Here is a 143,737-nt window from a genome sequence, read left to right as displayed (position 1 = left end):
GAATCACGTTATCTACAACTGGAAATAAGTTTTCATGTTAGGATAAATCCCTTAAAATTGTGTAGTTGTGTGTGTGAGAGAGAGACACACACACACATGGAGCATGTGACCTGATGTCATTATCAACTAAATGAACCATCTGTCTATTTCTACAAAATGAAATATGGAGGCTTAGACAGAATCTAAAACTTTAAACCTTAAGGGAACATTTGTGAATAGCAAGAAAAAAATTAGCATTTTTAAATTTTGTATTTTGTCATTTGTTTGCTTTTTGAAAGGATCCCATGTAGTCTCGAGCTCTGGTTGAAGATCGCCTTGACCGCTTGGATGCTGTCTCGACCCCCGCTGTTGGCACACAGGCCTGCATCACACACCATTTTTTCTGGTACCAAGAATCAGAGCAGCGTGTTGTGTATGCTGGGCCAGCACTCTCCGACTGTAGTAAATGAACACTGTTGCTGTTTCACTTCTGCAGTTTACAGTAGCAGCTAACTCGGGTCACCCTGACTCTGTGTCCAGAAAGGGTCCGTGTGCTTCTTTGTCTGACCACTGTTCATCGTCCGAGTGACCCTTGGAGGCAGGTGGCCATTACGACGGTTATTGTTAGCCAAGCCTCGCCCATTTTGTGAGTGTGGAAAGAGAATCAGAGAGACACTAAGTACCCATAGCCACGCTAGGGACTTGTATGTAAAACCATCCCTTCGGGCTCTGGTGTTTTGTCCCATAGCTGTGGCCCGTATGGGGAGACCTGGTCAGGTTTCCACCGCGGTGACTTACAAAGCATCATTCTTATCTTAGAAGTGCTCTGACGGCTGTTTTTATTTTTAAGAATCTTGCAGTATTGGAGTTTTCTATCGCTGGCGGCATCTGTGTTGTTTTATGTGGTGTGTTCCTTGTTTCTAAGCAGGTGAGCTGTAGGGGCTGTGCCGTGTGGACACTGGACCGTCTCTTCCAGCCAGATTTTTCTCAGAGGTTTAGTTAACACAAACATAGGTGGAATTTGTAGTCTGGTTCCCTTGTTTTTTTCCCAGGTTACAAATTAGAGCAGTTCTTCCATAAGTTCAGACAAAGTTAGTCATTTCCTGTCCTGGGTCCTGCTGTTTTGTAATTAATTTGTTTATATGTCACTCCTTTCCATCCCCCACCCTGGCCTCCAAGCGAGTTCTTCAAGAGCTGGAACCGGGTCTCGTCTATTTTTGTCTGACACTAGCCCGGTGCTGGTGACAAGTGGGTGAATCATGTTGCACAAGAGGTGGAGGGATTTGCCCAGAGTAACAGGCCTGAAATATAAGGGGCTTTCACAATTCCCCATCTCCTGCTTGGCCCTCGCAGACTGCCAGATGTGTTTCAAATGCCTTGAAGTGTGTGCGTGCGTGCCTGAGTGCATGCGTGTGTGTGTGTGTGTGCGCGTGTGTGTGCGTGTGCGTGCGTGTGTGTGTGTTCTCAATCTTATCTTCTTGAATTAGGGACTCTCCCTGACTCTCCAGCCAGGTTAACAGCTGCCAAGCCCCAAGGAAGCACCTGTCTTTATCACACTGGGGTGACAGGCATGTTTGTCATCACATGGGACTTTTTACATTGGTTCTGGGGAATTTGAGCTGAGATCCTTTTACCCGCCTCCTCAGCCCCTGACTTGAACTCTTGCCAGGAGTTAGGGCACAGTTTCCCACCTAGTGACGACGATGGTAGTGATGCCGGTAGCAGTTACTCTGCACGATGGCCTCCTCTCCTGGGTGTCAGCTTAAGGCTCAGGTGAAGTGATGTTCTCTGTGGAGGTATTGGGGCCAGAAGCCCCTGTGATACTAAGTGTACATTACGCTCGCTCTAGTCTGTTATTTCGGTTGTGACTTCAGCAGTATTTCACGGTCGTTGTCTCATTTGCTTTATATTACTCCATGAAGTGGGTGACCTCTTTGCCATTTCGCAGATGTGAGAACTGAGGTATAGTGTGGCTGAGAACATCAGCTATGATCAGCTCCTTTCTTTCCAACAGAGGCACGGAGCTAGACTTCAGCCTCCTTCGGGATTCTGTCTGCCGCCCTGGCTCCTGAAGCCTCTAGAGTGAGCCAGAAAGACAGACTGTTTCAGCCTGAGCAGAGGTCCCTTCTCCTAGTGCCAGGGTCCTGCTGGGCACTGAAGCTGCCGGAGTGGAGTGGGTAGTAATTTTTAATGGGACTGGATACCATCTGCTGTGGTAACCAGCTCTGGCAGCCTGATGCGGCCTGGAGTGGGCAGGCCCTGGAACAGACGCCAACCTCTGGATCGCTTTTGTCTCAATGGGGAGTTCCTCGCTGGGACTCTCAGGAAATGAAGACTGCTATGTCCAGCTGCTGCTTCCTGTTCCTATAATTCCGAAACACTTTTTATCAAGAGTAGAATGCATTTATTTTTAAACCAGTGGAAAATACCGTCAACCTGCTCCTTCTTGGCATTTCCTTAAAAACTGGGTATGCTTGTTTGAGCTTTAAAGGGGTGTGTGAGAGAAACTCCCCTAATGCCGCCCCGGGTGGCCAGAGCCTGGTGGACTTCTGCTTTTCAACAGCAGAGTGAAAAGCAATTAAGACGAGCTGATGGAGCAGGAAGCTCCTGGAGGTTGATGGCAGTGTTTGCGAGAGGCCTGCAATTTACATCTGTGGCTTACTGTCTCTGGCTCGGCTTGTGCAACTCAAGCCTGCTTTTTCTTCTGCCTGTGATTGTGACATTAGCGAATTAGCGACCTGAGTCATTGAAGCCACACCGGCTCCTCTCACAACCCTGTGCACAGAAAGTGGCCATCCGGCCGGGTGACGAGAGGCAGCGCGGTAAAGGACTCCATAACTAAAAGCCACAGGTAGAAATATCCTCTCTAGTGCCTCGTTGTCTTTTCCATTCCCTCAGCAGCAAGAGAATGCGTTTGGGCTCTAGTGGTTTGCCTTTGTAGAAACACTAATTTGGAAAACGTTTCGCAGAGTAAACTTGAAAGAAGGTCCTAAGTATACCAAGTTCTAAGTTAATCTTGGCTGTGATTTTAGCCCCTAGAGGTGGAGGAGGTATGGGCATAACAACCTAAGATTGCCCTTTGAAGATGGCCTGCACACCTCCCTTCCCCCAGCCCCCTAACCCCCTCCCCCCAAAACCTGACGCCACGGAAGTGCAGATTAAATCAAGCTAGGTCACTGGACCCTCCTTAGGAAGGATAAATATTTCTTTCCACGCCGTCTTCCTTTCAGTGAATTCTAACTTGAGTTCTTTGAATGTTTAGCCTTCCCAGGAAGTTAGGACCGGTGGAGAGTCTGATACTGTTTGCACTATGAGAGCTGTTCACTCATGGCTACGTGGGTGTGTGTTTGTGTGCGTGCGTATGCTTGTTTTGGGGGGAAGGGGTGTTATTACACAGAATTACAGTGCACCCTTCCGCCCCACTTCAGATTTTGTACAAAGAGAACCCTTTAAAGTTTCACTGTTGAGTATGTTCACCAGTGTAGTAAAGGGAACTTCACAGGAATGGGAATTCCTTCATCTTTATTTCTTTATAAAGGTGTGAAGATTGAACTAGCCGTGTGTGTGTGTGTGTGTGTGTGTGTGTGTGTGTGTGTGTGTGTGTGTGTTTGCGCTCATTATACTCCTCATCAGAATGTGTTTGTGGTATATAATTTGACGCCTCTGTGATTGTCACCCGGTGATGGTCAGCTTCTCCTTTCCTGGCCTATGTGCATCCTAGGCCAGATTGCCTGCTTGCCTTCCCTCCTGCTGCTGCCTGCCCTTGGGTTTTTTGTTTTTCTCCAGGCGAGTTGAAAGAAGCAAATATTCAAGTTCCTGCTTGGTCCTGGCCCACCTGAGCCAGGTGTCCTCTGGGGCCCAGCTTGCTCTCAGCAGGCTCTCACCTGCACAGGCAGCTGCGGCCTTGCCTTTAGCCTCTCCGCGACTGCTGAATGACAGACATCAGTTTAGGACTCCACCTGGAGGAGCAAGTCCCTGTGCCGGCTTCCAGGCCGACTTCTTCCTAGTGCCTGTCTTCCTTCTGCTCTCCCCCACCCCCACCCCCTTTGTCTTCTGTCACTTCCCTGGGTGTTAGTGGTTCTTGCTTTTTGCCTCCTTGAGTACTGTCCCATCTTGCATGCTCCTAGGTCCACCCCTGGTCTTCATTTTTGACATTCTTAGCTCCACCCAGACTTACCTCTGCTTAAGTGTGTCATCCAATCCAAGCTATCCAAACTGAAAGAGTGAAGTTAGTCATTCTTCCTGTCTTGTGAGACAGGCACCTAGTCTCATGGCCCCTGCTGTAACCTCCCAAGGGCCCCTGCTGCCTCCTCCTATATTCAGTCTGACAGTGTTTTCCCGAGCCCAACTCTTGGAAGACATCCCCATATCCGTCCATTTCCCAGACCTCTCCCGCCTCACTCTTTGGGGATCTGAGAAAACCACAACAAACCACTCTGCTCTCGGGTGCTCGGAGGTGAGCCCATCTCTCCTGCCTCCAGGTTCCCACGACACTCAGGTCTCCACAAGTCTTTTTGAGTCCAGGCTCCCTTTCCTTTGAGCTAACCCTCATTAGTGAATGTTTTATTGCACTAGCCTGAGTTAAATCATCTTCCTGTCCAGTGTATTTTGCCTCTCACAAGTTTATTAACTTTGTTATAGTTACTATCCTGTTTGTTATTTTAATGTGATTTTATAGTATGTTAATTAATTATATTTTTTGGTTTTTTGAGACAGGGTTTCTCTGTAGCTTTGGAGCCTGTCCTGGAACTAGCTCTTGTAGACTAGGCTGGTCTCAAACTCACAGAGATCTGCCTGCCTCTGCCTCCTCTGCTGGGATTAAAGGCATGCGCCACCACTGCCTGGCTTGTTAATTTACTTTTATGGTTTGTCAGTTATTATTTTGTTTCTGGCTTCCCACATGGCCTCTGAAGTCATACCGCTCTCCTCTATCCAGGCGGCTGAACAGAGGAAAAGGGAGGCCGAATCAAGCAGCCTTGTCTTTAGAGAGGATGCCAGGGAGTTGAACTCCTTGCAATCCCATTGGCCCAGCTGCACTGCGTTAGACTGGGAAGCGTTGTCTTCACGTAGCAACAATGCACTCAGGAAAATTGCATGATAGTGATGCAGGGTTCTCCACCACAGTGGTAGAGAGGGAGAGTAGTTTTGTAGTGGAATTCGGTGATCTGTGTTCTATTTTATTTGTAAATCTAAGGATTAAACCCAGGATCTAGGGCATGCGAGGTGAGTGTTATACCACCTTTAGGTGCAAGAACTAGTGTTCATTTTCCCCCACCGTGTGTCTCTGCTCTCAGAAATGTGTATCGCTGTGGTGGGTGATGTTAGCTAACCTCTTGAGGGGTGTGTCACGCTGTAACAGAATGAATCTCTGCTTCTTGAAGTACATTCAGAGTGTTTGAACAATGCTGGACCGGACTGTAGTGGTCCAGAGGATTTAAGGTAATCATGGGCAGATCTGTAAGCTGTAAGAAAGCACAATGCCAAGCACATGTCTTACACCAGACATTTTCTGGATGTTAGCCAGGCACTGCTAATCTCAGCACTAAGGAGGTAGAAGCTGGTGGATCTGAGTTTGAAGTCGGCCTGACCTACAGAGTGAGCTCCGGGACAGTCAGGGCTACACAGAAAAACCCTGTGTGAAAAAAACAAAAAGAAAGAAAGTACGGATGTTTATAAGTTGATAGCTTTATCACAAAAAGGTTGTGTGAAGTCTGTGACCAAGCTAAATGATCAGCAACCTTAGGTCCTGGCCCCAGTGCAGTGTGTGATGTTTGAGACTAGTGAATGGATGGACCCTTAACTAACCTTCGTATTTCTTGGCATTGACAACCCCAGATATTGGTCTGTTGTAGCATTAGACATTAATGACCATAGTTCTAACGTGTTCAACGGAGCAACTTGTCTCGTTTTTTGTTGCTATTGTTGTTTTGAGATGGTGTCGCTATATTGCCCTCTGACTTCTATCAGTGCTATGGTACTTGTGGGCACACAAATACTACAAGCTGCATGCACACAAAAGTACATTAAAATGTGATAAAATCATCATTCAATATATTCTCTAAAATACGTTCTCTAGGACTGTTCTTTAAGAAGGAAATATGCATTTCCCAGAAAGCAAATATTCAGGATGATCCCAAGTCAGAGCTCTCCGTAGTCCCCTGGGAAGCAGCCGTCTGCAGTACACATGCTGAGCAGATGCTTGCAGACATGGATGTTTTGTGCTGTCCCATCCCCAGGTTCCGCTTTTGTAAACCGATGTGCTCGGCGGCACTTCACTGTTACAGCTCCGCTGGGGGAAATGTTTCGAGTTCTAACTGAACTGTGTGGCTCTCTGACCGGTCTGCTAGTGTCTGCACCGCAGGGACAGGGAAGTGGCACTCGTCCCAAGCTTGCCTTAGCTAGTGAAGGGACTGAGGCAAAATGCCCTTTCAGGAGAGCGGCCGGGCGGACAGATGGTTCGGAAGTAAAGTAGAGCACTTCAGTTTGAGTGAGACATCTTTGTTTTATTAAAACCCTTTGAAATAGGACAAAAGTAACGTTCAGCCAAATTTATCAATTTACCACTGATTCTAAAATAAGACATTAAAAGGTCAACCTTTGGAGGGATTATTGGTTATCAGAGGTGTTTCCTAGCACCAGGGTGAGGTCATGATGAGAGAGATGATTTTATCGGAGGTTATTACTGGTTTTGAAGAATTTGCACTGTAATCGCTGCATTATTAGATTGTTGTATGTGTTTATTAAAGTCTTCTTACCTATCGGTTTTCTTGATTTTTTTTCCCTATGTTTTTCTTCATTGATTTATTTTTCTCCCTCTCGGTTTTTATGACCTCCCCTACCCCATACCTGCACATCTTCTTTTTGGGGGAGGGGGAGGCACCTTTTCTAGACAGGGCTTCTCTGTAGCCCTAGCTGTCCTGGAACTAGATCTTGTAGAATAGCCTGGCCTCGAACTCACAGAGATCCGCCTGCCTCTGCCTGCCAAGTGCTGGGTACACCAACACTGCCTGGCCCACATACCTCATTTTAAAAGTTATATCTATATATTTGTACGTGTATGGGTGGATGCATGCCATGGCACACGTGTGTGGGTGAATTGCATGCCATGGCACACGCGTGTGGGTGAATTGCATGCCATGGCACACGCGTGTGGGTGAATTGCATGCCATGGCACACGCGTGTGGGGGAATTGCATGCCATGGCACACGCGTGTGGGTGAATTGCATGCCATGGCACACGCGTGTGGGTGAATTGCATGCCATGGCACACGTGTAGAGGATGGCTGTAGGAGTCACTTCTTTCTTTCCCCCCTCTGGGTTCCAAGGGTTAAACTTAGGCCGTCAGTCTTAGCAGCAGGTGTCCTTTACCCACTGATCCATCTCACCAGCTCCCATGATCCTTGCTGTTTCTCTTGCCGGCACCACATTGCAATTCCTGGCCATGCCTACTCCCATTCCCAGCCCTTGATTTTTGAGATCTAGAGGCCATTGTGTTCCAGTGGGAGCATTCAGCGTGTCTGCTTTGTCACGGTGGTGTTTTATCCTTTTTTCATCAACAGGAAAAGGAAAGGCTTAGGCTTCCCTGAAAAGATAGTAAGGCCGTGTGTACTCCTGTCTCATAGATAGTATGTGAGCTGAAGACAGAATGAGAACCCGAGCAAGCGAACACATTCTTACACTGTCGGTTCCGTTTTAGCTCAGTGTCGTAGGGTTTCTCTCGCTGTGAAGAGACACCATGACTACTATAGCAGCTCTTATGCCTACAGTTCAGAGGTTTAGTCCATTATCGTCAAGACGGGACATGATGGCATGCAGGCAGCCATGGTGCTGGAGAAGGAGCTGATTGGCAGGTAATAGGAAGTGAACTGACCTAGGCATAGCTTGAGCATAGGAGACCTCAAAGCCCGCCTCCACAGTGACACAGTTCCTCCAAGGCCACACCTCCTAATCATGTCACTCCTTATGAGCTTGTGGGTCAATCACATTCAAACTACTCAGTTCTACTATTTCTTCATGATCCTACACAGGCTCAACCCTTACCCTGTTCTCTTATCCCCCATACCCTCCCACCCTCGCTCACTGTTGACTGTTTAGTTAATGTAAACTCTTTTACATTCACTTTAAAAGAATAAAACTCAAGCTGTCTTGCTTTTCTCTGCCTCCCTGAAAGGAGTAATCAAGGGTTTGTACAGATATGTGTGTTTTCCTTTAATTGTAGCTATCCTACAAACCAGATTGTAGGTATAAATAATCAAAGGCTCTGACTGTAGGATCCCTGAGGTATGCTAGCTTCCTTTTGATTGTACTGTCCATGGTATTATATCCTAGGATCCGTCGTGTGAGTTCTTTAAATATGAGTGAAGACAAAGTTGGTTAATTTGTTTTAAAAGTGTGCTGGGCCCCACAGTGCACCTCAGAAGTTCTCAACCACTGAATGGTGATATCACTATAGTAGTATTTACCCAACTAAGCATATAGACTAAGCATCTGGTATATATTTCTTTGGACTTTTATATATAACCTGCTCACTTTCCAAAGAGATTTGAAGGCTCATGAAAACAATCCGGTTTCTATAAAACTGTGTGACTCACAGTAAATGTGCAGGGATGGGACAATAAAGGGACAGGAAGCAAACTGAGTGAGTGCGGCTCCTTCTCCCTCAGGTAGGTCATTGTGCAGTCATTTCTGCTCTCTTTGGCCCTTACCTCTCATAAGATACCCCCTTGACTCATCTGCTTCCTACAGCTCAAAGCTAAAGTGCTGCTTGTATCTTTCACCCCAAATAATGCACCAGTCCACCAGGCCCTAAACAATCTCACAGACACAGATAGCATTTTTTTTTCTCGCCAGCTCCACCTCAATCCACTCTTCAGTGGTTTGCCCCTGCCCTTAGTCTGATGGCATCAAATGAAGCCTTATAGCCCCCCCCCCCAAGTGTGTCTCACTGTGTGCTCACTCTCCAAGCCCAAGCCAAACCTTTCAGCTCCTTGGGTGTCCTTCACCCTCCCCCACTTTCTGTAGGCCTCTGCATATTCTGGGCCAGCCTGCTCTACACGCTTCACGTCTCCTTTCCTCTTCCTTCCTCCCTGATCTTGACAGTAAGAAACCCCACATCGCCCTTCACATTGCCGTGCACCCAGGGAAGAGGCCAAAGCCTCCTAGGATCGGAATTTCTGCAATGTGAGAGCTCTCTTTAGGGAAAATACCAACCAAGTAGCGATCCAGACTGGTGTGGGGCCTGTGCAGAGGCAGGGCTGCCGCAGGGAAAGCTCGCTCCACTGTCTGGTCGTTGGCCACCGCCTTTCCTCTTGGTGGCTCTTCATAAATCGTGACAGCGTGTATATTCAACCAAGTGTGAATGTGTGTGTTCTTCCCCTGATCCACACACTGTGAAAGGGGAAATAGGTATAGATTTGCCTCCCAAGTTTTCCCCAGGAATCTCCATTGTGTTTACACTTGAATGTGCAGATATCCTCCTTGGATGGCCAGGAAGTGATAAGTGGATAGCTGAATGGATGCTGGTGTGGGATGCTCAGACGTGCTGGTGCGGGATGCTCAGATGTGCTGGTGTGGGATGCTCAGATGTGCTGGTGTGGGATGCTCAGACGTGCTGGTGCGGGATGCTCAGACGTGCTGGTGCGGGATGCTCAGATGTGCTGGTGTGGGATGCTCAGACGTGCTGGTGCGGGATGCTCAGATGTGCTGGTGCGGGATGCTCAGACGTGCTGGTGTGGGATGCTCAGACGTGCTGGTGTTGGATACTCAGACGTGCTGGTGCGGGATGCTCAGACGTGCTGGTGTGGGATGCTCAGACGTGCTGGTGTGGGATGCTCAGACGTGCTGGTGCGGGATGCTCAGATGTGCAACATTTACGTGAACTTGGTACGAGCCTGGTGTGGGAAGTCCTATATATGTATTGCTTTTATTGGTTAATGAATAAAGAAGCTGCTTTCGGCTAATGGCTTAACAGAATATAGCCAGGCTGGAAAAGATATAGAGAGAGAAAAGGCGGAGTCAGGGAAAAACCATGTAGCCCCGCCAGAGACAGGTGCCAGATGGAACTTTACCTAAGCCACAGCCACGAGGTAATACACAGATTAATAGAAATGGGTTAATTTAAGATAGAAAAGTTAACCAGAAATACGCTTAAGCTATTGGCCAGACAGTATTGCAAATAATATAGTTTCCGTGTGATTATTTCGAGTCAGGGCTGATGGGAAGCAAATGAGCAGTCTCCGCCTACAGAAGCCAAAGCCAAGTTGAGAACATCTGGGCTCCCTGGTTCTTTTATATAAGTTCATCGTGTAAAACAAACTTGGCAACAAGTTTTATAGGATTCTTCAAATAAAACATGTTCTTCGACGTGGTACATCCTAACACAGCTAAGTTTTGTCGAATGCTTTTGATATACCCGGCACTTGGATAGCCTGGCTTGACACAATGTTCTGCGTTATTGTCCACAGTAAAATTTGCACAGGATGAGAGTCATTTGCTACTATCTCATGGGCTCCTCTCATTCACAGTTCCTGTCCCACACATCCACGCAGGACACGAAGGGAGCCAGCGGCAGAAGGCTGCTTTCTGGCCTGTGGTGTAGTGTCACCTCTGATGTGCTAAGTCCCTCGGCTTCTGTCCCAGAGATCATGGGCTTATCGCTCTGTTAGCAGTCAGTTGGTCATTGTTTCTCCAGCTGCCTGCAGATGCCTGGCTGCTATGAGCTAACTTCAGAATAACCTGTGTTGTCCATTTGGACGTTGAGAGATGCCTGTCAGCGCCCATTGGTTTCATCTTGGTGTAATTACTAGTGACCTTTCTTGCTGGCAGCACTGGGCTTGGGTTCAGTATCTAATGAGCCTGCTCCTGGCATGCGGCTGGCTGCCTGTGTGGTTCATTCTTCCACTAGCCCGGGCTGTGCCCTGGGGACGTGCAGATAAAGTAAACCACCTGCTAGGAAAGGAGCTCACAGCAGCTGGAGGGAGCCGCAGGATACTGCCGAGGGCTAGGCAGATGTCACAGCAACGGGTATATGATCATTTCAATCCCAGGAGCTAAGGTTTCCTAACGCACCACCCAGGAGCTTTTTAACTTCAATTTCCTATCAAAGGTGTGGAATTTGTGTGCCCGCCTATCTTTCTCTAGTCTGCCTTTGAGAGGTTTTTAAGGCCAGCATCTGACCAAAGTGCCCAGCATTTCTTGCCACACCTAGGGATCTGGCAGACTCAGGGGTCAGTATCTAAGCAGATGTGCGTGAACAGGTGAACCGGGAGGCTTCCAGTCGCAGAGGTGACAGGAAAGGAGTGCTGTGAATGTCTGAGCTATGGAAAGCTGCAAGGTTTTCCGTTTTGTTTTTCGGGTCCAGCTTCCGGCGCAAACCACGTTCACCTGTGTTCACAGGCGTCTGTTTACCAAGGCATGGGTGAGATGTAGGGGTGTAAGTTAGCAAAGCTCCCCTAACGGAGCCCCTTAGAAATGCTTGCTGGGCGTGGTGGCACAAACCTGTTGCCCCAGCACTTACGGGGTGGAAGCAGGAGAATGAGGAGCTCAGGGCTATCTGAACTGTATGAGAACTAGCTAACAACCCTTCTGAAAACTAAAGGGGGGAGGGGGGAAGAGTGGGAGGGAGAGAAAAAGGGATGGAGGGAGGGAGGTAGGGAGGGAGGAAGGAAGGAAGATGGACTGGTCAAATCAGGGTTCTGAAGACCTGACCAACCTCTTGTCTTTAGTTAGTGATGCCCTTCTCTGGACCTTCGTTGAACTCAGATCCCTGATCTTTATATTTCTGCTGGGACATTTCCTCAGCAAGAGGACCTCTTTTTTTCTTTTTCTTTTTTAAATGTGCACGAGTGTTTTGCGTGTGTGTCTGTGTGCCATGTGTGTACCTGGTACCCTCAGGTCAAAAGAGGGCATTAGATCCCCTGGCACTGGAGTTACAGATGGCTGTGAGCCACCATGTGGGTGCTGGGAATCAAACCTGGGTTTTCTGAAAGAGCAGGCAGTGCTCTTAATCAACTGTGGACCCATCTCTACAGCCTACTTTTTTTTTCTTTGTGTGCTCATGTGTGAGACTAATACATAACTCAGCTCAGAGAGGCCATCCTCCTGCCTCATCCCTCAGAGTGTTTGGGTTAAGTAAGGCGTCTATCACTGCATATAGCTAATCATTAATTTATCACAATTCCCGTTTAATCCGCCCAAACATGGCACATGGCAAATAATCTATATGTGGTGAATGAGGTTTCTGGCAGAGTGTTCCCTTGTGTGGGGCCATGGGGACTAAGTGTTCTTAAATTCACTGCCCTTTGTGATAATGAGAACCCAGTGGTTATCTGTGGAGAGAATTCCAGGACTTTGTATTTGTTGTTCCTTTGCCCATCGTTCCATCTTCCCCCACTTTGTTGCGTTTGGGGTTGTCATCCTACGTCCTGCTTGTGTATTTGCACCTGCCGTGTCCTGGCCTCTCCCGTACTTTGCATTAATCCAGTCAGAGCAGTTCCCCCCTTATAGTGTATCACCCCCAGCCCAGCCCAGTTGAGCTGGAGGATACTCGAGAGGCAGTGTGGTCTTCTGCATCCCTCCACCCGCTCTGGCCCCACGGTACCTGGCCCGCTGCTGAGTTCCTTGCATCCTGAGTGAAGGTCGTAAAAGATTACCCTAGTGGCAACGGTGATTACCTCATTCTAGTGCCCTGTGTCCTCAAAGCCAAGGGCAGCCATGAAGTCCCCTCTACAGCGGTCAGCCATTGCTAACAAGGCTGACTCTGGCAAAGAGAGAGAAATCTGGAGATGAAAGATTCTGTTGCCTTTTTCTAATTAACACACGGAGGTAGGTCACTTTCTGGTTAGCACCGGGAGGTCGCTTAAGCTTTTTGTGCCTCGTGTTTTCCTGTAGTATTAGGCAGTAATAATTTAGCCTGAATCAGTGGGTTGTTTTGAGAACAGTTGAGCTTGTGTGGGAAAGCCGTTTGCACACTGGAGAGTACTGCACACATGAGAAGCCCTATCATCTGGTAGACGGACATTGCTTTGGCCTTAGATGCCAGTATCAACCCTTCAGTTTCCATGACTTAAACTCTGTGAGCTTGTTTCTGCTGTGAACACTTAAGGAGCCCAGGGTGGTGTTGAAGCCTGTGGGGTGGTTTGAACGAGCATGGGTCCCATAGGCTCATATGTTTGAATGCTCAGACTACTTGGGAAGGGTTAGGACAGACAGCCTTGTTGGAGGAGGTGTGTCACTGGGGGCGGACTTGGAGCTTTAAAAGCCCCATGCCATTCCTGGTTAGACCCCCTACCCTCTGTTTCATGCTTGTAGATCAGAGACAAGCTCTGAGCTCTGAGCTCTCAGCTGTGCCACCACGCCTGCCTGCCTACTGCCACGCTCCGGCCATGCCCCATTGTCATGGACTGACCTCTGAAACTGTAAGCAAGCCTCCTGTTAAATACTTTCTTTCAGTTGCCATGGTCATGGCGCTTTCTGTCACAGCGATAGAAAAGTAACCTAAGACAGCCCACAGAATATAAAAACTCTAGACTGCTCGTCATGGGTTTGTTTTCAGGACCCCGTCCTGTATGAAAGTGGGGGTCAGCCGGGTGGTGGTGGCGCACGCCTTTAATCCCAAGGCAGAGGCAGGCGGATCTCTGTGAGTTCGAGGCCAGCCTGGTCTACAAGAGCTAGTTCCAGGACAGGCTCCAAAACCATAGAGAAACCCTGTCTCGAAAAACCACAAAAAAAAAAAAGAAAGAAAGTGGGGGTCAGAGCCTGTGTGACTCTGCTAACACAGTGCCTGGTTTGTGGAAGGACGATGGCAAGTGCTGGCTGGCTGCTGTCACCGTCACTAAGTGCCCCCGTGTTCTTCCAGGGGTCAGAGTGGGTCATGGTGCGTACCAGGGTGTGTTAGCTTGATTATTGTCAGCATGCTAGGAGCAGGGCAGGGAAGGCTGCGCTACACCTGGGAGCTCGTAAATTCAGCAAAGGAGGGTGGGGAGATGTCGGGGACAAACCCCGTGGTCGTGTCAGTGCAGACTGGAAGTCATGTCCTCCTGAGCATGGGTTGATGCTGGTCTTCATTTGGCATTATCACTCTTGCTGGAGAGGGAGGAAGCCAGTGTGAAGTGGGCAGTTGGCGTGCTCCCTGCTATGACCTTACAGGCTTTCAGCTTTCTCCGTCTACTGGGAAAAGGCCAGGCTCCTAGCTCCCCTTGGGATGCTTGAAATGGGACTGAAGGTTTGACAGCTAGGAAACAGCACCACAAAACCCCATGGTTCCTCTTGTGTGGCCGTTTTTCTCTTTCGTGATAAGGCCTGTCCTGGAGTTTTTATTCTCAGTCACAAGTTGCTTTGCAGGGGCAATTAATAGCTGTTCCCCCTCCCAATACTACATATACAGTTAGTAAATGTTCTCACAATCTTTATACTTTGAAGATGATGGCTAAAATTTCCTGCGTTATTTCATTGACCAAGCACCTACTATGTCAGAACAGGGAAAGGAAATGGCCATGGCCCCTGCCCTCGCCACGGCCCCTGCCCTCACTGGACTGGTCAGACAAACCAGCTGTGAAGAGGGCCGCGTTGGGCAGAGGTACCGCGGCCTTCAGGAGCAATCCGCAGTGTGAACAGAGAGGAAAAAGAGACAGAAACCTGGCAGCTGAACAGACTGTGGAGGAAGAGTTCCAGGAAGAGAAAACTGGAGTCTGGGGGGCAACTGACGGGAAGTTTCCTAGCTGTGGGAGGGAGGTCTAACTGAAGGACCTGCTTCAAGGTAGAGGACCGGCGAAGCCGAAGGATGTCAAAGCGTGACGGGGCTGTAAGAGACAAGTCAGCAGTCAGTGCTCTCGGGACAGTGGGACAGTACCGTCAACATTCATCTCTGCCTCAGTCCTCAGACCAAACATGAGCTGCTGTTGTATTTCTTTACTCTGGCTTGCTGTAATTCCAGCAGCCCTTCTTCCTGCCTGTATTCCTAAGCCCATCACGAAAGGTCAACGACACGTAAGATACTCACAGGAAATTCATAATAAAAGGGGTCTAGGTGGGCATGACATCACCCATGTACCCCCCCCGTGTGTGTGTGCGTGTGTGTGTGTGCGTGTGCGTGTGTGTGTGTGCGCGTGTGTGAGCGCACGTGTGTGATGAGCACTCGAAGACATTTCAGACTCAATCCTCGAAGTTTCGGTGTGTGTTGTTCTTACAGGGCGTACGTATAGCTGAATGCTTTAGCTGCTTCGGGTTCTCAGGTTTGTCTTGACATAATTACATAAAAGCTGTATCACTTAAAACCGTTGATAGTCCCCACACCTGGGGAGAGGAGGCAGGACGGGGAGAGAAGCGAACAGGGTCTCTGGTGTAGGGTTTGCCTGGCGTTCACAAAGCCCTGGGTTCAGTCCGTAGCAGCAAACACGTGGTGACGTGTGTATGCCATCAAGTACTCAGAGAAGCTGGAGGTGGGAAGATCATGAGTTCAAGGTCATGTTAGGCAAGTATTCTATGAAGCAAACTGCATTCCCAGCTGAACTCTGCCTGAGTTCTAGACCCTTAATTTCAGCTGTCTGGAATCCGTCTAAAAGGGCTGGGCATGCTGACATAAACTACTAGCAAACACTTGTGGTCCAAGCTGTGCTAAGAGCTCTTCATTCATTACCTAATTAACCTTCATAGCCATCCTCAGACTGCATCCCTGTGTACACAGATGGTAAACACAAGGCCTTGAGACTCACACCTTTGGAAAGTGGCAAGTCTCAGTCGGGAACATCCAGCTGTGTAGAATGAAGGGTAGCATGGAACTTTAGATTTATGCAAACAAATGTGGTCTCGTTCCCCTGTCTCAGTCCTTGAGTTCTCATCTTGTCGGTTCAGTATATAAATGCCACCACCTCTCTACAGATCCTAGACCAATGAGAACCTTATTGCACCCAGAACCCGTCCTTCCTTCCTTTAGTTTGTTCCCTGCTACAGCTAGCTGTCTTGGACACAAACATAAGACCTGGGTGAGAAGCCGTCCATCTGGGTGAGCTGGATGAGCGCTGGGTTTTCCGTCTCTCACCTCCTGTTCCTCACTGCTCTGTAATGACGCCTTTTGCTTTCTTTGTATTTTTCAGGAATGTTTACCCTCGCAGAAGTTGCTTCCCTTAATGACATCCAGCCAACTTACCGGATCCTGAAGCCATGGTGGGACGTGTTTATGGATTACTTAGCGGTTATTATGCTGATGGTAGCCATCTTCGCAGGGACCATGCAACTTACCAAAGATCAGGTGGTCTGTTTGCCAGTGTTGCCGTCCCCTGCAAATTCAAAGGCGCACACGCCACCCGCAACTGCTGACACCACCACCGAAGTCCCGAAGATGGAAACAGCCACTGCGCCTCAAGACCAAACCGGGCGGACGACAGATGACATTTCCTTCAGCACATCTGCCGTGACGCCTGAAGTACCTCTCCAAGCCACTCATCCTCACGCGGAGTCCACCTTTCCAAATCAGGAGCTGAAGGAGAAGAGAGACCCGACGGGCCGCAAGACCAACTTGGATTTTCAGCAGTATGTCTTTATCAATCAAATGTGTTACCACCTGGCCCTTCCTTGGTATTCCAAGTACTTCCCATACCTCGCTCTCATACACACTATCATCCTCATGGTCAGTAGCAACTTTTGGTTCAAATATCCTAAGACGTGCTCCAAGGTGGAGCATTTTGTTTCAATATTAGGAAAGTGTTTTGAATCTCCCTGGACGACGAAAGCGCTGTCCGAGACGGCCTGTGAGGACTCTGAGGAAAACAAGCAGAGGATCACAGGTGCCCAGACCCTACCAAAGCATGTGTCCACCAGCAGTGACGAGGGGAGCCCCGGCGCCAGCACCCCCATGATCAACAAAACTGGCTTCAAGTTCTCAGCGGAGAAGCCGGTGATTGAAGTGCCCAGCATGACCATCCTGGACAAGAAGGACGGAGAACAGGCCAAAGCCCTGTTCGAGAAAGTGAGGAAATTCCGTGCCCACGTAGAAGACAGTGACTTGATCTATAAGCTCTATGTGGTCCAAACCCTTATCAAAACTGCCAAGTTCATTTTTATTCTTTGCTATACCGCAAACTTTGTCAACGCCATCAGCTTCGAGCATGTCTGCAAGCCGAAAGTCGAGCACCTGACGGGCTACGAGGTGTTTGAGTGCACCCACAACATGGCCTACATGTTGAAGAAGCTTCTTATCAGCTACATCTCCATCATTTGTGTCTATGGCTTCATCTGCCTCTACACTCTCTTCTGGTTATTCAGGATCCCCCTGAAGGAATATTCTTTTGAGAAAGTCCGGGAAGAGAGCAGCTTCAGCGACATCCCAGATGTCAAGAACGACTTTGCTTTCCTTCTGCACATGGTCGACCAGTATGACCAACTGTACTCCAAGCGCTTTGGCGTGTTCCTGTCGGAGGTCAGCGAGAACAAGCTGAGGGAAATTAGTCTGAACCACGAATGGACTTTTGAGAAACTCAGGCAGCATGTATCTCGCAATGCCCAGGACAAGCAGGAGCTGCACCTGTTCATGCTATCCGGGGTGCCCGACGCTGTCTTTGACCTCACAGACCTGGATGTGCTGAAACTCGAACTCATTCCAGAGGCGAAAATTCCCGCCAAGATCTCTCAGATGACCAACCTCCAGGAGCTCCACCTCTGCCACTGCCCCGCCAAGGTTGAACAGACCGCTTTTAGCTTCCTTCGCGATCACTTGAGGTGCCTTCACGTGAAGTTCACTGATGTAGCTGAAATCCCCGCCTGGGTATATTTGCTCAAAAACCTTCGGGAGTTGTATCTGATAGGCAATTTGAACTCAGAAAACAATAAGATGATCGGACTCGAATCTCTGCGGGAGTTGCGGCACCTTAAGGTCCTTCATGTGAAGAGCAATCTGACCAAAGTCCCCTCCAACATCACGGATGTGGCCCCGCACCTCACGAAGCTGGTCATTCACAACGACGGCACCAAGCTCCTGGTCCTGAACAGCCTGAAGAAGATGATGAACGTCGCCGAGCTGGAGCTGCAGAGCTGCGAGCTAGAGAGGATCCCGCACGCCATCTTCAGCCTCTCCAACCTACAGGAACTGGACCTGAAGTCCAATAACATTCGCACCATCGAGGAGATCATCAGCTTCCAACACCTGAAGCGACTGACTTGCTTGAAACTGTGGCACAATAAAATTGTGACGATTCCGCCCTCCATCACCCACGTCAAGAACCTGGAGTCCCTCTACTTCTCCAACAACAAGCTCGAGTCCCTGCCAGTGGCGGTGTTCAGTTTACAGAAACTCAGATGCCTAGACGTCAGCTATAACAACATTTCCGCCATCCCCATCGAGATCGGCTTGCTGCAGAACCTGCAGCACTTGCACATCACGGGGAACAAAGTGGACGTTCTGCCCAAACAGTTGTTCAAATGCGTGAAGTTGAGGACTTTGAACCTGGGGCAGAACTGTATCGCCTCCCTCCCTGAGAAAATCAGTCAGCTCTCCCAGCTCACCCAGTTGGAGCTGAAGGGGAACTGCCTGGATCGCCTGCCAGCCCAGCTGGGCCAGTGTCGGATGCTCAAGAAAAGCGGGCTTGTTGTGGAAGACCAACTGTTTGACACGCTCCCCCTGGAAGTCAGAGAGGCTTTGGATCAAGATGTCAATGTCCCCTTTGCAAATGGGATTTAACTAAGGAACGCGGGCACACCCACCCACATGCAATGACAACTTCCTGGATTGCAGACGCTCATGTGCAAGTTATTACAAGATAACGCATTTTAGGAGTAGAGACGCCCTTCAGACAAAACACGGCGGGTGCACACGGGCTGGGAGCAGACTAAACCAAATGTTCAATGTTTGTAGTGTTTTAAGTCATTCATTTCCAGATCTTTTTTTTTCTTTTTGTTTTTGATTTTTTTTCTTTCTTTCTTTGGTTTTTTTTTTTCTTCTTCTGGGGAAAGGGAAGGAAAAATTATAATCACTGATCTCGGTTCTTTTTAAATTGTAAGTCGGATGCGGCTGCTGGCTGAATGTTTACACATCGCTTGCCTGCTAAAGTAAATGATTAAATTGAGTTTCTTCTTACTACACTGCCTTTTTTGAGGTGTCGTGATTTTTTTTTTTGTGCTTAACTGGTGCAATGTCACTTAACCTTGGATTACTGAAGACACAAGGGGCCAGAATCATAAGTTTAGATTTGCTAAAATATTGACTTCTTTACAGTTTTAATTTAAAGCAAGCAAACCGTGCGCTTTGGAGCGTTTGGTACTTCTGAGACCGCCACACCAGACCGTGCAGCCTTGCTGGCCTGTGGAGTGTCAGGGCTCTGTGATGGTTTCTTAAGGACAGACACCAAAGGTGAAATAATCCTTCCTTAAGTGGTCACTGTATGCCTATGGGCTGGAGCTTCGATTATTTATGGTACACTTCTGTGCCAGTATGATAGGATTGCCAATAAATAGAAAATGTGTTTTTAAAAAATAAATTTAATAACAATAAAATAAGTTTATCTATCTTGTAGTGATTTGCAAGCTTCTGGTATCTTCATTTGGAGCATAAACAGATTCCGTTTCCTGCCTCTTGGCGGTGGTGTCAGCGAGGAGGGTGGCTGCTGGAGGTGGTGGTGTGTGTGGGAAAGACAGGGCTTGCCGTCCACCTAGCTGGAAGACGCCTGGGCCCGGCTTTCGTGTGCTCTTTAGTGACAAGCTGTGTTTCCTGTGTTTGTCTGTGAGGAGGAAGGGTGTTGTCCAAGAGTGTGGAGAGTTTTCTGTAGGTGACAGAGCCTGGATCAGCCTGTGGGAGGCACCCGTCTCACCTATTAGATACTACTAGTTGGGTAGGTCACGGACCTACAATGGTGGTCCTTTTCCCCTTCCTTCCTTCCTTCCTTCCTTCCTTCCTTCCTTCCTTCCTCCCTCCCTCCCTCCCTCCCTCCCTCCCTCCCTCCCTTCCTTCCTACCTGGACAGGGTCTCTCTCTCCTCTTTTTCTCTGTCGCTCTCCTTCCATGTAGACAGTGTGTCGTGTACCACAATTTGACCGCAAGCTCCTTAACTATACCGCCTGGCGCTGGATAACAAGTGTCCACCACTGTTACCGGTTTATGCTGCTCTGAGGATGGAACCTAGGGTTCTGTGCGTGCTGCAGAATCACTCTGCCCCCTGAGCTCCATTCCTAGCACACTCTCTCTCTGGAGTCTGGCTCTCCTGGAACTGGTTAGGTAGCCTAGGCCTGCCACAGAGCTTGCATCTGCCCCCCAGCTGCTGGGCCACAGCTGTGGTCACCACACTTGGCAGGAGAGAAGAGCTAGCTGCTTGTCACTCTGGAGTCTCCTGACTGCTGACAGTAACTTGGAAGATTCTAACAGTTGGGGTAAGAAGGGCTCATACTGACGTTGTCCTCCACAGAAACGCATTCTGGAGCACTGATGTGTGGCCAGTAGGGGTAAATCTCTGAGAGACAGTGCCCCTGGTAGAAAGACAGTAGCCACCTTCTCTGAGTTAGGAAATGGCCGCACCCTGGCTCTTCGTTTCCTTCCTACAAGACTTGAGGCACGGGTCTTATGAAAGCCCAAGTGCGGAAAATCAGACAAGACAACCGTACAAACAATTTGTCCCCTCCACACACGTCTTCCCGTTCTCTGTATTCATGGTGTGGCCCGTGCCTGCGTATGCTCAGCTGATACAGGGGAGCTGTGTTCCAGGAGGACATGGGCCCTGGTTCCCTGGAGCCAGGCAGGAGGGAGTGGGGATGTTAAGATGGTGGCAGTGCTGGATGACAGTGCTCTCCCGAGGACGCGCAGGAGCTGTGTGAAGGAACAAAGCCAGAGCGGCGGTGAATTCGCTGAAGAGGATGACCTTCAGTGTGCGAGTGTGCCCCCGGGCACGCCTGCCGCTGCTCTCTGGCTTGTAAGCGCTGAAACTGGTGAAGCTTTTGGTTCTCTTTGCTTTTGGTTCCGTGTTTTGAAAAGGTGCCACCTAGTCCTAACGGTGAGATTGCAGGGCGGGCGGGTCTCGGGACATTTGCCTCACAGACTGGGAAACTTGTCTCCTGTTTTCTAATGATGTTTTTATCGTGACGTGTGTGAGCTCACGCTTACTGTGGCGAACGTAAGGGGTTGGAGGACAGCTTTGGGGCTCAGATTGCACTTCTCATGCAGCAACACCTCTGCTGAGCCACCGTGCTGCCCCCCCCCCTTTTAAGTCACTCTGCTGTAAAAATTTCATCTCTAGCCAGGCGTGACTGTGAATGTCTTTAACCCCAGCCCATGGCAGGCAGAGGCAGGTGGACATCGTGAGGTTAGTATACCAAGTTCCAGGCCTGGTCCAGCTCCATGGTGAGCTCTGTTTTATTTGCTTTTAGTATTAATGACAATGAAGGACACATTCATGCTGGGTTTCTGGTGTATGTGTGTAAACCACATGTTGGCATGGACTGTCTTCCTGGTTGTTGTTGGCTTTTTACCGTGTGTGTCTTCATGCTGGGAGGTGGGCGGCATGCTTATCACAGTGTGCATGTGGAGGTCAGAGACCAACTCAGGAATCTGCTCTTCCTTCCGTCTTCAGCAAGTGTCTTACCAGATGAGCCAGCCACCAGCTGTGCTATCTTTTGAGACACGTACACTCATGCATTAGGCTGGGCTCATTGGCCAGGGAACTCCAGGGATCCACGTGTCTCTGCCCGCCCACCCCCAGTGCTGGAATTCCAGGTCCATGCCACCATGCTCAGCTTCTGTGGGCACTGGGGATCTGAACTGTGGACCTCACGGTTATGTCGTGAACGACTGAGCGATCTGCCCAGCGCCCCGTGCTGACTGTAAACAGTAGAAACGGCAGGATGCCATGGCTCACTTGCTTTTCAGCGCAGAGCTGATGTATAGACCATAGTCAGCGTTATGCCCAGAACTGGGCACCAGCCTCTGCCCACAGGCGTTTGCTGCCCAGTCTCTTATAACTGACGGGTGTTAGATGCCCTCAGACCATATCAAGAGGTGCCTTTTCCCTTCCCCGGTTCCTATTTATCAGCCCTTAATAATGCCCTTCGAGAGTTCACGGCCAATTGACTTAAGCGCCACATTCCATGCCGCTGTTGGCAAACACCAGCCTTCCGAAAAGAGCGAACTGCAAACTGCTGATTCATCTGAAGACGTGAATTGCCCTGGGCTGTGGAGTCCCAGTGAAGCATGAGGAAACAGTGGGGCCTCAGGGCTGTGTGCATGCACCCATGAGTCCTCAAGAATCTGTCCTGCGCATGAGACATGGGGAAAGTAAGTCAGACATGGCTTGGCTTAAGTCTTTGTCCAAAGTCCCCTGAGCTCCCTTCTGAAGAACTCTTTCTTTCTGGTCTAGAAAGAGAACCCAGCAGAACCTTGTCCATTCTCAGTAAGTGGTTTTTCACAGAACTATACCCTCAGACTTTTAAAGTTTTCTTTCCTTTAGCGACAGGGTCTGCTTTGGGTTGAGCTGCCTCCTAACAGACAGTATAGCCAACAATGACCTTGAACTTGGAATCTTCTTGTCCTCTCGCGCTGGGACTACCGCGTGTGCCTTCGTATATCTTCCCATCTCCTCCCGCGTGCTGGGACCATGTGTGCGGTCATACATCTTCCCGTCTCCTCCCATGTGCTAAGACTACCATGTGTGCCTTCATACCCTGAATACTCATAACTTGGTGCTGGTGATGAATCCAGACTGTGCATGGTCGGTAAGAACTCTACCTCCATTTCCAGCCCCTAAAGTATGTCTAAGTATTCCATATTTAGGTGAAACCCCACAAGGTCTCAGAGAACATGAGTTTCTCATGATTAGCCCTTCCCTGCCCCCAACATTGGGTTGGCTTGACACAGGAGTCGCTGTCTCAATTCAGAAAGGTAGGCTTAAACTCATTACAGAGACCTCCTTTTTAGTAATGGAGATTTAGTAATTTAATCGGTAGGAAGATTTCCGAGTCTAGGATGTGTCGCCAGGAGGCCCTAATGTGGTGATGTTTTTTATGTACAAAGGGAGGCCTTCTATTCTAAGCCTCTTTGGTACTTTCTGTAACTACCTCCCCCAGTTTCCACATTAACCAATAACCAGACTCTTCAAGTTGCTGATGGCAGCGAACTCCAAAGTGCCCTTGACTCCAGCACACAGCCCTTCTTTCCATACCTTGCTGAAGTGAAGCCAGAGGGCTTTTCTTCCCTCTGACACCAGCCGTGCTTTTGTTAGTAATTCATTCCAGAAAAAAGGCCTCTTTCTCAGCTGAACTCCTCAAACAAAGGCTGTACAGCCCAAAAGCCCCTTTCATAAAAAGAAGGGAAAAGGGACTGAATCCTAGAAACAAGTGTCTGAATGTCCTCTGACTTAGGACTGCCACACAGAGTGGCCCTGTCTGGTCCCGGCCAGCTGCGACTCTCCTAGAGAGTGGTACCTGCTGGAGGCTGGGACAGGCTGGGGCAGGAGCAGAAGGACAGCAAACACAATGAGCTCTGTCCCCGGTCAGTCCTGACCAGCACGGATGTGTATGCCCGTAATTGGGAATGAAACAGTTTGCCCGTGGTTTAATTTTTGATGTTGAGAATGGGACCTAGGCTCTTGGTGTAAGTGCTACGTACATTCTCGCCCTCCGTGATGTCCTGCCCACTCCTTTATGACTTGTTTTGTTTTTTGTAAGGTCTCAATATTAAGTGAGGCTGACCCCGAGCCCAGAATTACAGGTGTATTGCCACACATGGCTAAATACAGCACACAGATGACACAGGTCCATGTACATGTTCCCCTTTCTTGTGGGATCCCTGAGACCCTTTGCTTGGAGTCAGCCCTGGAAGGTATCCTTTCAGAACCCCATGTCTCCTCCCACTCTGTCGGACCCAGGAAGGGAAACACCACACTGCCCCAGCTCTGTGGGAGGTCCCCTCCTTACTCCTAAGAGTCAGTCTACAGTGAGGTTTTAGATTGGAATTTTGCCCCGCTCCCAACTGCAGGCTCCTCAACCCCTGTTTCTTATTATAAATGGGAGGCAGTATTGCCATGGGGCAGTGTTTTTTCCATAGGGTCTTTTCCCCCATTCTCTTATGGAATGTGTGTATGAGTTGAATGAGGTATGTCACTTATGGTGACAATACTGTACCTGTCGGTTAGCAGTCAGTAACACTTCAGTACTTTTGCGCACACCTACCTCCATGGCATGGGCCTTGGTGTGCCTTCTCTGTCCTTGTTTGTGAATTTTTCAGTGGGTATCTGAATAAACTCAGAATAAACTGTGGATAAAATGCAAATCTTTCTCAGCCCTATTCGGGACTAAATGTGGCCATGCAATTCTAACTAAATGCCTGTGATTGGGGCCTTCAAGGAAAGGGCAAGCCACCCACTGTCCCCTTTGTGATGTTTAAAACCCACGAAGAAATGAGTTCAGGTCATACTGATGTGGTAGTGGAGGACAACAGAAGCGACCTGGGTTCCTGACTACGAGGAGCAGGGTTGCATGAAAACAAACCTCTGTTGATAGCTGTTAGTTAGCTGGGGAGTATTGTGGGGGAGGGTGGGTCCCGTGCATGCAGCAAGTCCTGGAGATCTTAGTGCTTGAAACACTGCATGGATGGCAGGCACAGCACCTTTCTGGGCCATGCTTCCTCCTACCCAAATCTACATCTGTATTTCAACATGCATGTTTGTGGGCTGGGCTGCAGCCATATTTACCTAGCAAACACAGGGTCCTGGGTCAATACCTAGCACTGGAAAAATAAATTATGAGGTTTGAGAAACTTCATGCTAATTCACACATGTGTGGCAAGTAGGTGGCTCAGTGAGTAAAGGCATTGCCTCTCCCTGGTGACCCAAGTTGTCCTCTGACCTCCACCTGTGTGCCATTGCACAGGTAGGTATGCAAAACAACTATGCACAATTTTTTAAAAAGTAAACCAGAGATGGTGTTGGTGACTGGTGTGTATTGGTATTTGTGGCGTATGCCCACTTCCATTCTTATGTTTGCTTCAGCTGCCCCTGTGGTCTTTATATCACTGGAGCAACTACAAGGCTCCTCGGAATGCTGAGGGCGACGTCCCCTAGGGCAGCAACACACATGTTCTGCCAGCTGTGGCGGCAGAGCGAGAGAGCCCAGAACTGCCACCAGCCGCCAGGACCTCCGCTTCAGTAGAGCCCACTCTGGTTGTAGAACCTGGAAAGCAGGGCTTAGAGGACATTTATGCCACAGCTAGGCCTCTCTCTCTCTCTCTCTCTCTCTCTCTCTCTCTCTCTCTCTCTCTGTTTTATGTGTATGAGTGTTTTGTATGCATGTTTGCGTGTGTGCATGGTGCTGGAAGCATGTAGAAGAGGCTGTTGAATTCCTTACTGCTGGAGTTACAGGCGATTGTGAGCCACTGTGTACACTGCGTAGGTGCTGGGAACTAAACTTGGTCCTGCTGAAGCTGCAGGTTCTCTTGTGAGCCATCTCTTCAGCCCTCTGTGGGCTTCTTTTTTTAAATTGATTTTTATTGAGCTCTACATTTTTCTCTGCTCCCCTTCCTGCCTCTCCCCTCTCCTTCAAACCTCTCCTATGGTCCCCATGCTCCCAAGTTATTCAGGAGATCTTGTCTTTTTCTACTTCCCATGTAGATTAGATCCATGTATATCTCTCTTAGGGTTCTCATTGTTGTTTAGGTTCTCTGGGAATATGATTTGTAGGCTGGTTTTCTTTGCTTTATGTTTTAAAACCACTTATGAGTGAGTACATATGATATTTGTCTTTCTGTGTCTGGGTTACTTCACTCAAAATAATGTTTTCTAGCTCCATCCATTTGCCTGCAAATTTCAAGATGCTGTTATTTTTTCTGCTGTGTAATACTCCATTGTGTAATTGTACCACATTTTCCTTATCCATTCTTTGTTGAGGGGCATTTCCTCTGTGGGCTACTTAAAGGAGAATCATGCCTTTAAGTGTCTGAGAAAATTAATGTAACATTTTGATTGCTTGTAAACTATAATTAAATGGATCACTAGGTGACTATGGCGACTCGAGGCAGAGGCAGGCAGACTACTGTTCCGGGCTAGCTAGGGCTACATATTGAAAGACTGTCCCAAAAAGAACAGCAACAAAAGGATTCCACATAGTCCGGAGTCCTGTAACTAAGTGCCCAAGTGACACGCACACTTGTGCAAACCCTTCACAGGCCCAGCTTGCCATGAGCACACCTAGGAACCCACCGCTCAGCAGGAAGACTGAGGAATCACCGAGGGCTGGGGGTGGGGCCGACAAGTGCTGTGTCTTCAATTTGTCTTTGGAAATTGCTCAAGTTCTAGGTACCATGCAGTCCTTCCAAGTAGAGGCTCTTCCCAGGGAAACTTCCTCAAGACACAGCTCCAGGGCTTGCCCTGGTGTTCCTTGCAGCTGAGGCTTCTGGCTGTCACCACCTCAGCCACCAAACCTCTTCTTGACCAGTGTGATTGAGGGGTTCAGCACCTCTTCTTCCTCAGCGTGCTGCTGCTACTGAGCCCAGCACAGTGCCCACCGTTCAGATAAAGTGCCCAGTAGCAGCTGTGGCCAGAGCAGGCAAGACGTTGTTTTGAAGACAGCATATGTCTCCACGTCGGATGTGGCTGACACATCCCAGCCTACACCTTCTACGCCCAGCTCTAAGCGGTGCCGCTCTGTAAGGTTGGATGCTCTCAGCTTTTCTAAAGCAGGAAGAAGCCTTAGGAGCCGACTGGGCAATGCAAGCTGCAGCCATCCGGCACTGCCCCTGCATAGCAGACCCGACTGGGGAGACGTGAATGTGAGCCCGAGGTCCCGGGAGAAAGCCGCACCAGCACTGAAGAGACTCGCTGACTTGATTGGGGAGAGTTGTGGTTGTAGATACAGAGCCAAACTGCTCTGGGCTCTCCTTAGTCTTTTTGTTTGCTTGTTTTAGTTAATTAATTAACTGATTAATGTATTTATTTTAGTTTTTCAAGACAAGGTTTCTCTGTGTAACTGTCCTGGAACTCACTCTGTAGATCAGGCTGGCCTTGAACTCAGAGATCTGCCTGCCTTTACTTCCTGTGAACACCACTGCCTGGCCACTATCTTCCGTAGTAATAGCCACATTTTCCCCACTTCTGTGTCTGACCTAGCATCCTATCAAAACTTGAGGAATGTATTCTAAGTAGATTGCTGGCATCCATCAACCCAAAACTTAAGGCTATCACTAGATAGCATCTAAGTCCCATAGCAGTCTAGAGAGATGACTCTATAAGTAAGCAGGGGTGCTTATTTCAGACACAAAATGATTTAAGTTCAATCTCCAGAAGGCATGTACAAAGTTGAGTGTAGTTACACATGTGCCTGTAACCCTCCACGTTGCGGGCAGAGACAGGAGGATCATGGGACTTGCTGACCCCAGCCTAGCCCCAGATTTAGTGAGAGACAGTGTCTTTCAGGAGTAAGGTAACGTGTGATGGAGGAGGACACCCAACAGTGTCTTTCTTTGTTCTCTACAGGTACAGGGGCAGAAGGGCACACACATACGCATATACCACACGCTCCACACAGGCAATAGTGAAATGGCAAGCACTAAACCCCTGTGTTGCTGTGACCCACCCCCCGATGTTCCCTCTGCTGTGTGGTCAGTGCCTCCATTTCTGACTTCCTTTCGTTTTTTAACTAAAGCTTATGAAACTGCTTCCCCCTGGACAAGCTGAATCCATGTCCCCGAGCCACTTCTATTCATGACCCACGACACGGATGACTCATGTTCTGTCTGTCAGCAATTCCAAAAGCCGTTTTGAAAGCAGTGTTGACATCCAGAACATAAGTGTGCCCCGAGCTAGGATTCCCTTATTGTGTAGCGGCAGAAGGTTTTGATCTGTCCTCCATGTTAAAACTTGTCAGGAAAGGGCAACCCACCCAAGGTCGTGTCATTATGTTCCCCCACTGTTAACGGCGTGACTGTCCTTACTCACGGTCACCCACTCTGTCGGAACCCTTTGATGCGGAGTCAGTGTGGTGGAGGGTGGCATTCAGCGGACCCTGAGAGCGGGGGTCAGGAAAACACTGGGACTTTGCGGGGCCCTTGGGGCAGATGTGAGGCCTCTTTCCAGTATGACATTTCAGAGGAGGATTCCCAGGCTTGCAACCCAGGCGGCACCAGGCAACTGCGCTGTTCTGACCTTTATGTCACTGGGTGGCTTCCTTTTCCTCCAGACAGTCACTGTAGTTGCCATCTGGGATCGGACAAGGCAGATGTTTGTGGTCTGTGCAGGGGAAGGAGCTAGTTTCGTATGGTTGGACTGCTTAGAATGGAGATGAGGAAGTCAAAGAGACTAGTTCTCTCTCCTGCTGGGCCAGTGTGCTCCTGTCAGATGTGACTTTCAGAGCCTCCAGGAGGTTTGCGGGGTGTGTGTGTGTGTGTGTGTGTGTGTGCACACGCGCATCTGTGTCGGTGGTGTTATCTTTAACCTCCTTATACATGTGAGAGGAACTTTCAGAAGATAACACAGCCACAGCTCAGCTCACATAGATTCACTGTCAGCAGGAGGTTCCTCTACTTGCCAGGACTAAAATTAGAGTCAATAGTGACCAAGACCAAAAGAAGGAAGGCCAAGGAAGCCAGGAAAGGAGTGGGAATGTTTTCAAATATTGTAAACAGTTACTCTACCATTTACAGAATAAAATCAGCCAGGGACACATCCCCGGGGTAGCTTCCTCCATCGGCCAGAGTGGGAAGCAAGCCAACGCTGCGTGTGCTTCCCCCTTGGCTTTTGTGCTCCCAGCGGGTGCGAAGGTGCCCTGCTCCTACTGGGTTCGCAGTGACTGCAATCCTAAACTCATATTCCTGGCCTCAGATGTCATTCCTCGTCCCAACAGCACAGCCACCTGCCCTTGCTGCTGGCACCGAGAAGCCAAGCAGGATGGGTAGGCTGACCACTGCGGCTGCTCCTGGGGAACAAGTTAGCTGACACGGTGGGCTCCGCTTTAGTGCCTGTGAAATGAGACTGGTGACACCAATGACCTCAGAGCGAACCCAGGAAAACTAAATGCATCGGCGTGAAAGACTCCATTGGATCAGTCCGTGGCACTGTGCATGCCTAAGACATGCAAGGGGCTTTCATTAGGCATGTTTCTGAAGTACGTATGTGTCTAGTAGCAAAAATAAAAGTAAACCTGGAAGCAAGGCAGCCGGAACATAGGATTGTTCTAGAGGGAAGGAATGCACACTGGCCAGGAGTTCACACACTTACCCATTTGCACACTGGCCAGGAGGGCCCGACGCTGCCTTGTTCACACGCTTACCCGTTTGCACACTGGCCGAGAGGGCCCGACGCTGCCTGGTTCACACATTTACCCATGTGTTTACCTCGCTTAGCACGTCGGGGCTGTTGCACACTGAAATGTTAAGAGCCCTCTTTAGTTGGTTATGATTATTTCTAATTAGTTCTCCAAACTTGGGACAGGCCCAAGGCTCCATCTGGCCAAAGGCCCAAGACGTATTTCCACAGAACAGCTGCAAAGAACACATCCTTGGGCTGTCGTGTCAGGTCCGTGTGTGTGTGTGTAGGTGTGTGCTTGTGTGTGCGTGTGTGGGTGTTGATGTGTGTATGTGTGGGTAGTGTGTGTGCATGTTATGTATATGTGTGTGCACGTATGTCTGTGCATGTGTACCCTGTTTGAAAACTAGAAGATCCATGAAATCTCAGGTTCACAGAACAGACGACTAAGGAGATGAACAAGACAGAGAAGACTTTCATCAGAGATCGGTTCTCTCCTGGAGGCACTTATGCTTAGGAGCCTACATCTACAACACACGAGCATCTTTCCCTTCCCTGCACCCTTCACCTACTGGAGGAAGGGAGTGAATCCCTCTCTCAAGAGAGCACTGCTCACACCACCTGATCTTTGCCCTTTGACCTCCCGATCCACACTAAGAAGCAGCTGTCTGAGAAAATATAAAATCTCAACCTTGGAGTTTCAGTTTGATTTGCTATATTTTAAAACTGTAACAGAGCATGTGGTAAGCAGATTGTCATCTTATATAGCTATCGGCCCTCCCTCCATCTACTGCTTCTTTTATGGGTCCTTTTAGAATTCAGTTGTGTCGGCAGAGGGGGTAGGGATGGGGAGAGAATGAACAGAATAAGGGGGCTGGTCAGGACTGTTCATTCATTTCTTCTTCCTCTTCTTTTAGTCTCTCTTTTCTCTCTTTGGTTGGGTTTTTTTGTTTTGTTTTGTTTTGTTTTGTTTTGTCTTGTTTATTTTTTATTTGTCATGGCTTTTGGTCTTTGTAGCCCTGACTGTCCTGGAACTTATTCTATATGCTAGGCTGGTCCCGAACTGAGAGAGATCTGCCTGCTTCTGCCTCCTGAATACTGGGATTAAAGGCGTGCACACAATACACCGCTTACTGTTTTAGTTTGGAGACTAACTACTTAGTCCCAAGTACACCAGGCTGACCTTGAGCTGGCTCTGTGGCGGAAGGTGACCTTGAACATTCAACACCCCTGCCTCCCTCTCCAGAGCCTTGGGATTATAGGTGTACACTGCCATGCCCAGTTTATGCGGTGCTAGGAGTCGAACCCAGGACTTCCTGCATTCTGGGCAAATGCTCTACCAACTCAGCTCCAACCCCAGTTCATTCATTTCTTATCTATGTATATATTGCATGTGTTTGAGTTCCTGGGCACATCGCACATATGTGAGTGTGGAGGGCGCCCTCCTCAGCTGCTCTCGTAAAGTATGAAATCTGCGAGGTCATAGTCAACAGTTCCTCGAGACAGTGTAGGTTCAGGAAAGATGAGCAGAAATGACCAGATCCCTGCCCTGTCCAGGCATTCCCCCACACCCAACCTCTGCTACGCTACACCCCCAGCCCAAATGTAGAAAATTCCCAACAGCCAAGCTCGCCTGCAAGATCATGCCTCTGATAACTTTAAAGGAAACAGGATGTGAGGCAAAGCTGAGTCCACACACTGCAGTTGTTGAGAAGAAGAAACACAAGTGACGGTAATCCTGAGATGATGATCGTGCCCCTGACTGCTCAGAAACGGAGGCAGGGGGACACGTTGGGGTCACAGAGACTGTCCTCGGCTTGAGTGGGCACACTTGCCGTTCTAGGCTGGTGCCCAACTCTGCAAGGACATAAAACGCTTTGCTTTGCCCGCTGTGAGTCTCCAGTGCTTGTATTGTGAACCGAGGGTCGCATCGTCTTCCCAATGTTTTAAAGTCACATTTTCCTGTAGCGTGGCGTGTGTCTGCGCATGTGGGCAGCAGCGTGTGTGTGGAGGTCTAACAACAGCTTTCGGCTTCTCTTCCTCCACCGTGTGGGTCCCAGAGGTTGAACTTGAGAATTTAAGGTCCTCACACTTGCAAGACAAGCACTCTGCCAACTAAAGAAATGTTTATTGAACTACTGCATAGAAGCCAGGAAGGCGGATCAGCAAGATTTTTCAGCAGGTAAAGACACTTGCTGCTAAGCTTAGAGACCTGAGTTCAAACTCTCAAGTTTACATGGTGATAAGAAGAACTGACTCCTCGCCGTGAATTATAGTCTTACCTCCATACATGCCTACATACATACCTACAGGCAGACAAACAGACACACAGACACACAGACACACACACACACACACACACACTCCCCTACTTCTCTAAATGAATGAAGCAATTTTTAAAATCCGGGCCGGAGTCAGGTGGCCTTCCCTGTTCTGTTCAGTTCTCCCCATCCTCTGTTCACCAGCTTCTCTTAAGGCAGACACTGAGACGTCGGAGTTTAACAATGAGTGAGAACACGAAGCAAGACCACAGGACAAGTCCCTACGTCCATAGACTTGGACGCTGGGACCCAAACTTCAAATCAGTTTCAAGCTCTCCGCGACTTTCCCCCGTCCTCCTGCCAGCTCCTTCCTCTCGCCCACACGCTGGCACTGAAGTTCACAGCTTGTACTCGTTCTGTCTTCTTATGTAGCTTTCCTAGGGTGCTGGTGGCTTTTCTCCTGATTACAACAGCGACACATGTTCATAGTTACACAAAAGTCAAATATTACACCCCTCAGAACTCTCCATAGATTTCCCTTTAATCCAGTCCAAAAGGCAAAGTCCCTCACTGGCCTGACCCCTGGCCCCTCTCCCATACCCCTCCTTTCTATGCTGCTTCGTCCACGCTCCCGCATGCCTGTGCTCGGGACCTTTCCCTAGCTGGTCCCCCTCTCGGGAGGACTCCTGGATATTGCATGGCTCCTGTCCTAGTCAGCCTAGGTTGCCATAGCAAATGCCATAGACTGTGTGACCTAAACGACAGGAATTTGTTTTCTCAGTATACTGGAAGCTGGGAAGTCTGAGTTCAGTGTTCTGGCAAGTGTGACTTCTGGTGAGGGCCGTTGTCCTGGCTTGCAGCCAGCCTTTCCGCTGCGTCCCCATGTGTCCTTTTCTAACCGTGTGCTTTGGAGTGAGAGGGTGAAAGAATGCTATAATGTCTTCTTAATATCTTTAAATATTTATTTTATATGTATGGGTGTTTTGTCTGCATACCACGTGTGTGCCTGCCAGAAGAGGGTGTCCAAGTTCCTGGAACTGGAGTTACAGATGGTTGTGAGCCACCATGTGGGTGCTGGGAACAGAACTGGGGTCCTCTGCAAGAACAGCAAGTGCTCTTAACCCTGATCCAGCTCTCCAGCCCCATGGGTTTTCTTTTAAGTACGCTAATCCCCACAGGTCAATTCCTTTTCCTTATCACCATATTCAATCGTAATTACTTCCTTAGAGGCCCCACCTTCCAATGAGCAATGGTGGGGTTTAGGGCTTCATAATATCTCTCCGTGACAGTTTCCTTCAGTTTAAATAGCGCCTTAGCCAGCTGAGCCTGGTGGCCCAGGCCTCTTGCCTCGTGCTCTGGGGGTAGAGGCAGGAAGATAAGGAACCTCAGGTCATCCTCCACTGCATAGCTTGGTCTGGCCTCATGGAACTCTGCCTCGAACGAAAAAAGCATTTTCTCAAAGAGGTTTTTCCCTTCTCCGATCCGCTTCTTAACACAGACATTTTCCACAATGCTCTGGGCCGGCTGGTGTTGTGAGATATTTGTATACTGTATGAAGATATATCGCTGTGGTTGGTTTAACAAGGAGCTGAGGAGCCAATAGCTAGGCAGAAGGCATAGGTGAGACTTCCTGGCAGAGAGAGGAGGTAGGAGGAGAGAATCAGGGCACAGAGGGGACACCAACAAGACACAGAGGAAGCTGGACATACAGAATGAAAGGTAAAATATAGGTTAGTAGAAATGGGTTAATTTAAGTTATGAGAACCAGTTAGGAACAAGCCTAAGCTATAGACCAAGCTTTTATAATTAGTAAGAAATCTCTGCATCAATATTCAGGGGCTGGTGATCCAAAGATAGTCTGATAAGAAAGCTTGCTACAAGTTGGGGTCCTTGGAATCACCTGGAAACTAGACCAGGTCCTTGTTCACATAGGCCTGCCTTCACGACTGCTGTTGGCTGGCCTCTGTCTGCGAGGAGACTCTTTGCAGAGGCCAACCCCGTGCATGCGTGCGGCCCAGGACAGCCACGAACGTGTAGTACAGCACAACCTTGGAAACTTTCCTAAAAACGCTTTAGCCTTATGTTTTCTAAGTGGATTGTGTGGTTCTAGAGCATGACTTACTCATGATGTCATACATGACACCATCACGCATGCTTCCGTGTCATGACAAGCGAAGGCATTTGTGCTCTCAAAACCCACGGTCCACAGTTGACCACTCCTGTGTGACCCAAGACAATTCTTCATCCAGCATAGCCTAGAGAAGCCAACAGGCTGAACACCCCGGTGCTGGTGCCTGCCACTAACTTCCCTGCATAGCAAAAGGAGTGTTTCAGTTTGGAGCATAGAAGCTTCAGGATGCTTCAGGGTTTTGGCAAAAGGCTATTGCTAGAGGGAGAGAGGGACATGTGATTTTTCAGGGGGTACAATTTTGTTATTTATTGAGATGGTGTCTCACCATGTAACCCTGGCTGGCCTGAAACTCTCAAGAGATCTGCCTGCTTCTGCCTTTTTAGTACTCGCATGAAGGCATTTACCACTACATCCAGCCTAGGGGGCACAGTTTCGCAATCCACCATCTCATCCTGTTTAAGATTGCAGCCCTGGGATAGCAAGATGGTGCTCCGTGGGTAAAGGTCCCTGTCACAGGCCTGCTGTGAATTTGTTTCCCTGGAGGGAGAGAGCAAATTCCCGCAGGTTGTCCTCTGGCTACTCCATGTGCACTGTGCCGTACACAACCACACATACACAGGCGTGCACACATGTGAATAAACAGGACCACTCCATGTGCACTGTGCCGTACACAACCACACATACACAGGCGTGCACACATGTGAATAAACAGGCGTGGAAAACGTGAACGAAAACAAACCTCTTTCTTACTTCCCTACATATTTTTATCCTTGGCTAGGAAACTATAAACTCCATACAAGTAGAGATACCTGCTTTCGAATTCACTGATTTTTCTCCATTGTTTATAAAGGAACCTGGCTTATGAATATGCTAAATAACTGAATGTGTTAATATTAATTTGAAAGTGTTTTTCAGAAGGACACTTCACTGTGAGTCACCTTCTAACTTTGGGAATGCTTTTACTTTCCCCAAAATAAAGTCTTATTTTCCCTGGGCAGGCTAGAAAAAGCATTGCCCGGACCTTGGGACTGGGTAAGCGAGGGCCCTAGAGGGTGTATGACAGCCGACACATTGACTGGGACCGTAGCTCAGCTAGCAGAGCACTTGCCTAGCGTGTGCAAACCCTCGAGTGGTCCCCAGCACCACGTAAAAACAGACAGCATACCTGTGTTCCGGAACTCGGTGATGGAGGCAGGAGATTCAGAAGTTCAGGCTCATCCTTGGCTACATAGTGAGTCTGGGGCCAGCCTGGGCTACATGAGACACTATCTCAAAAGAAGTAACTGACTTTCCTACCCAGGCATTCCATCAGCCACCGCGCAGCCTCCCAGCTCAAATGCCTCTCTGTGTTCCCCCAGCTGGGGTGGAGAGCCTGGGAGGTTCTATAAACTTGTCAAGCTCACCCGGGCTCTCGCCAACAGGAAGTTCCTTTTCTCTGATATTTCCTGGAAGAAGCAGAAACCTGAAGGGCTTCAGAGCTGGAGCTCTCAAGACCTATAAGGAGAGGCTGTCAGGTCTTTACAGACCTTGCCCCTGGCTGGTCCAGGGTGTGTAAAATGGGACTTTAAAGCCACCTGTCTGGCAGTCTGGACAATCTGCACTGTGTTTCCCCAGCCTTCCCTTCCGTGAAGGGCTTGCTCAATGAGCCAAGCTTAATAGTGAAGGAAAAACAGCAGCAGGCTTGAGAAAGTACTCAAGGGAGTACATTCCAAATACGCTCTGTAATTTGAGGGGCAGAGGGGAAGGCTGGTGCCCCTCAAGAAAGCTCTTTTTAGGGGCTGGGGTGACACTTTGGGTAAAGTACTTGCCTGCCATTGGAGCACAAGCCTGTCCTCCCAGCTCTTGGAAGAAGGCAGGGAGATCAGAAGGTCAAGGTCATCTTCCACTTTATTTGGAGTTCCAGGTTGGCCTAGGGATCTTGAGACCCTGCCTCCAAAACAACATTATTTGACTAACTAATTTTAAAATTAAAAGCTCTTTGAGACATGCTGTAGAATACGGGGGCAAATTAGGGCTTGGAGAGCTTGTTTTCTTCCTCTTCAAATTTAAATTTTCAGTTGTGTGTGTGCGTGCATGTGTGTGGGGACCAGAGGTTGTCACTGGATATTTTCCTCAGTTTCCACCTTATGCTTTAAAGCAAGTCTCTCTGAACCAGTCCAGGCAGAGTCAAAGTCCATCAAACCCTAGCGATCAGATCTTTGCGTCCTCAGTGCTGGGTCACAGGCCCACACTGGCAGCACTGGCTTTTTACCTGCCTGCCAGAATCCAAAGCCAGTTCTCAATGCCCACAGAGCAAGCAAGGTCACTGATTTCTAAATCCTAAAACATGACGTTCGTCTTTTATTTGTTATTTATTGTTATCTGTCTTAAACGTGTGGTATACATGTGTGTATGAGTGTTTGTATGTGTGAGGTTACACATGTCTGTATGGATGCTTGTGCACATGTGTAAGCGTCCATGCAGGCCCAAGGCTGACCTTAGTCTTCCCCAGTTGGTTTCTACTTTATTTACTGAGGCTGGGTCTCTCAGTTGAATCGGAGCTTGCCAATATAGCTACTCTAGGTAGCCAGCTTGCTCCAGAATCCCCCATCTCTGCTGGAATGGCAAGCAGGCCTGCACAGTCACCCCAGAATTCGTGTGAGTACTGGTTATTCTTCATGTCCTGGGCCATTGTTGACAGGGCTTTCTGTCCCACCTGGTCCTTCAGTCGTTGAGTCCCAAAGGAACACAGAGGTCCACGTTAATTATAACTGGTTGGCCTAGTAGCTCAGGCTTTCTTATTAACTAATCCCTACATCTTATATTAGCCCATTATTCTTGTCTATGTTTGCCACATGGCTTGGTACCTTATTCAGTGAGGTAGTCACATGTTGCTTCCTCTGTGTCTGGGTGATGGCTGCAGACAGAAACTTTCCTCTTCCCATAATTCTCATTGCCTCACTTCTACTTCCTGCCTGGTTGCTGTTGCCCCACCTATACATCCTGCCTGGCTACTGGCCAATCAGCATTTTATTAAAAATAATACAAGTGACAGGATAAAAGACCATTGTCCCACAGCAGGCCACCCCTCTAGTGCTCCCCAAAATTGTATCCTTTCTTGCTTTCCATCATATTTTTATATCTTATTAGTGACATTCTAAGTAAAGAAAACATTTAGTTGTTAGTATAACTTTCTTCATTTCTCATTTATTGCTTCATCTCCACTTTAAGTGCAGATACATGTCCTTCTTTTGCAGATTTAATGGCATCGCACAGTTTTTAACCTAGCTCAAACCTGGGAGTTGTACGGCTCTTTTGCAGTGCAAACTTGTACCGCCACTATGAAAGTCAGTGTGACTCTCAGGAAACAGACTGAACTTCCCACAGGACCAGCTATACTATGAAAGTCAGTGTGACTCTCAGGAAACTGGCTGAACTTCCCACAGGACCAGCTATACTAAGAAAGTCAGTGTGACTCTCAGGAAACTGGCTGAACTTCCCACAGGACCAGCTATACTATGAAAGTCAGTGTGACTCTCAGGAAACAGACTGAACTTCCCACAGGACCAGCTATACTATGAAAGTCAGTGTGACTCTCAGGAAACTGACTGAACTTCCCAAAGGACCAGCTATACTATGAAAGTCAGTGTGACTCTCAGGAAACTGACTGAACACAGGACCAGCTATACTATGAAAGTCAGTGTGACTCTCAGGAAACTGGCTAAACTTTCCACAGGACCAGCTATACTATGAAAGTCAGTGTGACTCTCAGGAAACTGACTGAACACAGGACCAGCTATACTATGAAAGTCAGTGTGACTCTCAGGAAACTGGCTGAACTTCCCACAGGACCAGCTATACTATGAAAGTCAGTGTGACTCTCAGGAAACTGGCTGAACTTCCCACAGGACCAGCTATACTATGAAAGTCAGTGTGACTCTCAGGAAACTGACTGAACTTCCCAAAGGACCAGCTATACTATGAAAGTCAGTGTGACTCTCAGGAAACTGACTGAACTTCCCAAAGGACCAGCTATACTATGAAAGTCAGTGTGACTCTCAGGAAACTGACTGAATACAGGACCAGCTATACTATGAAAGTCAGTGTGACTCTCAGGAAACTGGCTGAACTTCCCACAGGCCCAGCTATACTCCTCTTTTGCATGCACTCAAAGGATGTTCAATCCTAACGAAAGGACACTTGCTCAACTATGTTTATATCAGCTTTGTTTGTAATAACTAGAACCTGGAAACAGCTTAGATGTCCCTCTACCAAGAAATGGTTAAAGAAAATGTGATACATTTACACAATGGAGTATATTACCCAGCTTTAAAAAAAATTAAAAAAATATTAAAAAAAAACAAACAAGGACGCCAGGAAATTTGAAGGCAAAATGGATGGAACTAGAAAAAAAAATTATCTTGAGTGAGGTAACCCAAACCAAGAAAGACAAACATGACATGTTCTCACAAGTGGATATTAGCTGTAAAATGAAGGATAACTATACTATAATCTGCAGACCCAGAGAGATAACAGAGATTACAGGGGAACACCTGTGATTTTGTGAGCAGATTGAAAGCAGGTGGGGATGGGAGCATGATAGATCAGGTTGTGGTGGGGGACACGGAGGGGAGAGTGCTGAGGGGAACTATTGAGGGGTGCATTTCTGGGGAGGACCCCAACTTCGACTCCTAGCATTAGTGAATAAGTAGCCTGACCTGGCTGTCTCCTGTGATCAGATTGGTGCCTAGCACAATTGTCATCAGAGAAACATCATTCAACAATTGACAGAGGCAGATGCAGAGACCCACAGGCAAACATTAGGCAAGGACCGGAAATTCTGCAGAGGAGGAGGAGGAGAAAGGAGTATAGATACAAGGGGTGAAAGACTCCATGGGAAGGCTCACACGACCAACTAACCTGGGCTCATAGGGGCTCTCAGAGACTGAACAGAAAGCCAGGGAGCCTGCATGGGACTGATCTAGGCCCTCTGCACGTATGTTACAGTTATGTAGCTTGGTCTTCTTGTGGGACTTCCTCTCACCTCAAGACAGGGTTTCTCTGTCTAACAGTCTGGCTGTCAGGGACCTCACTGTAGACCAGGCTGGCTTTGAACTCAAAGAAATCCATCTGCCTCTGTCTCCCAAGTGCTGTAATTAAAGGCATGTACCACCAATGCAGGGCTCTTGTGGGACTATTTTCTCTCTCTCTCTCTCTCTCTCTCTCTCTCTCTCTCTCTCTCTCTCTCTCCCTCCCTCTCTTTTTCTTCCTTTTCTGTGTTTTTTTGAAACAGGGTCTCTCTGTAGCTTTGGAGTCTATTCTGGAACTAGCTCTTGTAGACCAGACTGGACTCGAACTCACAGAGATCCGCCTGCCTCTGCTTCCAGAGTACTGGGATTAAAGGCATGCACCACCACTGCCTGGCCTCTTGTGGGACTCTTAACAGCAGAAACAGAGTCTCTCTCTGACTCTTTTGCAGGCTTTTGGAACCCTACTCCTGGTCACCTTGCCCAGCCTTAACATGGGAAAGCACTTAGTCTTACTGCAACTTGATATGCCAATGATACTCATAGGAGACCTGCTCTTTCTTGGGCAGAGATGAAAGAGGGGGGGATTGGGAGATGGGCGGCAGGGAACAGGACTGAGAGAGGAGGATGGAAAGGGGGAGGATGTGGCTAGGATGTAAAATAAATAAATGAATTTAAAAAAGAAAACAAACAAACAAAAGTGTCCAAGTGGTAGTGGCACATGCCTTTAATCCCAGTACCCAGGAGGTAAAGGCAAGAGCATCTTTGCGAGTTCGAGGCCAGCCTGCTCTGCATAGTGAGTTCTGGGACAGCCAAGGCTACATGTGAGACCCTGTCTAAAAAAAAATGAAAGACAAAAAGAAAGAAAGACAAAAAGAAAGAAAGAAAAAAGGAAAAAAAGAAAAGAAAAAGAAAAGTGCAGCTCATTAAGAATGACTTTGAAAACATTTGTTTGTATGTGTGTTGATTGATGCAGATCTCATGCTAATCTGACACAGATGAGAATGGAAGGGCATATGTGTTTATGTATGTGTTGTAGTGTGTCACGTGGGGAAAGGCTATCTGGATGAAATCGCTCAGGCAAATGATGCTTCAAGGTATAGTGCAGGTTAGTCTGCCGGTGCCTGGAATTTTCCAGTGGAGGTTCATGGGTTTTAGCAACAAGGACTTGTGGAAAACTAGGGTATTTCTGAAGACCCACTAGTGAAAAAACAGCTCTTCCCCCTTAGAAACCGCCCTCTTTTAGATCCCCGCGAATGATCTGTCTCCTGTGGGGCAGGGAAAGGAAAGTGTCTGGCATTGTTTATATGTTCATATTTCCAACTGAAATATGGGATGACTGAGCTATTGTCCAAGTCCAGTTTTTCCTCTCAATGTTTTTGTCCTTAAAGAAGTTTCTTTGTTACTGTCAAGGTTAAGTGAGCCCATCACTCAAGGAAAGAACAGAAGGAATTTGGAATAGTTTTCCATAAACTTCTGAACCCAGGGACTATCCCAGGAGACTCCTTGTGAGGCTTAGGGTTGTTGTTGGGATAAATCATTTTTTGGGGAAAAAAAAACCTTGCTTCCTTTTGCTCTTAGGTTGACAGGCCAACTTTCATCTTGGCATACAGAAACCACTGGAAGCTTCCCCTGCGGGACAGAATAACACTTCTCCAGGGAGCCCAGAGCAGGTCTTCAGGAGATGCTGGGTTGCTAAGGGGCTGGAGAGATGTCTCAGAGGTTAGAGCAGGTCCTGGGTTTCCAGAGGACCCATGTTCAGCTCTCTGTAACGAGGATGGGTGGTTCTCGATACCTGTAACTCCAAGTGAAGGAGCTCCCACACCCTCTTCTGGTCTCCTCGGTACCTGCATTCATGTGCACTAACATGTAAACACACATACACACACAATTTAGACTCAAATAAAAATCTTTAAAAAAATCTACTAAAAATTGTAAGTGGAATCTGTAATCAGATTTTTCTTTGGGCTGCCAGCTCAGAAATAACGACAGAGACTTATTATTAATTATGGAAGTTCATAGTTTAGGCTTGTTCCCAACTACTTATTAATTAACCCATATTATTTAATCTACAGTCTGTTGTGTGGCTTCTTGCCTCATCTCTCTACTGCCTATCCGGATTTCTCCGTGCATCTAACTGGCAACTCTGCTTTTCTTCCCAGAGTTCTCTCTCTGCCAGGAAGTCCCACCTATACCTCCTGCCTAGCTGTTGGCCGCCTAGCTGTGTATCACACCAATCATAGCAATAGATCTTTATACAGTGTACAAATACCACACAGCAGGGATCCTGCAGGCTGTGAGACAGAGCAAAGAGTCCTCCAGACCCTAGACAAAATGACACGGAATCCTTAGGCATCTCAAGCACTACTTCTTTTCTTTCTTTCTTTTATTAACTAAATGTATCTTTGTGTGGGAGGTGGGGGTGTGTGTGTAGGTATGGATGTGTGTGTGTGAGGCCAGAGTTCAACCTTGCACGTCTTCCCTCAGGTGCTATCCACCTTGTTTTCTGAGACAGACTTTCTGATTGACATAGAACTTGCCAGTTAGGCTAGACTGGTTGACCAGCAAGCCCCAGGGAACTATCTATCCCCCACCTCTCCAGCACTAAGTTAAACATGGGCTGCCACGCCTGGTTTTCCCATTGGCAAACACTTTTCCAATGAGCCATCTGAGGAGCACTGAACACACATAGGTCAAGGCCCTGACTGTGCAGACAAAGCCTTTAAAATTCCATCTCCAATTTCAGATCTAAGTTTTTGTTTGTCGCTGTGATGGAATAAGCTAGATCCTCCCCTTCTCCTGTCTGGGGGAGACTAGAGGATGAAAAATGTCTGTGGTGTGAAGTGAATGAACTTTTCAATTGAGGGGATCTTTGCAATAAAATCGGTCTGGAAAGGAAATAAAACCTCCTTACCCTGTATGGTCAGAGGGCTAACGACAGCATTAGATGAACTCTTAGGAGGTCACGGTCACTTCCATTCTGCCTTACTGCCTACCGTTGTGGGAGGAAGAGTAACGATGGCTTTGGGGAGACCCTGGCTCTTAGACAATTCAGAAGGACACTGGTCCCAGCCGTTAGCCTTGCTATACAGCTTTCCCCAGCAGAATCCACCTGAGAGGAGGCAAGGCTGGGCCGAGGAAAACTTCCCACAATGTCTAGCAGATGTCAAAGGCATTCATCTCTGCAGCTACAGAGAAAAAGCTGTGGCAGCCCGGACCACTTCCGGGAATGGGGCAGGAGGAAATGGAGTTCTGTGACCAAGAGACAGTTTCACGGGAGCGCAGGAGAGTGGTGCAGGAGAGGACAAGAGAGGCCTGGGGAGACAGAGAAGGAGAAGCAGCTGCCTCTGGAGGCCCCCCGCTGATGGTCCTCACCTTTCCCTGCATTTCTCACTCAAATGGGGTCTCATGATGCTTATCTGAACGGTGGTAGGGGGTTGCCCCTTTATCAAGAGCGTATATGATGTATCGTAACCGGTGAAAATGGATGTGGGTGTGTGAGGGAAATGATCGCTTGGTGGGGAGACCTGAGAAGGACACAGGCTAGAATACCCCTCCATAACTCTGAAAATGAGAAGCTAACCCATGTTCCTCCAAAGAATGGAGCCCTGACACACTCAGTACTTTCTTTAAAAATTACTTTTTATTTTTGTTTATGTGTCTGTGTCTACGTATATACATGTGTGTGCTGACACTTTTAGAAACCAAAAGAGGGTATTGGGTCCGCTAGAGCTGGCATTACAGGCAGCTGTGAACTGCTGGATGTGTGTGCTGGGAACTGAACTCGTCCTCTGCTTGGGAGATGAGTCTGATGCTGCATGCCTTTAATCCCTGCATTCAGGAGGCAGCTTGTTGAGTTTGAGGCCAGCCTGGTCTACAGAACGAGTTCTAGGACAGCCAGAGGTACACAGAGAAACGCTGTCTTGAAAGCATGAGGACCTAAGTTCAAAGCTCCAGAACCCACATAGACACAGTGCATGGGCATTTGTAGTCTGGAGCACCCACAGTGAACTCAGATCAGAACCTAGAGAACCCTAGAAGCAGTTGGGCCCGTGAGCCTGCAGTGCGGAGGAAAATAACAAAGAAACCCTGTCTCCAGAAAGCGGGAAATCGGGGATGGAGACCATGGCTGCTTTCACACCTAAACACAAAGTCCCCACATTTATACACACACACACACACACGTGCACAGGTGCACACACACTTCCTTCTGGGAATTGTCTTTGGGTCTTTGTTTGTGGAGAATCCTGCACTGCCTAAAACTTGGTTAAGTAAATTCGCAATTGTTTTTTCTTGCCAGCCTGTCTTTTTCTGTACAGCATTAGGCATGACCCTTATGATGGGTGACAGAAAGATGGTATACCTTTGCATGGTTTGGTGTGACACGTACGTGTCGTCCCAGTTCTGGGAAGACTGAAGCAGAAGGATGATGAGTCGGTGGTCAGCCTGGGCTACCCTGGGCTACCCTGGCTGGATGCTCAGGAAACAAGCAAACAACAGCAACAAAAACCCAAGAACAAAACACATCTCATCCCTACACAGGCCTGCACATGACCCCTTGTCATGGATGAGAACACGTCTAATTTGCTCTGGTACCACCAGGGACACTCCTGAAGTCACCCACATAGCAGTACCTGAAGGGCTCCTCCTGTACCTAAAAGGTGAGGGATTTCATTGTTTTAACCCTGGGGTCTTTTATTAAGAACTTGTAATCAGCGAGGGAAAGTGTGGTGCTGAGAATTTCTCCGTGACTGTTGGCTGGGTGCATTCAGATGGCAGCCTCCCTCCCGAGAGCTGGGAGCATTATCTTTGCTCTCCGACCTTAAGGCTCTCCGTTGGAGTGATTCTTCAGTTACACAATGGGAGAAATGGCTGAGCAGTAGGATTAGTTAGTCGACCTAAGATTTGATAACATCTGAATTGATACAGACGCTGGACCGGTGTGGTAGGAGAAGCTGAGAAACGTTTCTTAAGTCGATTCAAATGGATTGGGTAAGTGTTCGGATGTAATAGGATGGAAGGGAGCGTGGGGGAAGCTTTTGGGTTCCCGGAGGGTAACGCTGCCTTGACATATTTCTTTAAAATAATTACAAGGTTGACATCTAAGCGTCAATATTGTCAAAGGAGGAGATCTCAGAAGCTCTGCTCAGCTTCATCTGCTGCCCCTCAAGATGCTGCCACACTGAACTGATAGTTGACTTATTTTAATCTAACTGGGAACTTCAGTGGGACTTTGTTGGCAAGCTGTCAAATGGAATTCACCTCCCAGGAGTGCCACAGCTGCCTCTGCAGAGCAAAGCCAAGCCTGTCACGACCAAAGCACAGACTCAGCATAGTTAGGGTGAGGTGAGGGTCAAACACGGGTGGCCGGGTGCCCGTCTGGACTTTGAGTCATGAACGAGGGTGTTGTCTGCCTCTTTTGGATGAATCCATGTGTGTGTTGGCGAACTTGATGGTCCTGGCAGTCCTGGAAAGGGTGGGGCAAGGGACTCGCCTCAAGGAAGGCCAAGGAACAAAGAACACAGGCAGAGTTAACACGTCTGACGCCAACACCGATGCAGCCATTCCTCCTGCAGAAATGATAAGATATCAAGACGAGGGCAATGCTTGGTATGGAACACAGCAATAACATGGCAATAACACCGTAATTATTTGCTTCGACTGTTCTGAGTAAGTTAGGGCTACAAAGAAATAGCAGAAGAATTTCTCTAATCTTGAGCAAGAAACTAAGAAAGACTAGCTTTTTTTTAAATATTTATTTATTTATTATGTATACAATAGTCTGTGTGTATGCCTGCAGGCCAGAAGAGGGCACCAGACCTCATTACAGATGGTTGTGAGCCACCATGTGGTTGCCGGGAATTGAACTCAGGACCTTTGGAAGAGCAGGCAATGCTCTTAACCACTGAGCCATCTCTCCAGCCCCCAAGACTAGCTTTTAAACCATCACGAAAGAGGCCGTGGAGATGGCTCAGTCACACAAGCATTCAAACCCGAGTTGGATCCCCAGAGCTCAGGGACAGTGACATGCTTGGAAATCCCATGCTGGGAGGTGAGGACAGATGGAGCCTGCAAACCTGTTGAGCAGCCAGTGCAGACCAGTTGGTGGGATCCAGGCCAGTGAGAGAGACCTGTCTCTCACAGCAAGGTGTATGGCTCCTGAGGAATGACATCTGAGGTTGACCTTTGGCCCCTACACACACTCACACACTTGTGCATGAGAATGTGAACCTTCACACACAATGTGCCCACCCCCACCCATTGGGGATGTAGCTCGGTGGAAAAGCTTAGAGTCTGGGGTGCTGGGCTTAATCTTTGATCACACATACACACATACAGAAACAAACACACAAAAAAAAACCTCTCAAAAATAATAAGCAAAAGAAAAGGCAGTAACAGATAAAGTGGGCAACATCAAAATCAAACACTTGATACTTCAAAGGACATTATCAAAAAACGAACAACTCACATAATGGGAAAAAGTTTTGATCATGTCTAAAATATATGAAGATACAGTTCAATAACAGAAAGGACACGTGCTTCAGTTTAAAAGTGGTGAAAGCATGCGTGCGGGTAGAGCACTCATACATATACAACAGAAAAATGAAAAATAGACCAAAGACATAAACGGACATTTCTGTAAAGAAGATTTGTAAAATACTAGTAAACACAGGGGAAAGCTCTCAATGTCCTTCCCCTCCAAGGAAGACTTCAAGTGTAGACACTGAGAGAGCCTTTCACACACTCAAGAGTGGGCACAATTTACAAAGAAATAAATAATAATAAGTGTCAGCAAGGATGCGAAGAAGTCCCGTCCTTAGACTTTTCTGGTAAAAATGTCACTTTGGGGAACAACCCGACAATTCCTGAAGAGGTTGAAAATAGTTATGTTGACAACGGAAGCTTAACCTTAGCTGAGGAACTGCCTGCATTACAAGGCTTAAGGTCATAATTGGGGTTTGGTGTGAGAGGTCCCATCTCACTGTGGGTGGTGCTGTCCCTAGGCAGGTGAGCTTGGTCTCAATAACAGGGTGGCTGAACAAACAACTTCCCTCCATTGTCTACCTCTGTCCCTGTCTCTAGGTTCACACCTTGAGTTCCTTATGTCGTGGGAGAATCTTTTTGAACCATGGGAAGCTGTGTCTCTGCCAAGGCACCTTCTGATTGGTTTAATAAAGAGCTGGATGCTCAGTAGGAAGGCAGGAAGGAATGGGGTGGGACTTTTGGGAAGAAGAGAGGCGTGATCCTCCATCCAGACACAGAGGAAGTGGGAAGTACAGTATGGAAGAAAGGTAACCAGCCACGTGGTAGAATGTAGATTAATATGAATGTGTTAATTTAAGTTTTAAGAGCTAGTTGGGAACAAGCCTAAGCTAAGGCTAAGCTTTCATACTTAATAAGAAGTCTCCGAGTCATTATTTGGGAGCTGCTGGTCCAAAGAAAGTCCGACTACAAGTCTAGGCCAAATAATCCCCGAGTTGCTTTTGGCCAATATTTCATCACAACAGCGCGAATCAAATTTGATCAAGTTACCATCTATGTTAATTTGTTAGTTACCTTTCTCATTACCGTGACAAATACCTGACAGCGGCTGGGTTGACTCACTGTTTGGAGGGCTCTGTCCATAGTGCTGGGAAGGTGTGGTAGAGAGGAAGCAGAGCGAGCAGGTGCCAGGGCTTCGCTGACCCCCCTCCCCCCCACCCTCTACCCCTGCCTTCCTTTACTCTATCCACACACGCCCCACAGTCCATGGACTAGAGCCCTCCTCATTCAGGGTGAGCTTCCTTTCTGAGTTAATCCTCTCGGAGATGCCCTTCCAGAAATGCCCACAGGTGTGCCTCACAGTCTCCCGTCCACTCCATTGACAGGAAGATGAACCAGCAAGCTGTGGGGGCTGAGGTGTTCCACTTTTAAGTCTGTACTTTTGTTTTGTTTTTCTTTGTTTTTCAAGACAGCGTTTCTCTGTGTAGCCTTGGCTGTCCTGGAACTCAGTCTGTAGACCAGGCTGGCCTCAAACTCACAGAAATCCACCTGCCTCTGCCTCCCAAGTGCTTGGATTAAGGGTGTGTGCCATCATGTTCAGCTAAATATATACTTGAAAAGATTAGTTTGTTTGTTTGACTTAAATTCATTTTACTTTCTGTGTACGGGTATTTTGCCTAAATGTCTGTGTACCACTCACACACCTGGTGCTGGTGGAGGCACAGAGGGGGTCAGACTGTCTGGAACTGAACTTAGGGACAGTTGATAGCTGCTCCGTGCTTGCTGGGATCAAACCTGGGTGCTCTTAACTGCTGAATCATCTCTAGAGCCCTGGTTGTTTGTCTGTTTGTGTGTTTATGTGAACGCATGAGGTATTCGTAGGCCGTGGTAGTTTAAATGTAATTGGACCCTATAATCTCATAGGGAGAAGCACTGTTAGGAGGTGAGGCTTTGTTGGAGAGGGTATGACCTTGTTGGAGGAAATGTGTCACTGTGGAGGTGAGCTTTGAGGTTTCCTGTGCTCAGGATACCACCTTGCAGATGTCCTCCACGGGTGGCGTACACAGATGTTCCCCACAGGTGGCATACACAGATGTTCCACGGGTGGCACACACAGATGTTCCCTACAGGTGGCATACACAGATGTTCCCTACAGGTGGCATACACAGATGTTCCCCACAGGTGGCGTACACAGATGTTCCCCACAGGTGGCATACACAGATGTTCCCCACAGGTGGCATACACAGATGTTCTATATTTTAATCAGTCACCCAAAGAGGTCCACCTTGTCCCCTTATCTACTGTCTGCCCTGCTCTGGAGACAGGGTGACTTGCAGACTGTCCAAAAGTTTCCAGAGCTCACAATGGAGTTGACCGTGGGGATTTCCAGCAGATCATATGGTGAGAGGAGTCCCTCCCTACAGCCAGTGGATGACTGTCCCTCCCTGCAGCCAGTGGATGACTGTCCCTCTCTGCAGCCCAGTGGATGGCTGTCCCTCCATGCAGGCCAGCGGATGGCTGTCCCTTCCTTCAGGCCAGGAGATGACTGTCCCTCCCTGCAGGCCAGCGGATGGCTGTCCCTCCCTGCAGCCCAGCAGATGGCTGTCCCTCCATGCAGGCCAGCGGATGACTGTCCTTCCCTGCAGCCCAGCAGATGGCTGTCCCTCCCTGCAGGCCAGCGGATGACTGTCCCTCCCTGCAGGCCAGGAGATGACTGTCCCTCCCTGCAGGCCAGCGGATGACTGTCCCTCCCTGCAGGCCAGCGGATGGCTGTCCCTCCCTGCAGGCCAGCGGATGGTTGTTGGGCTGAGACAGGAAGCCTGCCTTGCCTAGCTCCATCCTCACCTGTTCCCTGGAGCCTCTCTGCAGTCACTAGCCCTGTACTACCCTTAGGGTTTCCCTGATCTCTGGTCCGTTTTCTGCTGGGATGGAAAACCGGCCGCCATCCTTCCTTAAGCGACATAAAGGACCAGAAGGACCTGACTGTGGAGGACCGAGGGACAAGCACAGCAAGGTGACATTTGACACAAAGTGGGGTGAAGATGTGGTTCCTACAGAAGGTGAATCAAGAGCGAACATGAGGGACTGGGGAATGGTTGACTCAATAAAGTACTCTTCCTCTTAAGCATGAGGACCTGATTCTGTTACCCAGAAGCCATGTTTAAAAAAAGTCCAGGTGCAGTGTTGCGTATCTAAGATCCTAGCTCTGGGCCAGGGATCCACAGCCTGCTGGTCAATTAGTCCAGGCGAAAGGGCAAGCGGAAGGTCCAGTGAGAGACTCTGTCTCAAAACATAAAATGGAAGCAATTTAGAGAGACATCTGATGTGACCTCTGGCCTCCACAAGCACACGCACACACACACACACACACACAGTGCCCCCACAAATGTTCACATAGTAACAGGTATGGCCATAAACACACAAAGAGTTGACACGATACCTGCTCTGCTTCATAAATTTCTTGTTGTATTTTAAAAGAATTATTTCAAACATGTATATGGGTGCGGGGGTGTGTGTGTGTGTGTGCACGCACATGTGTCTGCACATTTATACTATGCGTGGTGTGTCTAGGGAGACATTCATACCTTGCGTGGTGTGTCTAGGGAGATCAGAGGACCACTTGCGGCAGTCAGTTCTCACCTTACACTAGCTGGGTCCCGGAGATTGAGCTCGGTTGTCAGGCTTGGCAGCAGGTGCCTTTGCCTACTGAGCAGTTTTGCTGGCCTCTGGTTCTTTGTGGTGCCATGGGTAGAATCCAGGCCTGTGAGTGCTAGGCATATACTAAACCACTAAGCTTTGTCTCTCTCCCACCCCCAACAAAATCCTAACTTCGCGTCTCCCACAGGCGAAAGCTGTCCCTTTATCCCCCTTTGTGGCTAGGCCGCTGCTAGAGACCTGTGTTCAGCTCCGAGTGACACGGACAGGTTTTCTGGTTGCGACTGCGTATCTTGCTGCAAGTGTTCTTCCCACTTCCGGCCCGGCCTCTCGCATTCTCAGGCCTGAGAAAACAGAATGTGTGAAATCATATCGTCTGATAGGTAGCCACGAAACCATTTTCAAAATTGCCCTTCTCTCCTAATTCTCAAAACATTGTCTCCCAACCAAATGCACGCTGGAGCACTTCCTTTCCGTAGGAGGATTCTGGGATTTTCACGTCCTGCCGTACAGTCCGGCCTCCATCCAGGTGCGTCTAGAACAAGGGTGGAGCAGATCGGACTATAGATGTGAAGTCTTTTCTATCAGAATGGGGGTGAGATCGTTTCCTGTAAGCCTAGTGTTAGTATACTGTGAAGTCCGAGTTGAGGTCCCAGAGTCTCAGGATATTCATCCTGGAAGTGCTTTTGTGTGATCTAATGCAGACCTTTGGTTTTACTGAGTGGGGACCCAGGACTCAGCGAGGCTGTGGTGGGGTGGGGCCTAGCGCTCTTACTCTTTCTTGGTGATTATTGTGTCCACAATGCAAGAAAATGGGCCCCGTGCTCCCAAGTCACTTGCCTACTCTACTGGAAACTAAAAAGATAAGTATTTGACGATTTCACAGAGGGACTTCAGGGTTGTCCTACCTGGTCATTGCGAAGCTTTTTACCAAGACACTTTTATGTGCTAGAAATCACCCGAGGGCCTAAGCAGCAGACAGTGGGAAAACTGGCTTTCCGTAGAGCGCTTACCGCCATCTCCTAACGTTTATGCTTGGGAGGGTCTCCTGGCGGATGGAGAGAGCTCTTGTCCTAATTCCCAGGTAGCCAGGGTACCCTGGTGATCAGCCCCCGAGGTGCCTGGTGATTGCTCCCTCTTGCTGCTCTGTAGCAGCTGCAAACTGCAGAAAGGACAGGGTTTGACTCTGGGTTTGTCCTGAGAACTCTGCTCTTCCTTTAAAAGATTTATTTATTTAGTATACAGACTCTGCCTGCATTTATACCTACACACCAGAAGAGGGCACCAGACCCCATTACAGATGGTTGTGAGCCACCATGTGGTTGCTAGGAATTGAACTCAGGACCTCTGGAAGAGCAGCCAGTGCTCTTAACTTCTGAGCCATCTCCTCAGCCCCTTTGGGGCACTTTTATAGGGGAAAGGAATCTCACAGCCCACGGGCAGCCCAGCGAGGGTAGTAGCAGCAACTTCTCCATCATCAGCACTGTTTCCAGCATATGAGGGGGGCATCCCAGGGAGCAGACCTTCTAGACTCGGTCAAGCCTGAGACTGAGTCCTTGAGACCACAGCTTGTGACAAAGTTTATGCCAAAACTGTCAGCCAAAATTCCTCGCTCACAGAACCATGAGCGATAGTAATGTCCGTTATTCCTTTAAGCCGATAACTTTTGGAAGGTTAAACAGCATCAGATGATTGATATCTACCCCCACACAGCAGTCCCTATAGCGAAACAAACCACATGTTGAGAATTGGAGAGGAAATGCTGGGTGTCATGGCTCATACCTGTAGTCCCAGCACTCAGGAGGCAGAGGCAGGAGGATCCCTACAAGTCTGAGGGCAGCCTGGATTGCATGAGTTCTAGGTCATCCAAAATTAACAAAACAACACAAATACTGGCCTTTTTCAAATACAGTTTTTTTCCTTTGTTTTGGGTTTTTGAGACAGGATAGAATGTAGCCTACCAAGTTGACCTTCCCTAGCCTGCTAAGTAGCCAAGGATGCTTGAGAGCTCTTGCTACAGACAGCCTCTCAAGTGCTGTGTCACAGACACTCACTCTCGTCCCTGGCCTCTCAAGTGCTGTGTCACAGACATTCACTCTTGTCCCTGGCCTGGGTCACAGCTTCTGCTGGAGCTCTCTGTACCGTGGGGCTCCACCTGAGCGGCAAGAAGACAAAAGCAAGCCTCACTTTCTGAGGACACAGGAGAGAGCCCCAGACCAAGAGAAGGTGATCTTCATCGTAAAGAAGGCCACAGCTGTCGCTTGGCAGTGGGCATGGCGACAGAAAACACCGTAGAAAGTGCAGCGGCTCAGCAAAACTATTGACTAATAATTTATTTTCATTAAGAAAAGAAAAACATATCCTTGGTAACGTGCCAGTTCTCTGCAAGCTGATTCGCAACAAGTCTTTCTGTGGGAAAAGAGATAATTAAAATGGCTCTGAAGCCTTTGCTACTTAACTATAGTGGTCTTTATGGCTGTCCACAAAGACTCTGGTTCTCTTTTTTTCCTGACTGATGGTGGTTTGTTTTTTTTTTTTTTTTGACAGAGTGCAAATTTATTTTGAATCAGAGGATAAAGTCCTGCCTCTACCTCCTGTCTAGAGTGCTGTGATTAGAGGTGTGTGCCATCAAACCAGTTTCTGCGGCGCTCGGGCTGGAACACCAGGCCTCGTGAATGCTAGACATGCATTCTAGAAAATGAGCTACTGCCTGTCCTGAGGTGGTCATGGTTTCCCACCGCATCGCTGGCTCTGACCAACAGACTGTGAGTGGTCACACCGAAGGTCGGAGTGCCCTCACAGTCTTCCAGTTGTGCAGATTCCTCTGTCAGCCCAGAGCTCACAGCAACGATGATGTGACCGTGTGTGATGAATAGAAAAGCAAGCGCTTCCTGTAACCCCAGCAGAACTTCCTCTGGCCTTGCTGGGAGACTCTGACCTGAAACTCACTTTGCTCAGTCCTGTCAGGGAAGGTGCTCTCTGAACATGACCGTCTCCATCTTCCTCAGATCTCTTAGGGGCTTCGTCTTCATCCTGTAAGCGATGCCTGCTTGCAAGAGCAGGCCTGTTGACTAAGGAGTTCCTTTTAGAGAAGGAGGGGTTGTGGAGGGTCACTAGACCCTCACCTGAGATTCTAGCCACTCCTCTCAGCCGTCTGTGTGCAATTCTGTCCTAATTACATGAGAGGTCCTGGAGTAAATGGGCTGAGGGAGGATAATGAGAGGGAGGGGAGCTCTGGGCATGCAGCTGGGGGGAGCCGCCATTGGTGCTGCATAGCTACCTTCCTGTGGGGCAGCACTGGGGTCACCCATGAGAGGGAGGGGAGCTCTGGGCATGCAGCTGGGGGGAGCCGCCATTGGTGCTGCATAGCTACCTTCCTGCGGGGCGGCACTGGGGTCACCCATGAGAGGGAGGGGAGCTCTGGGCATGCAGCTGCAGGAGCCGCCATTGGTGCTGCATAGCTACCTTCCTGCGGGGCGGCACTGGGGTCACCCATGCTCCTGCCTGCAACCCTCGCCCATGCTCACTGGTTCCCCAGAGTGAACTTCGATGGAATCGTACTTTGGTTTGTTGCTGGGACCGTATGCTGGGGAGGGGTGTTGATGCTTTCTAAATGTCTTCTTGGAGAAGGAACTCTCCCAACACCAGTCTCTTCCGAGGCTGGCTGCACGGCATTCAGTTGATAAAGAGTGGCTGTTTGGGAGTGTGGCTGAGAACAAGGTGTCTCCTATAGCTCACTCGTTGGTGTAATAAACTCGAGTCAGGTCTTAAATCATTGCGCTTATAAAGATCCTGAGAGATGAAGTGTTCTTTTCGCCCTCCCAGCTTACTGGCAAGAAGCATAATTGGGACAGGAGCGCAGGCTTTCTGAATAGAAAACTCCCTCTGTGTGTATGCTACACAAAAGCCACTGTCACTGGCTGCGAACACAGGTAATCTTAGCCTACGTAATAACTCCAGTGTCACCTCTTCCTGGATTTGTCACTCCCGCGTCCTCTCGTCTCTCATTTTCTTTTTCTCCAAGAAGTAGGGTAAACTTTCCCCATGTTCCTCGCTTCGAGGTAATTGCTGCTCTCCCACGTAGCAGGAGAGAATAGATAGTTGGCATGCAGCTCTGCAGGGCATGTTCAGCACCTTGCACACGTTGGCATGCAGCCTCTGCAGGGCATGTTCAGCGCCTTGCACACGTTGGCATGCAGCCTCTGCAGGGTGGGATGAGCGCCTTGTTCACACTGCGACGCCGTGGATCTATTTTAAGAGCAGGAAGCTAAGCACAAGGCAAGTTCTTTAACTGTCTTCGTTAATAACCTCTGGTGGGTTGTGGAGGCCAAGAAATGCAGGCCCATTCACCTTGTCTGACGTCAGAGAGTTTGGGAGACTAACACACAGGCAGAACTGCACCTTCTAACTCAGGAGGTGGCTGCCTGGCCCTTTTGAAGTTAAAGTAGCTCAGGAGCCATCCTGACAGGTGGTCACAATATGCTAATGTGCTCCTGCTTCTTTCTTTTGTAACTATGAGGTCACCTGGGGAAGAGCTGTCTTTCAGGTACCTGACTCCCTGTACCTGACTTGGGGCATCTCGTTACCTAGACAACCGAATGCTGCCAACGGGCAGTCTCAGAGTTGACTGTGTGAGTTAACCTTCTGTATCATGTTAATGAAGCCTTTTGTTACCTTCTCCCCCAGTTTACAGCGCTTAAAAGCTGGGGAAAAATAAACGTGGGTGAATTCAGGGTCTGAGCGCTTCCTGAAATACCCTCCCGATACTGTCTTACGTTTTCTTTCTTTCTTTTTTTTAAAGATTTTATTTATTTATTTATTTATTTATTTATTTATTTATTTATTTATTTATTTATTATGTATGCCTGCAGGCCAGAAGACGGCGCCAGATCTCATTACAGATGGTTGTGAGCCACCATGTGGTTGCTTGGAATTGAACTCAGGTCCTCTGGAAGAACAGTCAATGCTCTTAACCACTGAGCCATCTCTCCAGCCCTGTCTTACGTTTTCTATCTCATTATGTTTATGCTTCTTCTTCAATGTCCCATGCCCCTACACTGGTAAGAGGTGATTTTGTTGTGGCCGGTCCTCAACAGTGGGTAGGATCTAAACTTCCGTTGACCCGTCCTCCACCTCCTCATTCTGAAAAAACACTAGAGTCACTGTATCTGAGTCCTTCTTGGGTGGGGAGGAGCAGGTCCCCAAGCAGTTGGAGCGAGCTCTCCACAGATGCTGGCTAGTCTGCAGAACTGAGGTCAGCCGGAATTACCTTCAGTTTTGTCTTTTGGTTTGTACGGGAAGTGGTCAATATGAATTCATTCTTAAATCTCAGTTTTGCCATTGACAAACTAGTTTTGTCTAATTTGTATCTTCAAGAAAACCTCAGGCTCTCAGTGGGTCCTTCAGCTGAGTACTTCTGGTCCATCTGCTGACTATTCCAGTGAGTCCTCTAACATAATGCTGCCGGGGTCTCTTGTACATGTTAATTTATTTTAATTGCTCTTCCTTTATTCCCCTTTTATATTATAGTTACAGCTTGATAATACTCCTGTAGTCCGGTAAGCCTCAGCCCTGAGCAAACAGGACTGTCGATCATCCTAGATGGCATGTTCCCCGAAAGTGTGTGCATGTGTATGTAATGATATGGAAAGTGTGTGCATGTGTATGTGATGCTATGGAAAGTGTGTGCATGTGTATGTGATGATATGGAAAGTGTGTGCATGTGTATGTAATGATATGGAAAGTGTGTGCATGTGTATGTAGTGATATGGAAAGTGTGTGCATGTGTATGTGATGATATGGAAAGTGTGTGCATGTGTATGTGATGATATGGAAAGTGTGTGCATGTGTATGTGATGATATGGAAAGTGTGTGCATGTGTATGTGATGATATGGAAAGTGTGTGCATGTGTATGTGATGCTATGGAAAGTGTGTGCATGTGTATGTGATGCTATGGAAAGTGTGTGCATGTGTATGTGATGCTATGGAAAGTGTGTGCATGTGTATGTCATGATATGGAAAGTGTGTGCATGTGTATGTAATGATATGGAAAGTGTGTGCATGTGTATGTCATGATATGGAAAGTGTGTGCATGTGTATGTGATGATATGGAAAGTGTGTGCATGTGTATGTAGTGATATGGAAAGTGTGTGCATGTGTATGTAACGATATGGAAAGTGTGTGCATGTGTATGTAATGATATGGAAAGTGTGTGCATGTGTATATAATGATATGGAAAGTGTGTGCATGTGTATGTAACGATATGGAAAGTGTGTGCATGTGTATGTGATGATATGGAAAGTGTGTGCATGTGTATGTAATGATATGGAAAATGTGTGCATGTGTATGTAGTGATATGGAAAGTGTGTGCATGTGTATGTGATGCTATGGAAAGTGTGTGCATGTGTATGTGATGATATGGAAAGTGTGTGCATGTGTATGTAGTGATATGGAAAGTGTGTGCATGTGTATGTAATGATATGGAAAGTGTGTGCATGTGTATGTAATGATATGGAAAGTGTGTGCATGTGTATGTAATGATATGGAAAGTGTGTGCATGTGTGTGTGATGATATGGAAAGTGTGTGCATGTGTATGTAATGATATGGAAAGTGTGTGCATGTGTATGTAATGATATGGAAAGTGTGTGCATGTGTGTGTGATGATATGGAAAGTGTGTGCATGTGTACGTGATGCTATGAAAAGTGTGTGCATGTGTATGTGATGATATGGAAAGTGTGTGCATGTGTATGTGATGATATGGAAAGTGTGTGCATGTGTATGTAGTGATATGGAAAGTGTGTGCATGTGTATGTGATGATATGGAAAGTGTGTGCATGTGTATGTGATGATATGGAAAGTGTGTGCATGTGTATGTAATGATATGGAAAGTGTGTGCATGTGTATGTGATGATATGGAAAGTGTGTGCATGTGTATGTGATGATATGGAAAGTGTGTGCATGTGTATGTAATGATATGGAAAGTGTGTGCATGTGTATGTAATGATATGGAAAGTGTGTGCATGTGTATGTAGTGATATGGAAAGTGTGTGCATGTGTATGTGATGATATGGAAAGTGTGTGCATGTGTATGTGATGATATGGAAAGTGTGTGCATGTGTATGTAATGATATGGAAAGTGTGTGCATGTGTATGTGATGATATGGAAAGTGTGTGCATGTGTATATAATTATATGGAAAGTGTGTGCATGTGTATGTAATGATATGGAAAGTGTGTGCATGTGTATGTAATGATATGGAAAGTGTGTGCATGTGTATGTAGTGATATGGAAAGTGTGTGCATGTGTATGTAACGATAGGGAAAGTGTGTGCATGTGTATGTAATGATATGGAAAGTGTGTGCATGTGTATGTGATGCTATGGAAAGTGTGTGCATGTGTATGTAATGATATGGAAAGTGTGTGCATGTGTATGTAGCGATAGCTAAATATTTAACTTAGTAGTGACAAAGGAAGTGTTGCAAAACAAGGATGGCAAAAAACTGAGCAGAATGGGGTAATGTAGCACGAATAATAAAAACCCAGAGACAGATATTGGGGTTCAACCTGAAGATCAGGAAAGCAAAGCAGCCAGCCACTGTAGAGCTCTTCCCTCTGTGAAATCTTCAGGCTGAAAAGCGAGTTCCTGTCTCATCTGCCTTATGTTCTTCTCTCGTGCTGGGATTAAAGGCGTGCGCCACCACTGCTGGTCTCTGTGGCTAACTAGTGCGGTTGTTTTGCATTCTGATCTTCAGGCAAGCTTTATTTATTAAAATACAAATGAAATATCACTACAAGGTAGAGACTCATTGTCCTAGAAAAAAAATCTGACTCAGGGAACGTTCAGAAGAGACCTGTTTCCACAGGCTTTCCTAGGTGGGGAAAGTCCAAGCAGGTCTGAGCCCCAGCCCTCCGACAGCCCCAGCCCTTCGACACAGAAAAGATGCGTACCCAGGAAGTAGATTCACGCTTTGGGCCTGGGTGGGTGCTTGCCGCCGGTGTCCCCAGTACCCGTGGCCTCCAGCATACATCCAAATGATGCACGAGATTTTTCCCTTAAAAGTAAAGATCAGGAGGTTTGTTCTCCCAATTTTTCCATCTTTTTTGGTCCTCCTGGGTCCTTATGGTCCCTGTATCCTTGTGTTGGAAACTGTCTACAAATCATCTAGATTTGTGTTCGTCCTGACTTTCCAGGCTGTGATTTCCCTCTGACCAAATCTTTCTGTGTCTAAGCTTTCTGCACTGTAAAGTGTGAGGGAATGAAACACCTGCCTCCCTGAGTTCACGTAAATAGTACACAGAAGAAATGGACTATTATCACCTGGGATTTTGTTTATCATTCACCCTGAGCAGCTGTCTTTTTTCACAAGCAAGCTTTTAGTCGACTTTTTGGATTTCCTGACTTTCTCTTTGACTTGGGTCAGTGATTTCCCATGGTTTGCCCACAGCTCTCTGAGGCAATCTCACAGTGAGCAGTGAGTGGCCTGTGTGCATTTAGGGTGTATTAACCTCGGCCAGGAGATTATCTGTGAGATATTCCTTAACTAGGGAGAGTAGTGGACTATTTCCCAGAGCCTCTACTAAAAATGCATATGATTACCGGTCGGTGGGTGCACACCTTTAATCCCAGCACTTGGGAGGCAGAGGCAGGCGGATCTCTGTGAGTTCAAGACCAGCCTGGTCTACAAGAGCTAGTTCCAGGACAGGACCCATAGCTACTTGGAAACTCTGTGTTGTACGGAGCCACTTCTTGGTTCCTGGCCGCCCAGCTAGCTTAGACCTGAAATCATCACACAGAAACTGTATTAATTAAATCACTGCTTGGCACATTAGCTCTAGCTTCTTGTTGGCTAATCTCTTACATATTAATTTAACCTATTTCTATTAATCTATATATCACCATGAAGGTCATGGCCTACCAGCAAAGTGTCATCATGTCTATGTCTGGTGGTGACTCCATAGTGTTCCTAAATCTGCCCTTCTTTCTCCCAGCATTCAGTCCAGTCTTCCCTGCCTACCTAAGTTCTGCCCTATCAACAGGCCAAGGCAGTTTCTTTATTCATTAATGGTAACCACAGCACACAGAGGGGACTCCAACATCAACTCTGTCTTGAAAAACAAAACAACAAAATAAAATGCATATTATCTTTTTCAGTTTCTTTCAAAATGCTTATCATGAAGCATCAATTCCTAGTTCCCCGGATGTATTTGGAGATAGATTTTTTAAAAAATGATCATTAAAGGGGTTGGGGTCGTAGCTCAGTTAGGAGAGTGTCAAATGACGTACACCAAGCCCTGGTTCCATCCCTTACCACATAAGGGAGTGTGGTGATGCCTGATTGAAATCCCAGCACTCGGAGGTAGAGGCAGGAGAACCGGAGACTCAGGGTCATCCTTACTGCAGGAGAGCTTGCTCAAAGCTAAATAAATCTAGTAACCATCACACTTAGGCAATCGGGTCAGTGTGGGTCCTGTTAGTGTGTAATAACCATCACACTTAGGCAATTGGGTCGGTGTGGGTCCTGTTAGTGTGTAATAACCATCACACTTAGGCAATCGGGTCGGTGTGGGTCCTGTTAGTGTGTAATAACCATCACACTTAGGTAGTAGGGTTGGCGTGGGTCCTGTTAGTGTGTAATAACCATCACACTTAGGTAGTAGGGTTGGCGTGGGTCCTGTTAGTGTGTAATAACTATCACACTTAGGCAATCGGGTTGGTGTGGGTCCTGTTAGTGTGTAATAACCATCACACTTAGGTAGTAGGGTTGGCGTGGGTCCTGTTAGTGTGTAATAACCATCACACTTAGGTAGTAGGGTTGGCGTGGGTCCTGTTAGTGTGTAATAACCATCACACTTAGGCAATCGGGTCAGTGTGGGTCCTGTTAGTGTGTAATAACCATCACACTTAGGTAGTAGGGTTGGTGTGGGTCCCGTTAGTGTGTAATAACCATCACACTTAGGTAGTAGGGTCGGTGTGGGTCCCGTTAGTGTGCTTAGTGTCCTTATTAAACGAAGGGATTACTATAACTATGCACTGAAGGAAGACCATTGACGCCGAATACGGAAGAGACAGGGTGCTGCTGACACCTGGGCCTAGTAGATTCAGCATCCGTGAGGCTGAGAAAGCCTGCAGTCTAATCCACCCAGGACTTGGCGCTTTCTTATGGCAGCCCTGGAAGTCCAGTCACCTTCTTACTCTTGTCATAGATTATTATTATTTTTAAATTGAAGCCCCTGGGACTAAATCCCAGTTAAGTTTCTTTAATTCCCAGTTATTTCTCAAATCCTTTTAAGAAAATCCCAAAACCTCAGTCTCCAGATCTCAGAGAGGAGGAAAGAATGAGCTCCCATTGATACCCTGTACTAAACAGTGTTATTTGATTGATTCTTGTCACAGTGACTTATTAGCGATTATCTTTACAGATTAGGAAACTGAAGGCCAGCGGTTACATGTTAACTAAAGTACTCAGGCATTCAACAAGTGCTTAGCAAGCATCTCTTGAGCTCACTGTTGGCACACGTTGTAATTCCAGCTCTTTGGAGGCAGAGAGCATGTTTGTTACAAGTTTGAGGCAGGCCTGGTCTACATAGCAAGTTCTAGGCCAACTGGAGAGACCTAGTGAGACCCTGTCTTAAAACGAACAAAATAAATGCCTTCCCATGTCTAATAGGAAAAGACATCAAACAGACCTGTAGGAGCTCTGAGCAAAGGCTCATGTATCTCTAGTCAAAGCGGGACACGGGAGGTCTCACCACATGTGAGGTAGGCCCTGAAGAATCAGATAGCAGTAAGCCAGGCAGAGCAGTGATGAGCTGGGGTGTGGTGTGTGTGTATATGTGTGTGTGTGTGTGTGCGCGCCTTCCCCCAGGCAGGAAGAGGATGTCAAACCCCACTTTATTTTTCCTTAGGGAATAAGCCTAGAAATCTCCCATCCCAGTGGGAGACTTTAGTGTATTCTTTGCCTACTATTGTTTGTGGTACACATTGCTTTTAGATTATCAAAGCCCCTTTTCTGTTTGTTTTTATATGCATTTTTATATTTTTGTTTTCTCAAGTTTTTATGCAAACATATATTGTACGTTATGTAAAAGAAGTCTTTTTTCTTCTGCCACAGAAGCGAGACTGTCAAAATATCTGTTCCCAATCAAATGCGGAAGGGGACAGCTTCTCTCACTTGAAGGTCTCCCAGTCCATTTGTTTGTAGGTGAACACATTCCTCTCTGGCTCCTTCATTGCCCTATCTTCCTGTGACAAACAGAAACCAAAACACCAAACGCCAGGGCTTGAACCGTGTCACCGTAATTGGAGGCCTCGCGGCTGCCTGGGTTGTGCCCTCTTCTCTCATCCTTTCTTTTTATTCTGTCTCTGAGATAGGGTCCTGCTCATGTTGGCCGAGATCTCACTACACAGCCCAGGGTGGACTGGAAGGAACTTGTGATCTGTGTCCTCGTCTCCCCAGTGTTGGGCCGATGGATGCACACCACGGTGCCGTTTTTATTCTGCTTGGCGCCAGGCTGGTTAGAAGCCTCCAGGCTGCCCCACGAGATCAGGCCGAGTCACATCTGCAGTTTTACGTTTTAGATCACAGAGCCTTTTGAAGAACCCTCATTTAAACACCCGGGGCCGTCCCGTAGATACTTCTTGTTAAGACAGGTAAAAGGTATTCAAGATGGCTCTTCCCCAAATCTGAGCCCAGTAAAAATGACACAAATGAACTTAACATGTCGTGACTGAAGGGGGCATGGAAGAAGACGGAGCCAGGCCAGAGAGCTGAGCCTTGCTTTTCATCAGGCCCAGGGGAGTGGAAGGTACAGACAGGCTCCTGGAGATTCCTCCTCCCCAGGAAGCTTGTTTATGAAACAGATTTGCTCCCGGTGTAATGTCTGTGTTCTCTTACCCAGAGAGAGGCTGCCCTGTCATTTGTGGGAGGCTTTGCCCTTGGAGCATGCTCTGAGTCTTTCAAACCAAGACTACATGTTTGCCTGATTGTAAAATATGTTCTCTGAGTCACACGATCTAATCCTTGGAGCCGAGCCTCAAAGGGCCAGAGAAGTTGCCCCCAGGCTCAGTCGCCTGTCCTGTGCGTTCCTGACTTCCCCAACGGGACTGCAAAGATCTCAGGAGGCTGTACTGCTTGGCTTGTGCCAAACTCATTCCAGGTGGAGTGTGGTGCGCCTGCTTGGACTTGGGAAGCAGAGGCTCTCAGGGTGAGAGAGCTTCACTTAGCTGTACAGTTGGGGCTGGAAAATCCTCCAGGGGTTGAGGCGGCTGTAGGGAAGGTTTTGTGTCTCTCATGCCCTTTCACCATCTCTCTGCCCTTCTGCGATGGGTCTGTTCTTTTTAGCCCCTTTGGTTGGCCGACTGATGAATTCCTTAGTCTGAGTCCAGAGAGAGCTAGGTCAAATGGTCTTGCCCTGTGAGCAGAGCCCACTGCAGGACGCACCTTTGGTCCGTCCAGTCCTTAGTCACGGGAGTCACTCCGCAGGCGTCAGCCCACTGTGGCTCCTCCGATGCTGGGGGCTGTGGATGTGGCTCTTCCTATTAGAAGCAGCTGTTGAATGCCTGGGCAGTCGGCACTCAGATTTCCTTATCTGCAGTAAAGGACCACAGTGTAATTTATCTCACGGGGCTGCAATGGGGTGAATGGAAGCCTCGGTGGAGTAAAGGCCGGGCAAAGGTGCTTTGTAACCCATTAAATATTATACCAATGATACTGTTATCAGAAGGGATAACCCCCGGAGTCGTTTTTATCTCTTTGGTTTTGTAGAAAGGTTGCCTGGTTGACTGGGAAGGGAACAATGGCGAGGAGCTTGGGGAGGAAATCTGTCTGCTGAGTAAGGGATGTTCACAGTGACCAGCCAGGAGCCATGTCCTCGGGCCCTCACAAGCTGAGCACTTGGGGTAGTGTATGTGAGTGTGAAGTCAGAGACCCAGGATTGGAGAGCCTCTTTCCATCTCTCTCTTCTCTCCTCATGCGCCCGTTTTGCTACCTCTCAGAAAGGTTTTTGAAGACACGGGAAGTAAGATGAGAGCTGAGAAGGGAGAGGTAACAGCAGCGAATGGCAGCAGGAAGGGGATACTGGGTGTGAGTTCCCAGAAGGGCTGGGCCGCTCGGCCCACACAAATGAGCTGCTCCGGGAATGTTGGCTCAGAACTAAACATCCTGTAGCTGCCAGGAAATGTCAGGCCCTTTGTGTGAAAAGTGACTCTGACTTAGGGCAACGCTGAAGTCGGGCACCCCGGAACCCCCAGACTCACTGCATGAGGGAGCCAGTGAGGTCAGAGCCTTGATCCAATTACAGTGTCTCTGTTATTAATTTTACCAGGTCCCTCCACACCAAGGTGCTGCTTTAATGACCCCTTCCGCCAAATCCAAAGCCCAGCATTTGGGAAGCAGAAGCAGGAGGATTAAACATTCGAGGCTAGCTTCTGCTGCGTGTTGAGTTTGAAACCAGCCTGGGCTCCAGGGAAGCCTGTCTTTAGAGACATCAGCCAACAGAGGAAACAGCAAAGCGGGGTCCTATTTGAATAGGCTCAAGGTGCTTACAGGAGGGTGGAGCTAGGAACATTTGTAATTTATTCTTAAAAGCAAATGCTCAGAAGCGCACTGAAAGCTGGTTCTGCACAAACTGCCCACTAAACTCTGATGGCTGAGAGGCCAGCATGGTGGGGTGGGAAGATTAGATGAGGGACAGGACAAGAAGAAGAAGCAAATTTTGACATCTTCCTTTAAGAAGGCTGCAGGAAGGCCAAGGGAGGTGTGACAGGGAAGGGAAGACGGGATGGAACTCCCTCCCTGTACTGGGCTAATTTCCTCGTTGGGTTAGGCAGCTATGACTGCTGGGGGGTCCTGGCTTTCTTCTCCAAGGGTTTTTAGTTCTCTGCTAATTAGGGCATTGGAGAAATTGCCATGGTAATTATAGTGTCTAGACTTGGGAGCTACAGAAGGCAGTAAGAGAATATTTAATTGCAGAGTCGAGGAGGCATGAGAAGATGACAAGGTTTTGAGCCTTCCTTGAGAATAATGCTGTATTGAATTGTGCTTCTCGGCATTGCCCTGACAGCATCTGCCGAGGAAAGGGGAGTCTGAGCATTCAGGATGGTCCAAGCTCTGGTTTCTGCTGGAGCCTGACTTAGTGACAGAATGGAGTGACTAGTGATGGAGTGTGTGCAAAGGATCCTGTTTCCAACCTTCAGCACTAAAAACAGAACAAGGACTGGGATGTAGCTCAGCTGGCGAGCGCTCGCACAGCATGCGGGAAGCTCTGGGTTGGATCCCCAGCACTTATAGAGTGGTGATCCCGGAATCCAAGTCCTTGGAGGCAAGAGAATCAAATCCACAGTCGTCCTCAGCTACACAGCAAACTGAAGGCTCAGGATGCATAATCTTAAAACAAACAAACAAACAAGAAACAAAAAAGCAAAGCCTTCATTTCTGCGGTGGCTCTCCAGGGGGCTGCAGACTGCACAGAAAGCTGTGCTGTGCTGCTATGGTCTTCTTCCTGTCTGCCTCTGAAGTGTGATTATAAAGGGTGTAGGGGCAGATGCTCTGGGATTTTTTTTTTCCTTTTGAGACAGAGTCTTATTTAGACCAGGTGACATTGAACTTCTGATCTTCCTGCCTCCACCTCCCAGGTGCTGAAATTACAGGCTACAATCCCAGCTTTATGCTTCTCGAATGTTAGGTAGACACTCTCCCAGCTGAGCCATATGCCCAGCTAAAATGCTCTGTAGCTTTCCCTGGTTTGTGTCAAAATGTCAAAACAAACAACCCCCAAACAAAAAAACCTAGCTAGCATGATAAGCAACTCCCAAATTGTTTTTCATAGTGGTTGTATCATTTTACATTCCATCACTTGTGTGGAGAGTTCCACATAGAGCCTGTATCTCACTCCGGTCATCTGTTAGATCCCAGCAGTTTGTTAGCGTAGCTTGAATTTGTATCTCCACAACTAATGATGGTGAGCATCTGTCGTAAGCCTAAGACCATTGTCTAGCTTATGCACCTGTCTAACTGTGCTGCTGTGGTGGTTTGAGTGAGAACGGCCCCTACCAGCTCACATGTTTGATGGTTTGGTTCCCAGTTAGTGAACTGTTTAGGAAGGACTAGGAGGTGTGGCCTTGTTGGAGGATGTGTGTCACTGGGGGTGGGCTCTGGGATTTAAAAGGTCCATGCCAGGCCCAGGCTCTCTCTCTCTCCCTGCTGCCTTTGGATTACAGTACAAAGCTCTCAGCTACTGCTCCAGTGCTGTGCCTGTCTGCTTCCTGCCGTGATGGTCATGGACTAACCTTCTGAAGTTGTAAACAAGCCCACAACTAAATGCTTTCTCTTATGAGAGATGCCGTGGTCATGGTGTCTCTTCACAGCAAGAGAACAATAACAAAGACATTTGCCAAATTAGAGAATTATGTTGCTTTTCATAAATTTCAAATATGAGACATTTGGCAGATGTATTCATTGCAAATATTTTATCCCAGACTATGGATTGCCTTTCTACTTAATTGATTTATTTTTGTACGTGCAAGTATCTGTATATGTGTTGTATACATGTGTGTTGGCAGAGGCTTCTTGTTCATTCCTGGCTACCCAGACCCGAAATAATCACACAGAAACCGTATTATTACAACACTTCTTGGTCTATTAGCTTACTTTTTAGTCTACTTCTTATTGGCTAGCTCTTATATCTTAAATTAATCAATTTCTATTAATCCGTGTATCACCATGTGGCTGTGGTCTACTGGTAAGTTTCCGTCCAGTCTCCAGTGTCTGTCTCCTGAAGCAGCTACGTGGCTTCTCTCTTTGACTCTGCCTTCTTTCTCCCAGCATTCAGTTTAGTTTTCCCACCTAGCTCTATTCTGCACTGTCATAGGCCCAAGAGCTTCTTTATTCATTAATCAATAAAAGCAACACATAGACAGAAGGACTCCCTACATCTTCTCCCCTTTCTGTCTAAATAAAAGGAAGGTTTTAATTTTAACATAGTAAAATTACATATGCAAAACAGTTATCAAGCAAGAATTACAGTTACAATATTTATATCTACTGTGTATCTTTTATCATAACCAAGAAAAACTATAATTATAAGTATCTATTCTTCAACTCCGTCAAGGACTCCAGAAGGATATAATATTACTTAACTAAACAGGAAATGGATTGTAAGTAACTTCCAAAACTCTAGAAATGACAGAGACATCTTGCTGCCTGTTTAGTCACACAAAGTTCTCCTGTACCGTTGGGGCATCCATCTTCAGCCTACAGTCCCATAGTATCCATCAGACTTTTCCATGAAGCAGGAAATTTCAAAGACAGTTCCACCTATATTGGCAGTTTGTCAGTCACTTTCTTCTGTGTCCTGCAGAATGTCTGGCAGTTCTTTCATGAAGCAGGAACTCCAAAGGACTGTCTCACCTTTAACCTCAGCAGTCATTTTTCTGTGGATCCTACATGTCTAGTTCATACAGCATAATATCAAGCAGTCCAGGCAAGAGCAGTTTCTTGCCCAAATGTCTAACCAACTCCTTAAGAAGTCTCTTTGATGACCATCTTCCTTTTGAAGTAATTGGTACTTCCAAGAGCAGATGTGTCTCATTTTTATGAAAAGTCCTACGTTTTTAAAACATTTTAAATGCCATATTAAAGGTCTTTGAAAGGTTTGAAGAATACCTATCTAACTGAAATATATCTCTATATATCTAGAAAACCTAACTAACATAACTACAAGCTTGACTATTATAGATGATTATCTATTAATCTATAGTTCTTAATTACACATTACATTTTTAAATGAGCTGCACAAATACAATACCTTAATCAAGAGCAGAAATATACATATAACAAAATTGATCTTAAATTTGTATCAATAAACTAAGATCCATACCAATGCAAAGTATCCATCTCTATAGCACATCCCACTTTAAATGTAAACAAACATTTATAAACAATTATTGAGTGAATTTGGCTGTAGGTTGGCACCAGGTTTATCCTGGATCACCTAGTCTGGCGAATTTCTGGGCAGACTTTGCCTCTGAGCAAGCAAACCGCCCAGACATCACACAAACAACCCACATTAAAACCTGGAATTTTTTTTTGAAACAGAACACCACTTCTGAAATCATGAAGGAGGTAATCTTCTTAGGACTTTGATTTGTAAGAAATCCATTAAAGTACCTCCCTTTGTTTTCCTCAGATTAAAGGTTAGAGAGATTTCAGTTGCAAAAGATAAATTGGCTAAAAGATGCCTCAGATTGTCTTTGGTTGAGAAATCGTCTCCAGAAATGCAAATCCTTTGTGTGTTTCCTGGGCTTAGCATTTACACAACATATTTCAAGTTTAAAAGCCCTTTACTATCCTTACTAATTACCTCCCAAGGGCTTCAGGGCCCTTAGAAGGAACACTGGAACGGAACCAGTACTCAGAGCTGTTAGAGGCACGCGTGTCTGTACCAGCCTCGACCTAGCCCCTCAGTTTCCCAACACTAACCCGCTGGGTTTGGTCACCTGCGCCTCCTCAAGCTCTGTAACGTTTTCTTTTTCCAGACTCGACATTATCAAGTGCAAGTTACAGAAGCACAAAATAGCATTTCTTTCAACCATCTTGCGAACAGTGATACCCTGGTGACAGTTTAATGTTCTTCCTCAAATCAGAATCTTTGGGGATCCAGTGAGTACGGACACCTCTGAAAATGCGCTAGAGGATCGCAGAATGGAAAACCCACAGTCAACAGCGCAGGTTTTAGCAGCCAAGAGTCCCTTCCGCTGTGTTTTCGGAGTCAGAGTATTTGACTGAATAAAACTTTCTAAATACCAGTGTCAGTAAACGTTGCAGCTTGTGTCAAATACATGTATAATCTGTCTTGGAGCATGTACAGTAAGTGTGCGCATGCGCATGGAAAATCAGACCAAAAGCGACCATTCTTCCCATCTTATTCTGTGTCTTAGACTTGCAAATGTTTTGGTAACAAAGTAATTGCCAAGTTCCACGTGCGGTTTCGTATCTTGAACTTCAAACTTGTCACCTTAATAGAGTTTGCATTGTTGCATTTTTTAAAAAAATAAGCTCGAAGAATGACGTCTGATGAAGTGAGGCAAATAAGAACATTTATGTCGTGACTGCACTCAGAGAGAAAGGCCCGCGGGTGGGGAACACAGCTCCATCGAGCCATTATCTGCCTTAGTGGGTTCCTCCGATTTGAGGGCGCCTTAAAGCAGGACGCACACCTTCACTACGTTTGGTGTGGGGTGCCCTCTGCTGGCCACTCTAGGGTGGTGCATCTTTCTGTTCCTTGTAGGAAGAAAGGTCTTTACAATTAGGTGTTGTGTATGCCTGTACTTATATTTCTAAGTCTGCCTTAATGTATAATGAGGGATATAGGAACTGATCCTGGGTCCTTTTTATTTATTCAACAAACATATTAAACAATGTCTCAAGGTGCCTAAAACATGGCTATGGAGCTGACAACAGCAAGAAGCAATTTTCACTCTTAGGGGGTCACAGTAGTGGAGCCACAGCAAGGGGGCGGGGTGACCTCCTTGACAAGACTTAGATATCACGGCAAATAAACCAATTCATCAGAGAGACTCGCTCATCGATTCTTTTTAATTTTTCAGATTTATGTGTGTGTGTACATGTCTGGTGTCTGTGCCCTTGTGTGTGTGCAGAGACCCCAGAAGAGGACAGTCAGATCCCTCAGAGCTGGGGGGACTGGTGTTCGTGCTTTGCCCAGATTCTTATGTGGGTGACGGGAGCTGAACTTGGTCCTCACGGTTGTATAGCAATTGCTCTTTCATGACTGAGCCTTGTCTATTCTCACGGCCAACTGGAGTTGACAGATGTCACAGCCAATTTGCTCCTAATTTCCTGGTGAAAGCTGTGAGGACTTTCACAGTAAAAAGACAAAAGTGAGGGTAGTCTCGAACAGGACGGTGCCTTGGGAACTTCCCCCGTTGTGGTGGTTTGAAAGAAAATGCCCCCCTCAAAGGGAGTGGCACTATTGTGGCCTTGTTGGAGTAGGTGTGCTCTTGCTGGAGGAAGTGTGTCACTGTGGGGGTGGACTTTGAGGTCTCATATATGATCAAGATACCACCCAGTGTCTCAGTTCACTTCCTGTTGCCTGCAAAATGTTGAACTCTCAGCTCCTTCTCCAGCACCATTTCTGCCCACATGCCACCATGTCCCACCCTCAACTCAATGTTTTCCTTTATAAGAGTTGCTGTGGTCATGGTGTCCCTTCACAGCAATAGAAACCCTAAAATAGAGTCAAACAGCCACACTGGCCAGCCTTACACTCAGACAGTGGTGACACACACCTTTAATCCCACTAGCCACACTAGCTGCCATGGAAACCGGGCAGTGCATGCCATTAATCCCAGTGGTGCACGCCTTTAATCCCAGCACTAGAGAGGATTATTGAATGGGAGGAGACAGTCTTAGATTCCTGGAGGCAGGATCCCCATTTCACACTGAGACAGAGGAAAGAGCTGGTGGCTGGCTGCTTGGCTTTTCAGAGCTTCAGGTTGAACCCCAATTTCAGTCTCTGAGCTTTTATTAATCGTGCTTCAGGTATTTCTGTGAGAGGCCTGACCATGCTTTTGTTTGGAGTAGTCTGGACTCTCAGCTCCTCCTTTAGCACCGTGTTTTCCCGCATGCTGCTAAGTCCCACCATGATGCTAATGGACTGAACCTCTGAAACTGTAACAGAGCCCCAATTACACGGTTTCCTTTGTAAGAGTTGCCGTGGTCACGGCGTCTCTTCACAACAATAGAAACCCTAGCCAGTATTTCTACCCAGCTGCAATGGCCATGACCCACAGTGACGGCCTGGTAACCCTAAGGATGCAATAGCAGCACTCATATCTTAGCGACCAGCGCCTGTCCAATTGGAGTCTTTAGTCCAGTGAGTCCATTCACTAGGAGAGAAGTCATGACTGCTGCCATCTGAGGCAATGGACCTTAGAGAACATATCACCACCACTACTGAACGGTTTTAAACTCATGTAATTCCTGACTCCAGTCTGCTTATCTGTCTTCATAACCACAGATAGGCGGGGTTCTCACCCTGCATCAAACCTGCTTACCTCTGCGACTGGAGACCACAGAGAAAACACACCTGGTCACATGCCGAGAACAAGTGATCGTGGGACATCTAATTTCACTGGGACATCTGTACTATAATTCTTCCACCTCAGTAAAGCTCAGGGCACATTTGGGAAGGGGGGGGGGGCTGGAAAGAGTGCGAGAGCCAGAGGACCAGGAAAGCTGCTGTGGAATGGTGTCCTCTAGAAATGACGGGGAAGCGTCACCTCAACAAGATGGCTGTCTAACCGATACCTGAAGCAGTAGAACACTGGTAGACATGTAAACACGGAAGGAGGACGTCTCACAGGACCCTCTCCGTGGACAAGGCACTACGGGGAACTGGGGGATGCCGGGAGTGAGAGAAATAGTCTCCCCGGGGGGAAGAGGTCATGATTTTGGGAGGGAGCCAGGAAGAGTACATGGGAATGATTAAGAAGGGGATGGGAAAAATGATGTAATTACAGATACAGTTTAAAGATTTATTTATTTTATACATATGGTGCTCTATCTGCATTTACAACTTTATGTCAGAAGAGGGCACCAGATCCCACTATAGATGGTTGTGAACCACCATGTGGTTGCTTGGAATTGAACTCAGATCCTCTGGAAGAACAGCCAGTGCTCTTAACTGCTGAGCCATCTCTCCAGCCCTGATGTAAGTGTATTTTAATTAAATAAATTTATTTAAAAGTTCCTGGAATATAACAGCTGCTCAGGAGAACGTGGTAGAACCACACTTTGTGACGATGGACACAGGAGCTCAGGAGAACGTGGTAGAACCGCACTTTTTTGTTATCATTCCTTCCAACTTTTGGAGACCCCTGCATCCTTTTAAAGTCCTATATTAAAATCAGGGAGAAGCTTCAGGTAAGTCTCAGGTATAAAACACATTCCTGTCAGGCTGGAGAGATGGGTCAGCCGGTCCTTTGGAAGACTCAGGCTTCATTGCCAGCACCAGTACCACATGGCTCACGGCCATTTTTAACTCTAGTTTTGGGCATCCAGTGTCCTCTAGCCTTTGTAAGAAGATTTGGTAACTGTTCCTCAGTGTTCATGGTGACCACTAGACCATCTAAGGGGAAAAAGTATGAAGAAGGTGCCAGGCAGGGTTTAACAAGCTCATAAGTGGTAATAAGAATCCTACTGTGAGATTGTGCATGTGCAATTCTGTGTGCTATGTAGAGTGGGATCTGACTAGGATGTTCGGGAGATGTTTAGGAAGGGGCCATGATCTACAGTGAGCTTAGAGAGCAGAGGAGGAAGGGAAGGAAACAGATGAGGGGGTCAAAGGTGTCGTCACAGGAGAAGGCTGGTTCATTCACAGGAACGGCAGCTGTCCCGTAGTGTTGCTGTGGAGGAGAGGCTGGAAGCCGAGGAACAGAGGACTCTGAACACTAAGGAGTTTAGATACCCGCCTCTTCTCGGGTTCAAGGATGTAGCTTGTCTGATGCAATTCCCCTCAGAACAGGTCCTAGATGTAACTTCTCATTTCCTCCTTGCCCCTGTAGCCTCTGCTTGACTTAAACCCCCCTGTCCTTTGTACCTCTGTGCATAAAAAGTCCAGCCCCCATTTCTTCTTAATAGACTTGCTGGTCTGTAACTCATTAACCTGTTATCTGCTGTAAAATATACAGAAGATAAGATGACATATGGCTTTGTGCAAAGGATTGGGCCCTTAATTGAGCCTAATAAAGAGGGAGCCTATCTTATTATTATTATGCAAGTAATAACGGCGCCAGATAAGATGCACGGCATGTGGCCAGTGCTCAGAATTTGTTGAATAAATAATAATAATAAATAATAATGTAGGACTGGCCGAGGGCTTCTTGTGGAATACAGGGTGTGGTGGTTTGAATGAGGATGTCCCCCCCCCCCAGACTCATTTGTTTGAATGTTTAGCTCCCAATTGGACTATTTAGGAGGAAAAACGGGGTGTGGTCTTGTAGGAGGAGGTATGACCTGGGGGGTTTGAGGTTTCAAAAACTCAGCACTGGCCCAGTTTCCGTGCGTCTCGCTTGTGGATCAGATTTAAGCTCTCAGCTCCAGCTCCAGCAACATGCTCCCTGCCATGATGCTGCCCAACTCCCCACCATGGCCGTGGGTCCTCCTGAAACCAAATAAACCCTCAATGAAATCATTTTAAAATAAGTTGTCGTGGTCATGCTGTCTCTTTACAGCAACGGAAAAGTAACTAAGACACCAGTGTGATTCCACATGGCCAGCTGCCTAAGTGAGGCTTCCTAGCTGGGGAAGAAGGGACGGGGAAGAGATGCGGATATACTGCTCAGAGTACAAGTCTCAGACTGCATTTAGTAGCTCCTCGCCTGGCCATTTTCTCTTCCAGGGGAAGGAAGGAAGGAAAGCTGAGGGGAAGGGGGTGATATAAACAGACAGACAGACAGACAGACAGACACACACATACACACACGAGAGAGAGAGAGAGAGAGACAGAGACAGAGACAGAACAGTAATCCAATGTTTATCACTTTTCAGCCATTCTAAGGTCTTAGGACCTCAGGTTACAAAATCTTCTTTCGGCAGAAGGTAAGTCTAGAGAAAGATGATAATAAGAAAAGCAATAGAAACCTCGAGGGAGAGTCGAGTTTTGCTCCGGAAACACCTGTTCTTGACACCAAGGGTGCAAAGACCTTCTAATTGCAAAAGCTTTGAATGAAGAGGACATGGAGCCACATTAGTTAATGCAGGAGACAGCGCTGCAAGGCCTTGCTCCTTAAAGTGTGGTTTTCTAGCAGCTGCTGCTTCTGGACGTTTGTTAGAATGGACATTCCTGACTTCCAGCCAGCAGGCCTGAGTACGAAACTGTTTTAATAACTTCGGATCGTGTTCAAAGGAATGCTTGAGAAGTACAAGTCTGGAACACGGGAATGAGGTCTGGGAATGCATTCTACAAAAATAAATTCTGAGTTCTGTTTTGAGGATGCATCAGGCCGCAGATGGTTCCAGTCGAGGGACTAATACAAAGTCAGGAACCATGAAAAAGCCCGGGATGTTTGGGAAAGTAGAGTCAGAAACATAACCAACATGGGGAGAGCAGGCTGGAGAGATGGCTCGGTGGTTTAGAGTGCTTGCTGTTCTTCTGGAGACCGTGGGTTCTGTTGTGCCCACGTCCTGCAGCTCACGGCCACCCGCAATCCCGGGGCAGGGGATCTGCTGCCCTCTTCTGGCCTCCAAGGCCGCTTGCACTCATTTGCACTTACAGACAACGCATACTCATAATGTAAAGAATCTTTATAAAGAAGAGGGGGAGGACAGAAAGATGAGGGAGGGAGGAGAGGGAATTATAGGGAGAGGTCAGATGTTAGGAGCCCCCATCTTCTGTTTGCGCTCTATGTTAGGCAGCTTTGACCATATCTACGCCATGCCTTCGTTGTGGGAATGGCATGTTCAGATTTGCGTTTAGATCACTTCAGCCTCCTCAGGCTGAGAATAGGTGAGGCTGAAGGGCAGAGAAATTAATTAGGGAGCAGATGCAAGAGTTTCGCAGAGAGATAACGAGTGTCTCAACTCAGGCAGTGACAGCAGGAGTGGAAAGGATGGGGCAGACAAGACGTTTTAAAGGGCTCTCAGTGTGTGGACTGGAAGTGGGAGGCTGGAGGAGCGGTGAGGCTTGAGTGGATGACTTCAGCCTTCTAGCTGGGATTAGTGGGTGGCTTACGGTGTCATGAACAGATGTAAAATTACAGGAGGACAAACAGGTTTGAGAAGGGAAATTGGGGATTCAGTTCTCAACATGTTCAACCCAGGTGAACAGAAAACATGTGTAGGAAGGGAAAGGGGGGGGGGTCAAGAAACGGGTGGAGAACAAGATGAGTCAATGAGGGTGGAGAAGGAACACGGTGAGGAGGAAACAATGGCTCGCCCGGGTTTGGGGCTACCGTCATACACCTTGTTGGTCTTCCGGTTTTATTTTTCTGCTTCCCCAGAACTTGGTTTGGCAGGTGAATTTCCGGCTTCCTATCTAGTAACCAGATCGTTGTCACTACTATTTGCTCTGTAGCAATAAACAAATTAATTAATTAAAACTGTGGTTCAAGTCACATCTAATAGTGTTCGCCATATTGTTCCTGAGTGTATACCTTTGTCTTTGTCCCCAAGACGAATTCCAGAGCGGAATAATGCAGCCTCCTTGTGTGTGTGTGTGGACTACTTTCTTCCAGCCAGATCTTTCCCATCTGCCAATTTTCGCAGCTGTTCTACTTAACACCCTAGAACCCGGCAGTGGCTAACAGCCTGTCTTGGGTTGTCTTATGATTGTTTCGTATTTAGCAGCTTGTGTTCCTCTGCACGCCCCAGGCTTCCACGTCTCCAAGGAAGGAACTCCGTAAGTACTTAAATTTTTTCCTCCCGGGGTCGTTTTATAGCCAAGAAGCCAAAGGTCGCTATTGTGATTGGCTTAGTCCGCGCAAGAGGAAGGTCGTCCCTCCTGGAACCCCGCTGATCTTGCCAGGCTCAAACATGGCCGGCCACCCGGAGCCCTTCCAGAAGGCCCCACGCACGCCAGCCGGCCGCGGTCCCTTCCCACCTTCCGTCCGCCGCGCTCCACAGGGGTCAGGACCCGGGGGCTCCCTGCAGCGGACTCGCTGGGCCCGCCCCTCTCCGCGAGAGCCACGCCCATCGGCCCGCGCCGGCCAATCGGAGGCCGCGCGGCCGCGACTGGCAGCGCCCGCCGGCCCCGCCCCCAGCCTCGCTGTGGCCCGCGGCTTCCCGGGAGGCCGGTAGCGCCGCTGTCGGTCGCGCGCGCGCGAGGGGGCCGGTCGCCTCGGAGGGACCCGTCGGGTCGCGGACGCTCGCCGCGGGCCGCACAGCTCAGCGCCGACACGGTCAGCCAGCCCCGCGGCGTCCAGCATGGACTTCGAGGACGGTGAGCGGGCGGGCGGGCGCGCGGGGCGGGCGGGCCTGCGCCGGGGGTCTGTTTACCGCCTCAAGATGGCCGTGTGTGTGGCTTTGTTCTGTGGGCCGCGCGCGCGGCGATGGCGGGTCCGGGCCGGACGCTTCTCGGCCGGGAGCCGCACGCGGGTCCGCGGCCGGCCTGGCTTGGGCCGTCCCCCCCGCTGCCCACGGGTCGGCCCCGCTGCGAGCTCCGCGGCCTCTGGGCTCCATCCTCGGGCTCGCCCAGGGCCGCCCGCAACTTCCCGGCCTTGCGCGGAGGGGCGGCCCGGGCCCGCGGGGGCAGCGAGCGGGTGGCGGGTGGAGCCGAACCTCGGCACGGGCGGGCTGCCTCATGCGACGCTTCTCGGTGGGAGACGAATGTCAAGCGTTCCATCGGGGTGGGCTCCGATCTCCCCCGGAGACGGAATCTGCGACGGGGCTGTTTAATAACTCGCCCCGTTTTTACCTGCGTGGTAATCGCCTCGCCCGAAACCGTCCCGGGAACCGGTGCACTTTTCAAGGCGGGGGTGGGGCTGGCGTATGCATGCTGCTTCGGTTGGGATTCTGACACAGCGAGCCCCGGATGCCCTTCACGTTCAGGTCGGTGTACAGCAGCCCGGGTGGGACTTCCTGAATAAATAAACGTAAGGATGCTTTTCAGCCCTCCGTCCCTTCCGTCCGTCTGGGGCCGTGAAGTACAGTTAATCTGACACCATCAAATCTTGCTCAAGTTTTATAGGCATTAGTGTCAACATAAAATGGTATATAGTGACAGTGTTAGGGAGACATGGGACAGTTTACACTGAGTGTAATCTGGAGCAAGTACTGATTTCTAAATAAAACCGGTTTGTTTCTTGTAAGGAAGCCTCTGCCTCCACAAAAAAAGTTAGTCTTTGACATGAATAAGATGTGATCTTAGCTTATGTTGCATTGAATGAGCTTTTGATTTTTGGTTTGCTACAAGCAGTTAAGGCTGTCAGACATAAGTCTAGGAAAGGAGACACAGTCCCCCTTTTTGGTGTACTTTTTCCAGTTGCTTTGAAATAGTTCAGCTCTTCAGAGCAGTGTCCTGCCCTGTTGGTGCTTTAGTGTTGGGCTGGGACTCATTCTGACACAGGTGACTCTAAATTGCAACTATGTGCAGTGGCCAGAGCTGTCAGCAAAAAGAAAACTGTATTATGTTTTCATACTATACCAAAGTTTGATGACACTGCCAGCATACGTGGTACCAGAAGTTAACCTTGTGGGGTGTGTGTGTGTGCGCGCGCGCCCGCGTGTGTGCCCGCGTGGGAGGAGGACAGTGGGAACAGTAAGTAAGGAAATACATTTTCTGTGGAGAGTTGAAAATGAAAGCAAACATACCGAATTTACCATTCATTATCATAATAAAATAACAAGCAGTGTCAGTGCTAATCTCTGAACTGCCCTCCTCACCCTCCACTGCTGCAGTCGAATGGGTCCGAATCTGATCCTGTGTTACGAGCCAGGGTTTGGTTATATCCAGAAGCCCTGTATTAAATTCTGCTCCTTCAGGCTTTATTTGTAGAGTTAAATAAAGGCTTTAACATTCTGCCTGGATGGATACAGCCCACACACTCATACATAAATGCATGTGTGTTTTTCAGGCTTGGTCCTGAGTATTTGGAGAACAGACTGAGTGGTAAAAACAGATGCTGACCTTGAAACGTTCTCTAAAGTGTCTCCTCCTTTGCTCTGTAGCCCAGGCTGGCCTCGAACTCACAGAGGTCTGCCTGCATCTGCTTCCCCAGTGCCACCACTGCCTGACATATATTTCCCTCCTTCTTGCATTATTTGATACACAGCTTGCTTTCCTTCTCTGTGTTGATTAGTCCTGGTCTACTCTTTTGGCTGTTACATATGTGGACTGTAAATTAGTTTTTACATTGCCACTAGCCAGTGAAGGACCGATTTGTTTTTCCAAATGGGTATTTGTAATTATTTTTACCCCAGTTTTTTTTGGTAATTGAGTTAATGATGTTTAAAAATTGATTGTGAGTAGATGAGTATGATTTTGGATTTTGCTAACATTGCACTAATTCCTTTCTGTTGAATGTCTTCGTAGATTACGTACACTCTGCTTCCAGGAATACTTACCAGGGCTTTAATGGTAAGTATCCTCTTTAATTTCCTTTTAATTGTGTTGAGGGAACAGATATATTTCCATATATATGAAAGCACAACTGTCAGTACAAAAAACTGACCTACTTGCTTCAGATATTGTTTTGACTCTTGATTCATAAATCTCAGTGTTAATGTCGTGCTGTTTATAGTGCTTTTTTTTCTGGTGTGTGTGTGTGTGTGTGTGTGTGTGTGAATTTGTACGTGTACACTTGCTGGGACTCTCATGAGTACTGTCAAGTATTCCACCTTGAGTGGTATCTCCAATTCTGTGTATAGTTTTGAACTTAGGATCAGAAGAGGAAGTTGGGTTACTTTGACTTTGTATCTGTTTTCTTCTATTTAGGATTTTTTCTTTAATTTTTGACTACATTCTGAGTGACTGATGGCAGCACACTGGCTGAATTACTTTTGAGTCAGACATCTGTGTTCACTTACACAGATAGATGAAGTAGATTTTGTCTTGATTCTGTGCCACTTTTGTTGGAATGCGTGCTGGCTTTGCTGCTGAGGCCAGTTTTCAGTGACCAAATGAGTGATAGAGAACTGTCCAGAGGAACACATGGAGAATCCTGACTGCCTGTTAATAGAAACCTGGTGTTGGCTTGTGATAAGCTGTAATCATAAGAGATGTGTGGATACCATGCCTATTGTTTTGATAGCTATTAGAATTAAAGTCCTGCTGTACAAGATGAATAGCACAGAACAGTTTGGAGGTTAAAACAAAACCAAACCATCATATGGGAGGCATGAGGGAGTAGTGGTAAATTTCTTTGACTACCAGAGAAATACAAAATCCAACTATTTTACCAAATGTTTAGTCATGAAACCAAAGCAAATGTGCCACTAAAGACTGTGCTATGAAAAGGATTATTTATGTGTATGTGCCTGCTTTTCTATATGTGTACCAGGTATGCGCAGTGCTATTGGAGTCAAGAAGAGGGCATTGGATCCCCTGGAGCTGAGTCACAGGGAGTTGAGTTCATTTGGTGTGCTAGGAACCACACCTGGTCCTCCTGTGAGCAGCACTGCTCTGGCTCTCTGCTGCCGAGCTCTCTTTCCAAACCCATTTTTTTTCAATATTTATGTATGTATGTATGTATGTATGTATGTATGTATGTATTATGTATACAATATTCTGTCTGTGTGCATGTCTGCAGGCCAGAAGAGGGCACCAGACCTTATTATAGATGGTTGTGAACCACCATGTGGTTGCTGGGAATTGAACTCAGGACCTTTGGAAGAGCAGGCAGTGCTCTTAACCACTGAGCCATCTCTCCAGCCCCTCCAAACCCATTTTTATGCATGTGGTTAATCTATCATCTCTAAAGATGAAGAGACACTTGGGATACTACTTTGAGAAAAAGGCTGCTGTCGTGTGGCAACTAGGATGTCTTTAGTGAGCGCTGAAGGTATGTTTTTGAGAACATTGACCGGAGGCTTGATTTTATGTCAACGTTAGGCTAGATTGGAGGCTGGTGAATACATTTGAATGTAGGGAAATGATAATACTCATTTTAAAAATGTTAATATGTTTCTTGTAGGAAATTAACAGAATGTGGAAGCTATTAATAATGGGTAGAAAATGAATCCAAGATTTTAAAGTGGAGTAAGTCAGGCTAGTGGGTTTTAGAATGGTGGAAGGCTTTCCTGGAGAATTAGAGTTTGATTTCTAAAGATACTGTTTGGAATTCAGAATCGCATAAGTCAGTTTATGTCAATACTGATGTATTACAAAATCTCTAATATTGCAATTTTATGTTTTTGTACTATAATCCCAGTAGTGATTCTCATTAGAAGATATTGTCATAATTCCCTAGAAATATTTTCTAAGTGAATATTGTATAGGTGGTAGCCTAGACCACCTGGCACTTAATTTTAGGCAAAGGGTCCCTGACTCTGTGGGCAGAGTACTTTGAATAAAAGGTATTGGCTTTTGCTTCTGGCTAAGGTCCACTACTTGAAAATACTTTGAGGTCCTAGTTGTTTTCATTTTATAAATGAGGAACTTAATTTCAGGACATTTGACTTCATTTAACAGTACTTTTTAGTTGCTGTGTATCCAGGTAATGTTCTGAGAGTTGGGAACAGAGAATCTGTGAACAAAATCTTTGTGGAACTAGTTTCCAGTCTAAAGGGATGAAACATGCAGAAAATAGTTTTAAAAATAACACACTCTGTGTTAGAAGATAAAAATTGTTGGGGAGAAGACAGGTTGTTTGTTTGCACTGTGATTTTACAGTTGCTAGGTCAAGAAAAAGAACATTTGAGCATAGAATTAAAGGAAGTGAAGATGCCAACTCTGATACAGTCTGGACCAACAATGTAACAGACTTTAGTAAATACTAATAAAAGATTTATGGATTCCAAATGAAGCCCATAATATATTGTTAGCCTTGGGTTTCCTGTTTCTACTGAAAGAAAGGCACTGATACAGATTTTCTCCACACCGCGATGAGGAGGATTTCTATTTATTTACAGTGTTTTTCTTACTCATTCTCTTCTTAAGTAACGAGCAGATGGAAAAGTTCTAAGAACACTGAGCTTCAAAGAGAGTACAAAGACTGGTTTGACCAAAACAGATTCTGTTTGCTGAGCAGTGTGAAGATAAGGCTAGAGAGGTGAGGTATAGCCAGAAGGCATTGAAAAATCAAAGGTGATCTGTTTGTGTATAAGAATCAACGAAAATGAAGACCTGGAAGAGGTGTTTAGTGAGCACTGCAGATAGAGCGGAAAAGCCTTCCTGGGAAAGGAGCAGTGGAAACGTGGGTGTCTGTTGTTGGAACAGAAAGGAGCCTTGGGAGTGGAGTGGGACATGAGGTTGTAAGGTAGTCGGGGTTCAGTGGTGACGGGGCAGAGCGTAGATGCTTTCTCTACCTGGGCACTATTGACACTTTGGATTAGCTATTATTTTTATTGTAGGGTATTGTGTGTGTGTGTGTGTGTCTGTGTCCTTCCCTGTGTGTGTCTATCCGTCTGTCTGTTCTGTGCGTTCACTGCAGAATGTCAGCAGCATCCTTGATCCCTGTGTGGTAGATGTCAGTAGCACCTCCTGCCTAGTTGTAACAAGTAGAATTTTTTATTACAGACATTTCAGTGTTCATTGGTGGGTTGTAGGAAGGAGGGAGGTGGTGTGGGAGAGTTCTTTCTGGTTAAGAACTAGTTGGGGCTGGGGAGATGGCTCAGTGGGTAAGGGCACTTGTTGTGTAAGCATGAGCACGAGGGGTTCGAATCCCCGTCACCAAGTAAAAAGCCAAGCACAGCTTTTTATAGGCGTGCACGCACCTGTAATTCTAGTGCTATGTGGGGTGGAGATAGGATCGCTGTGACTTGTTGGCTGTTAGCCTAGCTCCAAAGTTCACTGAGAGATCTTGTCTCAAGGAAATGAAGCAAAGACTGATAGAGTAGAACATTTGACTTTGTTTTCTGCTGTCCATATGTGTGCACAGTTGTGTGCATATACTCACAGGCACACACACACAGACAGAAAGAGAGAGAGCGAACCATTAACAAAGGATCATACAGGTTATTTTAAGGCTTTGGCTTTTAAGTTGGCATAAGGTGGGAAGCCATCATTGGGCATGATTTGCCTTGTATTGTAACAGTTACTCTGGCTTTTATCTTTAGAATAAGCAGAAGGGCAGTAGAAATGGAAGTAGGGAAACCAATTAGACTCTGGAGCAGTCCAGGTGAAGGTCATGGTGGCTGGCAGTACTGTGGGTGCAGGAACGTGAGAAGTAGTTCTCTGCACACGACTGGGTAGTGGTTTGGGTCTTCGAGACAAGAGTTTCTGTGTAGCTTTGGAGCCTGGCCTGGAACTCACTCTGTAGACAGTCTGGCCTTGAACTCACAGAGATCTGTCTGCCTCTGCCTCCTGAGTTCTGGGATTAAAGGTGTGTGCCACCACTGCCCGGCTGCTAGGTACTTTGACCGCAGTTTTTATCAGATACCACAGCTCAGCATATTTTTTGTAATAGTGGTTCAACTAAATAGACTTGACTCAAATTACTGGGGCAGATTTGTTCTTCTGATTAAATTTTTTCACTTAATAGTAACGAAATAATGTCCTTGTATTTACATTTAAAAATGATTTTAAAATTCATTTTGGCAACCTGGGAGAAAAATTATCCAGAAAACTTATTTCTCTGTAAGTACACTGATAATGTTGGTAGACCCTCCATCTTTGACCAGTTGTAGTGTGTGCACAGTAAGTGGGAAGTGCTGAGACAGAAAAGCTGTGCTGGTATTCTGCACAGGGCCAGGTCTTTGTGAGTCAGTAGAGACTCTGACACAAGCCACCACTAACTCAGAGACTAGCAGAAATAACTAAACCTTCGCTTCTGTATGTGGCTAAAGTTAATGCTGAGGTTACTTTTTATGTGAGGTCTTGCAGGGAATTTAATATTGATGTTATTTTCATCCTCTGTATGAGAGGTACAGGCAAATGCTGCAGCAAATACCTTGTGATTTCAAGCAGATGACTGACTCCGCATTAATGACTTATACAGACTTTCCTAATAGTGACAGGTTTTAGTGTACAGTATAAGAGCCATTCGAGTGCCACCAGCTGTCAGCTTGACAGTGATAGATAAAAGGTTTTAAGAATTTTGATGTTTTTTCAGTTTGAAGTATGAATTTTGTCGGTAGCAGCAAATAGTTTTTTTTTCTTCGTAGCAACAGTTTCAATGCATATGTGAGAAAATGTTTGCTAAGTGTCCCTGTCTGAAAACCATGGGTTTGTAAAATGTATTTTATTCTTTGACAGTTTCACATGATGCAAATGTCTTACGATTATAGTCACCCCATTATCCTTTCTATTTCTTCTGTTCTCTGTGTGCCTCTTCTTCCCAAGTTCCCCTTCTGTTTTCATGTCTGTCTTCTGTGACCCATTGTGAGCAGCCAGTAATGGCCAGTAGTTCCTCAGCCTGCTGATGGTGCTTCCTGAGCTCATCTCCAGCATGGCAGACTGTGGGCATGTTCAGGTGTGTGCAGTGAGCACAGCTGCTGTGAGTTGATGAGTGCAGCTGCCATGTTGTGTCCGGGGACAGACAGCACTTCCAGCGCTCTTCCTCCTGCCGCACGGTCTTCGACAGTGGAGGGAATCATACTGAAGTCTTTTATAGGGTTGGACACTCAGCAGTTGTTTTTGCTCAGTCCTTTGACCAGTTACGGATTTCTCCACTGTAAAGAAGCTTCTCTGACCAAGGCTGTAAGAGAAGCAGTATTATATGACTATAAACATAAATATTTAGACGGGGTATGCACCAAGTCCCTTTAATAAAATCACAGGCAGGGATAGGATCCTAGGGCCTGTTACCTCCCCGCTCATGGGCTTTTGACCAAGTTTATAGGACCATGAAAACCATAGTTTTTGGGGGCTGGAGAGATGGCTCAGTGGTTAAGAGCATTGTGTGCTCTTCCAAAGGACCCGAGTTCGATTCCCAGCAACCACATGGTGGCTCATAACCATCTGTAATGAGGGCTGGTGTCCTCTTCTGGCCTACAGACATATATGCAAACAGAATAGTGTGTCCATAATAAATAAATAAATATTTAAAAAATATTTTTAATAGTTTTTATCTTCCAGTCTTCCTACTGAAAAGTGCTCTTTATAAAAAAGTAGTTAGAGTCATAAAGCAAACATGGTGCAGTGACTTTTCTTGGAGAGAACTGTGATTCTTTGTCATGTAGCACAATCGCTTTGTGTGCATTTTCTGTTTCATTACATTGAGTAACAAAAAGATGTAATTGAATCAAAGGCCAGGACTTAAAATTATTAATTACTCTGTCAAGGGCATTCTAAAGCAAAGGTGATTTAAAAATTGGTTGTTTTTCATTGGGTGTTTGACATTAATATAATGACTGCTAGATTAGTCTGGTGCTTCATAGTTCCTTGATTTGTACTGAAATGCTAGTTATCCATAATGTTGGTATACTTTTAATGTGTGCTGTGAAATCGGAAATAATATCCTTGTTATTTATAGAAATAGTTTTGGTCTCATGGATCTCAGAACTGTCTGGTCCGCAAACCGTTGTATGATAACTGCTCCTCTAAGAGGCATTAAGAATTAGACATTGAAGATGAAGCCACAGCAGTGCCCTGTTGTGCTTCTGTATAAAGTCTACAGGTTCTGTAAATAGAAGAAAAATGACGACCAGGGAAAGTTTTCTTGCATAGTTTAGTAATTGAAATAAATGTGAAAAATTAAAAGATTCCAAGTAGTTACTTGGATTGGAATAAAAAAAAATGACTGTTTTTATGTAGAAAAAAAATAACAGGAGATTAGCTAGGAGAATACTTACATGATTCTGGGAAACCCATTTTCTCTTGTGAACTTGAGTTTGCAAATCTAAAAAGTGAAAAGATTAAATTTGACTAAGGTCACTTTCAGGCTTAAAAGGCAAAGTTATGGGTAGTATTTATGTAAAGTTTTACCATCTTTGTTTAGACTAGAAACATTAAATGATTGTAAGTACAACTGCTGTATTTATAATAAAAATATGGGGTGAATGGTAATGAGGCATTTTAAGGGATTTTATAGAAAAAATTTAAATACTCATCTTTATACTCACCAATTTTATGACCTTCAGTTTTCTAGTATAAGTTTGTATACTCCTACACTAGAATTTTTCGGTGTTTGTGTTATGAAAATTCACACTCATTTCTTTTATTCAAAAGATTTGAGAATTGAAGTGTTTGTTGGGGCTGTGTTATTCTCAGGAACAGGACCAAAGATTGGTCTTTTTGGTGTTACTTCTTAAAGTATCTGTATCAGCTGAATGTTTCTAGTTGAAAATATAGTTGAGTTTTTAGACATTTTGGGAGCAACTAGTACAAAAAACAAGTGTAGTATATTTACATTATAGTATACTTAGGAAAAAAATACCTCTTGATATTTATTAAATGCTGACTTTTTGAGCCTAGTAGTTATATATAAAGCTATATATTATCTTTTTTTGTGCTGTAGTGCTAAGTTCCAGATACAAGGCATTTTAGTAGTAGACTTCTAGTCCACTAAATATGCTTGTACTGAAAATATTTTTATTTTTGTTTGTTTTTTTGTTTTTCGAGACAGGGTTTTCCCTGTGGTGTAATTCTGGCTGTCCTGGAACTCGCTCTGCGTAGACCAAGCTGGCCTTGAACTCAGAGATCTGCCTGCTTCTTCCTTCCGAGTTTGAAAATATTTTTAATGTAGAATTTTGTAGTTGATAGTTTATTTTTCTTTGAAATATGAAGCTTTGTTAGCAAATAATAGTTTTTAATAAATTATCATTTTGTTATTTTTTATATTTAATATTGAGTTAAATGTTAGTGCAAATTATTGCATTAGATGATTTATATGAATATATTGTATTTAATAAAAAATTTTGTGAAGAAAATGGTTTATTTTACTTATAATCTCTTATTGACTGTTTTAGGAATGGATCGTGATTATGGCCCTGGATCTTATGGAGGTCTGACATTCCAGGATATTTATCTAAAAATTCTTCTTTTGAGTGCCAGTAAAGGTGAGCATCATTTAATTTTTTTTTTTTTAAACTCTTATAGGGCTGGATCGTGACTATGGCCATGGATCCTATGGGGGTCAAAGGTCCATGGATTCCTACCTAAACCAGTCCTATGGCATGGACAATCACAGTGGTGGTGGGGGTAGCAGGTAAATCGCTTCATCACTTGGCCAAATAATTAGAACTATAAGATTCTGGATGGATTAAGTATTCCTTAGGCTTTTAGGATACTTTGCTTTTTTGAACTTTGTTGTTTGGTATTGGATCACCTTAAATATTTAAATTTTCTTAGTCACATTGGCAGACATTATTTTCGGAGGACATTATTTATCTTTTATTTCAGTGTAATAGAATAAGACATTCTTTAACAGCGGACACTTTAAAAAGAAAAAGTTTCTTTTATTTTTAATTTCTTATCAGTCAAAATGTCCTGTTCAAAATGTTACTGGAAATATTTATTTGTGAATTATTTTTCTTAATTGCTGAAAAGAATTTTTTCTAATGTGGGCACTGTGTGACTGCTGAGTAGTCTGCCCAGAGTGGCTTTAACTGAAGAGGCTAGCAGCCTTCAGTTTCTGAGACACATTTAAGATAGACTTTCACTTAAGTTCACTTTTAAAGCAAGTTTGAAGAGCATTTTGTAATAGTAGTGTTCTTAAAATCGTGTTCAGGTTGTTGACTGGCAGCTGCTGCTTACATCCAGACACCGTGCTTAAAAATTAGGGCACCTTGAACTACAGTCTAGACTATTTCTAGTTTACTGTTGATATTCTTTGACACTTACACTAATTAAACAACTACAGGTCTTAGGACTGATCATGTTTAATAACCTTAAGGGGGGGGGTCTGTTTTTTGAGATATAAAACTTCCTTTTAAATACAAAGTAAACTAGTTAGACATTTGAGGTCACTGTCCTTCATAAACTGAAGGATCTGGGTTCCTTATGATGGACTTGAGGATGCTTGTTTTCTTTGTCCCTGTGGTTTACAGTAGAGTACAGTCACGAGAACGAACAGTTCATTGCTGTCCTTATGTAGTGCTTTGAAATGTGCAGTTGGAAGGAATAGTATATGGCTAGTAGTATCTTCTATTGAGCGACCTATAAATCACTGACTAATGTAACATCATTAAATGTTTTAGTTGATCAGTTATTGCCCTCTTACATTGTGTGTTGTACATAAACTATTGCTGTAGTTATCATTCATCTCTTGCGTAATTGTGAGCTTTTTAAAAACTGTTGTAAGATAATAAGCAATTCTGTAATCCATGTTTTGGATTTGTGATAAGTAAAATGTTTTGTTTTTTTTCTGTTGAGACAGTGTGCTTACCTTTTAGAGTAGTTTTAATGTGATAATTTCTTAATAGGAAATGCTTTTTCAAATAATTGAAGGCCTTATAAAATGCATTCTTTCTCATCTGCTTTGAATATTCATATGTAGAGGGCACATGTTGGTGGTCTTTTACTTTTATGTTCTATTTTAAATGTTTATTCTTCTAGATTTGTTAGATTTGCTAGTCTATCAGAGTATTTAAGGATTGGCCTTGGCTGAAGTTTGGCACAATGCCAAACTTTATAACCTAATTCCTCAGCTTTGATTACTATAGGCAGTTTTGTGATATAGATTATTGAGGTGCAAAAGATCACTCAGTATCACAAAGACCCCTCTCCCATCTATGCAGTCTTTGTATCCCTAAAAAACCAAAATGTTGTAAATGCTTTATAATTGTCATTATTAGGGAAGAATTAAAAAAAACTTTAATTAGTTGGTGAACTTGAGCAAATAACCTTTTCTAAGACTAGGGCTGGGCTTTAATTGTTAGACAGACAAATTAAAATAAAATAGAAAAGCTGCTAAAAAGCAGAGTTTAAAGCTAAGGTTAACTGAACTCAATTTATATTTAGAACTGACTCAGATAGCTTTCTGTCTGGTCTCATGTTGGACTGCCCAGCCCTAATCAAGTGTGAGCAGAAGCGCAGCTGTGCAAACCACTCTGGTGTAATGAATTTTAGTTGATAAATGTCATCTGATAACTTGTCTTTTGAATTGTCTAACATTAGTAAGCTTACTTTTGTTTTTTCCCTCACTGTGCAACTTTTCCAGGTTTGGACCTTATGAGTCTTACGACTCCAGGTCTTCTCTGGGTGGGCGAGATCTGTACAGATCTGGCTATGGTTTTAATGAACCCGAACAAAGCCGCTTCGGAGGTAGTTATGGTGGTCGATTTGAGAGCTCCTACCGGAATAGCCTTGACTCTTTCGGAGGTAGAAACCAGGGCGGGTCTAGCTGGGAAGAACCTTACTCCCGTTCAAAATTGAGGCCTGGGTTTATGGAGGACAGAGGAAGAGAGAATTACTCTTCCTACAGCAGTTTTTCTTCACCCCATATGAAGCCTGCACCTGTAGGCTCTCGGGGGAGAGGAACGCCTGCTTATCCTGAAAGTACGTTTGGAAGCAGAAACTATGATGCTTTTGGAGGACCATCAACAGGCAGAGGCCGAGGCCGAGGAGTAAGTACAACAGAATCTTTTCAGATTCTTTTCAATAGTCACTCTTTTAAACCCTTTCAAGACCATGGTTTTCAATGAGAACAAACACTGTTTGTCCCAGTGTGTTTTAAGCGGAGACTGAGTCATAAAGTTTTAGGTTGACTGCAAAACTTTCCCAGCACTTCAGAAAATAAGTTGCAGTGTGAGATGATTATCCATGAAGTTATGGCAAATCTCCCTTTATGAAAAAGGTGAGGATATTAGGTTTGGTCTAAAAGGGGTTAAAAGGAGTTGCGTTTTTTCTTATAAACACTAGCAGTTTTGCTGGTGAGATAGCTATTGGATTATTGTAAAAGGTAATTGAACCCTTTTTGAGTTTTGAGTAGGTTAAAGGTGCAATGTATAATAAAACATTTACCCTTTGTTAGTAAACTCTAGCAAGTAGGATCCCTTCAGAGTTCATGTTTCCTGTTAAACACACTAGAGATCAAAAGCCAGTGGTAGCTCAGGGCAGCTTAGCCATGTTTGCGTGGTGAAGAAGTTGATATGTGTAACAGATGGTAGAGTGATTTGTGATCAGTAGTAGTTTTTTGCTAACTTGCTCTCTTATCGTATGTCCTGTTGGTGATTGTTTCATTTCCCCTAACTCTATTGAGAAAGAATCTCTTACTTGTATATATGTTTACAGTTGCTTCCTAGGAAGTGGTACTTTGCAAGTTATTGCCTAACTGAATAAATATGTTGGTCCATAGGTGTTTAATTTCAAGGATATACTTTGTAGCAATTATGCTCGTGGTCTTGGGTAACTTGATAAATTTTTACCTAGTAAGGGTGCATAGATTACAGGATTATGTAGTTTGGTCATATAAATACCATTGAATATTTATATTTTTGTAATATAAGATGTTTTCTCAAAATCAGTTGTGTTTATTATTCTCCTTGTAGAAGAAAGTATTCTGATAAAAACTGTAGTAGGGCACGTGTTTTTGACTGTTCATTAGCCTTTGGTCATCAGTGTAGTTTGTCTTACTTGTGTAGAAATTTTGTATTTTTAGTAGTCACTCTTTACTTACTTAAAATGCATTGCACCTTTAATATTCATAATGAAGATTTTTCTGATGTGTCCATATAAATTACATGGAGACAGTTATGCAAATCTCCTAGGTTAGATAGATATTTGTAATCGTATATTAATGTGTAAGTAGCAGTGTTGGTCCACCATACTTGATGATTACAGGTTAATTAAAAGTAGCTGGAGTCGTAGGCTTTGGGTTTTGAAATTGAAAATACATTCTAGTTTGAAAATTTGGAAACCCATTTAACCTCTTCCATGCTGTGTAATAGTTTGGGCAAAGGATTTTTTTCCTAATGAGGATTCAGGTATCAATTTTGTTTTCTTGATATAAAACTGAGTATTCCTGTACTTTCTACTTACCATTCTATTCTAAGTGGAGTTCTCTTTCTTTCCTTCTGTTAGCCAAGTAGACGAACCAGTAGACTCTTCTTTTAACCTTCCTTGTACAATTCCCACTGGGTCCTTCTCTTCAGATTATTCCTCAGTCTTTACCTTCTGAAAGGAAGATTAGCTGAGTACATTTCTGTGACTATAGCCTCTTGGTGTAGTGGACTTTGTTAATGACAGGAGAAGAGGAAGGGACACAGAGCCTGAACTTGCTTCTGGGGTGTGGGGTATCACCTGTCTCTTGAGGTGCGAATGCAAGTGGAATGGCAGGTGCAGTTCTCTCTGAAGTGTGTCCTGGAAGGCGCTGCATGGGTGTGCCGTAATTCTCCTCTCCATACTAATGCTCCATCTCGCTGCTCATCCCATTCCCAACAGAAAGAACCCAAATCATTTCTGCTTCCTTTTTACTTTACACTACAAATATGATCATCTTTGTGTATCTTAGTTTTAAGCAAGGTTTTAGTAGAATAAAAGATTTCTTTTAAGGTCTTTGATGGGAAAACATCAAGTAGGAACTCTGAAGAGGAGTTGTCAGAGCTGTACAAGTGGTGACCCTCTGACAGGCATATGGTGTTGTTTATGGTCTCACATAATTCTGAATTGTAACAATTAAAAAATAGGACCTAGCCACCTCTGTAATACTGGGAATACTAATGCATTGGATTTGAGTTCATGTAATAATTTATACATTTTTATATGTGCTTTCTCAGAGAGAACATGTAAAATTCAGTTAAGTTCCTCAGAATTTTCAGGTGAAAACTAGTAACTAGATGACAAAAATTTATATTAATCCTTATTTTATATTGTTATGCTAATGTTTCTTGATTTCACAAATTTACAGCATATGGGTGATTTTGGAAGCATTCATAGACCTGGAATTATTGTTGACTATCAAAACAAATCTACCAGTGTGCCGATTGCTACTACAAGAGGAATAAAAAGAAAAATGATGCAAATATTTAATAAGCCCGGGGGAACCTTTATCAAGAAACCCAAGCTAGCAAAACCTATGGAGAAGATGAACCTCAGCAAATCACCTGGTAAGTAAAAGACTGTTGGCTGTGGCTCAGGGCACTTTACATTAGAGAGCACGTGGTTTAGGATGCTTTAGTGTTCATATAGAAAAGTGCATAGTATCCCCTTATGTAGCTATTAGTCAGTTGTTATTTTCAAATGTATTTCTATATGTATATATGGATGTATGTGTATGATGTTATGTATATGGGCACGTGCATGCCACAGCATGCCTGTGGAAGGTCAGAGCAACTTGAGGGAATTACTGCTGTCATTCTACCTTATAGGTCCCAGGATTGAACTCAGGTCATCAGGCTCAGTGGCAGGTGCCTTTCCTTGCTGATCTTGCTTGCCAAGTCCCCAAATGTACTTTTTTTTTTAAAGATTTATTTATTATGTATACAACATTCTGCTTCCATGTATGCCTGCACACCAGAAGAGGGTACCAGATCTCATTGTAGATGGCTGTGAGCTACCTTGTGGTTGCTGGGAATTGAACTTAGGACCTCTGGAAGAGCAGTCAGTGCTCTTAACCTCTGAGCCTCCCCCCCCTTCCCCCAATGTACTTTTAAAATTAATGTGCACTGGTTGGAAAACTAAAGCGCAGTCTCCCACATCACTGGTCAGTTTATTTTTGTCTAATTTGTGTGTTGGAACCTTAATTACTCCCCTCCCGCCAAGATCTGGGTAGCCTAGAGCTTGCTATGTAGACCACGTTGGCCTTGAACTCACAGAGATCCACTTGTCTGCCTCCTGAGTGATGGGATTAAAGATATGTGCCAGTATACCCAGCAAAATGTATTTTTAAAAGGCTTAAAAAAATCATTTTTGCAGATGATTTTGATTCAGGCCCCTTTCTTGGATGTTATGTTTATTATTGGAAGAGTATTTATGTCATAATGTACAAAATTTTCTGTATCAGGACAAAGGCAAATAATTTTTCAAGTGCTTGGCACTAGGTAAAACTATTTCCTCTAGAAATGGTTTGCTTTTTTAGTCTTCTAGAGATGAGATCTCTTAGAATCATTATTTCTGTTATTACAGAGTGTTGCGAAGTTCAAGCCTGTATGAAGATGGTAACAAGATAATTTTTGACAGTACTGAGAGAAGTAACACACTACTAATAAACTTCATGTGCTACAGACAGTGGTGAAGGAAATTAAAGGAAATCTAAATTAAGGGAAAGCTAGGTGGGATTGGAAGGCATTTTGTCCAGAAGGTATTAGCTCCTAAATTTGGACTGTAGCAGAGCCCTCAGGCTTTGGACTGACCAGGGACTCACACATCACAGTCTGCAGTCTTAGCTCAGAGCAAGGACAATCGGGACAGAGCGGTCCTGACACAATGATGATGGAGCTGTGGGAGAGAGTTGAGAAATGGGAAAGGAGCCAAACAAGGCTGCCGGGACTATGTAGAGGGGGAGAGAACAATTCGTACCAGTGTTGGACTAGCTGACTAGCCTTATACACAGTTAACACCAAGAACTGCTTCTCAGAACAAATCTCAGAAGTCTCTTAGCAGAAACCATAGGCAGGCGTTCATGATTTTGGATTTAACAAGGAATTTTTACACAGGACACCAAAAGGCATGAACAACAAATAAAAATGAATAAACTAGATTGCATCAAAATTAAAACTTGTGCTTCCAAGCTGCCATTCGTAGACAGTGAAAAGAAATTGTGTGTGCTGGTGTACCCTGTCCTCTCAGCACTTGGGAGTCTGAGGTGGGATGGGGACTGTGAAGCCAGCTTAGGAGATGAGACTCTGTGTCTTCTACCCTCATTAGCTGTGTATCCACGGTATATAAAGAACTTTTAACTCTAGGCAGTGATGGCACACGCCTTTAATCCCAGCTCTTGGGAGGCAGAGGCAGGCGGATCTCTGTGAGTTTGAGGCCAGCCTGGTCTACAAGAGCTAGTTCCAGGACGGGCTCCAAAGCTATAGAGAAACTCTGTCTCGAAGAATCAATAAAGAAAAAAAAAAAACTTCAACTCACAAAAAAATAAAACAAAAAACCATAAATAACTGAAAAATAGGCGAGGGATATATGCAAACTTTCTTCAAAAAGACATAAATAACCAGTGAGCTTATGTAAAGCTCACCAAAAGTCACTAATTCGATAAATGCTGCAGATAAGTAGCACAGTTAGGCACTCTGTGTCCTCCAGAATGGCTAGACTAAAAAGGATTGATTGATAAACTTTAGCAAGTCCTTGGAGATTGCTTTAGAAAAAAGTAACTGATTTACTCAGAGAGAGCTTCTGGAAGTCATACGACAACTTGGTGGAGTTGGTCCTTTCCTTCTACCTTTACATCGGCTTTAAAGATAAATTCAAGTTGCCAGAACAAATGTTTTATCTGCTGAGCCATTTCACTACCTCCTTCCCCCTCCTGTTTTGGAGATGTGGTCCTGTGTTGTAGTCCTGGCTGGCTTAGTATTTGACTATATAGTCCCTGATATGGCTTCCAATTTAAGGTGGTTGTTTTTGTTTGTGTTTTTGTTGCTGTGAAGACACCATACATGTTAACTCTTGTAAAGGAAAACATTTAATTGGGGTGGCTTACAGTTTCAGAGGTTCAGGAGCACAGTGGTGTGCAGGCAGATGTGCTGGCTCTGAGAGTGCTACAGGTCTTGCAGGCAACAGGAAGTTGGCTGATACACTTGTCAGTATCCTGAGCATAGGAAGTCTCAAAGCCCCCTCCCCACCCAGTGACACACTTCCTCTAACAATGCCATACCCACTCCAACAAAGCCACACTTCTAATAGTGCCCACTCCCTATGAGATCACGGGGGCCAGTTATATTTAAACTACCACAGTGGTCAAGCTTTGGCAGCACAAACACCAACTCAGCAATCCTCCCACATGTATGCAGAGACCAAAGGCATTAGGCATTTTCCTTGTAGTAATATGGGCGGCGGCGGCGGGGCTATGTCCCCAAAACCCCAGCCGCCTGCCCGGCTAGCTTATGCTCCGAAATAATTACACAGACACTGTATTCTTTTAAACACTGCTTTGGCCCATTTCTATGTAGCCTCTTCTAGGCTAACTCTCGCACCTGGACTAGCCCATTTCTTATCATCTGTATAGCACCGGTCTTACCGGGAAGATTCTAGCCTAAGTCCATCCTGGGTCGGAGCTTCATAGCGTGCGTCTTCCCTGGAGCAGGTAGCATGGCGTCTCTGCTGAGGCGTCTGCTCCGGAGAGCAGAGCTGTGGAGTCTGAGCTCACTTCCTCTTCCTCCCAGCGTTCTGTTCTGTTTACTCCACCCACAGGGCCAAACAGTTTCTTTATTGCTTAACCAATGAAATCAACAGATTGATATATGACACTCCCACATCATTTCCTCAGGTGTTTATTTATTGTAGTGAACCTGGAACGTACCAATTTTGGTTTGATTGTTTGGCCAGCAAGCTCCTACTCTGTCCACCTCTCCAGTGCTTGGATGACAGGTGTCTGTCACCCTGCCCAGCTTTTAAGTGGGTGTTAGGGTTCTAAACTTGGGTCTTTATGTTTTTTTGGCAAACATTTTACCTGTTGAGTTATATCTCCCCAGCCCACCTCTTTATTTGTGTGTGTGTGTGATGTATATGCACATGTGTTATGCATATCTACGTGTGCATATGCAGATGGTAGAAGACAATTGTGGGTTTCTTGCTGTGTTGTTCTTTATCTTTTTTTTAAACTTCTTATGATTTTTTGTGGATTTCACACTATGTACCCCAATCCACTCATCTCCCGTCTTTTTATATCTGCTCTTGCAACCCCCTCAGAAGACAAGCACAAAAGAAAAATCTTGTCACAGAAGCTGTAGTGTGTCACAGTCAGTCACACAGTATATACTCTTTAATCAATGTATCTTTATTTGCAAATATTCATTGCAATGAGTTATTAATCTGGTTCCAGGCCTCTGGCTTCTGCTACACTATCAATACTAGATCTTTACTAGAACTCCTCTTGGCCCTCCTGTTGCCCTGTGTCATGGAGCTCCTACAGGTTTGGATCTCCAGGATCAGCCACTTCTCATGCTCTGGCAGTTCATAGATGGGGTGGATGCTGGGGTGGGTTAACTCATAGTTCTGGATTGGACCTGGGTTGAGGCTGAGTTGGTTAGCTTGGCAGCTCCCCTGCATCCACACTGTCAGAGTCCGCTCTGTGGTGCTGTGCGGGCGAAGTGCAGGGCCCATTGTCTAGAGAGCTGCAGCTGGAACAGCTCTCCCTAGTGCTGCAGTCATTGAGGGGTGGGGCCAACTCTGTGCAGACCTTGAATATCAACATAGTCCCAAGTAGCAGTCCAGACCAGGGATATCCACATGGCTTTTGGTGGTGATGTGGGCTGTGGTCAGGGACACAAACCCCTGCTTGCCACATGGCCATGGACCCAGACATGGCCCCCAGCATCAGCTTAGACCGGGACTTATCATATCCCCAGGTGACTTCGTGGGATACTCATTCTCTTCACGCTGTCCTCTCCAGCCTCGTGTCTCCAGATCGCCTCTCTCCATAGTTGGTGCTTCACTGTTGTGCTTCTCTGTAGACAGACTTTTCTTTCCCGCTTGTCAGTTTCCAAATAACTGACACCGAGACTTAGTATTACTTGTAAATTCTTGGTCAATAACTCTGACTTGTTACTAGCTAACTCTTACATTTAAAATTAAGCCATAATTTTTACTTACGCTCTGCCGTGTGGCAGTACCGTCTTTCAACACAGGACGACGTTCATCTTGCTTCTTTCTGTGTCTCTTGACTCCTTTGACTCTGCCCTTTTTCTTTCCAGTGTCTTTAGTTTGGTTGTCCCGCCTATACTTCGGTCTGACTACCAGCCAGTAAGCTTTTGATTAAACCAACCCGAGTAACAAATCTTCACTGTACAAAAGGATTATTCCACAGCACTTCTTTCTCTCTTTTCTCCATCTCATACTTACACACTGTGCCACACACTGGGCTGGGTCTCTGGGTATCTTCTTCCTGCCCTGTCTACACTGCCTTGTGTCTGCATGTATCCCTGCAGGACAGAAGAGCGCACCAGATCTCATTACGGATGGTAGTGAGCCACCATGTGGTTACTAGGAATTGAACTCAGGACCTCTGGAAGAGCAGCCAGTGCTCTTAACCTCTGAGCCATTTCTCCAGCCCCCAGATATTCTTATTTGAAGTAATATAATTAGATTTTTTTTAATATAGAGAAGATTATTGTGAAATCTGAGTGAAGGTGTTCAAAGAGTTAAGAATATACAGATAACTTTTTTTTTTTCTCTGTAACTTTGGAGCCTGTCCTTGAACTAGCTCTTGTAGACCAGGCTGGCCTCAAACTTGTAGAGATCTGCCTGCCTCTGCCTCCCGAGTGCTGGGATTAAAGGAGTGTGCCACCACCGCCTGGCCAGATAAGCTCTTATAAAGCACTAAAATAACCTAAGTATTTAACTTACAGTGGAGTACTGACACATGGTGTGTAACTACTATATCTAATGTCTTAGAGCTGAACTGAAGTGAGAGGGACTGTTGAATGGCTCCAGTTACTGTCTACAGTGTGAACGTGTTCAGGAGCTCGGCAATGGTTGTGCTGACACAACAGGGCAGCACTGTTCACACTCCTGAATTCACACGTCAGCATAGTTTGAGCGGGAAGCTGTATGTTTTGTCTATTGTCCTAGAATAAAAAAGAGAAAGTTGATTTTATTTTGGAATTCTATAGACACACACTTTAAAAAAATTTAGGGCCACCCTCACAATCGAAATGTGAGTTTTTCCCTTCCATCTAGGCCTGTTGTTGGAGATGGAGGTTTACCTGAGTCAGGCTCCTTCAGTGTTTCTTAAAGTATGTGAGGTATTCATGAGTTTTAGGCTCTATAGATACCATCCATTTTGGTAAGGATAAGCAAAATATGAGCATATTTAAACAAAAATGTGTAGCAAGTAATCACAGAAATGAAGCAGATAAAGAATCACAATGTATTAAAATAAAGTTTTTTCCCCCATTATCTTAGCAAAAACTGACCCTAAAAATGAAGAAGAAGAAAAGCGGCGAGTTGAGGCACGGCGGGAGAAGCAAAGACGTAGACGAGAGAAAAACAGTGAGAAATATGGAGATGGATACAGGTTTGTGTTCACAAAATCAAAAATGAGGCTTATTAAAAGACAGTCTTCTAATCTGGGTGCCTTTCCTAAGCATGTGCCACATCCTGTAATTGCTGCTTATGAGGCTATGGCAAGAGGATTGTTAGTTTAGTTCGGACTAGGTTACACATTAAAACACTATTTCAAAAAAAAAGTTTCTTAGAAATGGCAAATATATGAAGTAGAATATGAAAAAGTTGTAGTCAGTGGGAAAGATTTGACTAAAGGAACAAAGAACTGGGGCTGGGAGTACCACAGATGGTCGTGTTTGCCTGTGATGCACAGCCCTGTGGGAGCTGTTCACTACTCAGTGCTGCACAGGCCAAGTGTGCTGGACACACCTGCACTCCAGGACTGTGCAGAGACGTAGTGATGATCTCGGCTGGGAAAGCTTGAGTACCATCAGTGTGTGTGTTATTTCCAGTACAGATGCTAGAGACAGTTCTGAAAAAGATTAGAAATTGAAGAGGTACTGGCAGTTTTAGATACTGAAGCATTAAAAGGTCATAGTGTGGGCTAGGGAGATGGGTCATTGGGTGAGACTGCATATTGTACAAGCATGAGGACCCAAGGCTGAAAAAACTGGTTAGAATCATTAACCTGTGCACAGACTGCATTTACATAAGAATGTAATACATATGATGATGCTAAATAAAAAGATTTGGTTAAACAACCAAATTTTAGAGTCAGTTTAGATCCTCCTATCCCATCTAGATAGATTAGAATTTAAAAGCCATGGAAAATGAAAAGAAAATAAAGAATAAAATAAAGAATTTTCTTCTCTGTGAGGTAGGTACTTCTCTACCCCAGACTTAAAATCAGTTATCTCTCGGTACAAAAGAAATGATGCTTGCAGGGGTCAGAGTGGGCATAGGATCCTTTGGAACTGGAGCCACCATGTGGGTGCTGAGAACTGACTGGGCCCTTTACAAGAGCAGCACATGCTTTTAATCCTGAGCCTTTTCTCCGGCTAGAGGACTCAAAACTCGAAAGCAAATTGTCTTAGAAAATATAATTGCAAGAAGTGACTGGCAGCTAATTTAAACATTAACTTTGTTTTAAAATTACCCTTTTTTTTTTTAAAGAAGGAAAACTAAGACATCTGATAGGTAATTTAGTGAAGGAATATAGCTAGTTGATACCTTTAAGGAAAATGTTGAGATTTAGTAATTTAAGTAAAGTACAAAAGAAATATTAGAAAAAGACTGGCTTACTAGCTGAGGTATAATCAAATTAACTTAAAATTTAGTGGGAAACTGTATGGGGGGGGTCTTGAGTACCAGCCTCTACCCCCTCAGGGCTCAATTGGATGTCTGCAGCAGGTGAGGATCTGAGGGTAAAGAATTAATACATTACCTCTGCGTGCTCTTTTCTTGTGAGGAGGAAAAGTGAAATGAAAGGGTGCGGAGAAAAGAATAAGGGGAAGAATAGGGAGAAGACGGAAGAAGGAGAGTAAGGGGAAGAAGTAGAAGTAGTAGTGGAGAGAACAAAAAAAGAGTAAGGAGAAGAAACAGAATAAGGGCTCATCTCCATGAGGTTTCTAGTTTTACAGACATATTTGGAAAATTCCTTAGGCAAGGACAATGATAATATGTATATCAAAATCACAGGGCAGATAGAACCTGGCAAAGCTGTGAACAGGTGACCCGACCCAGGAAAGAGCCAGCATCCAAGGGGAAGTACCTGACATCCCAAACCATTAGATAAAGTTACTAAGCATCCCTGAGTCCTGGATTCACCCATTCTCCTCACCAAATCTCTTTGGTGACAACGAGCTTTGGAGCTTTGGGGACGCCCAGATTTGTTTGTTAGCAAAGGTGGGGCACACTGCCTTCCTGCTCAGTGCTGGTCTTTACACATTTCTGTGGGGTTAGTTAGCAGATGATTTTGTGGGATTGACTCTATGTAAATTTGACTGTTAGAACAAAGAGTGAATGCCATTGCTTCAAGGCCTCTTGGTGTGGGGATGGAGCAAGATCACTCCCTTGCTGTGCATAAGTCACACTGATGAGGTGTTTGGGGAATGAATCCCATTTTGAAGGGAGAATCATGACTTCACAAGATTTTTACAGAAATGACAGTGACTTTTCCAAAAGACAAGTGTTCCCTCAGCTCTGCAAAATGGGTTATTCCATGTCGACGTGTACATATACGCTTTCCGTGGATCTGCCTATTGGTTGGTCAGCTGTGCATTCATTGTAGTCTTGTGGGCTCTGACAGAACTGTGTAATATTATAACTATTAGAATTCAGATGGCAATTGGAAAGAGTTAAACAACTTTGTATTCATTGATATTGCCAAGGAAATAATCTGAAACACAGAAGAGTTTAATCTACAAAAATTCTCATTATAGCATGATTTACTTTAAGTATTAGTGGGAACTAAATATCAATTCTAGAGAATGATGAAGTTGATACGTTTTGGCTCATTACCTTATGAGCTCATTGTTAAAAATTAGAATTATAGAATTTGCAATAACTTGGAAGAAAGAGTAAAAGTAGAAAAATACATAATTAAGATGTAAATTATTTATAGGGCAAAAGACAGAGGAGTAGCGTCTCCCTGTGTATCCCATGTTGGTCTTAAATTTGTGAGCCTCCTTTCTCAGCCTCACAATTGCTGAGATTTTAGGCATGTGCCTCTTTGTCTATCAGGAATTTGTGTGTGTGTGTGTGTGTGTGTGTGTGTGTGTGTGTGTGTGTGGCTTTTCGAGACAGGGTTTCTCTGTGTAGCCTTGGTGGTCCGGAACTCTTGCTGTGTAGACCAAGCTGGCCTTGAGCTCACAAGGATCTGCCTTCCTCTGCCTCCTGAGTACTAGGATTAAAGGTGTGTGTGCCACCATGAAAATTTTTAAAGACTCCTTATATTAAGATAATATGGAATAATATAATAAAGAATATAACATTTCTAAAGCATAAATACAGAAAATGTTTTTATTAAAATTTCAGTTGTATATGTATTGGGAAAAGGATGAAATGATGTGTATTAAATTAATGTTCTGTGTAGTTCAGACTATCTTTAACATAGTCTCTGAAATCTTTAGAGAGAAGCTTTATTTACAGTGTGAATTTCCATTCATATTAAGTAGGAAACAATTGTTACTTGCTATGAATGTGTACAAAGGGTAGAAAAGAATATTAAGTTTCATCTGAATTTGTAGATACTTCATTTGTTCTATCTTTGATTTTAGGTCTTGGGTATTTGCATTTATAATCTTGTATCTAGCTTTACTAAGCTGTTCTTTTTCTGCTTTATTGCTCCTAATTTGCTAGTCTTTAAGAAACAATATAAACATACTATGAATTAATTACTCCATAAAGAGGAGTTACAGTTTTTGTATAAAATTTTATTTTTGAGATCATAATATAATTACATTATTTCCTCCTTCCTTTTCTTTGCTCCAAACCCTCCTTGCTCTCTTTGAAATTCATGGGTGAGCTCTTTTTTCATTTTTTTTTGCATACACGTATGTATATCTACATCTGTGTTCCTAAACATCAGAGTTAGTGTAGTTTTGTATGTGTGTTTTAAAGGGCTAACCGTTTGATGCTGAAGAACCAGTTGGTGTGCTCCTCCCTGGGGAACACTGTCTCCCACTCTGAGCATCTCTCAGCTGTGTGTGTTCTTTGTGTAGGGTTGAGCCCGTCCACTTTGGCGTGCCCTTATTCAGCTCATGTTTTGGCAGTTATGGTTGGTGAGGTTTTGTGGATGTAGCTTCTGACATTACGAGAAAACACAGTTTGACAACAAATTCCCTGATCCTGCGGCTCTTACAGTCTTTTCCCTCTTCTACAATGTTCCCCAAGTTTTAGGTGTGGGAGTTTTGGGGACTGGGCTCCACTACTCTCCATTTTGATTGGTTTTCTGTAATGGTCTGTGTCTGTTGCAAGAAGTTTCCTTGATGAGGGGTGAAGACTACGCTTACCTGTGGGTATAAGAACAAATATTTAGAGTGTACTTGGGGTATCCTGGCCTGGAAAAATGGTTGTTATGGTTAAGGTTCTTCTTCAAGATGCATAACTTCACGTAGGGAGTTGGCTAGGTTTCTAGGATCAGGCATGATTTCTCTCTAGTTGATCAATTCATAGTCTAATCAGAGCTATTGGTTACTGCCAAGGAATGTGTGCTGCTACTGCAACCTAGTGAGAAATGCACCGATTGTCCTTGTGAGTCTGGGGGTAACTCCGTCAATATGATCTTTTTAAAAATTTTCATCCATTTACCTGCAAAATTCATGATTTCATTTTTCTTTGCAGTTGAATAGTATTCCATAGTGTATATGCACCATGTTTTCATTCTCCATTTGTTGGTTGAAGACGTTTAGGTGTTTGTGTTTTGTAGCTATTGTGAATAGAGCAGCAGTGAATGTGGGGAGTAGGATGTTAGGTCCTTTGCGCTTATGTAAGGAGTGGTGTCGTTGAGTCATATGTTAGATTTCATTTTAGCTTTTTGAGAATTCTCCACACCGATTTCCATAGTGGCTGCACCAGTCTGCAAACCCACCAACAGTGGATGAGGGTTTCCTTTTCCCTTCATCCCCTCCAACATTTGTTGTTGGTTGTTTTGTTAATATTTACCATTGACTGAGACAAGAATTGAGCTCTACATTTTTCTCCGCTATCCTTTCTGCCTCTCCCCTCCCCTTCAACCCTCCCCCATGATCTCCATGCCCCCAGTTTACTCAGGAGATCTTGTCTTTTTCTACTTCCCATGTAGATTAGCCATTTATGTCTCTCTTAGGGTCCTCATTGTTGTCTAGGTTCTCTGGGATTATGATTTGTAGGCTGGTTTTCTTTGCTTTATGTTTAAAAACCACTTATGAGTGAGTACATATGTTAATTTGTCTTTCTGGGTCTGGGTTACCTCATTCAATATATTTTCTAGATCCATCCGTTTGCCTGCAAATTTCAATTTTTTCTGCTATGTAGTATTCCATTGTATAAATGTACCACATTTTCTTTATCCATTCTTCAGTTGAGGGACATTTAGGTTGTTTCTAGGTTCTAGCTATGACAAACAATGCTGCTATGAACATAGTTGAGCACATGTCTTTGTGGTACTATTGATCATCCTTTGAGTATATACCCAAAAGTGGTATTACTGGATCTTGAGGAAGGTTGTTTCCTAATTTCCTGAGAAATCACCACACTGATATCCAAAGGGGCTGTACCAATTTGCACTCCCACCAGCAATGGAGGAGTGTTCTTTTTACCCCACAACCTCTCCAGTATAAGTTGTCATCAGTGTTTTTGATCTTGGCCATTCTTACAGCTGTAAGATGGAATCTCAGAGTTGTTTTGATTTGTATTTCTCTGGTGACTAAGGATGTCAAGCATTTCCTTAAGTGTCTTTCAGCCATTTTATATTCCTCTGTTGAGAGTTCTCTGTTTAGGTCTGTACTCTATTTTTTTTAATTGGATCATTTATTCTTTTGGTGACCAATTTTTTGTATATTTTGGAGATCAGACTTCAGTTTCAGGAGGTCCCATTTATTAATTGCTTGTCTCAGTATCTGTTCTACTGGGATTATATTTAGGAAGTGGTCTCCTGTGCCAACGCGTTCAAGTATACTTCCCACTTTCTCTTCTATGAGGTTCAGTGTGGTTGGCTTTATGTTGAGGTCTTTGATCCATCTGGACTTGAGTTTTGTGCATGGTGATAGATATGGATCTATTTTCATTCTTCTACATGTTGATACACAGTTATGCCAGTAACATTTGTTTAGTATACCTTCTTTTTTCCGTTTGATATATTTTGTTTCTTTGTCAAAAATCAGGTGTTCGTAAATGTCTGGATTGATATCCGGTTTCTTTATTTTTTTAACCAATGACCTTCCTCCATCATTTCCCCTTTTTCTGTTTAAACAACAACAACAACAAAAAAAACGAAGGCTTTAACTTTAACATAGCAAAATTACATATAACAAAACAGTTATCAAGTAAAAGTTACAATATTTACATCTATTTTATCTTTTTTCATAACTAAGGAAAAAACTATAACTATCTATATATTCTTTAACTCCATCAAAGACTCCAGAAGGATATAATATTACCTAAGCAAAAAAGAAATCCAAAACTCTAGAAATGACAGAGACATCTCGCTGCCTGGACAGTCACCCAAAGTTTCTCTGTACCGTTGGGGCATCCATCTTCGGCCTACAGGCCCATGGTATCCAGCAGACATTTCCATGAAGCAGGAAAATTCAAAGTCAGTTCAGTCACTATCTGCTGTGTCCTGCAGAATGTCTCGCAGACTCTTTCATGAATCAGGAACCCCGAAAGATCTCACCTTTAGGCAAGTTCAGTAGTCCTCTCTCTGCGGGTTCTCTGTGTCCAGTTTATGCAATAGTCCAGGCAAGAGCAGTTTCTTGCCCAAATGGCTATCAAACTCCATAAAGAGCCTCTTCGATGCCCATCTTCTTCCTGAAGTAGATTGGTGCTGCCAGGAGCAGAATGTCTCATTGTCATGAAAAACCCTAAGTTATTAAAACATTTAAAATGCCATATTCTATAAGTTTTGAAAGATATGAAGAATGCCTATCTAAAATATATCTGTGTACATCTAGAAAATCTTAACTAACATGACTACAAACTTGACTATTATGATTATCTATTAACAACCTATATACATTACATTTTTAAGTGAACTAAACAATCACAATACCTTAATCAAGATCAGAAATACATATACATATAACAAAATTGACCTTAAATCTCTATCAATAAAGCAAAATTTATACTAATGCAAATTATTCATACCTATATCATATCCCCCTTTAAATGTAAATGAACATTTATAAACCATATTTGGGAACATGGACGCAGTTTTTTCTCTCCAAACTTCCTGTTGAATGGGGGCACTGTTATTTAGATTTCTTACGGGATAACCTGTCTGCTAGGTTCATCTCATTCAGCAGTCGAGTGAAGTAATTTTTTGAAGGTGTTTACTACAGCAACCTGTCAGGAGGGCGTGGTTCATCATACCATATTCGAATAGAAAAAATACACAGGGTCTCATCCTCTGTGAAAACAAAAGAAGAAACTCCTTTCCAAAGTATCATATCCTTAGATCCAAATTGTAAAGTCAAGGTATTTTCAAAATCTCTACGTTGGATTAGTTCAGCAGCATTTATAAACAAATATCTTTTAGCAGCTGTTGCTCCTTCCTCAGCATTCAAACAATTCAAAGAGAGCATAATAGCATACAGTATCAAAATTCTCTGTTTATTTTCCATCTTTGTACGGCTTTATTTTAACTATTTTGTTTATTTTTACTATAATTCTGCCTTCTGGACAGAATTATAAGGGCTTTGTTCCACCTTACTCAATTCATCTGACTTGTAACCTGCTTTTCCTGATTTATTTGCATCAGTATAGAATGTACGAGCTCCAGTTATTGGAGCATCACGTATAATTCTAGGAAGGATCCAAGAAGTTCTCTTTATGAGGTTAAGTCTACCACTTTTGGGATAGTTGAGCCGCTGAGATACCAGCCCATTGGGGCATGGTCTCTCTCCCTTTAAAAAAGCGGCCACTTCCCTCTCCTCTCTCTCTTCACTTCCTGCTCCGCTGGTGACTAGACTCCCTTCCTGGTTGCACAGAGGGCTGTTGTCTGGGACGATGATCTGTAAGTTTTTTCCCCTTTAAATAAATACCACCCTATTCATCATAATTCCAAACTGGTGTGACATTGTTTGTGACTTACGCCTTCATGTATCTAATTTCTGTCCTTCAGTTCATTTATGTGACTTTATTACATCTATTTGTTGGGATCAGTTGAGTCCTGGTCTTCAGCTGCTCTTCCCTGCTAGAACGTTCTAATTGAAGTTACTAAAAGCTGTGCTTTGCCTAGAGGATCAGAGGATGGGATTTTCACCTGTTGGCCATTGACTGCAGGGTATTTTAGCCTCCATGGTGCTGTTAAAGAGGGGCTTTTGTACCAGCGATTGGAGGTCTGTGTGTTGGTCTGTCTCTTGCATGTGTTTCCTCAACCTCCAGCCCCTTGCCCGAAGCTCGAGAACTGGGTTCTAGTCGTGTCTGTTGAGGATAATCTTTCCAATGTATGTCTGCATTCTGTGTGCAAATATTTTATTAAGTATTTTTGAGTCTGTGTTTAGTGGGGATATTGCCCTGAAGTTTTTCCTTTGAAGGGGGTAGGGTGCTGCTTTTATCTGGTTTTGTTATCAGAGCCATACTGGCTTAGCGGGAGTTTGGGACTGTTCCTTCTGTTTCTGTTTCTTTGAATCACATTGAAGAGTTCTTTGTTGAAGAGGGGTTTGCTGTAAAATTAGAATGTCTGCTAGGATTCTGCTGTGACTCCATCTGGCCCTGGACACTTTTTCCTCCCTCCCTCCTTCCCTCCCTCCCTCCCTCCCTCCCTCCCTCCCTTCCTCCCTCCCTCCCTCTTTCCTTCCTTCCTTTTGTAATTTTGTTTTAGCTGGAAAGCTTATTTTACCATTTCAATCTCCTCATTTATGAGTCTATTTAGTTTTCTGACTTCTTGCTTTAATATTGGTGGCTTGGCAGAATCTGGAAATTTATCCAATTTTTTTAATGTTTTCCAGCTTAATGGAGTACATGTTTTTGAAATATTCCCTTATAGTATTCTGAATTTCGTTGGTGTCTGTTGCAGTGTTTCCCTGTTCATTTCTGATTTTTGTTAATTTGGGTCCTCTCTTTTCTTTTTCTTCCTTTTGGTTAGTTAATCCTTGGGTTTGTCAGTCTCGTTTATCTTCTCAAATAGATTAGATTTAGTGATTCTTTTTACAGTTTTCTTTGTTTCTGTTTCATTGATTTCACCTCTTACTTTTTTAAAAATTTTATTTTTTGTTGCTGATTGGGTTTGGAGTTGGTTTGCTCTTTTTCCTGACTTTTGACCTGCACCATTGTCATCTATGTGTGCTCCTTCTAGTTGGTTAATGCAGGGCCTTAGAGTTACGTGTCCTCATGGACTGCTTTCAGTGGATCCCAGAGGCTTGGCTGTGTTTTCATTTTTTGGTTTCTTTTTTTTCTCATGTTCAACAATGGATGCTTGCTGTCAGCTTCAAATTTTATTGCATTGTAGTCAGATAGGATACATACAAAGTGATGTCAGTACTTGTGAATTTGTAAAGATTTGTCTTGTTTCTCAGGGTATGATTTATTTTAACAAAGTTGCACTGTTCTCCTGAGTAGAATGTATATTCCTTGGTGTTTGGTGGAATATTATGTAGGTATCTGTTAAGTGCATTTGATGTATAATGGTAATAAAAACTGATGTTTCTGTATTTTTTGTTTTAGATGACCTGTCTATTGGAAAAGATGGGTATTGAAATCCCCTCTATTTTGTGTGTGTGTGTGTGTGTGTGTGTGTGTGTGTGTGTGTGTGTGTGTGTGTGTTTTGAGGCAGGGTTTTTCTGTAGCCTTGGCTGTTTAGGAACTCACTCTCTAGACCATGCTGGTCTTGAACTCACAGAGATCTGCTTGCCTCTGCCTCCCAAGTGCTAGATTTAAAGGTGTGCACCACCACACCCCTGCTGAAATTCCCTGTTATTAATGGATTGATGTTAATCTGTGTCTTTAAATCTAACAGTACATTTTTTATGAAATAGCATGTCCCAGAGTTTGGTGAATTTATGTTTAGGATAGTAATGTATTCTTGGTTACCAGTCCATTTTATTAGAATGAAGTGTCTGTCCCTCTTAATCTCTTCTGTTTGGTTTTAGTTTGACGTCTATTTTGTCAGATATTGGGATTGCGATGCCTGCTTGTTTCCTGGTATCATTTTGTTAGAGTACATTGGCCATCCTTTTACTCTAAGGCAGTGCCTGTCTTTAAAGATAAGATGTCCTTCTTATAGACAGCAGGTAGATGAACTTTGTTTCTTGGTCTATTCAGTCAGCCTGTGTCCTTTGGTTGGAGAATTGAGGCCACTGATACTTAAAGTTATCATTGAAATGTATGTTTTTTTATGGTTTTAAATATTTTTTTATGGTTTATTTAACTTTATTTTATGTGCATTGGTGTGAAGGTGTCAGATCCACTGCAACTGGATCTTCAGACAGTTGTGAGCTGACATGTGGGTGCTGGGAATTGAACCCTGGTCCTCTGGAAGAGCAGTCAGTGCTCTTAACCACTGAGCTATCTCTCCAACCCCTGAAATGTATGTTTTAATTGCAGTCATTGTGTTGTTAATGCTTGGTGTTGTTTGTGTTCTCAGTGGTACTTTGTGTTTTAATGGTTATGCTTTTATATTTCTTTCTACAGTCTTTGCTATGCTCATTCTTCTCTTCATCCCAAACTGTTGCTTCCTGTATTTTCCTTAAGTTTGGTTTATTGGATGTTTTTATGTTGCTTATAATGTGGGAAGTTTTTCTTCCTCCTTCAATCATGGCAGATAGTTTTGCTGGGTATATTAGTCTGAGCTGACTGATCTTTTAGGACTTGGACTGCATTGCTTCAGACTTATATGGATTTCAGAGTTTCCATTGAGAAACTAGCTGTTATTTTGACAAGTTTTCCTTTATATATGACTTGCATTTTTTCTCTTGCAGCTTTCAATTCACTTTATTTGTTATGTATATATACTTAGTGGTTTTTTTTTTTTCGAGACGGTTTCTCTGTAGCTTTGGTGCCTGTCCTGGAACTAGCTCTTGTAGACCAGGCTGGCCTCGAACTCTCAGAGATCTGCCTGCCTCTGCCTCCCAAGTGCTGGGATTAAAGGCGTGCGCCACCACTGCCCGGCCTATACTTAGTGTTTTAACTGTGATATTTCATAGGGAATTTCTTTTCTGGTCTAGTCTATTTGGTGTTCTGTGTACTTCCTGTATTTGTATGGGTGTGTCTTTCCTTGGTTTGGGAAAGTTTTTCTTCTGTAATCTTGTTGATTAACTGGTCTATGCCATTGACTTCGGATTCATCTCTCTTATCAATGTCTGTAATTTGAAGGTTTGGCTTTTTCATAGTGGTCCAAGCCAGGAATATGGGGGCGTTTACCAAGTTTGATACCAAGGTTGAAGGTGACGTGGAGGAGCCTATTGGTTGACCTGTAGGTAGGGAATGTTCTGGCAGAAACCTAGGCCAGGATATTAGTTGTGGGGCCTGGGGAGAAGGGGTGAATGGTCAGGAAGACTCACTAGGCCAGACCCCGAAGAAGGACAGGGGAGGTCTGGCAGTTACAGTTTTAACAGGGCTGTTTTGATCTTTGGCCCTCTTTTGCTTCTTTTCTCTTTAAATTCCCTTTGGCATATATAATAGATATGTTACTGTATTGTGGAAATGAAATAAACAAATGTGAGTCTAAATATGATTGTGCGTTGTAAGGTCAACGTTTGTATTTAATTATTCTCTGAGTACTTTTCCCATTAAAATTTGAATATAGAATTGAATGTGACGTAACTGTGTTAATAGAATAAATGTTGCAATTTGGAGAAAATAAAATTCTCATTTTCCCCTAAACAACAATTTCAGTTGAATTGTCATTTTATAGATTATGAGTCTTAAAAAATTCCTGCAGTATCTTAGGTTTAAAAAATACTGATGATTAAACCAGGATGTAAGGCATGTTAAAGAAATTCACTTCCAGAGAATTCCATCTGCAGTAGTGTGTACAATTATTTTAATTGATCAGAGCAGTTTTGAGATGGATGCTAAATGACTATTTTTGGATGGGTCTTTTGTTATTTGAATGCTTTCAATATGACAAAGGTGACTGTGTATATATACTACTTCAGAGAATCTGGGTGAGAGGTGTGTATGCATGAGGTGTGCACTAGCAGCATTGCACGGGTAAGATGTGCCAGAAGAGATACGGAGTGGTCAGTCTTAGTAGCAATAAGTTCCAGGAGACAATGTGATGGAGGTGGTGTTTGAGCTGCTCTAAGAATAGTAGAATTACAAGAATTATATGAAGCAGTCCAGGTGGATCACGTGTCTTAAGGTCAAAGCAAAGAAGTGGGTGTTTTACTGATACTTGGAAAGTAGAAAATTGGATTGAAAAGAACTAGTGATTTAAAAATGTAACATAATTATTAAATAAACATGACGTTTAATAAAGACATAGTATGTACTATGTTAAATGAGATTAGTGGGCATAGGTGGAGAATAGAGATCAGAAACTGTCCTGGATAGCAGCTGAAGGCATTTTCATGTTTGTTTTTTGAGTATGAAGGAGTCAGTGATGCATTAAGCAGTAATGTGTATTGCCTGATGTAGGAAGTAACTAAATAATTGACTGAATCTGTGACAGAAGCTTCTTCTTATTTTTGTTTTGTATTTTTGAGACAGGGTTTTGCTGTAGCTTTGGAGCCTGTCCTGGAACTAGCTCTGTAGACCAGGCTGGCCTCAGACTCATAAAGATCCGTCTGCCTCTGCCTCCCGAGTGCTGGGATTAAAGGCGTGCATCACCAACACCACCAGGTAGGTGACAGGAGCTTCTTAGGGCTCCATGTGACATCTAAGACTGCATTAACATAAGACTGAGGCCAGAGAGTTCAATGACTTGCCCAAGATCACAAATGGAGATAGATATAAACTGAGCAGTTAACTCCCAAATAAACTCAGCAAATAAATCTAGTAGTGGTGTGAAAATATCCCTGGAAAATGGAAACTGAGTCAGAACCCAGGTAGGAGACCGCTGTCATAATGTAAGGAAAAAGAAATAACAGCATACATAGAAAGTGGGAAAGTTGTCTTTCCTTCTTCTACTTTGGCATGTTGTCTATTGTCCTTTTGTTGAGCTCGTGTTTAGGCAGTCATGTTGGTGAAACATGGTGGTGTAGCTTCTGACATTAGTAGGAAAAACAGTCTCACAGCAAACTCCCCGATCCTCTGACTGTTAGAATCTCTCCACTCTTCCACAGTGATCCCTGAGCCTTGGATGTGGGAGTTATTCTTGTAGATATCAGAGGACTGGGCTCCACAGCACTGTGCTGTTATTGGGTGTGGTTTTCTGTAATGGCTTCTGTTCAGGGATGAGGACTATCACTTATTTGTGGATCTAAAGATAGGATGTAGTTAGGGTTATGCTGGCTTAGTAAAGTGGTGGTTGTAGGTTCTCCTCTAAGATCTGTGACTTTACCTGCTAGTTAGGTAGGTTGAGAGGAATCCATTTTTTTATACTTCTTTTTTTTAATTGTTTTTATTGAGCTATATATTTTTCTCTGCTTCCCCTCTCTTTCTCTGCCCTCCCCTCCCCTTCTACCCTCTCATGGTCTCCATCTCCCAATTTACCCAGGAGTTCTTGTCTTTTTCTACTTCCCATGTATGTTAGATCCATGTGTGTGTCTCTTAGGGTCCTCATTGTCTGGGTTCTTTGGGGTTGTGAGTTGTAGGCTGTTTTTCTTTGCTTTATGTCTAAAAACCACTTATGAGTGAGTACATATGATATTTGTCTTTCAGGGTCTGGGTTACCTCACTCAAAATGATGTTTTCTAGCTCCATCCATTTGCCCGCAAATTTCAAGATGTCGTTATTTTTTTCTGCTGTGTAGTACTCCATTGTGTAAATGTACTACATTTTCCTTATCTATTCTTTGGTCGATGGGCATTTAGGTTGTTTCCAGGTTCTGGCTATGACAAATAATGCTGCTATGAACATAGTTGAACACATGTACTTGTGGTACATTTGAGCATCCTTTGATTTATACCCAAAAGTGGAATTGAGGTAGGATGTTTCCTAATTTTCTGAGTAATTGCCATAATGATATCCGAAGGGGCTGTACCATTTTGCACTCCCACCAACAATGGAGGAGTGGTCCCTCTTCCTCAGGGAAGAACAGACCAGCTGATTATCTGATACATAATGATAAGTCCTCTAAATATATATACAAGAAACATACAGACTGAGGTTATTATTGTATATAAACACATATATATTTAGGAATATATATGTGTGTGTGAGTACATATATATGTGTATATATATGCATATAACAGTAAATAATGATTAATGAAAAGAGAGGCCATAATTTGAAAGAGTAAGGAGGGATATATGGGAGGAAGGAAAGGTAAGGGTAAATGATATAATTATAATCTCAACAGTAAAAGAAAAATATCTAATAAAAAAGAAAGTAGGAAAGTTATAGAGGAATTAATTCTGGATGGATTTTCATCTTCTAAATAACATATATTTGTGCAGTCTAGGCCTGTCAGTTATCCTGATGGCTGTTGGGGGACTGTGTATCCCCAGAGCTTCGTGGGATTGGATAGTTGTTTTGTGTTTACCTGGCTTTGTGGATGGTTTAGAAACTTGAGGATGGGCCAAAGTGTAAAATTTGTGTGAGATTTTGGAACTTGATGCTGCTTTACATTAACTTTCGCTTTTGAATGGGCAAGGCTTGAGGTCATTACCTTATTGGTCTTTTTTATACCCAGGTTTAAAACACAAAGTACTTCAGTGACTATGTTGTCCATAGGTACTTAAAGAAATATTAGCTTTTCCTCTGCCTTAAATTTAAGAGTTCTAAAATCGAAAGAAAGTTGTTTCAGACATTAAAATTAGTTTTAGAGGATTTAAATGAATAAGATAATACCTAAAGAAAATTTCTTTTCTTTGTAGAATGGCATTCACATGTTCATTTTGTAAATTTCGAACCTTTGAAGAAAAAGATATTGAACTGCATCTGGAAAGTTCTTCACACCAGGAAACATTAGATCATATTCAGAAACAAACCAAATTTGATAAAGTAGTTATGGAATTTTTACATGTAAGTAGGGGTTTTTGAAATGAGAAGCATTTTATTTGATCTGAATTTATTTAATTTTTTATAATTTCTTTCACCTTTTTATGTTTCTAAAAATTTAATTATTACTCATCTAAGGAAAGTTGTTAAAATTAATTAGTTGTTAATTCTATTTTAGAATTTGGATTTGTAGTGTGAGAATTTATTTTTCATAGTCATTTCTGAGAAAATTGTCAGAAAATTCCTTTAGTCATTGTATGATTTGGATCTATCTGTCATTCCTGCATAGTTCACTGTGTGCCTGGGAGTATGATCTTCGTGAATTCTTCATTTCGGATGAGCTTCCATAACCTCCTCCCCCAAGAATGATTGAAAAGTCATGTCCATAGAAGCTAAATGACCTTGTCATAGGTATCAAAGTCAGAATTCTGAGCCAGAGAGGCGGGCATCTGTCTGGTGTCTTTTCCTTGTGTAGTTATCAATTTAATAGATTATTTTGAAGACCCCAAACTTTATTGTTAATGAACCAACTGTAATTGAAAATAAAACATGTTCACAGGTGCACAGATAGTCTGTTTAGGTGGAAATGCCAAGAATGCATAGATACTTTGGGGATTTGAAGAAACAAACAAAAAGGTACTGCAAGAGGTTCGAAGCCGGGCGGTGGTGGCTCATGCTTTTAATCCAAGCAACCCTTAGGAAGTAGAGGCAGGCAGATCTCTGTGCGTTCAAGGCCAGCCTGTCTACAGAGTAAGTTCCAGGACAGACTCCAGAGCTATTGGGAAACCCTGTCTCGAAACAAACAAACTGAAAAAGAGGCTCGAGCTGACTGTGCACAAAGCTAATCTGATCTGGTAAAGAGTTCATAGTACAGCGTCACTCAGACTTCTGTATCCAGCAGAATTATGTCCTTTGTTAAAATGTGTTGCTGTGAGTGTCCTATAACAGTTCTTCTTGGTCATTTATGACATGGCCACTTAGCTGAGGTCACTACAGCTTCTAATCCTTTTCCAGGTGCCCAGAAGATATTTTGAAAGTGAAGCAGTTTGCTAGTGTTTCATGATAGTCTCTTAAGTAAATTGTGGGTTTCTTGTGAAAGGAAATTAGGTATTGCAGACAGAAACACCTGCACTGCTAGTGCTCCCCACAGGATGAGTGTGGTGCTGAGCAGTGGTCGGTCTGCTTGACACAGTTTGCATTGTTTGTTTTCTAGGAATGTATGGTGAATAAGTTTAAAAAAGCTTCTATTCGTAAGCAACAGACACTTAATCACCCAGAAGCTTACAAAATAATTGAAAAGGATGTTATGGAAGGTGAGTAGTCAAGTTGTTTTGTAAATTTACATTTGTATTTTATGTATCATAACCTGAGACCTTTGAGACTGATGCAGTTCACAGCTGACTGGTTTATCAAAACAGACTTCCTAACTTCTTACTTCCATGCCTACAAGTTTATTATGACTTGAAGTTTCCTCCTCCTCTTCCTCCTTCTCCTCTTCCTCCTCCTCCTCCTCCTCCTCCTCCTCCTCCTCCTCCTCCTCCTCCTCCTCCTCCTCCTCCTCCTCCTCCTCCTCCTCCTCCTCCTCCTCCTCCTCCTCCTCCTCCTCCTCCTCCTCCTCCTCCTCCTCCTCTTCACTGTAGAGTAGCAGTTCTCAGCTGTGGGCTCCAGCTTCTTTGGTAAACCTCTATCTCAGAAGTGTTTACATTGCACTTCACAACATCAGCAAAATTACAGTCAGGAAGTAGCAATAAAATCATTTTATGGGTTGGGGTCGTAACATCTTGTGACCTATACTATACATCTTTTTTGCTTTTCCTGCCCACTCATGTTTATCACAACAGAAACTTATTTTACTGAAAATAGCATCCATTTAGCTTTATGTTTTTTGAGGCTATGGACTAACAGAGTTGTAAGCATAGGTGAATAACCTATGAGAGACTGTGATGTGGGCTGGAGAGTTGATGTCGCAGTGAAGAAACAGGTGCTCTTGCAGAGGACCGGAGTTTGGTTTACAATATCCACAACTACCGTTAACTCCCTATGAGATGTGAGGAAGAACTTGACATGAGCCTACATGCGCCGATCCTTCTGGTGTCAGGAGTACAGATGAATGAGTAAGGTCCTGACTTGTCAAAACTAAGAGTGTGAGGGCGTGTCCTAACGCGCTTGTTCTGTAGGTGTCACTGCGGATGATCACATGATGAAAGTCGAGACTGTTCACTGTAGTGCGTGCAGCGTCTACATCCCTGCCTTCCATAGCTCTGTCCAGCAGCACCTAAAGTCTCCTGACCATGTCAAAGGGAAGCAGGTAAGCTTTTAAAAATTATCCTTTGGCCATCGTTTCATAATCCTGTGCTGTTAATCTGAAATGGGACCAGCTGCATGTCTGCATGTTGCGGTCACGGCTCCAGAACAAGTTCCTTATCGAACTTTCCCTGTCGTTTAAGGATTCAGTTGACTAACATGTGGTACCCAGTAAGACAGTGGGTGGTGATGGTGAGCATTCAGGAAATCAGAGTTTAGCTGTTTTTATTTGTTTTTTTTAAGTTGCTACAAAATGGTTTTGTGAACATGTATGCGTTAGAACAAATTGGAAAGGAAGTTTTTATTATGACTGGCCTATTTTTCTGGTAGCTGGAGAAGTATATTTAAAGATTCAGCATTTATTACAACTCGTTTATTTTTCTCATGGTTTTGGAAAATGCATTAGTGCTTATTAATTATGACTTCAGAATAGAACATCCCTGAGTACCTGCCTGCCTGCGTGTTCTCAGTGCACATTTCTGCTCTTCATGCTGGGCTTGGTCTAGTTGGCTTTCCTTCAAGAGACATGAGTGCTTATACTGCAGGAAATGTTTTTATGTAAAATGTATTTAAAAACTTAAAATTAATGATTTAAGATTAAATTTAAATAGGAGAGACTTGAGTCTTAAATTTCTGTTTTATAGTGAAGTGAATCCCACACACCCAAGGCTGACACACTGAGCCGTGCTGTCTGCTGGTACACACGCTGTTACCCTTTCTCCTCTGTATACTTCTTGTCATAACTTAGAAACCCGGAAGAAGACTGGTTATTTTTGGATTATTTTGACAAAATTTGATAGACTCTCACATGGGAATGCTGTGTTTTTACTGGCTTATGAAAGTTCATGGTCTTAATTCTTGAATGATTTAGGTTACAAGCACAGTCGCTATAGTTATTCATAGCTTAACTTTTTATAAAAAGTCATTTAAATCTAGGGACTTGAGTGTAAAATACCACTTTACATCTCTAAACTTTGCAGTGTCTCACTGTGTTCTGTTTTTCCAGGCTTATAAGGAACAAATAAAAAGAGAAAGTGTGCTGACTGCTACAAGCATCTTAAATAATCCAATCGTGAAGGCGAGGTACGAGCGCTTTGTTAAGGTAAGACTTCTGACAAAAGCGGGTTTTTTTTCTTGCGTTTTTTTTTAAAGATTTGTTTATTTATTATGTATACAGTGTTTTGCCTGCATGTATGCCTGCTGGCCAGAAGAGGGAACCAGATCTCATTGTAGGTGGTTGTGAGCCACTCACTGTGTGGTTGATGGGAATTGAACTCAAGACTCCTGAAAGAGCAGCCAGTGCTCTTAACTTTTGAGCCATCTCTCCAGCCCTGCAACAAAAGCTTCTTAGGAAGTGTTTTTTTTTGTTGTATAATTAAAATGATGATAGAGTCATATTGTTTTTTTTTTTAAATTTATTTATTTATTATGTATACAATATTCTGTCTGTGTGTATGGCCAGAAGAGGGCATTACGGATGGTTGTGAGCCACCATGTGGTTGCTGGGAATTGAACTCAGGACCTTTGGAAGAGCAGGCAATGCTCTTAACCTCTGAGCCATCTCTCCAGCCCTAGAGTCATATTGTGATACTAAAATAAGTACAGTTTATGCCGAGCGGTGATGGCGCATGCCTTTAATCCCAGCACTCGGGAGGCAGAGGCAGGCGGATCTCTATGAGTTTGAGACCAGCCTGGTCTACAAGAGCTAGTTCCAGGACAGGCTCCAAAAAAAAACCACAGAGAAATCCTGTCTCGAAAAACAAACAAACAAACAAAAAAGCCAAAAATAAAATAAGTACAGTAGCACACACTGGGAAGAACTTTAAACTTACTATTTTGCTTATAGGTAGCATATTGTTTCTCTTAATTATTGGAATCAAAGGACAGGGGAGCAGATTTTTTTCCCTCACCGTAAAGCAGTGACAGGTAAAAAAGATCAAAATGTTAGTTTTACTCACGTGTGTTGTATGTGAGATTGTACATGCTTCCGGTGATGTGGATGTGGATGCCAGAGGACAACCTTGAACATGTCACCTCAGGAGCAGCCATCCACCTTGTTTTTGGGACAGGACCTGTGATTGGTCTGGGGCTTGCATATTTCTCGAGACTGATGTTTCTACCTTCTCAACTCTGGGATAATAAGCTCGTGTTACTAGACCTGCCTTTTAAATTTGAGTTCTGAGGCTCAAACCAAGGTCCCTATGTTTATGTGACAAACACTCTATGACTGAGCTATTTCCCCAACCCGTTTGTCTGATTTTTGTTCTTTAAGGTTGTCTTGGGCCTTTCATAGTTACTACTTCAAATCTTCCCTCTTTCACATTGCCCAGGTTTCATCCTGATTCTCCCCACTTCCATGTTCTTTTGCATTAGGGAGATAGAGAGCAACGTGAGTTTCTACCTTAGATTTATGCGTGTATTTGTATATGGTCCCTCACTTTTGTTGCCATTTTCTCCTTCACTGGGGGTCTGGTTTCATCATTCTCCCCCTCCCTTTGGATCTTATGTTGCTTAGGGTTTTCCTAAACTAAACAGTCACCTCATTTTTCCTGCACTCTGGCTCCTGCATTTTTTACTACCTTTTCTTACCATACTTCAAAAGATAGCTTGCCCTGCCATAGGCTCTTCACTTTCTATGATGTGCTGTAACTGAATAGTTCTCGCCTGGAAGAGTATCATCAGGGTGTTTTTGAAAGGTGTGGTTAAGTAGAAAACTACCCAAGTCCTTTTAAAGACCTTCTGAATTAATTTCCCAAGCTTTTCAAATTAGTATACCCTGAAGTCTTTCTTTTCTTCCTTTCTTTCTATTTTTTGTTTGTTTGGGTTTTTTTTTTTTGGTTTGTTTTTTTCAAGACAGGGTTCCTCTGTATAGTCCTGGGTGTACTGGAACTTACTCTGTAGACCATGCTGGCCTTGAACTCACAGATCCACCTGCCTCTGCCTCCCGAATGCTGGGATTATAGGTGAGTGCCACCACTGCCCAGCTCCTGAAGTGTTTCTTACTAGGCTTCTACCTGGCGATTTTGATCAGAAGTTCTGAGTGACTAGACATTGCTATTGGTAAGAAAGAGCTCCAGGCGCTGACAACTTTCTTTCCCTGTGTGCCTTCTGTCAGCTCGATAGGAAGTGGGTCCATCAAGTGATAGAGACGTGTCCTTGGACAGCTGCCATGGCTGTACTCCTCCTCAGACTTAGAGTTATCAGAGGTCAGTCACCAGAGTGCTTTAAAATCAACTTACTGGGGCTTAAGACTTAGCTTGTTTGGTAAACCACTTGCTGAGTTTGAGCCCCAGAACCCATTTAAGAAAGCTGAGCATGGGGATGCTTGTTTGTTATCTAGTGCTGGGGAGGTGGAGATAGGAGAGTCCTGGGGGCTCTCTTAGCCAGCCTAGCCTAATTGGCAAGCCTCAGGCTGCGGAGAGACCCTGCCTCAAAAATCATGGTGCACAGTCGGTCCTGAGGAATGACAGCAGAAGTTGTCCTCCGACTTCCACATACACTTGAACATACATGCACACAATATACAAACACACAAAAGGTCTTTTTATTTAAAACATGCAAAACTAAATACTTAGGAGCCTTCTTCATTCGTTGTTAATAATGATGGACTCTTTATCTGTTTTACTGTTTAACACTACTCATTTATCATTTTTTCTTTAAGCTATGATTTTGGCAGATAGTGTTCTGCTTCTCTTACTCCTGCTCCTGTATAGGCTGCTTCAGGGTTTTATTCCTGTAGTCTACTTTAGGCTGTCCCATGTGGGACACTAATTCCACTGTCGGCTTAATGCAAGTCATCTATTAATGTAAATGTTTCACTTGAGCACTCTATTTGAGCTGAAAATCTATAGGTGCCTATTAAACATTCAGACCTCAGCTTCTAGTTGTATGCGGCATACCCACCCACTTCTGTCTCCCCATCGTAATGCACCTCTTCTGTTAATGTCCCACATCTGTCTGATCCATCTTACAAGGTAGCACCAGCCCTAGTGGATTCTGCTTAATAAGCTTCGCTGCCTCTTCATTTCCCTTATTCTATAGTCTTCCAGTATGACCAGTTTATAGGAGACCTAACCCAAATAAATTCACTAAGATAAAATTGTAGGGCTGAGGAGGTGGCGCAGTCAGGTAGAGACAGGCACTTGCCCTCAAGCCTGTTGACCAGCATTCAGTCCTTGAACTCTGGAAGGAGAAATTCTATTGCTGCTGGTTGTCTGTTCTCCACGCACATGTTTGTGTACACACACACCCAGGAGATAAAAGTAATAAAAACGATAAAGTTGTACCCATGAATGTTTGTCAAATAAATGTTTGTCTAGTTTTTAGAAGTGTAAATATGTAAGGCATGATACCTAGTGACCAAATCGAGATACTTGGTTCTTACTGAGTTTTGAAGAGACCTCAGAGAGAAGCACATTGAGTAGGTGTATTTGAGCAGATCATCTGCATCAGCTGCTGTTTGTATTACAACACACAGTTCTGCTTCGATGTATGATTTTAGGAATTCAGTTCAAAATTTTGACCTTTTGAGTGCTCTAATTTATGGTATGTAAAATAACTACTAAATTATATACTCATATTGGGATGAAGTAGATACTTAAAAGTATATAATATGCTTCTCATAAAGTAAAAAGAACTTCAAATACTATTTTTTTCATGACATAGCAAGTATCACTGATAGAAAAACAAATGTGTTGACTGTAAGTGCCACTTTCTCTCGTTTAGGGAGAGAATCCTTTTGAAATTCAAGATCATTCTCAGGATCAGCAGATAGAAGGAGATGAAGAGGATGAAGAGAAGATTGATGAACCCATTGAAGAAGAGGACGAGGAAGAAGAGGAGGAGGATGAAGAAGTAGAGGAAGTGGGGGAAACAGAAGAGGTGGAAGAAGAAGAGGAAGGAGGGGAAGCTGGAGTAGTGGAGAGAGAAGGAGATCTAGAGGGAGGGGAGGGAAGAGCAGAATCAGGGGACGATGAGAACGTGGGAGAAGCAGAGAATGAGGAGGAGGAGGGGAAGGAGGAGTCTGCCTGTCCTGCTGAGCAGTGTGAGCACAGTCAGGTGTAGTGTGTTAGACCTGAGTGGAGCTTTACACCTGTCCTACTGTAGAAAAGAGAAGACATTTAATAGATTATGATATTAATTGATACCATGTTGCATGCATTCCACCTATAAAATTTTTTTTGTATAATTTCTAAATGTTTGGCACTTGTTTAATAAAATGAAGTTAAGATGATTTCAGTTTAGTTTTTATAGATACCAAACTTAGATATGATAAATTGTTTGTATGATTTTTAAGCTTAATTCTTATTACCGTATTGGTGTTCAGGATAATAGATATGTGTTGTTCCTCTATCTGTTGTAATCAATTTAACTTAAATGCTGCTCTTGGGAGTGAACCTTTAAGTGTGCATTCAGTTTTTGAATACTTACTCTAGAAGAGATGGATTGGGCAAGTATTTTGTCCTGATTGTGGGTTTTTTGTTCTCTTTTGTTTTGTTTTGTTTTTACATTGAATAACAGCATTAAGATGGCTTAACAGCTTTTGTGTACAGTTACCTTTGTAGCAATAAAATGTTTTCTTTTTTTTAAACCAAAACTTTCTCTTTTGATTGCAGATTAAACATTTCATCAGTTAAATGAGTATTTAAAAATCAATATCTGCCTTAATGTATGAGTTTAGCTCACAAGTATTTTAAGTGATTGAGAAGACTTGAAACATTTTTCCTCAATCATATTTTAAAAGCGTGACTACTGTGTATTTTCTAACACATTTCAGAGGTCAGTCTGAAGGAACTTGTTTATACTAGCTTTAGTTCGCTCTTTTCTCTGTGCCTATGTCAAACCTTGGAATCTTCCTGAAAATACAATTTAATACAAATAATGTGTGCTCTTTTGTCGTGTCTGTTTACCCGGAGAACCAAGAGACAAACTTTCTGTTTTTTAAAAAATTCTCTTTTACTCTTTCAAGTTCTTTCCTTTAAAAACAAAATGAGCTGTAGCCACATGTTCATCAAGAGTCCAGGACACTGGCCTGCTTAAGTTACTATCTTCAGAGATGGCATTCTGTACAACTGAGAAGGCATGGTCCTAGTGATCAGGAGCTGTGCTCTTAAGTCAATGATACAGGTTGGTTTTGGGGTTTGGGAAACTGGTGAAATTTATTCATTTATTTTACATCCTGGCTGCAGTTTCCCCTCCCTCCTCTCTTCCCACTCCTGCCTTCATCCCCTTCCCCAAATCCACTACTCTGTTTCTGTTCAGAAAAGGGCAGGCCTCCCATGGGTATCAATAAAGCATATCAAGTTGTGGGGCTAAGCTCCTCCCGTTGTATCAAGTCTGGGCATGGCAGCCTAATATGAGGAACAGCACCTAAAATCCAGCCCTGCTTCCACTCCCAGGAGTCCCACAGTTTCATAACAGGTGACAACTAGTTAATGAAGTTAACTTCTCAAAAGTTTGAGGCATCGAATGGTCAACTAACATAAAACACTAAGTTGATGAATGTCTGAGCACCTGTAGACGTGTGAGTATTACATGTCTGTGCACATCCACAGCTCCCACATACATGTGGGATGCTCTCATGCCTCGCCTTGTTTCCCTGAGACAGGATCTCACTGCAGCTGGGGCTAGGGTGGTAGTCAGTAAGCCCCAGAGATTCTCCTGTCTCCGTCCCTCACAGTGCTGGAGTTACAGCCTGTGTGTGCCCACACTTGGATGTTTATGTTCTAGAAATTTGAACTTAGGTTTTTATGCTTGTGTAATAAGCACTCATAGCTCCTGAGCCACATCCCAGCCAGAATTAAGCTTTTAAAACTAAATTTTCTAGGACTAGGGAAATGGCACAGTGTGTAAACCATTGGCTAAGAATGAGGACCAGACTTGGTTCCCAGCAGCTGTGTGGGTCAGCCTCCTATGAATCCAGCACTCTAAAGAAAGTGCAGATGAGCTCCTAGGAACTAGCTGTGTGGACAAGTGAGAGACCCTGCTCCAAAGAACGAGATGGACGTGATGGAGTGACTGATGGTAGCCTTGGACCCTCCATGTGCCTACACACACACACACACACACGTGTGTGGGGACAAGTATGGCTTTTCTGAACCATTATGACTATGCTGCTGAAATTAACCTAACCTGAGAAATGTTAGGGAAAGACACTGTAGACTTTTCAGGCAGGATGATTATGGAGGCACCATCACCAAATATCAGTTGAAAAACTATTACTGATAGATTGTTTGAAGCAGCAGTGATGGCTTATGCCTTTAATCCTAACACTTGGGAGACAGAGGCAGGTCCGGATCTCTGTGAGTTCAAGGTCAGCCTGGTCTACTGAGCAAGTTCCAGGACAGCAAGAGCTACACAGAGAAACCTTGTTTCAAAGATCAAAAAGGTAGTTTGAGGAAAATTTAAAGTTCCATTTACAACAGAAATGTAAACTCCATGCTACAGATATGAGCTGGAAGGAAGGATGAGTCATGAAAGAGGCTACATATTTTTAAGTTGTTTTTATTGAGCTATATATTTTTCTCCAGTCCTTTCCCTTCCTGCCCCCTCTGTAACAGGAGGAATGGGCTGCTTGTTGTCCTGGCTGTCCGGCTGTCTTACACCCGAAATAATCACACGGAAACTGTATTCATTTAAACACTGCCTGGCCCATTAGCTCTAGTCTCCTATTGGCTAGCTCTCACATCTTGATTTAACCCATTTCTATTAATCTGTGTTCACCACGAGGTTGTGGCTTACTGGGAAAGATTTAGCATGTCTGACCTGGCGTCTCCACGGCTGCTTTCTGACTCTGGGAATTCAGTTCTGTCTTCCCTGCCTACCTAAGTTCTGCCCTATCAGGCCAAGCAGTTTCTTTATTGAATAACCAATGAAAGCAACACATAAACAGAAGGACCTCCTACACTACCCCTCCCTTTCTATCTTCTCCCGTGATCCCAATTCACTCAGGAGATCTTGTCTTTTTCTACTTCCCATGTGGGTTAGATCCATGCATCTCTCTCTTGGGGAGCTCTTTGTTGTCTGGGTTCTCTGGGGTTGTGAATTGTAGGCCGGATTTTCTTTGCTTTAGGTCTAAAAGCCACTTGTGAGTAAGTACATGTGATTTGTCTTTCTGGGTCTGGGTCACCTCACTCAATATGATGTTTTCTAGATCCATGTATTTACTGACAGATTTCAAGATGTCATTATGTTTTTGTTTGTTTGTTTTGCTGTGTAAATTACCATATTTTCCTTATCCATTCTTTAATCGAGGGGCATTTAGGTTGTTTCCAGGTTCTGGCTATGACAAACAATGCTGCTATGAGCGTAGGTGAGCACATGTCCTTGTGGTAAGATTGAGCATCCTTTGGGTATATACCCCAAAATGGAATTGCTAGGTCTTGAGGTAGGATGTTTCCTAATTTTCTGAGAAATCGCCATACTGATATCCAAAGGGGCTGTGCCAATTTGCACTCCCACCAGCAATGGAGGAGTGTTCCCTTTACTCCACATCCTCTCTAGCATAAGTTGTCATCAGTATTTTTGATCCTGGCCATTCTTACAGGTATAAGATAGAGTCTCAGAGTTCTACAAGATTTTCAAAGAAGAACTAATACCAAAACTCTTCTAATTGTTCCACACAGTAGACACAGAATGTTGCCAAACTTTTTACAAGGCTACAATTACCCTGATACCCAAACCACATGAAGACATTACTAAGAAAGAATTACAGACCAATCACACTCATGAACTTTGATGCAAAAATACTCAATAAAATAATGGCTAATCGAATCCAAGAATACATCAGAAAAATCATCCACCATGACCAAGTAGGCTTCGTCCCAGAGATGCAGGGATCATTCAACACACAGAAATCTGTCAATGTAATATACCGTATAAAGAAACTGAAAAATATATAGCTCAATAAAAACAAAAAAATCTTGTAGAATTCTGAGCTGAAACTATCTGGTACTGGGCTTTTACTCATTGGAAAACTTTTGATGACTGTTTCTATTTCTTTAGCAGTTTTAGGTCTGTTGAATTTACTTATCTGGTATTGATTTATTTTTGGTCAGTGATATTTATCCAGAAAATTGTCCATTTCCTTTGTTTTCCAATTCTTTGGAGTTCAGGTTTTCAAAGTATGACCTGATGATTTTCCAGATTTCTTCCATGTCTGTTGTTATGTCCCTCTTTTCATTTCTGATTGTGTTAATTTGGATATTCTCTCTCTGCCTTTTGGTTAGTTTGGATAAAGGTTTGTCTATTTTGCTGATTTTCTCGAAGAACCTTTTCTTTGTCTCATTGATTCTTCTATTGCTTTCTTTGTTTCTGTTTTGTTGATTCTCACGCTACATATTTTAATGGAGAATATGAAATACTTGAGTAGACAAAACAACCTGTATTCCTGTCTTTTTTTTTTTTTCTCTCTGTGAGACAGGGTTTCTCTGTAGCTTTTGGAACCAGTCCTGGAACTCATTCTGTAGAATAGGGTGGCCTCAAACTCAGAGATTTGCCTGCCTCTGCCTACTAAGTGCTGGGATTAGTGCACCATTACTGCCTAGTTCATATTCCTATCTATTAGAAAATGATTGTTTGTGTTTCCGGGCAGCACGGGAGGCTGGAGGCCAGAGGGCTTGCCATGCTGCCGCCGACATAGAGACTCTGTACCGAGTCCCATTTTTAATACTTGAATGCCCCAGCCTGAAGCTAAAGAAGCCGCCCTGCGTGTGCATGCCGTCGGCCATGATGGTGTACACCCTGGTGGTGGTGTCTTTCTTTCTCATTACTGGAGGAATAATCTATGATGTTATTGCTGAACCTCCAAGTGTTGGCTCAAGGACTGATGAACGTGGACATCAGAGACCGGTAGCTTTCTTGGCTTGCAGAGAAAACGGACAGTATATTATGAAAGGGCTTGCATCTAGCTTCCTGTTCACAATGGGAGGTTTAGGTTTCATAATTCTGGACCGTTCCAATGCTCCAAATATTCTAAAACTCAATACGTTTCTTCTTCTCTTCATTGACTTTGTGTCCTGCTGAGTTTCTTCATGGCTAGAGTATTCATGAGAATGAAATTGCCGGGCAGCCTGATGGGTCAGTGCCTTTTGAGAAGAAACAGTGAATCCTGGATTGGCTCCTGTTAGTGAAACTTTTAAGGCTGAGCCACTCCCTTTTGTGGCATGGAGAAGAGTGAAGAGCAGAGTTGAAGCAGCGCTGAGCATACGAAAGCTAGGGCTGGAATTGATGTATCAGAGACAAGTTGATTACAATATTTTTCTGGTGACCTATTCTTCTGTACCAACTATGTTAAGTGGCATTGTCTTTTTAGTTTTTTATTTCCTAAAGAAAATAGACTCTATTTCTAATACGCTGGTATTGAATAAAGTGATTATTTTTTACAACCCTCCCTATTATTTTTCGGACATGATATTTCTGATTTTCAGAAATTAATACAGATTGAGAAGTATATTGTGAGAGCTGAGATTCTTGGACAACTGGTCAGTTCTCCAGCGGTGCTTTTCCTTTAAATGGTGTGTGTGGCACTCTGCCATTTCAGACACACACGGGAGACTGTTTCCTGGACAATATGATGTATGAAAGGAGCAGAAATAAATGATTTTTCTAATTAAAAAAATGATTGTTTATATGTCAGTTTGTTTCAAGTAGATTAATCAATTTACATTCCAGTTGTTCTAATATAGGCTATGGGTAAAAGTTAAAAATAACAGTGGCTTATGGAAGGTTGAAGTGTCTTGCTTTTCTTGAAGGGGACCTGCTGTGGGTTGCCAGCACCTACAATGTAGCTTACAACTGTCTAAATCCAGTCTTAAGGGATCGATCCATCACCCTCTTCTGGCCTCTGGCACCAAGCACACGAGTGGTGGCAAATACACACATGAACATTGGTCTTAAATCTGAACAGCTGACGCAGGGCCGCTGAGCACGTCACCATGTCACAGGCAGCCCCCTCGAGCCTAGCTACCCAGGGAAGAAGGAGGGAAAGCAGGAGGCTGCTCGGTTCAGCCTCACAGCAGCCCTGGATCTGCTCTGTACCAGTCCTACTGATTAAAGCAGCCCTGGGAACTTCCCGTTAGCTTCCAGGAAGGGTGGGGTTTCGGATGGAAAGCTGGGGGTTCTGTTGTGTACATGCCACGTAGGGCACTGCAGGCAGATCCAGAAGTGATTTCACCCACTCTAGCTTAGAGAACCAGTGAGTTTGTTGGGGTCACTTACCAGAGCATAACTCAAAGGCGGTTGCCTCACCAGAAAGTGCACCCCAGCGTGGTGGCCACTCAAGAAATCTGCATCCCTGGAGTTTCCTGCATAACCTCTTGGCTCCTTGGTACAGCACATCTGCCCATAAACTGCCTGTCACATAACCCCGGGGAGAGACTTTGTGAATCGAGTAAGATTCTGAGCTCCCTACACTTGCTGAGTCTTAAGGCCCTCTGTGTAGGAAGGGATGCTTTGATTCGGAGGCAGTGGCTGGCTGCACAAGAGGTTCTGTAGGAAGGACAGACAGCAACACCATTAGGTCAATGCAGTTGCAGCTGGCTCAGGAATCCGCGTGCAAAGGCAGCTTACAAAGCAGTGAGGACAAGGAGCTTCTATTTCATAGAAAACAGTGCAGCAAGAACTCCCAGAGACGCACATCAGTGATATGTAAGACACTGCACACAATGCACAGAAATTTCAAGTGGATGGAGGGGCACACAACAGTGCTCAAAGTCACTTCTGGTTTCAGAACAGAATTTTCTAGGCAAGATCCACACCCCAGAAGTCCTAAGGAAAAAGTGACGGATTTGGTACATTAAAGATAGTCAGAAGCTAAACAGCATGGTCTACAGCTGTAAATGTAGCGTTTGGGGGGCTGGGGCAGGAGTGTCAAGGGCCTAGCTTGTGAGTTTGAGTTTAGCCTAAGGGTGGCAGGGATGGGTGCTGAGGGCGAAAGATAGCGTAAGGAAATGGAAGAGTAACAGAAGGAATGTTTGGAAATGCAGGTGAGCCACAAGAGTTTATTAAATCATTGACTACAGTTAGATCAGAGATCGGCAATGGCTTCTGTTGGTGAAGAAGTGTCCTTTCCCAGATGCAGTGGGCAGTTTGGATTTAGCTGTGTCTGTAAAGAGGATACAGTTGCTGAAATTCTAAGGTCTGAAGACCTAGGAATGAGGGGAACTGTTAGCTTCCAATCGAAAAGGTACGGGAGCTATATTGAAGCAAATGCTTTTGTGTTCTGACAGGAAGATGGTGCACTGCTTTTCATAAAAGAAATCCGCCCCGTCATCCGTGGCAGGATGCCCTCCAGCACCAGAAATGATCAAATGGGACGGGAGGCGGGCACTGGTTTAAGAATTGCTGAAATCTCTGTGAGGCTGGTCTTCACAGCGCTCCCGGCAGTGACAGGAAGCTGGAAATAGCCGCATCAGTGAGAACGATGGCTAAGTGATGGGACGGGCATGCTCCAGCCCCTGGAAAGAAGCGGCTGCATATGCTGACCTGGGAGAGAAAAAGCCAGTGGCACTGTGTACTAGAATCCCATTTGGGAAACCATATACATGTATAAATACATAAAATCCAAGCTGCTTGCATAACAGCCTGAAAAGATAGTTTATTCATAGGAAAAATGTCTGAACAGATAAACAAATGGTGCTCGACGCTGATGAGGAGCTTACATCTGGATGGGGAATTTTTCTCCAAACCTGCTGTTCCTGGTTTTATTTTGAATGAATAGAATAATGTTGCAGTGTATTGAGACAGAGAAACAATGAATAAAGTAGAAAACACTGACTTAGATGTAGCACTTCTACCAGCTTCTGTGTATTTCCCCATGAGCCCTTACATTGTCCCTGGTTATTTCCAGACTCAGAGAGATACTGAGACTGTTTCCCGAGGTAAGAGATTAGACTTAGGAGGAAGATGCTAAATCAGCTTGGGAGTATGTTGAGTTGGCTTTGCCTCTGGGACGCTGAAATGGTACCAAGTACACAGTTGGCTGCGTGGTCCTGGTGCTCGACAGGCCTGGGAGTGGCGGTAGTAGAAGCTTTCTTTGACGTGATGACCATGCGTCTTTCCTATGATGACATCATGTACGGTTTGTTACCAGACCTGCAGCGTCATTTTTGTCTCAGGAAAGGCGTGTGAGCAGACGTCTTAATTTCTCATCAGCGAGATGAAAGTGAAATAGCCTCTCATGCTGGGTTTTCCAAAGAGGCGAAGAAGGAAGCTCCTTGTTTTGTCAGGTGCCCGGGGCTGCTCCTACTTCACTTTTTCTACTGTTACCCAAAACCAGAGTTTATTTTATTTTACTTTTGGTAACCAGAGATAAGAGTAAAGCAAGTGTTGGCTGGCAAATCTGTGTGTAAAATTAATACAGACATTTGAGTTTAAAGATTTCTTACTTTGAATCAGTTTTTAAAATGTTTTTATGGCATACTTATGTATATATATATATATATATGGCATACTTATGTATATATATATGATGAATGGATTAATTGACATTTTATATGTACACATAATATATTTTGAGAGTAATCACCTGTAGTAATAAGAGCGGAGGGGCTGCGTCCCCAGCACCCCGGCCGCCTGGCTAGCTTATGCCCCGAAATAACAACACACAAATTGTATTCATTTAAGCACTGCTTGGCCCTTTAGCTCTAGCCCTTACTGGCTAATTCTGATATCCTGATCAACCCATCTCTAATAATCTGTGAGCACCGGTCTTACCAAGACCGGTAAGATTCTAGCCTATGTCCATCCTGGGTCGGAGCTTCATTGTGTGTGTCTGCCCGGGAGCGGGGCATGGCATCTCTCTGAGCTCACTTCCTCTTCCTCCCAGCATTCTGTTCTGTTTAACCTATGAGGGCCAGCCAAGCAGTTTATTTTTTTTTTAACCAATGACCTTCCTCCATCAATCACTCCCTTTATTCTCTCGTCTCCCACACCTCTAATCCCTTCCCTTTTCCTGGACAGTTCTCCTTCGGCCTTCTCTGTCTTCACGTCTTTATGTGTGGCCCCTAGAGTGTCGTTAGGTTGTTTACAGGGGCATGAGAATCTGACTGGTGGCTACCCTACTGAAGAGAATCGACGTAGCCTTGAATTTTCAGAATCTATTTTGATGGTTACATTGTACGCACTCATTTCTTCTCAAGGTCTGTGTAGGCTTCTGACCCAAACTAAGAAAATCAAGACCTGACGATTTGATAAAATAGGAAGGAAATAATATCTTATTTAGCAAGACTAATCCTAGTTATAATAGTCTTTCTCCTTGGGCGTCAAAGATCTTGGGCAAACAAGAATATCAATAATTGCTCATGGTAGTCCTCTCAGCTTGGATGCCCACAAAGGGTTAACTCATCCTTCCCAGCTGAGACTTGAATTGCTTGTCAGTGCTGAGGTCACTGTCACTACTAAATGACAGATGTTTCCCTGAGAATCCCAGTATCCCTTCTGGCGGCATAAAGTTCAGCATTTGCAACAATGGGGTGGTGTTCTTTAATAACTGTTAAATTGATTCTTTGGAGATTTTGCGAAGATGCCCTATTGCGGCTGGAAGGCTCCCTGGACACCTCACTCTGCATTTTCTTTTTGCATAATGCCTACAATTTCGAGTCGCCAGGCTCCCTGCTGTGTAGCTCCTGCATCCTTGGTTCAGCCGAACCCAAATACTCATAAATCTCCCTTTCTTCCTGTAGCTTTCTGCAGCAGCTGGGGTACGACACTGATGTCCCCGTTCCGTGATTCCAGTTAGCCCTGGGGTGAACAGACGGACCAATCCGAAGCCACCGCGTCAGATAAAGCAATGCTGTTTGCACAGCTCCGCAGCCTCAAGAGGTAGTCATGTAATACTCCCAATTTGTATTCTGCATAAAACTCCTCTTACTGGTTATAAACTTCCTATGGGGAGCACACATAGCCAGCTGAAGGCCACTGAACATATGATCGGTGTCATTGCAAACTCAGGAGGAAGAGGCTGAGCCTGTTCCACACTGCAAGCGGCCAGCGATAGAAGGAAAACCTCACCGTTTAAAGTGAATTGAGCAATGTTTTCCTGAGACCCTGGACTTAATATGTACTCCTGAGGAATAGGACTGACTAATACATTTGAAGTGTGTGTGTGTGTGTGTTTGTGTGTGTGTGTAAATTTCACTCACAGCCATTACGAGTTGTATTCCTGCTTCATTGAGGTAGCTAGTTGAATGGTTATTATATATAATCGAATGGTTATTATAATCATATTAATTGCCTTAGAGAGACCTTGAGTGAACAATATGTTTGTATGGTACTGTCTGATTAAAGACAAGTGTGTGTGTGTATGCACATGAGATGCAGATGCCAATGGGGGCCAGAAGAGTGCAGGTGATTGTGAGCTGCCTCCTCAGGCCCCGGGAATTGAACTTGGGTCCTCTGCAAGAGCAGTATGCATTCTCTGCAGCCACTTTCTGATTCCTCATTCTGGGGCAAGGGTTTTAAGCCTTGGCCCTATCGACATTTTAGACGGGTCATTCTTCACTGTGAGAGCTTGTCCTGTGATTGGAGGCTCTTGTCCTCTTGTCCTGTGATTGGAGGCTCTTTAGCGGCCATTTTGGCCTCTACTTAACCAAGCCCAGGGGTAGGAAGTAGTTACAACCATCAGAAATATGTCCAGGCATTGTCAAATGCCCCCAGGAGGCAAAATCACTCTTAGTTGAGAACCACGGGTCCGGATAATCAGCGAAGTAGGGAATTTGAACTTGAAGTGTTCTGTTTCAGGTGTCAGGAGTACCTGATGCAGAGTCAAGACGAGGGGCCTCCCTGACTCATTGCTCACGGCAAGCATCTCAGGGGGTCCCCTAACCCCTCCATCCACCAAGAACTTCCAAGCCTCATGTCCATTTAGCTTGTCAGAGCATGTGTCGACATGCGGTAGATGTTTCTGTGTTCACCGACTTCTGCTTCCTCTGAAGGTCTCCATCTTCTAAGTCAGGGAATGCCACACGTGGATACCCCAAATGATCTTGTTACAGGTAGTTTTCTCAGATGTATCTGTCTGTTCTCCTATTTATTCTGAATACTTACTATGTGCAAGATGATAATGGTAGGAGCTTAGTAGCCAGGAACAACACACAGACAGTGCTTGGCTTGGGAATCTTAAAGACAAGGGGCAATCATAAGTTAGGAGCATCCCAGGTGTGGCTGGCAGCACTGGCTTCTACACCAAGACACATAAAGATCATGTCCCGTTGTTCTTTGGGTTTCCTTCCCCGTCAGAGACCCCAGTCCTTCCAGCCCTTTTAGGCTCAGGGTTGCTCCCCGCCTGTCCACTGACTGATGCTGGTTTGTTTGTTTTTTCTTGAGAAGTTCCCACCTCCTTTCTTTCTGCGTAGGATGGATATAGCCCCTGTGTATGTGCGTGTGTGTTCACTCACAGATGTGAACCATACATGATGGAACATGTTAAATATTAGACTGACTGTCAAGGACAGAGATTGTATGTTCTTTGCCTGCTGTCCCCAGACTTTTGGACATCAAGGACAACGGCGGAAGCTGGGCTTGGTGGCAGAAGCCTTGATCCGAGTTAACTGAGAGGTTGAGGGGAGAGGATTTCAAGTTTGGGTTGTGTCAGTTTGACACAAATCAGAGCACCTTGGAAGGAACCCAGCTGAGGACTCGTGGCCGTCTGATGAGCCTGTGGGTGTCTGTGGGGCATTTCCGTGATTAATGATTGATGTGGGAAGGCCCAGCCCACTGTGAGTGGTTCCACCCTGGGCAGGTAGACCAGGTGATACAACCCGTGCGCTCTCTGCTTCAATTCCTGCCTCCAGGTCCTGCCTGCCCTGGCTTCCCCAGTGAGTGACAGAGATTGGGACTTTAAGGCAAGTGTGCTGCTTCTTCCCCCAAGGTGATATTTGGTTATGGTGTTTATTATAGCAGGGTGAAGTGAGGACAGTGCCCTTCAGGGTGTGTGTGTGTGTGTGTGTGTGTGTGTGTGTGTGTGTGTGTGTGTGTGTGTGTGTGTCAGATACTGTAGGGATTTCGTTCTGCTCTATGCAGTATCTCATACTGGCCAGCAGAGGGCAGCAGAGCCCTACATTTCAAAGGGGATTCCGCGGGCTTCAGGCCCTATCTTGTTTCTGTTGAAGCACTAACTACCTCCTTTTTTTAAGCTGGAGAGAATAATTTTGTACCCAAGTTTCTGTCTTGGGGAATGTGAATCCTAAACTTTACTTGGGAGAATGTGTCTCTAAGGTGTTTACTGAGACCCCTTTTGAGAAAATGTTAAGAATGTGTTATTTTGAGTGAGGTAACCCAGACACAGAAAGACAATTATCACATGTACTCACTCATAGGTGGTTTTTAAATATAAAGCAAAGAAAACCAGCCTACAAACCACAATCCCAGAGAACCTAGACAACAATGAGGACCCTAAGAGAGACTGAAGTAGAAAGTATAAAAAGACAAGATCTCCTGAGTAAATTGGGAGCATGGGGACCTTGGGGGAGGATTGAAGGGGAGGGGAGAAGCAGGGAGGGGAGCAGAGAAAAATGTAGAGCTCAATAAAAATCAATTTATAAAAAGAAAAAAATGTATATAAAAAAAGAATGTGTCTGTCAATCTGATGTAGAAGACTGGGATTAAAACTCGAGCGGGAAACTTTTAACAGGAGGGCAGACTTCACGCTGAAGATTGGTGTTTATATGAAGAAAAGAAACGTGTGGGACCGTGGGCGGAGCTCTATAACAAGACATTTCTCTCGGATGCTTGGGGCTCTGCTCCATTCCCAACATCGGAAAACTAAAGTCTGTCATGTGTCCTTGGAAGATGCCTGCCTCTGAGAACACATCACAGTCTCTCCTGCTGCGATTCCCGAGTTAAAAGTCATGTTGGACTGGAGGGAGGGTGGGAAAAGAAACTACGTTCACAGTTCATGGGAACTTGGATTGCTTGGTGTTTTTACCCAACCCACCACTGCAACATTTCCAGTTCTTCCCAGTCATTCCTGGGTGGTGCCAGAGGAGACAGGAGAGCTCTGGGGATGGAGGTGACCCGTGTCAGAGAGAAGCATTCTCTGCTTCTGTGCTGTGAGGAGTCTGAAGAACCCAGGGCATCAGAGAGCCACCAGGCCCCAGAAGGAGGAAACTGGTCAAAATAAGGCTTCTGAAAATGCTTGTGTTCTCTGAGGCACTGGTGATCTGGCTGAGGAGAGTTCGACTTCCCACACCACAACCCCTCCGCAGACACAACTTAAGCTGGAACCTGTTAGAAGTTAAATTTCTCCTCTGCTAGCCTGTTTGACTTCTGAACGAAGACAATTTTTTTGCCCTCAAATGACCTGAACACACGCCTTTTCCCTGTGGGCATTATGTAAACTATTACTACCTTTGCCCATAGGAGACAGTCCTATTTGGTAGGAACACTCATTATCCTGTTTGCATGCAAAACAGCTAACGATGAAAGACACAGTGTTCTCTGGGTTTCTATACCAGTTGGGAGCAGCGTCGGTTGAGCACACGTCTTCAGCAGGCTTATTTTTCTGAAGAATAGGCCGTGTCAGGGTTCAGTTCCTGTGTACCGCTCAGGCCTGGCAGTCCAGCCCAAAGAATGTGTATACACTTTCATTCTTTTGTTTTTAGACAGTGTGTGTGTGTGTGTGTGTGTGTGTGCCCACCCTGAGTGCGCAATGTGGTGTGCAAACACAAGCAAGAGAACAGCTTGCGGGAGTTGACTCTTTCCTTCTTTCATGTAGGAACCAGGCTTAGGTCACCAGATTCGATGACAAGTGCCTTTACCCACCGAGCCATCTCCCTGACCCTTTTGTTCTTCCGTGTTCAGCCTCGACCTACAGAAACACCTAGAATAAATGCTGTGTTAGTTTGAATGTGACTGACCAGAAGCTTGCTGGGAACAAGGTTCATGACTGCGGACTTACTTTCCTGATGGCCTCAGGGCTCAGTCTGTCATGGCGAGGATGATGCGGACTTGCATCCTGGTGGCTGAGAACCGCAGTCAGGAGACAGGGAAGGGTCAAGCTGTACCCCAGCACGGCCACGTGAGGATCAGCCCCCAGCGGTGAACCTTTGGGGGAGGGACACTTCCTAGACAAACTCAAATACACATCTTGCCTAATTAGTCCTTCAGAACAGGGTTTTACTTGTCTTTGCAAACTCCCCTGGCGAGTGTTTATGGATAACGACTTGATTCTGTGCAGGGTGTTCCTGCTCTGTTCCCTTTGACGCAGAGTCAAGGTCATGGTACAACCCGAATTGTACAGTTGCCAGGGAGGTAGAGCCCTTCAGATCCTCCACGCCCTTTTATCTCGGACAGGTGAAGTGATTTTTTTCCCCCCGAAGTTACAAAAGAAGGAATTATAGAGCTTGACATAAAATCTCAGGTTTGGGTTCTTGTTGCTTAGGTTTTTTTGTTTGTTTTGTTTTTGTTTTCTGTTCTAGCTCTCCAAATGAAATATACATTAGTAACACTTGCCACGTGTGATGACGGTCACCTCCCAGGTTACTATTAATAACCCTCTCCCAGCCACCAACTCACTTGAACCCTATAGCACCGCTAGGGGAGTGAATCTCAGTGGCGGAGTGTTGGTCTAGATGAAAGCAGCACCGGCATCAAAAAGAAAAGACCCGGATGCTCTGGGTGCGGGGGTGGGAGGTATTTGCGAAAGCCCAGGACTTCAAAACCAGCCTGAGAAGTGTAGTGTCACCATCCCAAAGGTGGCCACTTTTACCTCAGCTCAAAGGGCAGAGGGACAACTTACTGCAGAGCCCAAGGCACAGAGAGAGCTTAAGCGGTTACATTACCGGAACCAAATAGAATGGTCGGATCACGAAACTGGGGACTTTGGTAGAAGGAGCTGTACACTAGTGGTTCTTGATTCTCTGGTCCGCATCATGGACATTTCATAGTTGACTCAGCATCCCCTCTGACTATAGAAAGCAATGTCTTGGTTATCATACTTAGCCCTGGACTGCCTGCAGAGGGACGCGACACTCTGGACCTCAGGCGTGTATCTGAACATGCCTGCCTTTCCCTTCTTAGAAGATCGCATTTTCTAACCAAAAGAAAGCATTCCTGAAATGTCACGGGCTCTCTTGCACTCAACATGGAAGCGGAGAAAGATTCTTGAAGAAGGTTCTGGAAGGCTGGTGGGGTAGCTGAGCGCTGGGACTCCTGCTTAGAATGCATCACGTGTTTCCGAGCCGTGGGGAAAGGAGGAAGAATGCTGAATCTGAGAGAAGCCTGTAAAGATTGCGGCACATCCCCGAGAAATAGACAGACAGAGAGACGCTGATGAGCCCCTGAGGGAAAGCAGCAGTGGCCAGGGCAGGAGAGGTCTGTGCGGAGCTGGGAAGAGCAGAGAAACCTTATTAACGGGGCCACTTTCCCATCTCACTGCCTTTGAGCGGTCCTTGACTGCTACTGTCTGCCATCAAAGAACAATTGTAAAAATCCAGTAACTGATGGGACCGGGGCAGTGACGTCAGGTTGTACCTGAGACAGGTGGGGATGAGGCAGGAGCCTAAGAACACTGCCCCACACCACAAGAGTTCTTAATACAAAAGGGTGGGGTTCTGCTGAAGCGACCTGACCCTCGTGCCCGCGCAAAGTGGTCAAGTCTAGACTGTAATGCTAGACACCCTCCGCTAGATGGCAGCTTCCCCACTGAAGGTCCTAATTAGCACCTATGCTTTCTTTCCTCTTCTCGAGGTACACAGTGTTCTCCAGCGGGCAGATTTCCTATGGGAAGAAAACACTAGAGAGCAGAAAGATTACACTGTCATAGAGGGAGAAGAAAGTTAACAGCGTACACCAAATAGAGAAGAATGATTCATTAAAGAACTGGGTATTCACCCGAAGGAACCTCGAGGGGATGAGAGCATAGTGGAGCTGCGAAAATTCCAGAAAACCTAGAACTTGCTGCATAGCCACAAAATTAAACAGTAAAATTAAGAATTTATCTGGGCGGTGGTGGCACATGCCTTTAATCCCAGCACTCAGGAGGCAGAAGCAGGTGTATCTCTGTGAGTTCAAGGCCAGCCTGGTCTACAGAGTGAGTTCCAGGACAGGCTTCAAAGCTACAGAGAAACCCTGTCTCAAAAAACAAACAAGCAAATAGATAAATAAATGTAACAAGGGCCAGGTGTGATGGTTCATACCTTTAATTACACACCCAAGAGGCAGAGACAGGCAGATCTTTGTGAGTTTGAGGCCAGCCCGAACAGTATAGTGAGACCTTATCTCAAAAAACCAAAATCAAATAAAGTCATGAGATAGTAATGTGCTTCTTTTGAGAACCAAACAAAGTAGAGAGATATCTGTAGCATAAATAATAAAAACCCAGAGGCAGATATTGGGGTTCAAGCTGAGGATCAGAAAAGCAAAGCAGCCAACTCACTAGAGAGATCTTACCTCTACCGAGGCTCAGATAAAGGAGTGATCCCGTCCTCAACATGGCCGCAGACTGCATGCTCTCCTCAGACCTCAGACTGCCACACTCTGCCACACTCCTGTGTCCTCCCGCCTTGCACACCTCTCTCCGCCCAGCCATATCACTCCTGTCTCCACCTCCCTAGTGCTGGGATCTAAGGCGTGGGACTTCCAGCGCTGGGAACACCTGCGCGTGAGTTCTCTTTCTCATTTTAGACAGGTTCAATCTCTTGTAGCCCAGGTGGCCTTGAGTCCTGGGATTAAAGGTGTGTGCTGTCACTCCCTGGCACCTAGTGGCTTAGCTCTGCACTCTGATCTTCGGGCAAGCTTTATGTCTTAGAACACAAATAAAACATCACTATAGGGGCTGGAGAGATGGCTCAGAGGTTAAGAGCACTGACTGCTCTTCCAGAGGTCCTGAGTTCAATTCCCAGCAACCACATGGTGGCCCACAACCATCAGTACTGAGATCTGGCGCCCTCCTTTGGCATGCGGGCATATATCAAGGCAGAATGTTGTATACAAAATAAATAAATAAATCTTTAAAAAAAATAAAAAAAAACCCAAAAACATCACTATAGTTTTTGTATTGCTTACGCCAATACAGGTAACATGCTTAAACCCGCACATACACGTGAAGAAGTCACCGGTACACCTGGGTCCTCGGCAGAGAGTAAAACACTTTGCTAGCAAGGACAGAACATACAAGCGTCATATGAGTCCAGTACTGAAGCTTCATGGCAGAGGCTTGCCTAGCACACGCAGGGCCCTGTTTTACTGTATGCCAAACTAACAGCAACACCACTCAGACCATGGTCTCAGACCACATTGCAGTAAAAATACAAAATCATGTGAAGATCACCAGGAAGAGGGATCAGAGCAGAACTTGTAAGAAACCACGGAGGCAGAGTGTGGGAAACAGCATTTCCACAGAGAAAATGCACCTGGGAGGGAAATCTGGAACTCTGTAGAACATGATAAAATTTAATATGCTGAAAGCTCAATGTATGGAAAGCTCATGTTTGGAAAAGATGATTCCAATATGCTAAGAAAAAAGTAACCACAAGAAAGGAAATTAAAAATAAACGCAGGGCAAAATTAATAAACCATGTAATCTCTCCTAATAAGCAAATCTAAAGGAAATATTAGTAACGTGAACAGCAACAACGAATGTGTGGATCATGCTGTTTCTGTGGCTATGCTTGTATGATGCTTGGATATTGTTTTAAACTCCTTCTGTATTTTATCTCCACGGTCCTTCCATAAAGTGTCCAGGGTCTCTGCACACTGCTGAGGAGACAGAGTGAGAGGCTACGGTTTTCAAAGAACAAAGACACATTTGTAGAAACAACTCATTTTAAATGGATACCGTGAACAAATGTTCATCAAAATGTTGGAAAGGAAAAAAACTAAATTTCTGGAAAGGTATAAGAAGTCAGATTTATTTTGAAAAGAAATAGAAAGCTTGGGCTAGGGGTGGTGCCGCATAACATGACAGAGGCCCTGTCTAAAACCAAACAAACAACAAAACAGAGGGCAAAAACAAAAAAATCCAAGAAGAAATAGAAAAATCAACCAATAAACCTGATATTGTAATGACAACCATGTTCATCAGGCTTCCAGAGACAACGTCTTGATCTTGTACAAACAGTTCAAAGTGAAGAGTGAAAGCTATGACAATGGCCGTCATGTTAGGAGGTGGAATTTACACAAGACAAGATAACCGCCTAGTTCAGAATGCCCAGATACTTGAAGACTCGCATAGCGTTGATGTAGATCTGAACCAAGATAGTTCAGTGGAGAGAAAAAAAAATTACAGATTGGCTTTTCTTATGAACATGAATAAAGAAAGATCTAAATAAAATAGGACCAAAAAAAGCCCACCCTGACATTAAATATAAAAAGAAATGGCACATTCTCGTCAAGTAAGATTTATCTACGCGAGGCGAATATGACTTCAGTGTCTGAACCTGAGAAGAATACGCTACACTAAGAGACTAAGGAGAGAAATCACTTGCTAGTTTTTATGTGAAAATCATGATGCATTGTAGTGATGTTTCATTTCTATTTTAATAAATAAAGCTTGCCTGAAGATCAAAGAGTAAAACAGCCCCAGACCACGCAATGGTGACACACATCTTTAATCCCGGTAGCCACACGAGCTTGCCATAGATACTGGGCAGTAGTGGTGCACGCCTTTAATCCCAGGCCTAGAGAAGACTATAAAACGGGAGGAGACAGCTCTCAGACACAGTCTCATTCTGAGATTCATGGAGGCAGGATCACCATTTCAGACTGGGGTAGAGGTAACAGCCAGTGGCTGGCTGCTTTGCTTTTCTGACCTTCAGGTTGAACCCCCAATATCTGTCTCTGGGTTTGTATTAATTGTGCTACAACACATTTTTTATCATATTTATCCCAAGAAGCATCTCCGAAAATTGATGAAAATTCATGATGTCTGAAGGGACATCAGACAAGAAACTCTTCTTTTAATCAGTCTTCAACAAAGACACTGTTCCTTTAAAAAGCCAGGAATCTGTAAGTCTGATTGTTTTAATAGTGATACAACATTGTCCCGTGTTTCTAGACAGTGCAACTAAGAGAAAAACAAACAACAAACAACCAAAGCAACAAACAAGAAGAAACAAGGTGTAGAGTGGTGGGGTGGGGGGAGGGCGGGAGACAAAGCAGCCCTCATTTGTGGATGGAGGAATTGTTAACAAAGACATCCTAGCGGTGTGTTAGCACTCACGTGAGTTCCACGATACGACACACAAGATGGACTTACACAGGCCAGCAATGATGAAATAATGAAATCGATGTTCTTCAGAAGAGCAGGAAAACGTAATTGGTCTAGTAACTAAGCAATATGGAAGGCAGAAAGATCAGCATAAACCAAATGAATGGATGGATGGAATTGCGTATTATCAAAATCGTTTGGGGACATTTGATCACATTGTGAGAATCCAAGACTGTGTTAATAAAATCAACCTTGGATCCAGGGAGGAGCCAGCGACTCGTGGCAAGAATTAGTGATGGAGAACACAGACGCCCAGGAATATGGAGAGAGAGACGCACAGGAAGGAAGAGTTGGGAGGACTTAGAGATTCGTGGTCCTTTTGGTCTGGGGTGTGTGGAGAGAAGTGATCGCTGGGTCTCTGGTAAAAAGGGGGAGGTCAGCTGGCTGCTCCCCCACTGCCTCTTTGATCTATCAGGTTTACACCCTAGTATCTGACTCCCAAGTCTTTATTGGTAATGGAACAACTTAGATAAAAATCAACACAAAATACCCAAATCCTCCTCTATTTGACGATACGTTGCATGCAGCTTCAGTTAAAAACAAGTCCCAGCTGGCTTGTCTCAAGAGCTCAAACCGCTAAAAAGCAAATACTCATGAACATTTATCTTTTTTTGAGATATGTTAAAGACAAGAGGGACCGTGCTCAAAGGAGCTTCGTAATAAACCACGTGATGTGCTTTCTAGAACAAATGGGGAAGAAAAAAGAGAAAGAAACTGAGCGAATGGCACGTGCAGGTCTGCGGGTCTGCAGTGGCGTCGTGTTGGACCGGAAAGACGATTGTTTGCAGGGTGTCCAGAGCGGTAATGACAGCTGCTACCTGGAAGAGCTGGGTTTGCAGTTCGCATCTTGGGCTAACTATGTAAGGTGCGTTACACGCCCAGTGTGAGCAGTGAAAAACCAGGTGAGGATGCTTTATTGTAAATGCTGGGTAGTCATCCCCAGAGTAGCGTTCATTGTACCTGTGGATTTTATTAATAAAAATATCAGATATTTTCAGTCCACAGTAAGTTGTGAATGCGGCAGTTACAACTTTGAAATTATAGTAGTTATTAGATGCACTGGGAACCTTCTTACTTGACTTCAACAAAATCGTATGTCACTGTATCCCACGTAGAAAAAGTCTAATAACTTTCTAATTAGGTAAACTGGCCTTCTCTGTAACTCCAAGTCTTTTATGTCCTTAAGGATATTCTGAGTAGCATAGGCTTTGCCAGAGTGCAAGGGGTTCCATGGTTCCCTCAGCTTCAGAAACTCTGAGGGCGGAAGGAATGGCAGGTGGGCCAGATGCTGCCGGGGGGTGGGGGGAGTGGGAGGGGCTACCAAGGAGGCGGGGTTTGGCCATTGTTACAGGAGGGGCTTTAGAGCTGGGAAGAAGATGCGGCATTATAGTGAACTGGCCGGTGAACCCAACTGTGGATGTAGAACAAAGCGGCCAGGACACAGTAGAGCATCCATCGTCCCAGCTACACCAGAGACAGCAAGGGAAAGATTGCTTGAGCTCACCAGCTAGAGACCAGCCCTTGCAGCACGGAGTAGACTATTTTCCGGGTGGCAAATGACAAGAAATGGAAGAACACCAAGAACAAAGCCTGATTGATCGACACACTCTGAGTGAGCAGGTGGTGGGAAGGGCCCACTGGGCCTCCCTCTGGTGAGGTTAGTGACCAGAAACTAAGAAAGGCCTGCAGAACACACCTAGGGGACCAGCGGCCAGAGTTATTGGGCTGTTATGGGCTTAAGACATTCAAAACAATAGAACTGAGAGTCTCAGACTGACCTGGGAAGTTTCTGTTTAAAGCAACACACTTCATTTTCTTTGGTAATAAAAAGAGTTGTGCTGGGCTGGTGAGATGCTCAGTGGTTAAGAGTCTGCACTGCTCTGGTAGATGACCCGAGTTTGGTTCCCAACACCCACATTAGGCCGTCCACAGTTGCCTGTAACTTCAGTTCCGGGGGGTCCCATCCAAAGTCTCTGGTCTCTGTAGGCACTGAACTCACGACCAAATTCCCCTTCATCCCTCCAAATACACATCATTAAAATTAACTAAAAGTTGCTTTCAGTGGTGACATTGTTCTTTTACATTTTTTTTAAAGCTTTTACTTAAGAAAACCCCGTAGAGATTTTATGCCTGAGGCTCCCCTCTTAGCTCGAGGCTTTGTCTTCTTTCAGTTCTCAGCTACGGGGAGGTAGTGGTTCAAGAAAGCTTAAAAAAGGCTATAGATGCCAGGCATGACACACACCTTTAATCCTAGCACTGGGAGGCAGAGGCTAGCAGTCCGCTGTGAGTTCAAGGCCAGCCTAGTCTACAGAGCTAGTTCCAGGACAGGCTCCAAAGAAAGGCTATATATAGAAAGGAGGGATCAGGAGGGGGAGGATGGAGGGAGAGGGTACGGGAAAGACAACTGGAATCAGGGGCATCTCTGGGATGAGCTAGAAACCTAGTGCAGTGGAAATTCCCAGGAGTCTATGAGGGTGACCCTAGCTAAGACTCCTAGCAATGTGGGGTATGGAGCCTGAACCAGCCACCTCCTGTAACCGGGCAAGACTTTCAGTGTATGGATTGGGACGTCAACCCAGCCACAAAAACCTTCAACCTCCAGTTTGTCCTGCCTGTAAGATGTGCTGGGTTAAAGGTGGTGGGAGTGACCAATTACTGACTGACCCAGCCAGAGACCTGTAGCATGAGTGGGAGCTGACCCCTGAGGGCCAGAACCCAGAGCTGGAAAAGCCCAGAGACCTAGGACAGAACCAAACACAACTGGCAACAAAGAAAGAAAGAAAGAAAGAAAGAAAGAAAGAAAGAAAGAAAGAAAGAAAAAGAAATCGATGAAAATGTTCCTAATGATATTCTGCTATGCGCAGATTGGTGCCTAGCCCAACTCTCATCAGAGAGGCTTCATCCGGCAACCGATAGAAACGGATGCAGACCCACAGCAAACACCAGATGATCTTGAGAAAGTTGAGGTAACGGTCAAGTCCTGGGAAGACTGGTTGTAACACTGTTGTCCAGTCTCAGGGGCGTTCCTGTGCAGAGGGGTCAGCATGTCCATCATCTGTCTTGCAGTGTTTCTTGGCTTATTTCTTTATGTCTATAGCCAAGATTTCTGGGAGGTCTCCCATGATCTAACTTGGTCTCTCTTCCCTTGAGGGAATCCACAGCCTTTCATTTCCTGTGGAAACAAAAACATAATCTCTTCCCCAATGCAATATATTTTCGGAAGTCCATTTTAAAGTTAAGACAGCCCTAAAACATGTAGGCTGGATTAATCCAAAGTTTCCCTTTACAGTCCAGTGTCTCCCAGTAGTTGTCACTCACTCATCAACATTCCAAAACTTCAGAGTCAACATTCAGGATCCAGACTCCCGTGTTTTTCCCATCCTTATGTGGCTTTTTCCTTTATATTACTTCACTATCTCTTTAAAGACTTTTCTATTTTTGAACTATTTTTTCCTATGACTTTCTATACCCATTTTCTTTTTTTATTCTTCTCTTTCTTTCTTTCTTTCTTTCTTTCTTCCTTTCTTTTTCTTTTTTGAGACAGGGTTTCTCTGTGGAACTTGCTTTGTAGACCAGGTTGGCCTTGAACTCACAGAGATCTGCCTACCTCTGTCTTCCAAGTGCTGGAATTAAATGTGTATACCACCACCATTCAGCTTTTCTTTCTTAAGCCTATGCACATTTTTAAACACACTGTAACCTGTTTAGAGTTGGTTTTTCCCAGTCTGAACCTGCTTTACTGTGCACCTGTAGCATTCTCTGACCGTGTGAGCCAAAACTTAAACATGCATGGTTTTGTTAAAAGCTGTGCTCCACCCTGTTTGGGTTCATGAGACCCAAGGTTCATGCCCAGTAGTCCAGGCCAAGAGTTGAATTTAACTGTGAGCTGCTTTTAATTGGGAGATACTTTTAACCATCTCAGCTCTAGGGAGTTGGTGATTGCACGGTGGCAGGCACTTTTACTTAGGTTGTTGTGTCTACTTAATGTGCTGGCTGCTCATGTGCTCACTGTACGACAGAGCCACGCCTCTGAATGCTGTGAACATCCAGGTGCTAGGAAGCCATGTCATTTTTTCTCTCTTTTTCTTCTTTTCCCCCAGATTTCTCAGGCCCTATGTAGAAATGCATGGGAGCCAAATAAAGTAGGCTTTCTTGGAACACCAGTCCCCAGATCATGACAGAGACTTATTATTAATTATAAATGCACTGCTTTAGCTTAGGTTTGTTTATAGCTAGCTTTTTTTTTAAAGGTTAAGCTAACCTGTCTCTTTTAATCTATGTGTTGCCTGTAGACTCATGTGTACTGTCTGTCCTGCTTTCCTGCTTCCTCCATGTCTGTCTGTCTGTCCCTGGCTGGCTGGGTCACCTTTGCTCTTTGCCTGACAGACTGCCTATCGATCCTCTCTGCCTGGCTATTGGCTGTTCAGGTGTCTTAGGCAGGCAAGCTGAGACAGCAACACACCTTTACATAGTTAAGCAAATGCAGCATAAACAAAAGCTACACATCTTTACGTAGTTAAGCAATTATTCTGCAACACAACAAATGTAATACATCTTTACATAATTAAACAAATATTCTTTTCCATAACACCTGGAGACTAAAGACATGAAGCTAATGTTTCTGCAGTAGTCCTGAACCTTAGCTTCATAGTAACTTCTTCATAGAAGTGGTCAGTAGGGACGGGGGGTCTCTGTGGTGACTACCTCTCCTTAGGCAGCTTAGTTTTCTTACTGTCAATGTTTTCACTAACAGATTTTTTTTTCCTTCACTGTGGTGAGTTTGTTGTTTTTTAGAAAGAGCAAAAGTTATTCACAAAGAGATTCAGGGAAATGTCAGTTAAGGCATTCCTGGTTAGACAAGAGCACCAGGCACCAGTGAGATCTTTCTCCCCTTCCTGGACCTGCTGTCATGGCAACTTGGGTTGTGTATGTATGACAGCTCAGAATGGTGGGTAGGATTCTCATGGCAGGGGCTGGGTGGCAAAGCTGCTGTCTTCAGTGGGATTTTAAGGGGGTCTAGAGCCATGGAGTCATGACACAGTAAAAATGGGAGCAGAGGGAGATAATGCTTGAAAACCTAACATGTTCTGAGCTCTAAAATGTTCCGATTTTCAACTGAAGTACAGACATGATAATTTCTTTTTATGAAAAAGAAATGAATGGTTTACTGCAATTTATTAGTAAACCACCATTATATTCTTTAAAGTAAAATTTTTCTTTGGTCGATGTAACAGACTGGAAAAAAGAGATGGGAAAGATGAATTATGATCACTATCAGTTATAATCACTGCGATGCTACTGAGTCATTAATTAGGCCAATTAAAGCATTTGGTAAGATGTATTTTAAAAATTCTCTGAAAATGCTGCAAACAGCCTTTAAAGCCACCACGGTCCCATGTTTGCATGACCTGCATCTTCTCTACACCCAACATTTAAAGAAAACAGTTTATCTGTAACCAATTCCTTTTCTGTTTGGAACCAAAACTCTTGGTCAAATTATAAGATTCTGAGTTACTTTAAAACACTTTGATTATCTGTACAACCCATTAAATATATATTTTTCATCTTTTGTTTCTATTCTGTTCTCTCCTCTTCTCCTTCCCCCTTCTCTTCCTTCCCCTTCTCTCCCTCTTTCTTTTCTTCTCTTTTCCCTCTCCTTTTCCTCCTTTCTTCCTCCTCCTCTCCCTTCAGCAGGTCTTACAATGTTGGGCTCATCTCAAACTCACCATCCTCCTGTCTCAGTTTCTTGAGTGCTGTGTTACTTGTGTGCAATACTGCTAATCAATTATAAGTACCTTGCTTTAGGCCACTAAGAACTCTCTAGAAACAATAATGGCTTCCTAACTGATCTCTTAAAATTCAGTCTCAACCTTTCCCAATATTTATTTGTTCATTCATTTTGTCTTGTATATTATTATCGAGTGGCTTCCATAACTGGCCCTCTACTGAGTCCCATAATAAAGGGCAAAGGAGAGGAGATTTTTCCTTTCCTATGCTTGGGCATGGACTGTGCTGGCTGGTCTGATGTCAGCTTGACACACAGACTGGTGAACTGAGAGGAGGGAACCACAGATGAGAATGTGTCTCCATAAGATTGTTCTGGAGACAAGTCAGTAAGGCATTTTCTTAACTAGTGATTGATGGGGGAAGGCCCAGCCTATTGTGGGCGGTGCCATCCCTGGGTGGGTGGTCCTGGGTTTTATAAGAAAGCAGGCTGTGGGAGCCATTGGGAGCAAGCAGGTAAGCAGCACCCCTCCATGACCTCTGCATCAGCCCCTGCCTCTGGATTTCTGCCCTGTTTGAGTTCCTGCCCTCACTACTTTTGGTGATGAACTATTATATGGAATTATGAGTGAAATAATCCTTTTCTTCTTCTTCTTTTTTTTTTGTTTGATTTCGAGACAGGGTTTCTCTGTAGCTTTTTTGGTTCCTGTCCTGGAACTAGCTCTTGTAGACAAGGCTGGCCTCGAACTCACAGAGATCCGCCTGCCTCTGCCTCTTAAGTGCTGGGATTAAAGGCGTGCGCCACCACCGCCCGGCAATTCTTTTCTTCTTAAGTGGCTTTTTGGTCCAGGTGTTTCATCACAGCAATAGTAACAAAACTAAGACAAGTTGGTCCTCGTGTTGTGGCGCATTCCTGTGACAGATCTGAGCATAGTTTTGGGAAGATTGTGCAAGAACTTTGAAACTTTGGGCTAGAAAAGCTACTGAGTGTTGAGAGTTCAGTGGGCTGTTCTGTAGGGGCTTGGGAGAGAAGATTGTCTGGAGAAACACAGATAGTGGAGCCCTGGCTTGTGGAGTTTCAGAGGGAAGTTTGAGTTACTTATGGACTCTATTAGGTCTGTTTGTTATTTTGAGTTTAGAATCTGTGGTTCTGGTCAACTGGGGTTGAAGAATCAGCTGTGATAAACAAAAGTCCAGGACCATAAAAGAGAAACCTTTGCTTTACTAGAACGATTGATGCTGGTCAGCTGGAGCTGAGAAACTAGCAGTGATTGAGAAGAGACCAGCATCACTGAGGTGAAATCTCCTGGGAAGTGTTTCCTCAGAGTCTGCACCCAGAAACTGTGTTCCAGACCTCGTGTTGGTGATGTGCTTACACACAGTGGTGCTGGGATTGTGAAAAACAGCTGAGGCTTGCCACTGGGAGAGGCCAGGAGAGGCAATTAGAGAAGGTGCTGCCTCAGGATCAGTGGCGACCCCAGTATTGAAGGGGTCATGAGAGAAGCCGAGGCTTGGCACCATGAAGAGAGCCCAGGAGAGGCTACTGGTGAAAGCAGTCCAGCTGCAGCAGGGACCATGAGACGACCACCAATGGAGTCAGCCGGAGCCTGGAAGACCAGCTGTGTGTGCCGCAGAGGGTGGAGCCTGAGGCACGCATGACCCAAGTCCTTCAGAGGAGCCCGGATGGTTGGTCGTGAGTGAATCCCAGATATTGGGCCTTAGTTGTTTACGTCGTTGGAGTCCTGTTATGCTTTGTTCTATTGTGAACGTACCCTTGACGCACATTTTCTTCCCTCTTGAAGTAAGAAAATATTAAACTTAATTCTGATTTTTACAGGAGGCCACAGCTGAAAGACTTTGAACTTTTAAAAGAGATTTTGGGTTTTTAGAGACTGCATATTTTGAAGAGATTGAACATTAATGTGTTTGAATTTGTAAAGACGGAGACTTTTAAAGTTATTTATGTTTTGTACTGTGATGTTAATATTAACATACCCTCTTGGAGATAAATGAGAAAGGATTTGAAAATGAAAGCGATGTGTTTGTGTGTAATGTTGACAAGCGTCAGTTATGTTGGCTGTTCTGTCACCATATGATCAGGGTGTAGACGAGCCAGCCGGGGTGAGTGCTGCTGTCACACCTAGTGGAGGCCCCAGGAGAGCCTGTTTCCACACTGACCAAAAGTCAGAGAGTTGGGACGTGTTTCTAGTTCCTTCAGGGCTATTGTGCTCCTACCTCAAAGGTCCCACCTTGGTGTAGAGCAGAGAGTTCTGCTCTCTCAGGGTTATTGTCATTAGGTGTGGCTAACAGTCAGCCCTTGTGCTCCAGGAATAGAGAAGTAGATCTGTTCCCACCTCAAACAAAGTCTAAGGATCTGACTAAGTTCCAGTTCCCTTTATGGAGAGAACTTGGGATTCCACCCAGGGAGTGGTTTGCCTGCAGAT

General features: G+C 44.8%; 2 protein-coding genes and 1 pseudogene across 9 annotated transcripts in view; all 3 read left to right on the top strand.

Moving 5' to 3' along the window:
* Lrrc8d (leucine rich repeat containing 8 VRAC subunit D) overlaps nucleotides 1-19,044 on the top strand; it is a 136,719-nt gene extending 117,675 nt beyond the window's left edge. For all 6 annotated transcript variants that reach the window (XM_075942898.1, XM_075942899.1, XM_075942904.1 and 3 more), the window contains one exon: nucleotides 16,070-19,044. In XM_075942898.1, coding sequence (XP_075799013.1) covers nucleotides 16,072-18,648 — 2,577 coding nt within the window. In that variant the 5' untranslated portion in view covers nucleotides 16,070-16,071 and the 3' untranslated portion in view covers nucleotides 18,649-19,044. The remainder of the gene's footprint in view (nucleotides 1-16,069) is intronic.
* A 54,455-nt stretch (nucleotides 19,045-73,499) lies between these two features.
* On the top strand, nucleotides 73,500-117,245 carry Znf326 (zinc finger protein 326). 3 transcript variants are annotated; one of them, XM_075942773.1, is made up of 12 exons: nucleotides 73,500-73,669; nucleotides 75,761-75,805; nucleotides 83,236-83,271; nucleotides 83,366-83,474; nucleotides 85,428-85,833; nucleotides 88,116-88,314; nucleotides 94,274-94,385; nucleotides 108,937-109,084; nucleotides 110,274-110,373; nucleotides 111,238-111,368; nucleotides 112,371-112,466; nucleotides 116,090-117,245. In XM_075942773.1, the coding sequence occupies exons 1-12, from the start codon at nucleotides 73,654-73,656 to the stop codon at nucleotides 116,426-116,428; spliced, it is 1,737 nt and encodes a 578-aa protein (XP_075798888.1). In that variant the 5' UTR covers nucleotides 73,500-73,653; the 3' UTR covers nucleotides 116,429-117,245. The 3 variants fall into 3 exon arrangements, with proteins under 3 accessions (XP_075798888.1, XP_075798889.1, XP_075798890.1); XM_075942774.1 differs by lacking the exon at nucleotides 83,366-83,474 and having other exon boundaries at nucleotides 83,236-83,325; nucleotides 85,428-85,588; nucleotides 85,717-85,833; XM_075942775.1 differs by lacking the exon at nucleotides 73,500-73,669 and having other exon boundaries at nucleotides 85,428-85,588; nucleotides 85,717-85,833.
* Nucleotides 117,246-120,925: 3,680 nt separating this feature from the next.
* On the top strand, nucleotides 120,926-121,847 carry LOC142832562 (oligosaccharyltransferase complex subunit OSTC pseudogene; annotated as a pseudogene).
* The last annotated feature ends 21,890 nt before the right edge of the window (nucleotides 121,848-143,737 follow it).

Source organism: Microtus pennsylvanicus, chromosome 12 (assembly GCF_037038515.1).
Source record: "Microtus pennsylvanicus isolate mMicPen1 chromosome 12, mMicPen1.hap1, whole genome shotgun sequence".
NCBI lineage: Eukaryota > Metazoa > Chordata > Mammalia > Rodentia > Cricetidae > Microtus > Microtus pennsylvanicus.
Note: the sequence above shows the minus strand (reverse complement) of the source record. Positions and strands in the feature narration are given on the sequence as shown.

What these genes read in the sequence shown, in the direction of transcription:
- Znf326 (XM_075942773.1), top strand. An exon ending in AGTGGTGGTGGGGGTAGCAG is followed by an intron (nt 83,475 to 85,427) that starts GTAAATCGCTTC and finishes CAACTTTTCCAG; the next exon opens with GTTTGGACCTTATGAGTCTT. An exon ending in GAACCTCAGCAAATCACCTG is followed by an intron (nt 88,315 to 94,273) that starts GTAAGTAAAAGA and finishes CCATTATCTTAG; the next exon opens with CAAAAACTGACCCTAAAAAT.